Genomic DNA, 144179 nt, shown 5'->3' with positions numbered 1-144179 from the left:
AAAAAATAATAAGTATGGGAAAAACTATTATCTCCCCTAGGCTGTGTGCTAACTATTTGAAACATAGAAAGTTAATTTATTTAAGACTGTCAATGTTTGAAGTGCATCGTCAAACAAAACTAGGTATGAGGTGGATCTTTGGAGTATTTCCTGAGATAATATTTCTTATACTTTGCCATAATGTAGATTTAGATCTGCTTTTTTCAAAAATATAACAAAATACAATGGTCATTTCGCTATTTTTTAAGCTACAAATCATGCAAAACTGCCCAAATGTTCGAGATTTGATCATAAAAACACTCTTTTATGAAAAAGAAAATCTATTAGATAAAATTTTGAAATAAGATATGAGAAGATATGTTTAAAATGTTTATAAGGTAGAAAAAACAGGTTATAATGATGTGAACGACCTGTATTATTCCTTCATACAAATGTTACTATTTGAATTTTATTCATGGCCAACTTTACAAATAACCAACAAATAAAGATATTTAGAATTTGTTAGATAACTCCGAATAATTCGATAACTCAATAATTTTAAACATTCAAAGAAATAGTTCTCCATAATTGTTGCTAATCCGTTTCAAAATTTAAACAGAGTTAAGCAAGGATCTAAACCGATTGTGTTCTGAACCCTGACAATCAAAGATGTCAGTATACAGTTAATCTCCGTCAAAATTTAATCAAATACTAGGTAAATAACTAAAGACAATAAAATACAATTAGAAAATCACGTCAGTGTTTCAACACTGTATGCCTATGTCTTTTAGAATATTTAGTCCACCAGAAGTACACATAGAAGCTCTTTAAATGAAGGGGTAAAACGATATAAAGAACATGTTTTAGATAAGAAAAGATGCATATAAATCAAGATGTCCAATCTAATTGTCAATTAGAAAGAATTTTTAGCATTGATAAATCTCTGCCTAAGACAACTATACAACTTTATATTATTTTTTATAACTTAATAAGTTGCATCAGCTGTTTATTTCCCTGGATAATCAGTGGAGTGTAACAGGGTAAATCAAGAGAAGCTTGGACTCTTGGTGAAACTTGTAATAAGCAAGATTAGATGAATAAATATTATTATGTTGTTAAAAAAAAGAACATGTTTTATTTATTTCATACTCGAGTGTAATATCCAAGTCAAATCATTGTGGGTAGCAGCTCATAATTCTTATATGATTTGCATACAAATACTTGAATTGTATTGGTCCGTTAGCATTCTTTCCTTTCCCTTAGTTTACATCGATAGACCAAAGTTAACTGGTTATGAAAGAAAGAAGGGGAAATTTTAATGGCAATCAAAAGATTTAAGTTGAAAAAACGGCAAACATCCTGACTGAAAAAAAAAATAAAAATATTTCTTTACCTACGTTTACTAGTACACAGGAACAATAATTTTATTGACATAAAATCCGACAAAATGAATTTAAATTAATTTACAAGCTTATTCAAAAGTATCAAGTGTCAATAAAAAGACACACGCCCGTCATCTATATTCATTCAGACTGAAATATATTTGTGACTTATCAATAATAAAACACTTAACCTGACAAAAAGGTGACACTAGGTAAACATCGATGCAACTGACACCACAAACAAAACAGAAAATTACAATAGACATCATCAATCAGTCTTAATTCAAGTGTTTCCCTGTGTTAACATGCTTGTGCAGACGTGGCTTAGTATTAGTAAACCATCACAGCCTAATTCAAGTGTTTCCCTGTGTTAACATGCTTGTGCAGACGTGGCTTAGTATTAGTAAACCATCACAGCCTAATTCAAGTGTTTCCCTGTGTTAACATGCTTGTACAGACGTGGCTTAGTATACGTAAACCATCACAGCCTAATTCAAGTGTTTCCCTGTGTTAACATGCTTGTGCAGACGTGGCTTAGTATTAGTAAACCATCACAGCCTAATTCAAGTGTTTCCCTGTGTTAACATGCTTGTGCAGTCGTGGCTTAGTATTAGTAAACCATCACAGCCTAATTCAAGTGTTTCCCTGTGTTAACATGCTTGTACAGACGTGGCTTAGTATACGTAAACCATCACAGCCTAATTCAAGTGTTTCCCTGTGTTAACATGCTTGTACAGACGTGGCTTAGTATTAGTAAACCATCACAGCCTAATTCAAGTGTTTCCCTGTGTTAACATGCTTGTACAGACGTGGCTTAGTATTAGTAAACCATCACAGCCTAATTCAAGTGTTTCCCTGTGTTAACATGCTTGTACAGACGTGGCTTAGTATTAGTAAACCATCACAGCCTAATTCAAGTGTTTCCCTGTGTTAACATGCTTGTACAGACGTGGCTTAGTATTAGTAAACCATGACAGCCTAATTCAAGTGCTTCCCTGTGTTAACATGCTTGTACAGACGTTCTTAATTCAAGTGCTTCCCTATGTTAACATGCTTGTACAGACGTTCTTAATTCAAGTGCTTCCCTGTGTTAACATGCTTGTACAGACGTTCTTAATTCAAGTGCTTCCCTGTGTTAACATGCTTGAACAGACGTTCTTAATTCAAGTGCTTCCCTGTGTTAACATGCTTGTACAGACGTTCTTAATTCAAGTGCTTCCCTGTTTTAACATGCTTGTACAGACGTTCTTAATTCAAGTGCTTCCCTGTTTTAACATGCTTGTACAGACGTTCTTAATTCAAGTGCTTCCCTGTGTTAACATGCTTGTACAGACGTTCTTAATGCAAGTGCTTCCCTGTGTTAACATGCTTGTACAGACGTTCTTAATTCAAGTGCTTCCCTGTTTTAACATGCTTGTACAGACGTTCTTAATTCAAGTGCTTCCCTGTTTTAACATGCTTGTACAGACGTTCTTAATTCAAGTGCTTCCCTGTTTTAACATGCTGGTACAGACGTTCTTAATTCAAGTGCTTCCCTGTTTTAACATACTGGTACAGACGTTCTTAATTCAAGTGCTTCCCTGTTTTAACATGCTTGTACAGACGTTCTTAATTCAAGTGCTTCCCTGTTTTAACATGCTTGTACAGACGTTCTTAATTCAAGTGCTTCCCTGTTTTAACATGCTTGTACAGACGTTCTTAATTCAAGTGCTTCCCTGTGTTAACATGCTTGTACAGACGTTCTTAATTCAAGCGCTTCCCTGTGTTAACATGCTTGTACAGACGTTCTTAATTCAAGTGCTTCCCTGTGTTAACATGCTTGTACAGACGTTCTTAATTCACGTGCATCCCTGTTTTAACATGCTGGTACAGACGTTCTTAATTCAAGTGCTTCCCTGTTTTAACATGCTGGTACAGACGTTCTTAATTCAAGTGCTTCCCTGTTTTAACATGCTGGTACAGACGTTCTTAATTCAAGTGCTTCCCTGTTTTAACATGCTTGTACATACGTTCTTAATTCAAGTGCTTAAACATGCTGGTACAGACGTTCTTAATTCAAGTGCTTCCCTGTTTTAACATGCTGGTACAGCATCTTAATTCAAGTGCTTCCCTGTTGTAACAATCTTGTACAGACGTTCTTAATTCAAGTGCTTCCCTGTGTTAACATGCTTGTACAGACGTTCTTAATTCAAGTGCTTCCCTGTGTTAACATGCTTGTACAGACGTTCTTAATTCAAGTGCTTCCCTGTGTTAACATGCTTGTACAGACGTTCCTAATTCAAGTGCTTTCCTGTGTTAATATGCTTGTACAGACGTTCTTAATTCAAGTGCTTCCCTGTGTTAACATGCTTGTACAGACGTTCTTAATTCAAGTGCTTCCCTGTGTTAATATGCTTGTACAGACGTTCTTAATTCAAGTGCTTCCCTGTGTTAACATGCTTGTACAGACGTTCTTAATTCAAGTGCTTCCCTGTGTTAACATGCTTGTACAGACGTTCCTAATTCAAGTGCTTCCCTGTGTTAATATGCTTGTACAGACGTTCTTAATTCAAGTGCTTCCCTGTGTTAACATGCTTGTACAGACGTTCTTAATTCAAGTGCTTCCCTGTGTTAACATGCTTGTACAGACGTTCTTAATTCAAGTGCTTCCCTGTGTTAACATGCTTGTACAGACGTTCTTAATTCAAGTGCTTCCCTGTGTTAACATGCTTGTACAGACGTTCTTAATGCAAGTGCTTCCCTTTGTTTGTACAGACGTTCTTAATTCAAGTGCTTCCCTGTTTTAACATGCTTGTACAGACGTTCTTAATTCAAGTGCTTTTCTGTTTTAACATGCTAGTACAGACGTTCTTAATTCAAGTGCTTCCCTGTTTTAACATGCTGGTACAGACGTTCTTAATTCAAGTGCTTCCCTGTTTTAACATGCTGGTACAGACGTTCTTAATACAAGTGCTTCCCTGTTTTAACATGCTTGTACAGACGTTCTTAATTCAAGTGCTTCCCTGTTTTAACATGCTTGTACAGACGTTCTCAATTCAAGTGCTTCCCTGTTTTAACATGCTTGTACAGACGTTCTTAATTCAAGTGCTTCCCTGTGTTAACATGCTTGTACAGACGTTCTTAATTCAAGTGCTTCCCTGTGTTAACATGCTTGTACAGACGTTCTTAATTCAAGTGCTTCCCTGTGTTAACATGCTTGTACAGACGTTCTTAATTCACGTGCATCCCTGTTTTAACATGCTGGTACAGACGTTCTTAATTCAAGTGCTTCCCTGTTTTAACATGCTGGTACAGACGTTCTTAATTCAAGTGCTTCCCTGTTTTAACATGCTGGTACAGACGTTCTTAATTCAAGTGCTTCTCTGTTTTAACATGCTTGTACAGACGTTCTTAATTCAAGTGCTTAAACATGCTGGTACAGACGTTCTTAATTCAAGTGCTTCCCTGTTTTAACATGCTGGTACAGACGTTCTTAATTCAAGTGCTTCCCTGTTTTAACATGCTGGTACGGACGTTCTTAATTCAAGTGCTTCCCTGTTTTAACATGCTGGTACAGACGTTCTTAATTCAAGTGCTTCCCTGTTTTAACATGCTTGTACAGACGTTCTTAATTCAAGTGCTTCCCTGTTTTAACATGCTGGTACAGACGTTCTTAATTCAAGTGCTTCCCTGTTTTAACATGCTGGTACAGACGTTCTTAATTCAAGTGCTTCCCTGTTTTAACATGCTGGTACAGCATCTTAATTCAAGTGCTTCCCTGTTGTAACAATCTTGTACAGACGTTCTTAATTCAAGTGCTTCCCTGTTTTAATATGCTGGTACAGCATCTTAATTCAAGTGCTTCCATGTAGTAACATGCTTGTACAGACGTTCTTAATTCAAGTGCTTCCTTGTTTTAACATGCTGGTACAGACGTTCTTAATTCAAGTGCTTCCCTGTGTTAACATGCTTGTACAGACGTTCTTAATTCAAGTGCTTCCCTGTGTTGACATGCTTGTACAGACGTTCTTAATTCAAGTGCTTCCCTGTGTTGACATGCTTGTTCAGACGTTCTTAATTCAAGTGCTTCCCTGTGTTGACATGCTTGTACAGACGTTCTTAATTCAAGTGCTTCCCTGTGTTGATATGCTTGTACAGACGTTCTTAATTCAAGTGCTTCCCTGTGTTAACATGCTTGTACAGACGTTCTTAATTCAAGTGCTTCCCTGTGTTAACATGCTTGTACAGACGTTCTTAATTCAAGTGCTTCCCTGTGTTAACATGCTTGTACAGACGTTCACAATTCAAGTGCTTCCCTGTGTTAACATGCTTGTACAGACGTTCTTAATTCAAGTGCTTCCCTGTGTTAACATGCTTGTACAGACGTTTTTAATTCAAGTGCTTCCCTGTTTTAACATGCTGGTACAGACGTTCTTAATTCAAGTGCTTCCCTGTTTTAACATGCTTGTACAGACGTTCTTAATTCAAGTGCTTCCCTGTTTTAACATGCTTGTACAGACGTTCTTAATTCATGTGCTTCCCTGTTTTAACATGCTTGTACAGACGTTCTTAATTCAAGTGCTTCCCTGTTTTAACATGCTTGTACAGACGTGGCTTAGTATTTGTTAACCATTCCAGCCTAAATTGTCACTTGTTTATAACCTTGATCAAAAGACGTCCATGACATTATTGTTTTTACTACACAGTCACCAGCAACATTTCTTTGATTGCAATCATGATTTTCATTATAGGTGAAAATATCTCGTTTTATGAACTCACAATTGACATTTTTAATACAAGAATATAAGAATAGTATGAGTGACAATGAGACAACTCTCCATCCATGTCCCAATTTAAAAAAGCTCTGAGCCTTGGCTTACATCAAGCAGCAAGCTATAACGAATCACTAGTGTAATACCATTCAAATGGAAAAAAACAACGGTACAATCTATATACAAAACGATAAACACTTATGCACCATATCAAGTACTGACCATGAGACTCCGGACTTATATGCAAACAATTTCAGCGGGTTTAAACAATTTAATGGTATCAAACCTTCGCCCATATCAGAAACAATAGTGTAACATCACAACATAAAAGGCACACTACAAAATATCAATTGAAATGACTTTATTCAATCAAAATACATATCACCACAAGTGAACATACACTGAATAAATAAATTGGATCTATGATACAATGTAATACAAAAATTAGTATTACAAACCTTATTTTGAACTTCATCCTATTTTTTGGGGAAAAAATTAGAAATCTAAATGTGACGTCACTTTTGTGCCCTAATCTCTTCGACTAACAGATAATACGTTGTTCGACTGTGCTGATTTACGTTGTTTTCATATTTTTTTTATTCTATTGTTAGTCACCACTTTGGTGTGAACATGCATATCTATTTTACAGTCATTTTTATAAATTTACAGTTGGTAAAAGTATGAATTATTCTAAATACTAAGAATGTTCTTATCCCAGGAGGATAAACTTAGCCGTGTTTAGCACAACTTTTTGGAACTTTTGGACCTCAATGCTCTTTAATTTTGTACTTATTGTGGCTTTTAAATTTTGTATCTGAGCGTCACTGATGAGTCTCATTTATACGAAACGCGCGTCTGCCATATTAAATTATAATCCTGGCATATTTTCATAGCTATTATTTCTGTTTTTCTCAGTCGTGTATGTTCTCCTACTGTAGTCCTGGAATTGAGCATTGTCATTGTAATGCTATACCATTGTCAGAAAGCGCCATAAAACCAGGTTCAAGCCACTATTTGTTTCTAAAAAAAGTCCTGTACCTAGTCAGGAAAATGGCAATTGTTATCGTAAAGTTTGTTTCGGTGTTTGTTGCATTGCCGTTTGTTTTTTGTTCACTTCAGTGTATCTCATGTTTCATTGTCGAAATGTACTATATTGTATTTGCGTTGTTCTCTGTTCTGAATGTTCTTGCAGTTTTTTGTACTGCATTCCTGTCATGTTATTGTGTCATTTTAGTGTTATATTTAACATTTCCATAAACGTGCAAGGTTTGGCTAGCCGCAAAACTAGGTCTAATCCATCAATTTTTTCTTAGAATGTCCTTTTCTAAGTCAGGAAAATAGTCATTGTCATGTTATAGTTCGTTTCTGTGTGTGCGGATTTATTTTTCCTCAATCGATTTATGATTTTTGAACAGCAGTTACCTACTGTTGCCTTTATATATTGATCAGATACAAACAGAATAAGTAAAAATTAGATAACAAAATAAAACCATTACAAATAGAATCAACAGGTCAAATTAACAAAACCGTACGATTTGAGAGTGCTCACAGTTAACGACAGCTAGTTTTAAAAAGCTAAAAACAATATACATGTATCATTAATCTCATCAAAGGCAATTCGACTCTGCCGATTCGATACAATTGTTATGGATTTTTCGAATATTTAGTGGGTGCTTGCATAAAGTATCTACAGAAATATTACGGCCTTTTTTTATAAGAATCTCGAAAAAAAAGATTAGCCGTAGGAGTGTATAATAACTATTGACCCAATCTTCACTCTTAACTCGTGTGAATTAATGTGGGAACTGAATCTCTGATTGCTTATTATCTCTTTGTCAATACAGAATAATACCACATCTTTTATCTTATGATGTATGCTTCTTATATAGTTGATAAACGCAGTGTCTTTCCTAAATAACGATTATTGGATTCATGGATGTGCGACAAAAAGAAACTTTATCAGTCATGTTTATGGTTTCTGCACATTGGAGTGCCGCTAAAAAAGTTTAAAGATAATTTAACATCCTTTGGAGTAAATAATTCAATATCGGAATTTCCGTGCACATTGCAAATAATTAACTTTTTGACAAGCGAATGTTGTGCAGTATCGTAAAAAAAATAGAAATAGGAATATTAAGTCACATTGAACAACGTCTGATACTATTATAAAGGAAACTAAAATAACATTTGGTTTGAATCATATTTTATTACTTCAACAACACAAATTGAACATAATTCTGACAGTATTCAAATGAACACATAAAGTATACTAGTTCTGACAACGCTGTTTATCTGAACGTATCCTTATTATTTGAATCTGGTGAGAAATATCTAAAACAAAATGAATATTTTCAATTGTAGACGTCAGAATTTACCATAAAAAAACATTAGTTATTTTTTTCCTCTCAAGTATAATACGGATATTAGTGTGCAAATTGTACTCGACTGCTTAAATAAATCTATAATATTAAAACTAAATAAAACTGAGAATGATTGCATAAGCCATGATAATTGACACATTCACTCATTTTTAATGATCGAGTTTCCTGCCATGTATAATTTCTGTCAAACAAACCTATTCTAAAATAAAAGTCATCGTCATATTATAGAAGCTGTAAAACTAGTTCTCGGTAGAAACAATTGCCATTTAAAATTACGTTCATCTTGGGATGACCTTTTCAGTTTTTCAACTGTGAAAGCAAGCGCCAGTGTCTGAAAAGTAATGCATAATCGACAATTATCAATAGGCTAAACAGGAACTACTAGAAAATATTGCCAGTCTTAAAATATTTTATTTAGTGACAATTATCCAAGGACTTATAAATTTCTCTTTAGTGAGATGAAAACTGATTGTATAACCAGCTTATTTCTGTAAGACAGACAACCATACTATGATACTAATTCTAATTTCACAAACATAATATGAAGAAATAACGAAATCTCCATATTAAACCTTTCAGAATAGATCCGTTCTACAAGTTTTCAAGTTAAGTGCAAAACATTTAAAGCAGAGAACGCATTAAGGTCATATGCTATTTTTATTACTTCTATGCTCCCCTTATTTTGGAGATATAACATAGTAGCTAAAATTTGATGAATTCTGTATTGATAATATTTCTCATTCGAATTGATTTTGAAATAATAGTTTACTCATTCAAGTGATAATCACATTCATATTAATCGTTTCGATATGAAATACTTAAAAACAAGAGACGATGGTTTTTATTTCCTTGTTTATGGTAAAACCATTCGACCAATAATTGGACAGGAACCCGTTTGGTTCAAATGCTCTTGTCACAAAAAATAACCAAATCAATGCCATATTGTTATTAAAGAAGCGTGAGGAGGCTCGATTGTACAAAACGTTTTTTGTCATTTCCGACATCTGAGTTATCCAAAGTTTTACTTTAACCCACACTATTGCATTGTTCCAAAATATGCCAAATATTGCAGAAAACAATCCTGAGTATCCGACACCCTGCTATCTTATCCCCCATTTCTCCATGTTGGATAACACAGATAACACTGTACACAAAAAGTACGGCCTGTTACATTTTCATTTACAGAGTCTGAAATTTCTTTTAAGAGTTGCCATAGGAGTGTACAGATCTCATAACCAAATCTTCCACAAATCGAAGGAAACCTCACGTTTGCTGTCAACTCGCGTGAATTGATGTGAGAACTGAATCTCTTATGGCGAATAATCTCATTGCCAATCTTTTATTTTTTTAGTTTATCTTTAAATAAAAGCATGATGTATGTTTCTTATATAGTTATACGTTGGTGTCTATCCCTAAAACGATGATTGGTTTCATAAATGTGCGACAAAAAGAACATTTATCAGTCATGTTTATGTTTTCTGCGTATTGGTTTGCTGGTAAAAAAAAGTTTAAAGAAAATTTATCACACTTTGGAGTAAATATTTCAATATCGGAATTTCCTGGCACAATACAAATATCTCACAACTTTGACAAGCAATGTTTCGCAAAATCATAAAATAAAAGATTAAGAATAGGAACATCTAGTCACATTCATACAACGTCTGACATTTTTAAAAAGGAAATTAAAATAACATAATGTTGGAATCATATTTAATAGTCCAGTCAAACTATGATTTAACCTCAAACTAATTGCAACAGAAAATATTATAGTTCTAATCTAAAGCATTATGCCCTTTATATACTCATAAAAAAGTCCCATAAAATCTAACTGGAGGAAAACTCAAAATCAGTATATTTAAATTCCTATGGATAACTCTTGCAAAAATGAGTCTTTTTTGGTCAGTTTTTGGTTGTTTTTCTTGAAATTTATATAAGGTATGATACTTTGATGGGGTTATAAGTTTGTATTTGACTAAATTATATTATCTTCAGCTCATGAAATGCACAAAACCGAATTGTTATGGGTAGTTTTATTTTTTTGTGCATTTTTCATTTTAAGAAATTGCAAATTTGAAGCTTTGTGACCACTTTGAAAAAATAATTTGAAAATTTGGTATTGTCTATATCTGTATATTATATTTTTTCAGCAACTTACTTATCTAAAGAACATTTAAACCATAAAAAGAAGAATACATGCTTAATTATTTTTGTAAAATTTGAGATTCTTTACATTGATATGTTGAAAAATTCAATAAATGGTCAACTGATGAATTACGAAATATAGATTAAAGCTTGATAAAAGATATGAAAACACCTTTAGAGTTGTTTGTTATACTACAAAGACCGCTTATATATCAAGAATCAATACATTCTGATGAATAGAAGCGGTAAAGTTATACTTTTGTATCAATTTTTCTTTATATTTCTGCCTTTTTTGTAAGAGTTATCTCCCTTTTCAATGCAAATCTCCATAGGAATTTTAAATGGTGATTTTTTTAGTCTTTCTCAAGTTAGATTTTATGGGACTTTTTTCTGAGTGTATTTGGGGTGTAATGCTAAAGATTAAAACTATAAAATCTTCTGTTGCAATTACTTTCGGGTTAGGGTTAAATTTGTGCTAGATTGACTGGACTATAATTACTTCAACAAAACAAATTGAACATACGTATGACAGAATTTAAGGGAACAAATAAAGCATACTGGTTATGCCGCCTCTGTTGATCTGAACGTATCTTCATTATTTGAATCTGTCTAGAAATATCTAGGGAAAAATTATGATTTTCAATTACAGAAGTCAGAATTTAACTTAAAAAATCATTAGTCATTTCTTTCCTCCTAAGTATAATACGGATATAATTTAGCAAATTATACTGGATTGTTTAAATAAACGAATTAAATTAAAACTTAATGGAACTCGAAATGATTGCATGAGCCATGATTCTTGACACATTCACGCATTTTTAATGATCAAATTTCCTGTCATGTATAATTTCGTCAAACAAACCTAATCTAAAATAAAATCATCATCTGATTATAGAAGCTGTAAAATTAGTTCTCGGTACAAACAGTTGCCATTTAAAATTGCGTTTATCTTGGGATGACCTTTTAAGTTTTACTTGAATGCAAGTAAAAGTAATGCATAATCGTCAATTTTCAATAGGTTAAACAGGAACTACTAGAAAACATTGCCAGTCTTGAAATATTTTATTCAGTGACAATTATCCAAGGACTTATAAATTTATCTTTTGTGGGATGAATACTGATTGTAAATAAAGGCAACAGTAGTATATCGCTGTTTAAAACTCATAAATACATGGACCAAAACAAAATCGGGGTACCAAACTAAAACTGAGAGAAGCGCATTAAATATAAGAGGAGAACAACTAAAACAACATTAAAAAGTAGCGCACACAGAAATGGACTAAGCATCAAACAAAATCCTATGAGAATAACAAATATAACATCAAAACCAATACATGAATTTGGGGTAGATATTACCGTAACCGATAATTTTGTAATAATGTGCCCAGTAAGAGCTCTTTTTACGTAATTGTTTACTTCCGAAAAATATAAAACAAATAGGCAAGTATTGTTAAAGACTTGTGAACTTCTGACTTTTATTTTACTATTATAACTATATTAAATATACAACTGGATAAAGGTTGCATTTTTAGCAACATTCCAGCAGCGGTACATACAGGGTACATATCTCACAGTTAATACGATATCCATGGGATTGTATTTCTTCTCCTGATTTTGTTCCTCAGAAGCTAATAAACTAAGAGTTTTAAGTGGTGATGTTGAAATTGCATATGCCGTCACGAGTTGGTTGATTGTCATCACAGATGGAAGTAGATATATTATTAATATCGTATCTACATACCCGCTTCCTTTTCCCGAATGTGACCTTTCAAATTAGACTGATTGTCGGGTTTGTACTAACATGAGCAACACTACGGGTGCAATACGTTGAGCAGAATTTACTTACCCTTCTGGATCACATGATATCACCCCATGTGTTTGGTGGGGTTCTTATTGCTGAAGATATTTGTTTTTGTAAACATGAGTTAACTGAAGTATGCAAATCAAATAAAATAAATTATGTATAGTTAAGTTCTTTAAAATTCTTTAGAAATCATTTCAATTTAATAAAAATAGCTTTCTTAGAAAAGAAATCAATTTATATTGTAAACACATTTTTACAATTGTTTTATTTTTCTTATATGATAATACAGTGACAAAATATAAAAGATGAGTTATATAAAAACCATAAACTAAATTATGAAATGTCAGGTTGACAAATAGTCATGGCTTTGTTTCGAATTGCTATGTTTCAAGTTTTGTCCCTAGATAACATTTTGCCTTCAACAGTTCTGGTTTACATTTAATGAAAAGTATATTATTCATTATTATTGCTTCGATTTGTCTGTTGATTTCATATTAATATTGATTGTTTAATTCTAACAAACGGCCTATTTGTCGAAATTAAAAAATGAAAGGCGTATCTTTCTTTTTTTTGACAAGCCAACTTGTCAGAATGACATAATATAAGATAGTAATTTTCAAGCTACGTAAGATGATCGGTCTTAATTATAAACAAAACATACCTGTTCAAGCTTCTATTAAAGCATTTATTGAAGAAAGTGTGATGATTCCTTGATTAAAACATGCATCATAAACCTAAAGACATTTTGCTATATTTCGAATAGGTCAATATACCGGAGGTAAGCAGCTACAAACTGAAGACAACACAAATTCCATAACTCCGAAGAGCTTTTCTGGATCTACCTTAATCAGGAAAGTTTAAAGCGAAATATTTAAAACCCAATGAGGCAAAATAAACGAAAAGGATAAAGAGCTTTAAGACCGAAAAAGATATAAAAAAGTCACATTCATCTACATGTCAACTTTGCCTGAACATATTAGAATACACACTATATCGTGAATTCCTTGTTCTAACCGAGCTATGAAGCTTAATTCGACAGACTTGTGTGTGCCGATATGGGCTGCACTAACAGCTGTATTGTTGGATATAAGTAGGCTCTCCATAGATACAATGTATCAGGTTAAATTTTGTATACACGCTAGACGCACGCTTCGTCTACAAAAGACTCATCAGTGACACTCGAAACCAAATAAGTAAAAAGGCCAAATACAGTACAAAGTTGAAGAGCATAGAAGACCGCAATTCTTAAAAGTTTTGTTTGCCAAACACAGCAAAGGTACTTGTAATTTATTTTTGAATAAACAGTATATTGTTAGCATTATACATACAATTGTTTTAAATCCACCAACCATTGAAACCTTTCCAATACCAATCCAAGACAACAACAAAAATTCAAATCATAAACCTTTCTAAATTCACTTGAATTTAAGTATTATTATTAAAAAGTAATCAAACCCTAAAATGAATAAAACATAGATATATATCAAATTTAAATCTTATTTTAAATTTTTATGTCATCCACTTCGCATCTTTATAATTGCTAAATAATTACTTTCTTAAACCTTACAAAATATTAAGATATTTAAATGAATACTAAAAAACGGAGCAAACACCTTTTGCAATTGCATTGCACACATTTTATATAAAAAAAGTATATACGTGTAAGTGAATTTTATGACTTTTGTGAATACAAAGGGGGGTAATGCCGTTTGCAATTTTAAACATGTTTGAATACATAGAGTTATTATTCTTACCCTCAATTTTCTTTTTAAAGATTTTACTTTTTTCTATATAATTTAGAACATAACTAAACTTTCTCGATATTGGTTCAAATGGAACGGGGACCCAATTAATTGCCCCATTGGAACGCATTGAAAATCATTGTAAATACATAGGGTCCTGTTCAATAAATAATTTTGATAGCCACCTTGGGACTTCTGGATCATGTTAGGCATTCATTTAGAAGTGTCTAAGTGCAATCTCAGTGCCTCATGACCGGCATTCCGTTGCAAAATTTTGTTTTTATTGACAACAGGGTCAGTCATTCTACTTCCGGGAAAGAATAAAGGCTAGAATTTAGACAATTTACTCTATGTACTGACGCCAGATTACATTTAAATCAATCAAAATTTTTACATAAATTCAAACTAGAAAGCCTACCCTTTCAAATAAATCTACATTCAGTTACAGAACTAGTGAAATAATAACACTACACAATTTATAACAAAAGTTATATATTTTTTTAAGAACTACATTCGTGGGTACCGGACTGGTTGCCCTAACTGGGATCCAATTCCAAATTGCAGTCGGAATTCCTTGAATGAAAAGTAGTAATCCGAAGGAAAGTAAACTTTAATCGTTTAATCCACCATGTTCTATATAATGAAACGTATGTACTACGACAGCAATATGACAGTTGGTTTTTTTTCATCCGTACCATGTGTTTCAGTTTTGATTTGTCGATTTGATAAGTGGGTTTACTATTCTAAATTTCCTTTGAGTTCAGTATTTTTGTTATTTGACCTTTTTAGATTGAAATGTTCGAGAAAAGGTAATATTGACAATAAACACACTTTTGAAGGCAATGTAGAAATGCAGATCTTTGCTCTATGATTAAATACAAAGTGTTGTCGTATTTTGATATTAAGAAGTGGGAAATTTCTGGTAGTGTAATTTGAAAAACATTATGATGTTTAAGATGGCAAATCATTTGAGTGTGAAAAAAATCACATGAAAATAAACAAGCGTTTCTTCAAACATCATTGCGGTAATGTTATATAAATGAAATCAATAACAATGACATTTAAAGGACGACAAACAAGATAGTTTGATGTACAATCTGAAAAACTTTTAAAAATGAATACCTAATATTCCTTCAGCAAAACAAAATTATTGAATAGCATCCATAATCTATTTGCTATTCCTTTGATATAATAATTAAACGATGGACGTATACATGTATGAAATAATTTTATCATTATCACAACAGAATGGTTTCGATGTTGAAATAAACGTGAAGGTGTACGATTTAAGGAGATTCGGGTAGGGATAAATCAATGAATATAATTTTCATAGTTTCTATAACGTTTCTGTGCTTCTTTGTTTGATTAATTGGTTATTGTTTGCTGAACGTCTAGTTGTGTCTCGTTTGAAGTCTCGTATCTACGCAGCATGGTAGATACAATCATCTTATCAATTCTGACCAACAGATATATCAGTTGTAATCATTACATTCCATATTCGTGATCCGCTGGTTAGTAATAACTATGGAGATAGTATGCGATGTCATTGGAAGCAAATATAAAAATTAACAGACAAATATTGGAAAGAAAACTGATATCGTATGAAATCAAAATAAGTAAGACCAATCATAATGCATCTCTCTTTTTACATTTAAGAAACCATACCATGAAATAATGAAGGTCAGAGCTAGTGACATGACGAAACCAATAGCAATACTAGATTATAAGTCATGGACATTTGGAATTTGTGACATACTAGTATGCCTGTATACTGTTTAGAAGCCTAAATTTATAAATTCTTTAAACTTTGGTGACATTTTGCATTCAGTGATATACACTAAAAAGGAAAAGTAGAGGAAAATTTGGCAGTCTGTTCTTCCTGCGTTTTTCTGTGCTGGTTATTGTTACGTAAGCTTGTACTGTATTTCTCCCAGGTAGTGATGTCATTTTAGAGATATTGTTTAACATTGCCTCTTCAGTGGATAGTTTGGCTAGCCATGAAACCAGGTTCAACCCTCAATTTGTTCTTGAAATGTTCTGTTCCAAGTCCGGAATATAGCAGTTCAAATAGTTTGTTTTGATGTATGTTGCATTGTGTCTGTCTTTGTTCCACCTCAGTGTTTCTGTAGTTCTGTTGTTTTTCTTTTTTAGTTGATGTTTTCGTCGGTTTTCAAACGTAACCAAGATTATTTTTTTTTCAAATCATTTGTCTTTTCAACAGCGGTATACTACTGTTATCTTTATTTGTTTTTCTATCAACCGATTGTTTCATTCCTTAAAAAGTTAAAGCAGCTTGTCTTCTCCTTTTGCCAGCTCTAATGATCTATTGGCTTTCAATAAGATAAATGTAAGAGAATCTTTCAGCAATGGCACACCATCAAATAAATTATTGAACAAGATATAATAAAAAAGTAAAAATACTCAACTCCGAGGAAAATTCAAAACGGAAAAACCGTAATTAAAATTGCAAAATCAAAAGCTCAAATACATCAAACGAATTGATAACAACTGACATATTCCTGATTTGGTACAGACATTTTTAAATCTAGAAATTTCAAAGCTAGCTTAACATCTCTCTTGTATGACAGTCACATAAAATTATGTTATTGTTATAAGGAGATGTGAACCAAACAAACAGACATAATTGGTAAAAATGTCAAAATAGGGGTACAGCACACACAATTTTAATATTATGATAAAGTGAGCCATCTTTTCTTTTCATGTTTTGTTTTAAATACTTTGATCAGAAATAAGAAGATTTGGTTGGAATGCCAATGAGACAACTCTTCGACTAAGCAACAATGTGTAAAAAGTACTCATTACAGGTAAAACAACGGAAAATAGTATTAAAGAGCAGAATCTAAAACATGGAAGATTGAAATGAAGAGCAATATTCTAAATTTTCTCATTTTCTATCAATGCAGTATAGATCCCTTCACGACTAAATCTTCATGAAAGAATTTAAACATATTGAATCGTTATTTTCTACGAATTTCTTTGGCACCGTGACAAGATTGTACTATTTAAACCTGGTATCATGGCTGTTATGTACTTTTACCTTTTGCAATATTGTTTGGATATTAACAATATGAAGATAACCTTATTTGCTATGTTCACCAGTTAGCTTCCAAATAAAGATAAAGCTCTAGAAGGTTTCTATATCTGTCCTGTAAATTATATTAAAAGCTCTTCATGTTACAAGATAATTATTACTTTTATTAAGAAATGTTATATAATTCTTACACTAATGGTGAATAAGATAGCGAGGTATGAATGATGAAATGTCACGAACTAACACTCCGGCATATTCCATTAATCTTGTGTTAACAATATGATAACACAACATTACTTTTGTATTATTATTTCTTTTAATTATACGTGATATGTATTGTTTCCTTTAATTGACAATATTATTTAAATATATATGCTGATATATCATTGTCGCTCGTTTTAAGCGATTATCGCCATAACTACTCTTTTCCTGTCGTAAAAATAGAATTGCAGAAAGATGTACCCTTTCCGCATATAGATTCGTTTTAAGTTTGAACATATTACGACAATCATATGAAGAATTATTTTTTAGGTCTAGTTGGTCCTTTGAAATGGGTGTTTTCCCCAATCTAAAAAAAATAAGATTTAATTATAGTGAAATCAGAGATCTATATTCTAATTAGATTGTTTTATGTCTTATTAGTTCTAGTAATAAATGAATAGTATGATACAAATGAACGATAACATATTCATAAATTTTTCTATCATTTCAAGAACCAAAAGATGTTCAGATTAAAATCAAAAGAATCACAGTTCCCCATGGCAAACCCGTTAAATTTTTTCGTGATTTTCCTTGTTTTTTAAACTGTAAAAGAATGAGTGATCACACCAAATAAACAACTTGTAATTCTGTTTTCAACAAATGTTTTTGCAAACTGTGAGACTCTAGAGCATCAATAGTTTGAAAAAAGTTGAGAAAGAATCTCAAAGATTTAACATTAGAAATACATAATGTATTTAACACTAATATAACACTTCCTCTATTAATTCCAGTGGAATAGCAAAATATACATACACTACAGGGAAATAAATAAATAACATATAACTGATATAATGGATAACAAAATAAAAGTACAAGCAAACAATACTGAACAATACTGTTTCTAAGAATGATCAATGTTCCTGAAAGCCATCTTTTAAAAAGAACAAGAACTCATACTACTATAATGGCGTACTAAATCATAATCCTGGTACCAGCCCAGTAGTCAACACTTCGGTGGTGACATGAATATCAATAATGTGGTCATTTATATCAATTTCCTGTTTACAAAACTTTGAATTTTTCGAAAAATTAAGGATTTTCTTATCCCAAACATAGATTATCTTAGCCGTATTTTTTTGGCACAATATTTTTGGATTTTTTATCCTCAATTCTCTTTAACTTTCTACTTGTTTGGCTTTACAAATATTTTGATATAAGCGTCACTGATGAGTCTTATGTAGACAAGTATTATTAATATAGAACAGTACTTCAGAGTTAATGGCATACAATGATACAAAATTGCCGTGAAGTCCAGCATATACATTTATAAAAAGTGAGGTTGTAAATTCTAACAAAACATATATCAAAAACAGACAAACGGACGTGGATGTAAGAAAATATAGGTTACAGTAGTTTTAGCTTTCAACAGTATTTATATGAAAATAGAAAGAGATGTTGTATTAGATCGAATGACTATCCCTGTACAAGAGTGTAAACGACGTAAATGTAACCAACCTTTAAGTCTCGTTTCGAATCTTTAGGGAAAGAACTGATGGTCATGTAAAAAAAGCCAGAACCAATTTTTGAACAAAAACAGTATTGTTTAAAAGCTGTAACCCAGAAGCCTACATTGTATCAAACCAAAAAAGGAAGAGAAAAACATTGTAAGACATAAAATAGAGTTACCCTAAATGGATGGAAAAGAAAAGAGAGGCAAAATATAGCAGAGGGACATTCAAACCAAATCGATAACAATAATGCACACAACTGCAGTCATGGTTGATGGAAGTCTTGAAGGAATGACAGGTTCTTAGATTGTTAAAAGATATGGTACAAGATTAATGTTTATGTGTGTACAGTGGGTTATTATATTACGAACATGCAATGCATAAAAAAATTGTAATTTTGAGTAAACTGTTTGGCTCAGCATTTTAAAATGAGATCGACCTCTCAATGAGTTCATTACGCCATGAAATTTAGATTTTATTATTTTTTCAGAACTAAGTACAATATATCAGTTATTGAATTATTTAATAGAAGAAATGCGTCTGTCATAAAGGTCGGTAGATTTAATTACTTTTATACTGTATCATCTGTCTAGATGTTGTTCTCCAGGGACTCATCATTGAATGTGGAAAATTGTCTGCGGCTAGCGTTCAAATTGTAAATGAGAAAATATCTACAGTCAGTAAATATTTGTAGTATATTGAAAGCAAATAAACTATATATCTATTGTCATCTGTTACCTTGTAATTAGTTTGGGAATTACAGATTTGGCCATAGTTGTGTAAAGAATGTAGGCGGATGATATAATAAGTTTGGAATTGTTGTTGCAATCATTGGTGTTTCATGGAAACTGCAAAAAATGGTATGTTGTTGTCTGACAGTGATTGAACCGTTGAACAAAATAAATTAACTTCCTTCTTTTTTAAATAACCAAGCTTTTCATGTTTTGATTAAGTGATCTAGAAAATAAGTTCTTGACAATAAGTTTCTTTTAAGACCATTATATGGTAATGCAATGATATAGTTTGGTTTTGGGTATTAATTATAAGAAAGGTGAACAGACTGTTGCTCGTCTTAAACCGCAAAATAAAGAATTTCAAAATTTAGTAATATACTTGGTACAGATGTCATTCAAAATAAACATACACTTCATACGGTTCTGATCTCGTTTTGCTTACTTTAAACAAAGTTTACAATATTTGGCAGACTTGGGTTTTGTTTTATTCTTAAAGTTTGTAAAGTGAACATGTATGATTTTACTACTACTTGTATGCTTCTCTTTGACTGCCGACGCAGGTTTGGTATTGACGATAAATATGTAATAAGAATTTTTAGCACAAAAATACGTTTGAAATGTTTCATCGTGTTCATAGATTATTAAAACAGTTGAGACAAGAACCAAAAATAGATTCATCCAAAGGCATCAAGTTGTGTTTGCTTTCCATAAAAGTTGAAATCTACAAAAGTAAAATTACAAAAAAACTGAACTCCGAGGAAAATTCAAAACGGAAAGTCCCTTATCAAATGTCAAAATCAAAAGCTCAATCACATCAAACGAATGAATAACAACTGTTATATTTTTGACTTGATACAGGCATTTTCTTATGTAAAAAATTGTGGATCGACTATGGTTTTAAAGCTAACTAAAACTCTCACTTGTATGACAGTCGCATCAAATCCCATTACATTGACAACGAAGCGTGACCAAAACAATCCGACATAATAGGTAAAAATGTCAAAAATAGGGGTGCAGCAGTCAACATTGTGTTATAATCTTAATCACAAAAAACAAACAATTATGTAACAAAGCACAACAAAGGCTTATAGGCTAAGCATATTAGCAAAAAAGGACAAGAATACACACCAATATAGTACAGTAACACAATGACGATATGTATCAAAGAGACATGAAAAGGAATATAGACAAAGCACATAGCAAAAATGAAAGACAAGCCTACACACATGTATCAAAATATCATAATACGTTAACTGGATGTATAAGAAAGATCCACGCTTAATGTATCGAAGTAACACCAAAGGGAATATAGACAAATTGCACAATAGAAAAAATGAAAGACACGAAAACGCGAATATCATTAACAATAACATAACGAAAGGACGTACAACTACCACAAGAACCTTAATCTCAATATATAAATCAAACAAATATTTAACAAAGAAGCACCCAAAGGCATATATCAAATTTAACATTCTCAATCATTGCTTTCTTATTTTTGAATTTTATTTATGTATGTTAAATCACCGTATAAACGATTGAAAATATTTTAAGTACTGCGACCGGGGACCGCATGGTTCGATTAACTTTCTCTATTGACTCTGTCTTAGAATCGCGCGTTTGACGCCAGAAAGAAACGTCACACAGGTAAATGTATATAAAATAATTTTGTCGTTTTAAGTATGAAAATAATATAGTATATATAGTTATTTAAGGTATATTCTCTGCAGAATGAAAATTAGAAGTTTACCTTTTCCTCTTGTTGCTTGTCTATATGTTTATTATGTATCTCTTCATAAAAAAACAACGTCATCAAGTATAAAAGAAACACAAAAAGGAAAATTTTGTTTATCTAGTTTACTAAACACACCATCGCATCAAGTATAACGATGTTTGGATTCTTTTTCTCCTATGAAACCCATAATCGTAGTAACTTTACTTCTCTGCGCATTGGGGTGACTACAGTGCCGGTGTTCACGCAATGTTTCGTTTTATTTAACAAATTATGAAACACATTAAAGTAACGAATGTATAATACAGAAGACTAGCATTATTGCCGACCAATGGTGTACTATGTTCTTACTAAGAATACATTTTGTCACCGATTCCATATAATATGATATATGATTAAAGCAGAAAAACAAAACAATTACTTTTATCTGTGTTTACGGTAAGCGAGATAAATTGTGTTTTTGACCGCCCATTATTTCGTGAATTGTTTCCTAAGTGAGACAATAACCTTAAAAACATGATGTTAATTTGAGAGATCTGCGATGAAACCTCTCGATGTTCGGAATCAATTGTTTATAGAATTTACGACTGTAATGAGTCCAGTATTGTTGTCATTAAAATCAATAGTGTTCTGGAATGACAGCTGCTAACTTAAAACACATTAGTCAAATGTGCTAAGCCGTACACTTTTGATGGGATTTAGCTTCCTGTCAATAGCTAGCTGGAATAAACATATTTATAACGGAAACACTTGAAACAGGGACACAGTTTACATGCTGTTGCATAATGGTACATACATAAATAGTGTGAGTATTTTTGTAATTTTATAATTTAACGGATACTTCTCTAAATTTGTCTAACCTCACATGTGAAGCCAATAATTTATATTTGCAATATGCGTTACAATGGGTTCAAATGGAAGATTTATTGTACAGTAAACCCTAAACATCTTAATTAATCTTGATCTATGTTTTACATGATAAATAGTTCACATGGTAAGGACATTGTCTATTTTTCATATTTATATAAATGATAAAGTTTAAGTCCATGTTAAATATGAATTAAATCTTAATACAAGCAAACTTATTAATAACTCAAATATACTACTTTGAAAACTTCCATGATGGAAATGCATTCATGTTTGTGTCGGTTATCTGCAATGGACATACAGCAAACAGGCAGTACGGTAAGGACGTCAGGAATTAACTTATAGCATACGGTCATAAAAACAAAAATCTAATAAGTCATGCCATATACCAAACACAGTATATTATAGATACTTGTAAAGTAATTACAGACGACCAGCATTATTACCGACCAATGGTGTATTATGTCTATATGATACTGATATCAGTGCTAACGACATGCTTTTACTAGGTACCCTCTAAACAGGAAGTAAAGCTTGAAAATAAAGGCTAGTATTCAGTAGCTTATTGAAGATGTAACAAAAATACTTTCTATTATCTTACATTTTTACTCGAAATGATTTAAAAAAAAAGCATTTTTCATAATGTTAACGTATCACTACCGGTATACCTGATATATTAAGGATTTTCTTATCCCAGGCAGATAACCTTAGCCGTATTTTGCACAACATTTTGGAACTTTTGGTCCTCAATGCTCTGCAACTTTGTACTTGTTTTAGCTTTCGAACTTTTTTTGTTCTGAGCGTCACTGATGAGTCTTATGTAGACGAAATGCGCGTCTGGCGTATTAACTTATAAGCCTGGTACCTTTTGATCGCTATTATTTGCGTGTTTCCCTGTCCTGTGTGTTCTTCATCGTATTTGTATTGTAGTCCTGTCATGTGATGTTGTCATTTTAATGTTATATTTAACATATTTAACATTGCCATAAAGTGGGAGGTTTCGATAGCCACATAACCATGTTCAACCCATCATTTTTTCTTAAAATGTTCTGTACTAAGTCAGGAAAAAGAACATTGCTATTTTATAGTTCGTTTCTGTGTGTGTTGCATTTTAACTTTGTGTTTCTGTTGTGTCGTTGTTCTCTTATATTTGATGTGTTTCTATCCGTTTTAGTTTGTAACCCGAATTTGTTTTTTCTCAATCGATTTATAAATTTCGAACAGAGATATGCACTGTTGCCTTTATTTACATGGTTATCCATTACTTTCCCTGTTTTCACGTGCATTATTTTTAGATCAATCAAAGATGATAACATTATTTTGTTTCTAAAACAATGAGTTTACCAATACAATATTTACACACAATAAACTATCATATATCGCTTTAATTATATGAAAATGGTCCCCCCCCCGCGTTTAGTTTTATTTTCATAGCTGTACTATATTAAAATATTGCTCCCTTTTTTTGTAACATGGCATCGTGTTACTCTACATAGCTGCAATTAAAGATATAATTAGAATGTATAATGACCGATGGACCATGTTTTCGTTATCAGCAGATCGGGCTATTATTTCAAAATTCTTACAGCCTACCTCCTTTGTTCTAACAGGGGTGATCTGAGTAGGATCACCCCTAACAGATCACCCCAGCTTGGGTTCCTTTGTTTTAAATGCTTTCCTCTGTAACATTTTGGCGGGAATGTCAAATTCATAATTAATTATTATACGGAAAAGACTATCTATCAAAATTTAAGTAGTTAACTCCAGAGTATATGCTGGGATTAACTCAAGACCTTTATCATATCAACCCACTACACCAGGACGTCTAGATACCAAATATCAGTAATTTAACATACTAGTCTTAAAGGAAGGAAGATATTTTTATAAGTGGGACTAGTTGACAGACTTTTATTCAGTGGGGTTTAAACCCTTTTCGTTAATAAGTGGGTTATCAGACTGGTTGTTCAATTTGATTTAACCCTTTTTCGAAAGTTGGGCGAGTCGGTAAACAAGAGTTTGGCGTTTTTGTTATTTAGTTGCGCGATCTAGTGTGGGCCGATTGGCCAGTGGGGCGAGTTGGCATTGTTTCATATCTACTCATCGTGTTCGGGGGTCATTAAGAGTTAGGTTGGTCCCCTCCGTAAAAAAATCAGTATGCCTTCGGAATATACAAATAAAATTATTGTCAAGAATTTCAATAACGACCGGGAAACAGACTAATCAAGAGTATACATTATTTAGTAATATATAAAGTATTTTAAAATGGTTAGGTGGCGCTCTAAACTAGATTTTATGAATTGTAAATGTTCTTTCGTCTAATCTATAACAGCAGGGATGAAAAATAGTTATCCCATTCGGACTTGGTGTGTCAGTGTTTGCTCGCCTTCTGGTCTCTTTATCTTTTGTCATTCTAGTGATCCATACAGCAACAGATCGTCATAAATTAAAACACTGCATCATTTCAATGGTCGTGTACTGAGTATGAACCTTGCCAATCGATTTGTATTGTTTATGATTATTGTGTGGCACATCTATGGAGGTGTGAAATGTTAAATGTAAACATTGCATGGCTAGGTTCAGAAAAGATTAAGTAATTGTAATACATGTTGATATATTCACATATAGGATATGCTGACCTTCCTTTTTCTTTAATTTGTAATCCGTTTATTCAACATATCCTTTACTCGTATATAAAATAAATCTTGTAAAGATACAAGTGCTTACTTGGCTTCTGAAAGTCAACAATAATTAAAAGTTGACCAAGTTCTTTTCCGAACAATAGCAACACATACCAAATAACCGTACATTAATCTATTAAGGAAAAGATTTGACGCGAGTTGTCTGATAAAGGCATTGAACTAAACGCAATAGATACTAATTACTAGTATTTCTTTTCTTCGAGCTGATAGACAATGTATTTAAGATTTCTCGTGCTGGTATGGATCGTCAAATCATACAAATAGTGGGCAGCAGATATGCCGTACAGTCCTAATGATTATGACGGAAGAAAACTTAGCTTTTGTCTATTCAGGTTGTACTTGTTCTATGTAAAACATTTATTTAAAAAAAAAATCAAATTTTGTTCTCGCGGGTGAATGCTTTGCTGCAATTTGCCAATTCATTACTAATCTGTTAAAAATGTTACTAGTATATAAATGTTATCTATGAAGAAACTGATACAAGCGAATGAAAGTGAAATGAACAAATAAGAGGTTACATTTTTTTTGAGGTTGGTAAGGGAAGGCACATTATCATGTCATGAGAGTGACTAGGGTAGGCACATTATCAGTTGATGAGGTTTACTAGGATAGGCACATTATCAGGTGATAAAGTTTCGAGGGTTTGCACTTTATTAGTTGATTAGGGTTATTTGGATAGGTACATTACCAGGTAATGAGAGTGTCTGGAGTAGGCACATTTTTAGATGATGAGGTTGACTAGGGTAAGCACATTACCAGGTAATGAGAGTTACTAGGGTAGGCATATTATCATATGCTGAGAGTGACAAGGGTAGGAACATTATCAGGTGATGAGAGTGACTAGGGTAGGCACATTACCAGGTGATGAGAGTTTATATGGTAGGCAAATTATCAGGTGATGAGACTGACAAGGGTAGACACATTACCATGTGATGAGAGTGACCAGGATAGACACATTACCAGGTGATGAGAGTGACAAGGGTAGACTCATTACCAGGTGATGAGAGTGACTAGGGTAGGCACATTATCAGGTGATGAGACTGACTACGGTAGCCACATTTCCTGGTGATGAGATTGACTAGGGTAGGCACATAACCAGGTATGAGAGTGACTAGGGTAGGCACATCATCATGTGCTGAGAGAGTGACTAGGGTATGCACATTACCAAGTAATGAGAGTGACTAGGGTAGGCAAATTATCAGGTGATGAGAGTGACTAGGGTTGGCGCATTATCAGGTGCTGAGGTTGACTAAGGTAGTCGCATTACCAGGTGATGAGAGTGACTAGGGTAGGCAAATTATCAGGTGATGAAAGTGACTAGGGTAGACACATTACCAGGTGATGAGACTGACTAGGGTAGGCACATTATCAAGTGATGAGGTTGACTAGGGTAGGCACATTACCAGGTGATGAGATTGGCTATGGTAGGCACATAAGCAGGCGAAGAGGTTGACTTTGGTAGACACATTACCAGGTGGTGAGAGTGACAAGGGTATGCATATTACCAGGTGATGACAGTGACTAGGGTAAACACATTACCAGGTGATGAGAGTGACTAGAGCAGACACATTACCAGATAATGAGACTGACTAGGCTAAGCACATTATCAGGTGGTGATGTTGATATGGTAGGCATATTACCAGGTGATGAGAGTGACTAGGGTAGGCAAATTATCAGGTGATGAGAGTGACTGGGATAGGCACATTACCAGTTGATGAGAGTGACTAGGGAAGACACATTACCAGGTGATGAGACTGACTAGGGTAGGCACATTATCAGATGATGAGGTTGACTAGGATAGGCACATTACTAGGTGATGAGATTGGCTATGGTAGGCACATAAGCAGGCGAAGAGGTTGACTTTGGTAGGCACATTACCAGGTGATGAGGTTGGCTAGGGTAGGCACATTACCAGTTGATGAGAGTGACAAGGGTAGGCACATTACCAGGTGATGACAGTGACTAGGGTATACACATTACCAGGTGATGAGAGTGACTATGGTAGGCACATTACCTGGTGATGAGAGTGACTAGAGTAGACACATTACCAGGTAATAAGACTGACTAGGGTAGGCACATTATCAGGTGATCATGTTGACTATGGTAGGCATATTACCAGGTGATGAGAGTGAATAGGGTAGGGACATTTCCAGGTGATGAGGTTGATGTTGAGAGGTAACTTATCTCCTCGTTTTTAGATATTTATATTAAAAAGTAAACTAAACTGATAACACTTACCATCACGATTTGGTTGATCGTTATGGAATTACTATTCATAGATGACATCTGATATGTTCCTTATGTCGTACCCTCTCTCTTTTCACGAATGTGACCTACCGAGTTATACTATTTCCCGGATCTGTAATAGCATACGCAACAAGAGGGGTACTACATGTGGAGCAGGATCCGTTTACCCTTCCGGAGCACCTGAAATCACCCAAGTTTTTTGGTGGGGTTCGTGTTGCTTAGTCTTTAGTTTTCTATGTTGTGTCTTTTGTACTATTATTTGTCTGTTTGTCTTTTTATTTTTAGCCATGGCGTTGTCAGTTTATTTTCTGTCTATGAATTTGATTCTCCCTCTGGTATCGTTCGTCCCTCTTTTATCAATAAGGTAATCGAACAAAAGGAAACAAGACTAGTTTGAAGGTCATTTATGTTGTAATCAACTGTTTAATTACGCCGTGTCTGAAGCTGAACTTTTAACTAATGACGATAAAATTGTATAGCTGAAGAACGGTGGCCTGCTAAGATAGACAATATCATTATATATTTTTATTTCAGAATCTGCTTAGCAGACAACAATAATAGACAAGCGGGGATAGAAGTCAGTGATATCATTATTATTTATTTCTGAACCCATCACGTTTTACAATCATATGAGAATGGGTAATAAAGTGATTATTATAATATAAAATCAATTTAATGCGTTTCAAATTTTTCTGTTTACATTTTCAGGAAAATGATGGACATTGGAAGTAATTTAGAAATTCATATCAAGTCGACGAGCAATGAAAACGAGACATTTATAGCAGTAGTTGATACTGTACGTAAAGACAATGACGATATAGGTGCTCTGTATTATGTTGTAGCAGTGGTGCTAATCTATGGATTATCAATCGTAATGATGATAGCTTCACACATCCGCAAAAACAAGCAAGATAACCAGCTACGTACGTACATCAAGGAAATGGCCATGTTACGGAAAACGGATCGACGTGAAAAATTGGTAGATAAAATTCAGAATTTGCCAAATATAGCGAGAAGCTTAATGCACATGGAACTAATAGAGAAAGCGGATGCTAATATAAACGAAGAAGATGAAGATTCACGGGAAATGTTATTGTGTAAAAATAGTACATTTAACAGTAGTGATTCGGTTTTTCAAGGTCAGTATGAGGATAATCCAGATCCTAATGTCAATGTCACTCCAAAGTCAGATCACAGCAAATCAAATATGTACATACAAGTCATCAATGAAAATGCTCCTTTGTGAGCTCTCTGATCTGTGTCGCTTTGGTGCTGACTAAGCAACTATTGTGTCTGTTAAATATTGTCGTCGTATTTGAATTGTATAATTCTGGGATAAAAAAAAAAGATATATTGGTACACGAGAGAAGGTTAATTGTTTATCAATATGTCATTCTATTGCAATTCAGATATGTAATTTGTGATCTTAACTCGCTTTTACAGTTTTAATTCTAGATACAATTTGTGTGACGATATATATATAATATTAACTTAAAATATTATAGATTGGTAACTATGGACATGTTTGCGCTTATCGTCGAGAGATAAATTACATGACATTCAGACAATTAAAACATTCTTGATTGGTGCTTCGTTTTCAAGAAGACATTATTTGTAATACATGTTAGCCATGTTACTGTTAAGGTTGTGATTTGTTGTATGTTTCAATCCCTGAGTGCCTATAAGGATATCAATTCATTTTTCATTAAAAAAAATTGTACATGTATTTATTTTTGGGATAATAAATAATACTCACTGTTATGACAACTTGTTTTAGTGAAAATAATTTCCACTGCATATCTAAGTATGTCAAATATTATTAGTTACATAGTGTACATTATATTAACATATAGGCAGACTCATTATTTTTTTCTATCCGAGAGAAAAAAAAGTGTATGATTACCATTGTGTAAAAGTTAATTATGAGAAAAAGTTTGTTCAGTAATATTGTTGAGCTTTAAATAAAATTTATTTCCATACAATTTATAACATTAAATGCGGAATTTACACAATGCTGTTTAACTTTATGGCTGCTGTTTGAGATCAGAGTTACATAAAGCGATACATGTACGGCACAAGCATGAAAAGACTGATAACTTTCCTAAATGATCTCAAATATCCTATCATTGTCTGAACGCAGTCGTACATACGTCTTATCCGATTTTGTTTATCCGTATTATAGTCGTAACTACGTCTTACAGATGCTGCTGTGTCGCAATATGGTAACAATATCTCGGGGTTTTTTTCAAGACAAGAATCATATACTATTGATAGGGTGTCCCGAGTATTCCGTTCTTATTCCAATTTGTATATTTCGCATTACAAAAAATCGCCCGAATCTGCCCCGACAGCGTATCGATTCGTCTGAATGCGATCCAACAGAAATCAGACAGTGAACCGACGTAGCAGGAATCTGTCACGATTGTTATCTAACTATAGACAAAATTGGCTCAGTTTCCCGAAACTTATTAATTTTTACCGTGTCAACATGGTATGATCTGATTCAAATACAAATATGAAGATCATGTATTACCATAAATCAACATATTCGCTCCTGCATTCATCTTTGTCGACACCGTTTCTGATCAAGTTTCATTCTAACACCTTGTTTTCTTATAGTTGGTACATTCTTCCTTATATGGTATTGTTTCTTCATTTAATCGTAGGCATAAGCTAATAGTATGTTTAAAACAAATAAAAGATCTGGTATGATTTGCTTTGAGACGGTTATCCATCATAATAAAAAAGAACACAAGAATGGGAACAGCAATAAAGTGAAAGTCCAACAGTATAGATAGTTATTATAAAAAATAAACGGGATGGCAAGATGGAACATAATTCTAAAGACAAATCTCAGACTTTGTATGTTGATTGGTTTTAATTAAAATACTAGTGAGGATTTGTTCGAAATATTGTGCACCCCTATATAGTTTACAGAGGTAAACCAATAGTCTCTATTTGACTTTTTTTATATCCGTCAGATAATAACATGTTAATAAGTAGAGTCTGTGGCTTAGCGGGATGTAAAAAATAAAAAGCCACGTCCCATCGGAATTGGATGTTAAATCCGATGCCTCGTGTATGAGATTGCCACACTGACTGAAAATGGACGTACCACTAAACTATGAAAAATATAAATGAACAAAAGTTATAAAAAAAATATATAAAAAAGCCAAACACGACTAACAAAGACCAGAGGCTCCTGACTTGAAACGGGCGAGGCGCAAAAATGCAACGGGTTTACACATGTTTTGGTAGATCTAGACTCACCCCTACACCTCTACCCAATGTAGAATAAACAAAAACAGCTGTACGCACAGTAAAGCTCTGTTTAAATGAAGTGTGAGTCTGATTTCAGAATAGGTAATCAAAGAACTATGCATAATGGCAATGATAAAATTGAGAAAGGAAATGGGAAATACAAAAATGTATATCAAAGCAACAACAACCCGACCATAGAGCAGACAACAGCCGAAGGCCACCACGAAGATAAATAGATTACCAAGAGACTACTAGGAGTTACTGACATTCCAGCTCCAGACCACGATTAAACTGATTGAAAGGTTAACTTTTCATCATATATATGCCGATCAAACACAATCCTTCCCGTTAGGGTTTAGTATCATATCATCATAAAATATATGAGAAGAACCTAACCCGTATAATTCCATCAACTGGTTTAGAACAAATGTGTGTATTTCCGATGCAAAGACCATATGAGTGAATCAAATTTACTACCAAATTATGCCATCTTTAATGATACACGAGTGAAAAGAACAAGTTGATATATGTAAACACCATAAGATGGTGACAAGGGAACGTCATCATCTAAATATGGATACATTGTTCCACTTAACAATGCAGACTGTATTTGGAGATCGAAATCTTCAAAGCACAGTTGGGTATTCGAGACAGTTCTCTGGATGTCATTTGACTACCAGGATAAGAGAAAACAATGAATGTACAACATTAATATTCTATCCCTCATTGGGTATAGAACTTAAAATGAAGACCAAAATATCATTCAAAACTATTTCGAATCTCAATCGAAAATATGCTGCGTTGATAGAAACATCTGAAGTCGCAGACCAATTAGGAGCTAGACAACCAAGACTGAAAATTGTATATACCTCTTGTTATTAAAAACTGGTATAGACAGATAAGAGTGACAAGTTTTATATACCAGGAACCTGTTATTATTATACTGCTGATATTGACAAGATGGATAATCAGGCTGTTCATTCCAAATAAATGTCTAGGGTGAGAATCGAATTTCTTAGAATGTAGATTCTGATCGCGCTTTCTAGTTAGACTGTATGGGGAATAATGAGAACGTATGCCAATTATAACACTGATAAACACAGCAATTATTTTATCAGGTTGTTATAGAATGTAAACTAAAATTTCAAGCAATTACAATGTTTTAAGTATTTTAAGTTACTGAAATAAGTTATACCTTTTATATTATGAATGTTTGTGTTTATAAATCACATGAAGGCAAAAAAAAACACATCATTCTCTTTAATTTCTTATTCCTACATGAAATTTGACACTTTATTTCATCATTGCTTAGTATTGCTTATGAAATAAAACGGACTTTATGAGACCCTTATAGACAGGTAATCAAAGTTGTTGAGGGAATTTGTGCATATTGTTTCCTGCATTTTGTGTTACAGAATATTCAGTTGTAATCTGTTGAATGCTTTTATGTTTTTTTAGATTTTTTTTACCAGGCCAGTTTTTTTTTTATTTTCGATACCTACATGCAATGCCCCGGAATGGTCCTTGCAAATAATTATCAAAATGTTAAAACAAATGAATTTTCCTAAACATTCATTTTAAATCTCTCTGTACTATATTCGAAATCATCAGTAAAGGAATCAATTAATGGCAATTATTGAGATAATATCATATTTCTGCCGCTAGATTTGCCAAGGCTATTCTCCAAACTGTTGCATAGAAACATAGAAAGAAAGATCAGTTATCTGATCTCCTTGTTGACATGTTTTGTCAGATTCTACGTGAACAATGAGATTCATTCATCAGGTTTCGGAATTACCACAAGAAGATAAAATAACAACATACGATGCATAGAGACATGTATACAGGTTTCTACGTAAGGATATGTTTAATATCATAGTACACTAGATTCGTGATTTAAGTATTAAGATTATATTGCAGTGACCTTGGATTATAGAAAAGAGTACAAAGGAAACAAAATATGTAGAGAAAAACATCGTCCGTAATATATAAGAGTAAACGTGAAAAATAAAAAATAAAAAAATTAATGGCATGATGAAAATATTTATACGAAAATTAAGGTCGGCAAGTCCCCAACACGACTGTCCGATAGGAACCACACTGATGGCTGAGGACGGAGTAGATGACTCGATAGTGTAACTAGGTCCCTCTCAAATAGTGGCTATCGTCAATTAGTACATTACAAGTAGATGTCCCTTGAAAATTCTAAATCAGTTATAATCAAGTGATCATAAATTGATTCAGTTATAATCCAGCGTAAAGTTTTACTATCAGTTTTAATCTAGTGATAACTTCATTCAGGTAACCACGTGTTATTGACGATCACCACAAACATCATTATAGATGAAACCTTGAATTAACACTTTGCTGTCCTAGAATTTTCACTATCATATTCATAGATTGAACATTTTAAACATGTTGAATATTTTTAGTTTTCTCGTTTGAATTGTTTTACATTTTGTCATTTCGAGACCTTTATAGCTGACTATGTGGTATTGGATTTGCTCATTGTTGAAGGCTACAAGTTATCCAATAGTTGTTAATTTCTGTATCATTTGGTTTCTTGTGGATAGATGTTTTTGTAGCATTGGCAATCATACCACATATTCTTTTTTTCTGTATATTATATATATATCAAAAGGCAATGGACTGGATCCTTTGGTTTTATTGAGTTGTTGGGATGTTGTCTCATTGACGTTCACTCTTTATTTTCTTGTATTCACATCAAAGAATAGAACTATTCTTACAGTTACGTAGTTTTAATAACAAGTATACAAATATCACAGACTTTGGCTTCTAACAATTGTATATTAAGAGCACTTGTTTGGTAGTTAAAATACAACAATAAATATATTGGACCATATAGTGACGTTTCCGAAATATACGAAACGTTTATATTATTTCAACCTATATTGTCCTGTTTTTACAAATAAGTATTTCATCTTACTTATATATAAGAAAAAGAGTTTTAAATTGCCAGACCATCTTGCTTTACCTGCTAATTAAGATATGTTTTTAGAATATTACAGACTATATTTTCATTGCTATTACTATTTTATTAAAGTGATAAGGAAGATTGGCGCAAATCGTCAAAAAGACAAATAAGATGCGCAAATTCGGCTGTGCATCTTGAATAAAAAACATAGCAATTAATTTTCATGAAATCAGATCTTAAATATACTGTATATTATGTGTGCATTGTCTCAACATCTTCTGTTAGGCAAATGCACATGACTGCAGTGATATATCTCGATAAAAAGCCAATGATATATAAAAAGGCTGCTTTAAAAAAACCTATAAATCAATTATAAAATTGGAACAGACCAAACAGTTATTAAGCAAGTTGAGCAATGCAAGTCACTATGTAAAGTAGTATAAATTAATATGTGGCATGCATACCGTATACATAAAAAACCCAAAGAAAACCGAAGTTTCTGAACATAAACTAAGACTAGACTATAATGAATTACATAACAGAACATGTTTTTGAGTTTGCATTAAGGTACAAAAGTGTATCAGAGCTCGGTCTTACTACTGGCATGTGTTCGACTTTGTTCAAGAGTATTCTTTCTTTGGGACCATTGCTCATTGCAGATGGTGGTCGAGAAAGGTTTGCTTCACTTGACACTTTATCCCACGATCGGGACATACGCCCATCCATTTCACCACTGTTTTCAACTTGCCTACTGCCTAGATGTTGAACGATTGATTCAGGATCATCTGCTTCCGGGTCGATAATGACGTATGAGGCTATGGTTCCGTCTTCACATCCGGCAATTAGTGTTCTCTCATTTGGACACAATTTTAACTTGCACAATCGGGAATGAACGTCGCAAGCGGCGATAGTATTTCCATCACGCACACGCACTACAAGCAGTTTTGTGTTGTCACAATAAACAATGACGTCACCATTTAATGCCGTTAAGCATGGCATAACGCCAATATCTGTTAATCGGCCAATATAGTCTTGTTGCCCTATGTCGAATATATTTGACAGATCGTCGAGGCAAAATGAAAAGTCGTCGGCAAAAAGAATGCCCCTATCAACTCTTGGTTCATTCGGCATGAATGGGTAGCATATGCTAATCAAAGACCCACTGCAGATGTCAAGAATAAGAAATCCGCGACCCATTCCGGATTCATTTGCGTAATAGTTTTTGTTGATATCATCACTTGATTCATAAAGTACTGCAATCGTATATGGATTGTTCTTACAAGGCATCAACTTTAGTATTGACCCAATATTGACAGAACCTTCGAAACTTTCCGGTGTGAAATACGCAACTTTCATATCTTCTTCCATTGAAAATGTACAGATGGTTGGAGTGTCATAAGCTGCCTTTGTCTGTATGTGATCCTGTGCTGTAAGAACTACTAAATATTTGTCATCATAGGTCAGAAACGGTTTGTCAAGTACGAATTTCAAAGCCAACGGATGAACATATTCATGGAAAGCATCTCCAATAAATCTAAACATAGTGACAGAATAGGGAGCTTGATATTTCATGTTTTCTTGTGACACGAATAAAATGTAAGATTCTTGATGCGGTGATATACAAAACCCGACGGCATTTCCAAATTCCTTTATAATTTGTCTTTCTGACATATCCCATAGTTTGTTTGAAATGTCTTTCTTTTTTGTTGATGTAGATACCAGGGCATAACTTCCACTTGGGGTGATAGCAAAATCCTTTACGTTGCTATCATGTGTAAGTAAATCCAACATGACACCACTGCACATGTCAATTACACCTATTTCGTCGCTATTTTTGCATACAACATATGCAATTGAGTTGTCGGACGTGACTTGGACGTCAACTATTGGTCCTGATAATTTGTCAAGCATATCGACCTGATTCACAGCATCACCTATATTCCAAACTTGTATCTCGTTTGAGTGGTCCAGCTGCGTTACGACGTGGCTACTCTTTTGACAAACCATTAGCCTTGCAATAATACCAACTGGTGCTTGTATTGTGGTGATAAGATTGCCTGTTGATATTTGCCAAAGATAAATGTTACGAAATATTGTGCCAATAACAAATTTACCATCTCTTGAAAATTCTGCTTGTTTATAACTCAGTTCTACAATATTCCTCTTTGGCAGTTTAAACTCTTTTGGGACATCCTTTGGTCTAGGAAACCTTGCAATAACCTTTTCATTTGATCGTCCATATACCACAATGTTCTCTAGACCTCGTACAAGCACCATCTCATCATTTGGTGAAATGCACAGATTTTGAAGTCTGTCGTTCGGCATGTCTTCATCTAGTACTGTTTTATACACCATTTCAACTGACCCACGATGCAAATGAATGATTGTCAGTTTCGTTTCGGATTCATTGCACAGATAAGCTCTGCATCCATCTTTGGTAAAGGCCATTGAGACTGGTCGATAAGCTATTGCTAGGGTATAAATATGTTCGAGTGAGTACATGTCGTAGGATAGAAGAAACTCATTAGAATTACAGAACACGAACTGACCATCATTCGAGATTCTACACATGTCCGAACGTCCATCTAGACATATGATCTGTAAGAACTGGCAAGATTCTATGTCCGCTATACACAGGTAACTTACATCAGTAGTAACTAACACACACAGTCTGTCATTGGTCAGACAAATGTCGGCTATCTTGTATTTCTCTTTTGGTTTCACATCGATGTTATTTAGTACGATCAACTGACCAATGAATTCTCCCGTCTCAGATTTGTGAACTTTAATGGCCTTTTCGGTCACATGGTCTACAATAAGAAATTTTGCACCGTCAGGCGTAACGTAAAGCGCGCCATTTGATGTAAAAATATTCTTCTTGGTTTCACCTGTGATCATGTCAAATACATTTATGTATGGAGAATCACGGTGCTTTGACAGAAGAAATCGTTCATCTTTCATAAACCGGAAGTAATCAGACGGAACTTCAGTGCTAAATGTAAACTGAAGAGAGCTTCCAGGAACTTGCAAGTAAGAAAAGTTTGGCACCATTGCACAGTGTTTCAAACCGGCCGTATCACACTGATATACTAAAGCTTTGATATTAGGAAGAGTTTTGTAGTATGGTAGGAGATGCCCGGAAATCTCAGGTGCCATATTGTTGATATCGGTTTCGATTGTAGCTTCTGCAACACGCAAAGCTTCTTCAACTAAATGAGCCTCCACACCGGGGTTTAAAGCAAAGTCTGCAAAAATATGCTGAAGTGACAAAGCTTTCGTTTTGCTGTATATCCATTCATAATTAAACAAAATCAGTTTATTAAGTTCATCAAATCTTTCTGCTTTATACAAATTTCTAGGTACCTGGTCGTACATCCTGCGATTAAATCTTACTGGACTGTTATCAAGTTGAAAGGTCAAAGGTTGTTCCGGTACAAAGCGTTCGCCGCTGGTTCCAGACGCTTTTATTACAGCGCTACATTCATTTGATATTGGTGAAATGGGTTTTGGTTTATTTGCCCATGTGCCAAGGAAATAATCGGCTAGCAAAGAGTGGACAGTCTTCCCTATGCTTTCATCTTTCATATATCGTTCTCGAATGACGTCCGCAAACTGGTCATGCCGCCAATAATAAAATGTTACACCATTGGTAACTCTCTCTAGAAGGAACCTATTGATTACTTCCTTTAAACGCAGCCACTTTATATACGGTATACGTCTTGTTGGTGGATGGTGCGTGACGTAAATAGAATTTAGAACATCGTCGTCCATTGAGAGAACATCTTCCATTTCCAGATCTCCTAATCCCGTCATTGATGCCACAAGATAGCACATTGCGCGGGAAACCAACGTGGTTCCATGCTCCGTTTCTAATTCATCGAATAATCTATTTATTGCATCAACAGTATTTTCTGGAAAAATAACGTTTTCCATCGTTTCAGTGGATTTCAAGTAACGAGCTTTCTCAGCACAAAGACTAATGTAAAGAAGACATGGATGTTTTGAAAATGCACTTTGAAATGCCATTTTCTGTTGATCGGTAAGTTTCCGTCCATATCGAAACAGAAAAAAGTCCAGTGTAAGTACGCATGATTCAACATCTAAATCTCGGAGTTCAATGAATGACGATTCATTTGTAACGACGTCTTTCTTCAGTTTTTCCAGAATTTTGTTAGAAACAGGATCAGTTGTTAAAATGATTTTAACATTTGTTGGCAATTGACCAGGTAGCCATGACAACAAGTGAGCATTGTAGTCCTTTGAAATCTGCTCTATTCCATCCAATAATATTATCAACAGTTTGTCGTCTGGAATGTGCTTTAGTAAATTGTGGAACAGATTTTGTTGGTCTTTGAAATCTTTTGGAATTTCGTTATTCTCTTTCCCCAACGCAACTAAGATCTGGGTACATAGACTGCTTAGCAACTGTTTGATATCGGAACTTCTAGACGTATACCCAACATATCGTACAATAGTTATTGCATTCTTGTTGAACACTTCTGGTATCTGAAAACAGAAAACAAGAATGGAATTTGAACACACCATTATGTAAAATTGTTGACTGTTTTTAATTCATTTAAATTCTAAGGAGCATTATACATACATTGCTTATAAAAAAAAAAAAAATTCAATGATTTTCGTCCATTGGCAAATGTCTCATGTATATTCAGGGTGATATGTTTGTTTGTGTATAACGTACTAACTACCGTATCTACTGAAGAGTCATTACTAGTCCTAATCAGACGATTTTGATAATCTAGTGGTACTATACAAAATTGTGATTTATCGTGAAACATCCATGCATATATTAATTTACAGTACATGTAGAATAGTTACCTTTTCCATATATAGAATCGAAGTATAAAATGATATATTTGGTTTTGAAATTGTTTTTTTTTCTCTTCGCCTAATGCATTTTAACTGTTGTTGTAATGTAACATGTTCGGAATCACAAAATACTTAGTAAAAATGAGTCTATATATTAAAATGGGATAAAAACGTAATTTAAAGATAGAACTACTTATCCTTTTTAAACACGATTCAATACATGATTACTTGTAATACCTGCAAACAATTGCCATGGATGCACATTACTTTACTTGTTGCTATATTTATCAGGTTTTTACTAACCTCAACACACAACTTTGAAATCAGTGTACTCTTCCCAGATCCTGAGGCACCATGGATGACAATGGGATGGTTGTAATTATTTTGGAGGTAGCTTTGTAAGGCAACTAATTCTTCAGCTCTGACACAGAAATCATCGGCCAAATCACGGCATCGCATTAAATGACTCAACGCCTCTTCACATATTTCTGGCTCTACGTCAACTGGTACTTTTGAAGCCTCGTTGTCAATAAGTGTTATTAATTTGTTTTTAAAATTATCGCAGAATGATTTCAGATAATCTTTGTGTAGTTCTGGGCTGATGACATCATCATATCTCCACAAAACGTCGAATGATGTTGTGTTGTTTTCTGAAACTAAATTTCTGAGTCTGTTTGCCATTTTACTGAGTAGGTGACTCGATACTGTATCTGTTTCATACTCTTCGGTCTTGTCGTTGTATAATATCTCGGTAAATATAGGAGCTTTAGGGTCATCTATATAGTTTGTCAAATCTACAATTCTTCGTAGAAGTACAACACCAAGAGAAGATGGACAGCTGCTTTCTTCAATTCCGATCTGTGTTTGATTTTCAAATTCTAAAATATTAAAACAGTACATTGAGACTTTAATAAAATCCTATACAATCAACATTTCTAATTAAGATGAAACTGCTTTTTATTTCAATTTCACATATATAATATACACGTTTCTTAACTAAGAATCTTTTGATGTTGAATACAAATTAATCGTCTATAACAATAAAATTTCCATATACTTTTACACCATTATAAAATGTTCAACATAATGTACTGTTAATACCCATTTAAAACCAAGGAAACTAAAAGTGTACCCTAAATCTCACTTTATTCAGATGCTTTACTAAATTAGTGTGAAAAATGAAGATGGTGGGTATGAACTATTTAAACAGTAACTTTTCTACTTCTTACCACCAATCATTTTCGTAAGTATAACAATGGTCTTTCGTATCCATTAAAGATGGAGATGTTACAAAGGAAGCAATAAAAACCAATAGTCGGAAGAAACCCAAGAGAACTCCATGGCTAAAAATACATGTAGTACAGACACGGAGGAAAACAAAACGGTAAACAAAACACTTCTCAGACAGATAAATACACGAACAAAATATAGAGGTAAACACAAGTGCACCAGAAGGGATAGACAGTTCCTGTTCCACAAGTAAAACCCACGTGTGGTTCATTGTAAGTGCACCAGAAGGGATAGACAGTTCCTGATCCACAAGTAAAATCCACGTGTGGTTCATTGTAAGTGCACCAGAAGGGATAGACAGTTCCTGTTCCACAAGTAAAACCCACGTGTGGTTCATTGTAAGTGCACCAGAAGGGATAGACAGTTCCTGTTCCACAAGTAAAACCCACGTGTGGTTCAATGAAAGTACACCAGAAGGGATAGACAGTTCCTGTTCCACAAGTAAAACCCACGTGTGGTTCATTGAAAGTGCACCAGAAGGGATAGACAGTTCCTGTTCCACAAGTAAAACCCACGTGTGGTTCATTGTAAGTGCACCAGAAGGGATAGACAGTTCCTGTTCCACAAGTAAAACCCACGTGTGGTTCATTGTAAGTGCACCAGAAGGGATAGACAGTTCCTGATCCACAAGTAAAACTCACGTGTGGTTCATTGTAAGTGCACCAGAAGGGATAGACAGTTCCTGTTCCACAAGTAAAACCCACGTGTGGTTCATTGTAAGTGCACCAGAAGGGATAGACAGTTCCTGATCCACAAGTAAAACTCACGTGTGGTTCATTGAAAGTGCACCAGAAGGTATAGATAGTTCCTGTTCAACAAGTAAAACCCACGTGTGGTTCATTGAAAGTTCACCAGAAGGGATAGACATTTTCGGTTCCACAAGTAAAACCCCCGTTGTTCATTGTAAGTACACGCATTCGGTGATAAGTCGCGTTTGGTGATGGAATAATCAATTATGATAGGGGCTTATTTAACAACAACAACATCTTTGTAAAATAAATTGTAAAATATGCTCAAATGACTTACAGATGTTTTCTTACGTAAGGAAATTAACAGATGGTCAACCAAATCATAATTTCATTGTTATGTTAGTGTACAGTTAGCCATCAGAGACGAGGAGAAAACAAAAACAAACACACGAACTAGATACTTATATTATCCAACACCCAACTTACTCTCAACTAAACTAATCACTTGATAACTATATAAAACAATAACTTTCCTAGATAGCATTAATCCCTTTAGCATTACAAATGTCTTTTACAACTACTAAGGAGATTACCCTAATCTAATACATACCTGACATAGTGTACTTTTGTTTTGTATCTGAGTCAATTAGACCTTCGAGGTAACAAAATTCTGCTCCTTTATTCAACAATCTTTTCATCTCAGTTTCAGCTTCTTTCCATTCTTGGTCAGCTTTATTTTGCTTCTCCTTGTCGTTCTTTAAATAAAATATAAAAGCATAAACATAAAGATCGCATAAATATAGTTGGAATTACATCCAAGATAAATTTAAGAAACGTAGTGAGCGCGCTCACATACTCAACGTTCCCACATTGTCACTGGAGAAATAAACTAGAGGCTCCAAAGAGCCTGTGTCGCTCACCTTGGTCTATGTGAATATTAAACAAAGGAAGCAGATGGATTCATGACAAAATTGTGTTTTGGTGATGGTGATGTGTTTGTAAATCTTACTTTACTAGTCTTGCTGCTTACATTTATCTCTATCTATAATGAACTTGGCCCAGTAGTTTCAGTGGAAAATGTTAATAAAAATTTACAAATTTTATGAAAATTGTTAAAAATTGACTATAAAGGACAATTACTCCTTAGGGGGTCAATTGACCATTTCGGTCATGTTGACTTATTTGTAAATCTTACTTTGCTGAACATAATTGCTGTTTACAGTTTATCTCTATCTATAATAAAATTTAAGATAATAACCAAAAACAGCAAAATTTCCTTAAAATTAGAGATTCAGGGGCAGCAACCCAACAATTGGTTGTCAGATTCATCTGAAAATTATAGAGCAGATAGATCTTGATCTGATTAATAATTTTACCCCTTGTTGGATTTGCTCTAAATGCTTTGGTTTTTGAGTTATAAGCCAAAAACTGCATTTTACCCCTATGTTCTATTTTTAGCTGTGGCGGCCATCTTGATTTGATAGTCGGGTCACCGGACACATTTTTAAAACTAGATACCCCAAAGATGATTATTGCCAAGTCTGGATTAATTTGGCCCAGTAGTTTCAGAGGAGAAGATTTTTGTAAAAGATAACTAAGATTTACGAAAAATGGTTAAAAATTTACTATAAAGAGCAATAACTCCTAAACGGGTCAACTGACCATTTCGGTCATGTTGACTTTTTTGTAAATCCTACTTTGCTTAACATTATTGCTGTTTACAGTTTATCTTTATCTATAATAATATTCAAGATAATAACCAAAAACTGCAAAATTTCCACAAAATTACCAATTCAGGGGCAGCAACCCAACAACAGTTTGACCGATTCACCTGAAAATTTCAGGGCAGATAGATCTTAACCTGATAAACAATTTCACCCCTTGTCAGATTTCCTCTAAATGCTTTGGTGTTTGAGTTATAAGCCAAAAACTGCATTTTACCCCTATGTTCTATTTTTAGCCGTGGCGGCCATCTTGGTTGGTTGACCGGATCACGCCACACATTTTTTAAACTAGATACCCCAATGATGATTGTGGCCAAGTTTGGTTCAATTTGGACCAGTAGTTTCAGAGGAGAAGATTTTTGTAAAAGTTAACAACGACGACGGACGCCGGACGACGGACGACGACGGACGCCGGACGCAAAGTGATGGGAAAAGCTCACTTGGCCCTTCGGGCCAGGTGAGCTAAAAAAAACTGTAAGAAAAATTGTATAAGAAAAACAAAAAAATCTTTTGATATGCACACCTGCATAGTATGTCTTTTTTTATCTACAAAGTTTCATGACATTTTGTTGTGTGGTTTCAGAGGAGTTGCGATGACAATAAACAGGACTGACGGGCTGACGTACTGACGGACAGACCGACAGATGGGTCAAACACATTATACCATCCCCAACTTCGTTGCGTGGGGTATTACATGTATTAGGTTGATTTAAAAAATAAATTTTAAAATCATTAAATTCAATAGCATTATACAACTTTAGCATAAAGAGACATTTTTTCCTGACATTTTGAAAAAAACAGAACTAACATATGTAATGCTTACTGATATTATGTCCGGAATGACTGAAGCGACATCTTGTAGCACAAAGACAGGAGCAATAGAGTTATTGTCCTTGATGTACCACTTATCCAGTATTGGGGCTGCCCTTGTCTCTCTACCTTTGTGTTTATGGAGTACCATTCTAATAAGGTCATATTCCTCAGCCGGGATTGACGTCTGCAAAACTTTGTTGCCATATCTCTGACCAATTATAGCCTAAAATATAAGTTTAAATAGATTCATAAAATATGCATGTCTTTTGTTGAAGTACACAAATGTAAGAGCTAGTCTAACCTGAAGAGTTTAATATAAAGTGTGTTTCAAAATTTAAACTCAACTCTTTCACTAACTACCACTTACTAAGCGTGAAAATTTAGGAATTGACCTTCAAATCTTTCTGTTAGGGATATCATACTCATTGTTAAATGTGATAACTATATCGCGTTTAATCTATATTTTTTATGCTGTTGTTTGTATGATATTAACCACGAAGTTAAGCTACCGACATTAGAGTGTAAGACAAAATGATTTCTTTACCATCACAAATTGTTAAAAGCCTCTTTTAAAGTTGTTCGTATCTCAACTAGCCTCAATGCCATTTAAATGAATGAAAACAAAACCTATAAATATACACGTTCACTTACGACAAACGTAGGTCCAGCAGTATATCTTTGACATCGTCTTATTTCACGAAGTTTGAAGTCTGTAAGGCTTTGGTCTGCATGCAAACTATCTGTCGGTAGACCCCAGTCCAGATCCACAATCTAAAAACAAAAAAGAAGAAACTATGTTAATAAAATGATCAGCTGGGTTAAACCGTTGAATGATTTTGATTTAAGTGCTACTACTAATATGAAAGACCAGAAATTCTAAAGATATTGTGACTATCGATAGGATTATGATATAAAGGAAAGAAAAAAATTAAAACGGCTGCAACAGATAATTCCCTTACAGCAAACGTATCGATGAATGAAAACTGAAAAATGGAACTTGACCTGCATTTTTTTTCTTTTAATCTAAAGCAAAAAATATAGCACTAAAAATTAGATTGAAGTGAGAATAAAAAATGATATCACATAAAATTGAGAATGGAAATGGGGAATGTGTCAAAGAGACAACAACCCGACCAAATAAAAAAAACAACAGCAGCAGGTCACCAACATGTATCTTGAACCATTAGTTATACTGCTATACCATTGACAACATAGTGTATATGGAATTGTTACATCGCTGTAGGTCCATATTCATATGTGTACTTTCATATTTGGGTTATCTTAAGAAAACTGTTCTGCCCCTTTTGAGACATCAAAAGTGTATGAATGTATTCCAAATCAAACACGACTTGTATTTCTTGACATGAATTGTTTTTGAAAATTATATACTATATACCTTTCCCCTTAAAATATGGGGCGAATACATGTATATAGGAAAACGAGAAAAGTACAACAAAAAACGCATTGAATCTAGCATACACTGTGGTTCTTAAGCGACTTCCAATCAATCGACAAATTACACCTATGTAATTAAATCTAGTCCATTTAAAGTTATAGCAGTTACATCCTTTTTTATATTAATACTTGTATTTCAAATAAATATAACACCTTTAACATATGAGTTTAACTTTATTTATAGATTCAACTGATTTTCGTAGATTTTAAACTATAGATAGCGTTGGTGCAGTATTTAGATTAAACTCTGTAATGAATCAAATTTAAAATGAAAAAAAAGAGGCGACAGGTCATAAAGATATCCATTTATTGAATTTTAATTGTTTTACGTGTGTGAATTACAAATTCAAAAATCCACTGCATGAAAAGATTTATACAAGACAACAATGTCGTTAGTGTAAAGAGAAAACATGCTGCGACGTTTCTTACTATATCCATATATAAAGACAGGTTCTAAATCAGTACGTTTTGTGCTCAATTAATTTGATAATGGGGTTTCCAAATGAAATCCATCAAACTTTAGCTTAATAAATGCTTCAACTTGTTTCTTTGGTAAATGGAAAGACGGATGGTTCTCGGAGTGCAATTAAGAGACAATCAAAGTTGTTATTCTCTAGCTAATTTCATCTTTGTGAGACTTAATAAGACAGCAAGCCGATGCACACATAAAAAACGTTTTCATTAAACCTTCGTGCGTCATGATGCTGTTGATTCTTTTTAACAAATTTTCATGGTGTTAAAATGTCAGACACGGGATGCTGTGGTTTACTGCTTATAAATCTCATCATGTTGGTTGAGAGCAGACCACTAATACAGACTACACAGGACAAAGACCAGCATCTTGTTTGTAAATGGATATTAAATTATAAGGAAGAGACAAACATTATATAATCATGTACATTACATTTAGTTTTTTTTTACAAATACACATTTTTGGTCTTAAAACCCCCTTGAAACTGTATTTTGTAACTTTCTTTTATACTGTGGGAAACAAACCCTAAGACCCTTTTTTAACTATACAACTGTAAAATGCATTATGTATGTTTAAAAGAGAGCAAATAATGGTAAATCAGTACGTAGAAAAGAGGTAAACCTTTAAGAAGTCAGTTAAATGTAGGTTTATAAATGTGGGGTATGGCTACTTTGAAGAGGACAACACGTATTGATGGAGGAATTGATAATACCAACCATATATTTTTTTTTGTAAATTATTTAACATTCAAAAGCAAATATGCTATGTGTTTTCAGACTGTTTTATATATACAAATCAAACAAATAATTTAGATTGCAATGGTTCACCTTGGGGTCCACAGGGGTGAAATGTGCGTAAAATGTAGGGACACAAATTATATTAACTCCCAGATCCTATTTATAAACTAGAGGCTCTCAAGAGCCTGTATTGCTCACCTGATACTACCTGGATTTTTGAAATCATATAAAAAAAAGATAAAATTTGGCTACAAAGTAACAACACTTGGCCAGCACCTCATTAAGAAAGGAACATTTATGTTATGTTTGGTTTCATTCCATTCAGTGGTTCTCTAAAAGAAGTCATTTGTATGCATTTCCCATAGGGTCCTATGTTAAACTAATTCCCCCGCTGGCGGCCATCTTGAATGATGGATCGGCTACAAAGTAACAACACTTGGTCAGCACCTCATAAGGAACATTCATGCCATGTTTGGTTTTATTCCATTCAGTGGTTCTCTAGAATAAGTTCAAAATGTAAAAAGTTAAAGACGACGGACGACGACGGACGACGGACGCCAAGTGGTGAGAAAAGCTCACTTGGCCCTTCGGGCCAGGTGAGCTAAAAAGGGGTTCTTGTAAGTGTCCATAAATAAAATGTAACATTGTAAGCTCCATTCGAGTTAGACCAAACTTGACGCTGTACTCTAGTTATTCTTGAAGGTTTCCGCCTTCATCGAAGCAGAAATACTATGTGTGCCATGAAGAAAATGTACCCATGATATGACTTTTATTTCAAAATCAATTTTGGTGAGCTTTAAAATGGTTGAAAATGTTGTACATAGAAACATTTATTCATCGTATGATACTGACTGACGTTTATTCATCATATCTGTCTGTCCATTTGAATTCATATTTTTTCTTTCTGCTGGCATATAGCGATCATAAAGGGTATCACCAAAATTGATACTGAAACAAAAGTCATATCATCGAAACATTTGATTTCTTCTGTTGGTCATACTCTTTGGAGATATAAATTATAATACTTGTAAAGAAAATTGTCTGGTTATTCTCCATTTACTAATTTTATGATCTTAGATAGAAACTCCTCTATTAGCTGTCTTAAAATGCCTCGAATGCTTAATAGTATTATAGTTCAGTGTTTTGACCTAATATTTTTAAGCTGTAATCCCATATATTACCTGGAATTCCAATCCGTATTTCTGTCTACAATACTGTCGTAACTGAGGATAGACTTCTCTAACTAGTGTATTCCTTTCTGTCACTGTGTCTGTCAAAGAGAGAGAGATACCGAAAAAATCAAAACTATACATGTAACTTACTGAATAACCAGTTACTTTCTTAAAGAAAGATACCAGAGGGACATTCAAATTCATAGATAGAAAATAAACTGACAACGCCATGACTAACTAAGAAAAAAAAACCAGACAAATAATAGTATACAAGACACAACAGACAAACACTAGAGACTTTCTATTGTTAGTCTCGTTGTCTTCTTTCATTTTTAGCCAGGCGTTGTCAGTTTATTTTCGATTTAAGAGTACTAGTTTGACAGTCCCTCTGATATCTTTCGTTCCTCTTTTGGAATACCATTGTTGTAAAGATAAAGAGTGAAAGGGTACGGGTGTGAGTTATTGTGTTTTTGTGTGTGCAGTTTACCAGTTATGTCTACGGTTCATATAGACAATAATCTGTGAAGATTGGCATCGGAAATAAATTCAAGTGTTTAGCCAAAGTGAAGGGGTTCAAGCGGTTTGACTTGTTTTAATACCTATTTTGTAATGAAAGTCACAAACACAACTAAATTAAAATGTCCATGCATTAGTATTGACACTATATCAATATGGAATCTCAAATTTTCAAAGCAATTCAACTATAAAATTGAACTCGGTCGGTCAAAAGTATCAAGCAAACTTCAGGTAAACTCGATTAAAGTTTTCATGAGAAAGTTTTAAATTTGAAATTCAAATATACCTTTTAATATTAATGTTTATTCAAGTTTATTGCTTTTTGAAATTTGGTACTTTATGTGCTGTATTGACGGAGTGCCAAATTGTTTAGTTTAAAACATTAATTTGAATTTTCTTTACTTGAATTTAAAGGGCCATAGTAAGACACTGTTGACAACACACATCGTCCTACCATGCTTCTGTTTCATTTATTTTCTTTAAAACTTATATACACACTACAATTCAAGTGGTAAATTTCGATAGTTGATTTACTATTAAATCATTATTAAGCCTGTAATGGTCTTGATTCAAGTGAAATTCAAATGTGGACCTAAGTCCCAAATGTCGATATATACATAATTTCCACATCTCGAATACGAATACAAATATAAAAATTTTGTTTTGATTCTGTTCACTTATAGCAATACAAACATAAGCTCTTAACAAATATCAATAAGATATACATAATATTACAGCTCCCCTTTTATTCCTTCCTTTATGTATAATATTTTGCTTACTTTAAAACAAAATGAAACCACCTTACTAATGTCAAGGATTTCTATAGAATTACTTGTTAGTGTTTTAACTATTGTAAAATGCCTGAAACATTGTTTTGTTATACTTATAATAAAACATTGTTGATTCAAAAGATAAAAAGGGGGGATAATTGAAGATTAGCTCTGAAAAATCATTCCTATATAGTGCTGAACATTTCATTTTATACGCTGCGCAATGGATGTTAAAATGTGTTCTCAGTGCAATCAATTTATATTTACTGCAAATATTAATATCTAGTTTCCCTAGCAGCATGTCATAGATTTTAGGTAACATTATCTTTCAATAAAAATCGTTAAATATTGACAGAAAAACGCGTTGAAAAAACAAGATTGCATTAAACATCAGGGTCAGCTTACCTTGTCCTGTGGAGGCCAGGAAAACTCGGACTACTTTTGGTGGGATGTTGGGGATCTCATATCCTCGTAAGTGTCCTGACAAGATCGCCGTCACCGGAAGATGTCCTCCATTTGTTGTTGCCATTTTGAATGAGCGCCCCTTATTTTAGGGGGTTCCTTAACTCACAACTCGCACTCCCTTTCAGTCATCAAGAAAACTTGATAAAACAAAATAAAAAATAAAGCTTTCAAAACACCATGTTTGTGTGAAATTATATCAACACGAGTATGTCAACGACTCGTTAGGGCATGGATCAACGGTTGCCAAGGACGCTTTGAATCGAATTTAAATGTCTCAGGTAGAAGGCTGGCTATTTTACCTGTCCCAATCAACCGAGAGATTCTATCAAATATACTTTCGGTGTGATTTGAATTTTAACCATAAAAATATCATGTAAATGACTTTATGCTTCCTTATTTAATGGAAAAATATAGATTTAAATATTAAATCACTTTTTTATATTTAAATATATTTTGTATACTGCATATTGATTAATGTAATCTTTATCATTTCTGTCATACGATTTAATTCTTTAAATTTGTTAGATATTGATCGATATTTCTATTTCCAGATTTTAAAAGGATTAGTATTACTTATACGGTTATAGATGTTATTCATATTATAATATTAAATCTATGTATAAAACGTCATGCATATCTCAGCTAGTACAAGAAGTCAATACAATTGTAGCATTACATAAGTTTAATTTCCGTTTCACCTTCGTTAGTCTAAATAAAAGTAATTAAAATGGCACAACTAAATTGGCGTGATCTATTACCGGCTAATTATAATAACTATTATCAATCGCTAATTAAATCACGTTAATGACTGAGACTTTTCAGTAAAAACAATCAATTTATATTAGGGGAACTAATCTTTCTATTTAGTTACAGTTGTTAAGTCTGTGCATGTACCTCACTTGGATACCATTTCCCTGTAGAAAGGCAAAAAAACCACATACATAGATTTGGGTACGGAAATAGTTCCATTTGACGTCTCCCGAAGTAAAAGAGGGAAGTAAACTGTAATGTGTTTATTTGGTATGTAATGTGTGTCATACGGAACTCTTACAGTTAAGCCCTTGTCACAACGAACCCACGGCATGAAATTTGGTCAAATCGCGGGTCATCTGTGATCGTCGTACGACAGTCGCACGACAGACGCACGATATTTTGAGCATCATGGCGCTGTCGTGTGACGTGAGACGAAAATTGGACATGCAACTTTTTTTGCTCTACGATTTTTTATTGTGTTACTGTCTTGTGGCTGTCGTGCGATAAACAAATTGTCGTGGGTACACAAAAAAACTATTTTAAGTAAAACAATCGTACGTCTGTTGCACGACTGTCGCAGGGCACTCGTGATACAGTCGCACGATTGTCTAACGAATACGACATTTTGTACCATATGCTCGCACAACATTGATTGTCTGTTGTACGACAATGGTACGTTTGTCGTGCAACACAGTTTCGTTTTATTCAAAAGATTACATTTTGGCGGAATGAATGTTTGGAAAAACATACTACTGACGTTTAAAGAGGATGGCTATTCCACCAGAACGCTTTTGGCCCTGCTGGATAGGCGCCTTGCCGGACTCCAACAAGAGAAAAATATGGTCCTGTTAGCGTCGATTCAAACCCGTGAACAGCACAGGAACCAGCGAAGCGCCCGACGTTGGTGGGTTAGGTCATGGACCATGGATCATGTTTTGGCAGTATAGTACATTAACGCAATATTAAAGCAAATGGTAGTAACTCGTGCATCCATTGACAGGGAAACCTGAAAAATAGGCACAAACAACTCACGATTGTCGTACGGCTTTCGATTGATAGTTGCACGTCCGACTTGCGACAAACCCACGACCGTACATTTACAATGATTTTTTTTCTGTCTTGGAACCATCGTGGAACCGTCGTAAACATGTTGTAGCTGATGTGACCACTTGAAATATTTTTTTACGACATTTTTTAAAACTATTTTATAGATCTTCCAAGACAAAAAATCGTACCATCTGTTGTGACCGGGGCTTTTAAGATGTCGAATCAAAGTTCACATGGCGCCTGACAACACCAATAGCCATCTAACATATGCAAGTCATATAAAAAGGGGGTCAACCATATGTCCCATACAAAACCATTAGTTGCCAATCAAAAAAGGGAGTTCCTAACCCGTGGAACCACCACTGAACACCGATGATATAAACAAATGATGAGATAGGATTACAAATGCAACAACTTTTAGCAGGAGACCAAATGCCACAGATAGTAAGAACTATATAGATATAGGAAGATGTGGTGTGAGTGCCAATGAGACAACTCTCCGTCCAAATAACAATATATAAAAGTAAACCATTATAGGTCAATGTACGGCCTTTCACAATACGTGCTTCATCAATAAGCAAAGCTCACACGGCATAGTTATATGTAAAAGGCCCTGAAATTAAAAATGTAAAACAATTCAAAAGAGAAAACTAACGACCTAACTTATGTACAATATCATGAACGAAGAACAAATATGTTACACATCAACAAACGGCAACCACTGGATTACAGACACTTGAATTGGGACTGGTACATGTATATATAATGTGGCGGGGTTAAACATGGTAGTAGGAGCATAACTCTTTCTTAATCCTGGAACTGTGGTGCAACTGAACTATACAAAAAATGTAAAACCATAAGCAAACAACAGTGCGCATATAACCAATGTACATGATCTTGTGTAACATGACCTTGTGACAAGGTCAAGTTGTGTAATGCCTAGTCCGAGATTACTCTGGCGTCAAACGGCTGTTTTGCCAGACAAGCTGGGGCCGTGGGACATCAGAGCTCGTCCCATATCAAAAAGTGGATATTTGCCTACCCAAAATAGATGCACTGCTTCGTCGCTTCTGGTGCCGACTCACGGCCTTGGAATTATATAAATCGGGCATCAATCTGTTCATTTTTTATTTATCTCTTCATTTATGTAAGTTTCGCCTACCTGCCGACCTTTATATTTCCATATTTTAACAGTTTTCACAGAGACCCATCGATTTTAACTCGAATAATTCAGCGCCCTCTATCGGTCAGTGTCCTCTCGAGGTTAATGTAGCAATCGATAGTGAGTCGGAATATAACGACTGGATTATTCGGGTTACATCGATTTCGGCATTTTGACTTTCACTTTCAAATGGACGTCAAGTTACAAGAGAGTTCGTGGTCTCGAGACTCAAAATATGCAAATATTTATATTTTTTCATCTCGGACTATGTAATGCCAAGATACAAGTATCGAAGATCATGGACACATGCATGTACATATATGTTTGTTTGACTATCAATGCTTTCGAATGTGGACATATGGTTGAAACCCCCTTTTTATAAATGACTGGATTCGCCACATATTTGGTTTGTAGCTGTGATGTTGTTTGTTGTTCAGTGATATTAAACGTAGAATTATTGACTGACTTGTGTTTTTTCTCTCTCTTGAAATAACGCCACATGTTAATGTTCCTGTCGAAGTCAGACATCTCGTGACGCCAATGATAGTTTTACGTTTGTATTACTTACAGTTTAAAATAATTTGATGTAGATGCCATAGAAAACTCATCGTTTCGTATAAAAAAATAATTAAATAAGAGTTTTGACCCTGTGAGTGGAAAATTGGCCCGTTTCCTTCCAAAATATTTCATTGTTTAAATTTCTGAAAAGGGAGGCAAGAGATACGCTACATTCAATATAAGTCGAAAATAAACCCGATGACGTCATGGCAAAAATACAGAAAAGGACCACAAGAGAATCAACAGTATTCAAAACACATCAAAGCGTGAAAACTAATGACCGAGCAATACAAACCCAACCAAATGTGCCCCGGGAGGTTAAGCAGATCCTGATTTAAAGGTGGCATCTGTCGTGTTCCCCTTGTAAGAAAAAATCAGGTGATGAGTCATTCAAATGTCATTGGTTCAGCTTAAATATTCATCATATTAAGTTCTACGTTTATTGCCTACGAAAAGCTGTTTGAACATTTTGCGGAAAAACTACTATTTAGACGCGTAGAATTTGAAGCTATCATTTTCTGTCAAATTTCTTAGTGAATCTGAAACTGTTGCCGTGACAGAATAACTTTTGGTGACCGTTTTTTTCTGTGTGCTTCATGGCTTGTTACCAACGCCAAAAACAAAGGACAACAAAAATATGTCATATCTTGCCAATAAAAAAACTTTGTTGATGACAAATACAAAAATGTGGTATGATTGCAATTAACAACAGAGTCGGAATGAAGCGGATTTAAATCAAAATCATTTGACATGTCGAAGATTGTTTCCTGCGGCGTGCAATGCATTATATGTATGTGTGTTCACTACTGTACTGCAAAGGAGTAGGTCCAGTAAGACCCCTTTTTGGCCCCAAAATATAGCAGTTTTACAAAATTGTTAAAATGTATACTTTTAGTTATTTATTGGACAGTAGAATGCTTCTGCTACATAAAAATGGACTGTTTTTGACAATACGATGCACTTATATCGAGTACTAGCACTATTAAGTCATGCTAAATTACTGAAATCTTCATAATTCTAGCATTTTGGTTAAATTTTAGACGGTTTCCGTGTAAAACGAAAGTGGCCGCATTCGTGTTCATCCAAAATATTTAATTGTAAGTTGTATTTCATGATAATACATAACATATATAAGGTAGCACTCCACAGTTAGGCGTGTAGTTTCGCATTTTGGCCCCTGTGAATTTTTCAAATATGAGAGCTAGTGTGCAATAAAATTCATTTTTGGATAGCTGAGTATTAAAATAGCCTTTGTATCGGGTTAATATGAACATTAAGGTTATGTAATGTATGTGATATAGGCTGTTTTCTGTATGACAGTCCGTATTTGCATGTCCTTACCATACATTGGACCGGCAATTATTGTCGTGTTTTTTTCCAACTTTTTATCGCACGAACTTTGTGATTGGATTTTACGGAAAAAAATGAGGCGAAAGACACCCAATTTTTATTTGATCATTAGGAAGATTTATGAAAACAGTTTCTTAAAAGGTATCACTCAAAGTTATTGAAATTCTACTTTGATCCAAATTTGGGGGGATGTGTGACATGTTCACCCCCCTTTTTCAATATTGTTTGGTAAATAAATGCATAATGTTGCCATGGATACACATAAAAGGAATTAATTTTCACCCTTTTAACTTTTGAAAATCAAATCTATGGAAGATACTGATAACATACATATGCACATGTACAACACAAACAGTTAGGTTAATGTATTAGAAATCCAGGAATAGGAGATGATAAAACATTTTGGGGCTCATTTTTAATTTTATTTTGTAACTGTTGAGTGCTACCTAAAGATTAAGGATGAACACGGATGCGGCCACTTTCATTTTTGACAAAAACCATCTTAAAAGTGACATTTTTCAGCATATTTGGTAGATTTTTCATATATATATGAGCTTGAATCGGAGCGTTTAAATGACTATATTAGTTAACATCTTTCACACAAATTAATTGATTTAAATAAAATAGACACTTTTAAAAGTGTTGTTACGAATTTGCAGTTTAAGAAGGTTATAATAGTTCTACAGTTATATATTTTCCGATATCTCTATTAGTTTCCCATATCACCCGTTTATCGTTGAAAACTGTATCAAAAATCATCCCTTTATCCTTGGTTGCTATCAGACGCTTTACCTGTACAGTTGTTACTAGGGTGCTCTCTTCGAGGTCCACGTTAGAAGTATAAATAATGGGTAGCTATTCAGTTCAAATCGTCATTTGTACCGAAGACAGCAGATAGTTAACATCGAATAGGTTGGAAAGAAAGAAGTGAATAGCAGGCAGACGGTTTAGTTTAAGTAAAGTGAAGTGCTTGGAACCTGTGAAAAGAATATAGAAAGGGCTGAGACTGTTGGTTCGGTACAGATTGTCCAAACAGGGGTGGTGCTAAGGTTTTGCGTCTCACATCTCTCACTATTGCAGTGAGTGTTTGCTGACATACCATGCCTTACTGCTGCCCTGTTGTTCAGACAGTTATAGACATGTTTATTTAATAAAGTTTCATACGAAAGCTTACACCAGTTTGAATAGTTTCCATACATTCGTTTTATTCAGGTTTAGCCCCGTTTTAAACATTAAGGTTTTAGACAATAGTTCCAAACCGTCTGACCAGTTTCAAACATTTAGGTTCCAGACAGGTTCCAAACAGTTAGGTTCCAGACAAGTTTTATACATTTAGGTTTCAAACCAGTTCTATACATTTAGGTTCCAGACTAGAGTTTCAAACAGTTGGTTTTAAACAGAATCGGACAGAAAGGGTTTTAAAAAGTTTCAATTCAATAAGTTCGGGTTAGGTTGATAGGTGTTGCAAATCGTTTTATGTAGTTAAGTCTTTGTTTCATATTTGTTAGTGATAGTGTAAACTTTTTATTGACTTTAGAACTTTTGAATTGCTTTTCAAATCCCAGGAATCTGGTACGAACCCGAGGATAAAAACATCTAAACGTCCCGGCCCGGTTACACGTTACAGTGTTTAAAAAGTGGTCTACATCTTTTGTCAGATGAACCTGAAATTTGAGGCCAAAATCGGTCCTTACCGGACTTTCTCCTTTGTTGATCTAACTGAAAATACCCGATATATTAAAAACTAGTAGAATATACGAAGTGAGGTAAGGCTCCGTGTTGAAGACCGTACCTGTGACCTATAATAGTTTACTTTTACAAATTGTGACTTGGATGGTGAGTTGTGTCATTGGCGCTCAAATCGCATCTTCCTATCTATATCTAGTTAGATTTTTAAGACATTTAAATATGATTTTGTTGAATGAACCCAATTGAAAAAATATTTTACCACTTGATGCGATCAATATAACAAAAATTTAAGAGAAAGTGGTCTACATAGATATAGGAAGATGTGGTGTGAGTGCCAATGAGACAACTCTCCATCCAAATAACAATTTAAAAAGTAAACCATTATAGGTTAAAATACGGCCTTCAACACGGAGCCTTAGCTCACACCGAACAATAAGCTATAAAGGGCCCCAAAATTACTAGTGTAAAACCATTCAAACGGGAAAACCAACGGTCTAATCTATATAAATAGACAATTTAAAAAAATAGACATATTCTAGGAATGAATAAAAACGATGACAATTCATACAAACAAAACAAATAAACATAAATAGATTGAACATAAACATTAAAACCGCTTCCAAATTATAAAAAAAACCTACTATATCCCAATCAATGTGTGATTGCATTAAACTCATACTTTCGTCGTTTTCCCGTGCATTTAAAGAGTAACCATTCTACACAGAAAATCAATAGTCAATAAACCAAAGACATATCTAGTATTCAATAAGATAACACTTTGTTAAAATGTCAAAAACAGATCCTCTCATAAACCTACAGTTATCTTTTTAAGCTTTTATTTTGTGAAAATTCGATTTCCAATACCTGATATGACATGTGTATTTATCAAGTTGACAGATTTAAATATATATGCACTATATGACTTAAACTTTGCATTTACAAAGCAAATGCATTTTCAGTTTAACGACTCGTACATACAGTGAGTAAAACGATATACTCAACAAATAACATCCATATTGAAAAGTTACAACTACCCAAGTGAGTTCTAGGTGAAAAAGTACATGTAAACTACAATAAAGACGAGCACTGTGACTACAGCGGAAGTGGATATGTCGTCAGTCAACCACTTTTTGTCGTCGGTCGAACTTTTCTTGGCGTCACTTCTGTTCCAGGGAAATGACGTTTCTGACAAGGGAGATAAGCTCCGTTGCCATGCTGTTTTGATGCATTCCTTAGCTCCATCCCATTTACAAGGACCAACAAGTCTGTACTGGGCAGGAATACAGGGACTGCACAAACAGTGGAAAGCCAAGATGGGGTCTTTGAAAATCATTCGGAACAAGTTTGGTTTCGCGCCAATTTCCTTTGCAAGCTCATCCATATATTCAATATAAAATGACTAAAAAATATAAACAGATAATAAATAAATACTGAATTCAATAATTTAAATAAAAAAAAACACAATTTAGTATTTTTTTTACTACCATTTTATCAAGTTACAGTGCAACCGATTTACACACTATTTTGTATACTGTAACTATTCATTCTAATGCAATTAGTTTGTAGCGTCGCTAGGTAAACTCAGTTTGCGACAGTAAAATCGACGTTTTACGAAGGCCAAGCTTAAAATACAATACAGTTATCTCCTAAATTAAACTTCCGAAATAACAAGTTTCAGTGGGATACACATGTACTGAATCATATCTAAAACAAAAACACCTACTTTTTTTCAACGCGCGACGATATAAAATTTGCCATATTATATATTTGTTCAAGAAGACCAAATCATGGAAATATTATAGTGACATCACGTCACTATAATGCTTCCACGGTTGTATTTATTTAATCCAAATTGGTGTTTGTTATTTGGTTGCTTTCTAACGGTTGTGTACCTTTATCTTCATTTATTCATACATACATAATTGAAAGGTGCATATCAGATTATAAGATATATTGACGCAAAGACTCGATGAGGACTGGGGTCCACTTTTTTTTTTAGGGCAGTTTATAATTTAAATTTGAATTTAACTAGGGGAAGGCAGCATGTTCCCCTGCATGGTATTTGCATATTTTGAGTTAATATAAAAGTATGTTAATAATACTAGAAAATATCAGACAGGGAAGACCTTAAGGAATCATTCTGAAAACAAATTGTTGATACAACCACTAAAAACTAGATTTGTGTAATACGATCCTGTAACAACGAAGTTGCCAGTTAAAAATCTATTTGCGACTTGTACGTTAAATGTCAACATTAAACTTTTTAACTTTCACATTACCCTTGGATATTCAACCATGGCATGCTCATTTCCCTTGAATATTAAACCATGGCATGTTTATTCCTTAAAGTAATCGCATTACAACCTATAGCTGTATTTTATTAATAACACATAATAATTTAAAACAGATTAACCATGTGTTATTTATTCTTGTACTTTTAAATTTTAATTCCCGTTTGATTAAATCCCATAATCCCATTTTTCATGTTCATTAATGCACATTTTTACACTAACTATCCATCCAACTAAAAAAAACACAAAGCCTTATATTTGATGAAATAGTTGCGTGCTTTTGAAAATGTTGTCTCCGAATAGGGTAATAATGTCTTTTGCATTGTTGATGATCGAAAGGCAACGTTTAAGATCCATTGGTTGATCTCTAGTTAGTACTAAGCAAATATCTTATTTCTACCCTTACACTGTACGTATCATTCATTTTTTAATGCAGATTTATCTTACATTTGCTCTTATACAAAATCTTCTGAAATTATGTAGAAACTTATTATTTCAAAAGAAATAAAATATTGTCCCAAGTCATCGAAAGGAACTGTTTTGAAATGTTCTTTGTTAACATTTCTGCATGTTGAAATTATATCTTATTATTTGTCATTATGTCGTCTAATCTTTTAATTACCAAACGTGACTTATTCCCGATTGTGACTGTTTTGCTGAATGTGAATTCACATTACTATAAGACGTGTTTCTGTACTGGTTTATCCCAAATTCATGTATTTAGTTTACATGTTTAATGTTATATTTGTAATTCTCATCAGATTTTGTCAAATGTGTTGACGTCTTCTTATTATATATTTAGGTGTGACGGATAGATAAATTAATCACCTCCTCTTTATTGATTATATTAAATTTTCTACGATTATTTACGTTTGAAGTTGGATTCATAACAAACTGGACATATATATATATTACAGTTAATTGCTATTAATAAGTACATTGTATTGCAATATGCATTTTGTTTAAATGAATTATCAGTATTTAGTTCTAAATCAATCCTAATTCTATCTCATTTTTGAATGAAAGTTTTTCATATGTGACGTCATGCTGTTTCTAAATTTCATAGATTCAAATGTGGCATAACGTTTCTGCCTTTTCGCCATCGTATGTGACGTCACATTTTTTTAAAATTACGTTGACGCCTGGACTGATTCGGATGTGTGTCTATTTTGTGATAAACTCGGTTTTAGCTTTCTGTAATTAGTTTCATTATGTATATCTCTTTCATATTCATTTGTTAAAATTTACTGTTTACAATAGCATTAAGTGTTCTATATAATAATGATGTTTTTATCCCGTGCATAAAAACAATGCCGTATTTGTCAAAACCTTTTCAACTTTTGATCTTCAGTGCTGTACAACTTTGTACCTTTTTCACGTTCGATCTTTTATATCTAGGCGTTATGTATTCAGGTTTAGTTTTCTGTAATTAGTTAATACTTCAGTTTCTTTGTGTATATCTCTTTCATATTCATTTGATAAAATTTACTGTTTGCAATAGCACGAATTGTTCTATATAATAAGAATGTTCTTATCCCGGGCATAAACACAATGCCGTATTTGGCGAAACATTTTCAACTTTTGATCTTCAGTGCTGTACAACTTTGTACTTTTTCACTTTCGATCTTTTATATCTGGGCGTCACTGGTGAGTCTTGTGTGGACAAGGCGCGTTTTTGGCGTATTGAATTTTAAACCTGATGCTTTTTGTTTTCTATTAATCATGTTTTTCTTTGTCTAATATGTTCTCTATTTATTGTAGTGCTGTAATATTATGTTGTCATTTCAATGTTATATTTAACTTTGCCATTAAAGTGCGAGGTTTGGCATGCCATAAAACCAGGTTCAACCCACCACTTTTATTCCCATTTAAAAGTGTCCTGTACCAAGTCAGGAAGATGGTCATCGTTATATTATTGTTCGTTTCTCTGTGTGTTGCATTTTAACGCTTGATTCGTTTGTGTTTTCTCTTATTTTTGAGATATTGAGATAAGACGTGGCACGGTACTTGTCTATCCCAAATTCATGTATTTGGTTTTCATGTTATATTTGTTATTCTCGTGGTGTTTTGTCTGATGCTTGGACCGTTTCTGTGTGTGTTGCGTGTCGGTATTGTGTCGTTGTTCTCCTCTTATATTTAATGCGTTTCGCTCGGTTTTGGTTTGTTACCCCGATTTTGTTTTTTGTCCATGGATTTATGAGTTTTGAACAGCGGTATACTACTGTTGCCTTTATTTATGCGGAAATGGCTAAAGCATTATTTTTTTCATGTCTGGCTTTATGCTTTTATGTGATTTGACACAGAATACATTCATTTTTTGTTATGTTATGTGTAGAATAAAGCTAAAATTCCAAAGTAAGTGAGAAATTATGACCACTCTAGAATGTAGAGAGATTTGCTTTTTTAATCGATTCTACAGATTCCTCTGGATTTTGTCATATTTCCATTCCTGCATGTTACTTATAATCGATTTGGGGTTCACAAATTTAAAAACAACTGACCGAAACAGACCCAGTGCCTTGGATGTCATTATTACAACTCATTGTCATTGGCATTCAAGATAAACTATATGACAAGAACACACTTAAACTATTGATCAATTGTACCATAAGACTTGCACTTCAATGGTTTCTGTAGAAAACGTTCATATGACACCAGTCTAAAGTACCTTCTATCGCGATCGATATCAATTGCTCTTCAAGACAAAGACCCATCTTTGTGATAGCTAAGACTGGCAGATAATTTGATTGACACAACTAAGGACAAATGTACTTTATCATTTGCAGATGTATTCGTATTCGTTATACTAGTAATTGTTTATTTATCTTGTTTCAGCAATAAGTCTGATCTCTATAAGAACCATGACTTTTCATCATTAAACCACGACAGATTTTTAATCCTGCAAAATAAGGCCTTATAACTCTGTCAAATATGAAATTAAACGAATGTATACTTAGTTTTAGAACTGAAGCCGATAGCAAGTACATTTTTGTATAGAAAATAGTTTTTAGAACCGCTCAACGAATCAAAACCTTACATGAAATAATGGTTATCTCGTAGAAGTATGTATCACTAAGTTAACTCTGCAATCGTACAACTTTTCATTTGTGAAATATTTTCTCTTGACCTAAAAAATACTTAAAACTCGTTACTACAGAGTATTGTAATTTTAGAGCTAACGAATCTGACCTCCAGCAGAAATCATAGTATTATATTCGGAGCCATTGAATATTCTATAGAAAATATTCCAGATGAAAATTAATCCCTGAAGCATTCAAAAACAACTACAAAAGGAAGGTTCTTTGTGTAAATGAAAGCGAGCTAGATAGATATTCCAGGTTATTTATGTGGCTGAATAAGAGCTTCAGAGATATTTGTTAAAGTTTGTACACAAATGTTTTTGGCATTGTCTTTTGATTGATTTTCTATAAATCATGTCATACTGTATGACCATGTTTGAATAGTATCAACCCCCGAGAAAGGATTTGAATGGAAGTTTAAGGATAATTTGAGTAGATTAAAAGTTTAGCTGTCCTCAAAAAGTCGCCTAAGAATTGCTACTGTTCGGTTGTGTAAACATGAACTACGGATTCTTCCAAAAGAGGGATAAAAGATACCACAGGCACGGTCAAACTCAAAGATCTAAAATAAACTGACAACGACATTGCTAAAAACGAAAAAGACAATCAGACAAATAATAGTACACACTTGTGACAAGACACAACATAGAAAACTAAAGACTAAGCACGTGTTTGTGTAGATTTACATCCTTCACAATCAAACAGTTGTATCTTTAGCAAATATCTCATTACAGATGGAAAGTGTATACTTATACAAGATCAATAATCGTTTAGTTAACATTACAGGTACCTGTATTGTATGTCGTTGTGTTTTTATATAGCGGAAACGTTTTCTCTTCTGTTCTATGTCTTCCTCCATTATTTCTCGGAACGGTAATGTATTCTCACCTGTTAATTGATACATGTTTGTAATATGATATTCAATCACCTAAATTCTTTACGAAAAAGGTAATAACTATTGACACTATTGTTAAATCACAATACACATTCGTCATTCAATTTTCTGTAAAATGAACTGATATTAGTTTCTCAGTGCAATCGAAGATAGTCATTAGATCTTTAACCAAAGCATTATCCTTTTTTTTTTATTATAGATAAAACATGTAATTCTATTTCAATCGCTTACAGAAGCTCTGTGATTAGAGGAAAAGAAAGGAAATCACAAATAAGTGTTTAGAAATAGCATACGTGAAACATTGACAAAGACAAAAACTATAAATTATTTTTTATCGTGAAATTTCCTTTATATTTCACCAGTTCCAAACTTATGTCGTTTATACTCATTAGTTGAATATCATTTATGAAAGGTAATGTTTTGATCTCCATAATAATGAGCGACATTACTGTGTAGTTAAGTTTGTTTTTTTAAATGTTACTGAATGTGTTAAACAGACTGTTGGAAATAAAAGAAAATACCACTTCATTTAGACTAGGATTTGTATAGTTGGTATTCAAAAATATTTTTGGTATTGTCGTTTGATAGAAATCTTGAGCTATAAAACATGGCATAATCAAAACGAGACCAAGCTGATGATGATGTTTAAAAAGTATTAACCCCCGAAAAATGATTTAAAATGAATTTGATTTAGACTTTATATCTTTTTATAAATATTACTGAAGTGCCGTTGTACTGTAAAACAGTGAAAAGGTAATAAGTTTCTTTTTTAAGTCAGTTGACCAAAGGAAGATAACTCAAATTGTCTCGTATAATACAACAACGATTAATCTTCATAAAAACAATTATGATATACAGGAAGATCAAGAGGAAAACTTAATGCGATTCTGTAATTTTTTATCCACAAACCAAAGGAAGAGTTACAGAAATTCTATTACTACTTACACATACCTTTTAAGAGTCTTGTAAACCAACGACATTGCATTTCTGAGACTGGCATGACAGCACCAACAACCTGGACCAGTCCAATGAATGCCAGTGTAGGGTAAGGAAGGTGGGGCGGGAACATATACTTGTACAGATAGACTTTGTTATTGTCCACTGATATCACTTGATCATCGAGAAACGGAAACTTAAAATCATACCCTAAAGATAAAGTGTAAAGTTGTATAGGTTGAACGCATACGTAAGTCTCTATTTTGTTATATAGTTTATAATATGTTATGGAATTCTGTAGCTTTTGTTCATATACATATGAGTATACCTACTGTAATTGGCGAGTTTTCTCCAGGTAAAGTATTGTTTGATACAGTTAAAACTTTCAAAAGGTAATAAAAAACAAAAATACTGAACTCCTAGGTAGAAAATTGGTAAAGGAGTAGGTCCGGTAAGAGATGATTTTAGCCTCAAAGTTCAGGTTCGTCTAACGAAAGATTTTGGACACTTTTAAACAGTTAAGTGTCTATTTTAATTTATTCCATCAGTTTATGTGAATGGTTCATATGCAAGCAGAATAATCACATCATCTTATACAGTGCATAACGTTATTATTGATATTGTAAAACACAATTTACATTTTATCTTATCACTTCTGTATATGCCTTTTGTCAGATTTACGGGTGTTCAAGTAAATGTTTTCCAGCTCTTTTTATGTAACCCGCGAAAATAAACTGGTTTAAGGGGAATAATCCAACATGAGTTTAATACATGCCGTTTTATTTTCAATAAATTTTTGATTGAGATAAACACAGTGTTGACTATTATGTCTGTTTGTTTTGTTCATGCATCGTTGTCAATATAATGGAATTAGATGCGACTGTCATACAAGTGAGAGGTTTAGTTTAAACAATATTTTATTTTTCAAAATTGCACAAAATACAATACATGTACTTGTATTTGTAAATAAGAAGAACTTAGATAAATCCGTCTCCTTTTAAAAAAAGGATAAAACTAGAAACATAGTATAAGAAACTCGTATAATATAATTTTGAATTCACATTACATGTTTATTCTGTGGTTTGCCCGTTACTCAGAAGTAAGTTTGATCGAAAAAAATGTTTTATAGTTGTGGTCACACATGTAGCTGAGAAATATGTAGATGTTTCGAAAATGAGGTTACATTAGATTAAAGTTACAACATCTGAATCGACATAAAAAAAATATATTTATGAACTAAATCCCTGTTTCTAAAATAAATCTTTGTACAACTTTGAATATATTTTCGTTTTCCTCATCACTGATGAGTTCAATACCTGATAATAATATTTGTATATTATATCTTGATAGTGTACACATGGTTTGTATCCTGATTTGTCTATATAATTATGATATTCTTGCAGATACAGTTTTAGCTAGCTATAAAAAAAAGGTTCAATCCCTCGTATTTTTCATTAGAACAGGCCTGTACCAAGTTAGGAATATGACAGTTTGTGTTTGAGTTTTTGATTTGCCATTTGATTAGGAACTTTCCATTTTAAATCATCCTCAGAGTTCAGTTTTTTTTTGTGATTTTACTTCCCATTGAAAGTAGCTGTCACCACAATATTTGAGAATCAACAGTAAATCCGTTTATTTACCTGTTGCAAAGATAACATCATCAACTTCAATACATTCATTGTTGTCTAGAATAACACCAGTTTCTGTGAAATGCTGGACGTTTGGTTTAAGGATCACCTGTCCTGATAACATTCTTACTGGAAGGTCATCGCTGATTGTAGGGTGCGTTTCAAGACCTCTAAGACAAATATCTCATTTCAGCAAATAAGTTATAAAGATTAGTTTCCTAATATAATTTAGGAATGTCCACTTCCCTATCCGATAGAGAACGTCTGTTGAAAAATTCATCACAAAGAAAATTTAAAAATAAAATGGAAATTAAGGGTAAATACGTTTAACCATTCAACAGGAGTGTGCTAAAATTTGACATATTCTACACGGTATAGGAACAGTGTAAATATATGTTTAAAAAGGAAAAGGAAAATTACACGGATAAAAATGTTTACCGAACAAATGTGTAAAAGTCAAAACCTTAAAGAAGATGTTTAATCAATGCATTGTATGTGTTCGCCAAATATTGAAAATCGAAGGAATTATAAGAACTGAATAGCCAAATCCATCTAAGGACACTTTTGAGGGGGTTGAAACCTTTATTTATAATTTCAAAATTTAGAAACGGAAAAGTTAAAGAAAGGATGGTTATAAAAACAATGATGCAACATTATAATATCCAAAGTGTTTTAGACCCAGATTGCATATTTAAAAAAAATCTATTGTATAAGATTAAAGATTGTATATACCTGTGTTGTGGTTTTAATCCATATAATCCATGGTTAAAATGTAAATTGGCAAAGAATTGGAATGCCCACTTCAGGAAAGATTTAGGCAAGGAAAATAATAATCTGGTGTTGGCAAATGCATCAGCTGGAATGCCACATAGAAATTTTCTGCTTATAACCCATGCACCTCTTCTTGAACTTAAATATACCTAGGACAATCAGAAGGTTTGCACTTATTGAATAAACAGTTTCTCGTCAAATTCAGAATATTTTATATTCTTATAAGACTTACTAGTAGTTAAACAAATGAATGCACTATAGTTTAAGTGTATTGTTGATGTTTTGAAAGATAATATGCGGGAAGCATAAATGGTACACTGTCGACAAGGTCTGCAATGTATGTCCATAAAAACCTCGAACAATACAGCGGCGATATAAAACTTTCCGATTTTCATTTTTCTGATTTTTTTAAATCATTAGAGAGCGTACATTTATTCGATTTCATGCAAAATCGCATATGGTGATACCCAAAAACACGCATGCATGTAGTTTTATGATTTCCATCAAATTGATATATTGCATTGCAAAAAAGTATGATGGCAACTTAATTAACGAGCAAAATCCATTTGGTAAAACATAAATAGATTGATCAGGTAGCACCAGCATCATACATGTGTTCTAGGTCGACAGGTTCGAGTATACAGATTTTGAAAGATGAGTAAGGAGTGCATCATTTAATCAGATGGCAACAAGAATAAATAAAATACAAACTCAAAATAAGGCGTAGGTACTTTGATCCAACGATAGTGCGGGTGTTTTCTAGTAAAGATCTAAAATTTAGACAAGTAATTTCAAATACATATTTCGCAATTCTATTGGAATGTTTATCAAAGGTACCAGAATTATAATTTGATACGTCAGACGCGCGTTTTGTCTTAATAAGAGTCATCAGTGACGCTCAGATAAAAAAAGTTAAAGGCAAACAATTTCGAAGTTGACGAGCATTAAGGATCCAAAATTCCAAAACGTTGTGCCAAATACGGCTACGGTAATCTATTCCTGGGAAAAGAAAATCATTAGTTTTCCAAGTTTTGTCAACAGGAATTTTATTAAAATGATCATATAATTGATATTCTTGTCAACACCGAAGTGCTGACGAATGGACTGGTGATACCCTCGGAAACGAAACGTCCACCAGCATTGACATCGACCGAAAATTTGCTTTATTTTTTGTAGATTATAGTGCATCTTTGAAACTTTGTCTTAAACATTAACATTTTGATTTGTGACTTTCAAAACTGAACGAGAAAGACATCAAGACAATGTATACATAATAAAAATTATTTCTTTGGGAAGATTTGAAAAAATTCTAGAACAAAATCCTCTAATTGAAGCAAATAATCAAAGAGGGGCGAGCAATACAATAGGGAATTTAAACTCATAGATCAAAACTTAACTGACAACGTCATGGCTAATAAAAAAGTTAGACAAACAGGCAAATAATAGTACACAGCACACACCATAGAAAACTAAAGACTAAGGCCGTGTTCACATTGACCTAAACTCAGTGTTGTGTTAGTGTTACTCACACATAAACTAAAAACATAATTACGTTCTCATTGATAAAACTCAATGTTTACATGTAGTGTAAATCATGTTTCGTCTACACGCAGTCGATAGTCGATGTAGGCCTTGTGTAGGTTAAGTTTACACAAAACTAAGCATTCAGAACTATGATCTGCCCATGTATATTTTAAAAAAGAAGCGTTTTTTATACAAAATTGATAATTATAACACTTATTAATAAAGTTCTTTGCAAAAATATTTGTCTAAACTTGATATATTTATTTGTTATAAAATACTTTACGTAACCTTATTAACCCCTTATCAAGACAGACAAGACTCATCTATCATCATTGCCGAACACATAATTCATTTGAAAAGATCTTCCCGAATCGACTGAACGTACACACTGACAGAAATATTTGCCACTGGTCTTTACTCAAACAACGATTCACTCATAAATGCATTACTGAAAAAGGGTGAGGCTAATTGTTTGTTTGTGCAGTATCTCAAGTTCGTTAAAATATAGTTAGAAAAAAACATAACCCCCTTCTTTTGCTAAATACTCCTTGGAGAAAAAATACCATTTGAAACAAACAGAAAAGATAGAAATGTAGTGATCCTTAACGTCGCAATTCTATTTCTTCGTCTGGCCTGTAAGCAAGCTGATGCAGCCTACGTTTTTAATGCGTAATCGAGACATCTTCAAACTACTGCAAATCATTCAAAAGGACAAAAGGAAATTTCAAGAAAACGCATTATTTGAATCACATAAAAAAAGATATAATGGCTACACGGCGGATGAATTTCTGCTAATCTGAAAACTTCTTGACAGATATTAGCGAATATAGGCTTCTTACAAAAAGACATATAAAACAACGTCATATACAGTCATATATAGTGTTAACATGACCTTTTGCAAAGCAGGAAGTAAAATTTGTAGAAAATACATTTTCATAATCGGGTCTTAAAATTTCTTAGTTATTGTTAAGACTAACTATTAATAGTTATCAAAGGTACCAGGACTATAATTTAGTACGCCAGACGCGCGTTTCGTCTACATAAGACTCATCAGTGACGCTCATATCAAAATAGTTATAACCCAAACAAATACAAAGTTGAAGACTTATTAATAACATGTGTAGTCATATCAATCTTCATTCATACAGATTTCATCTGTGTTTGTTGTTTCCAAGCTTGCACTTGTACCTATGGCTCATCTTTGTTAATAAATGCAAATTTTAAATTGGTCCGAAATTAAATCTTATCACTCGTAAAGAATTGTCCAAGAACAGGACCCTTTTCGTTTTATTTGTGTTCCTAAAATTTTGTTGAAATCAAATTAAACTGTAGCACAAACATGGACCAATATGGAGTCAGTTCATTCTTTTGTCAGGTTAAATCGTTAAAGCATGCACCGAAACTTCATTGTTTCGTTGATAAACCCTAAACAATTGCTCCTATTATAATTATTTTTGTGATAGCCAAAAAGTAAAACAATTTGTCTCCGAAGATACATTTTTGCACGATAAAGAATCAATTAGACAACATTAGTTAGCTGCTATCAAATGTTAAATGAAACACATTATACGACCAAAAATGATATAATGATAAGGATATTTCTATTGGGAAAATATAATTGAAAGAACAGATATGAATAGTTAATTTACTGCGGTTAAAGACTCGTAATCATGTGTTATCTTGTAAAGTGGTATTACTATGAAATATTCACATAATCACTCGATATAACAAGGCATAAAGTGATCTCAGTTGCATTGTCTCATTGGCAATCATATCACATATGGTCTAGACAGAAATAAACTAAACAATATTATAACTGAAATGTGGCGAAAACCAAAACGTGTTATTATTTCATGAAAATACATGAAAATAACGAGAAATTTGCAAATTCTTTTATTCTCATATTCAAAATTCAAGACAATTTAAAAAAAAGATCGTAAGTCATAAACAATTCAGTTTACCTACGATCAATCTTAGTCGTTAGCATTTTTGTGAAATTTACTAAATATAAAAAAAAATTGTAAATAATAATGTATGTATACAAATAAATAATCTAGAATAGGGAAACTACAACGTACCTGCTTTGCATGTTTACACAGATCTACAGCTATATCAACTCCCGAATTTCCCAAACCTATAAATAAAAAAAAATAGAGAAAATAAATGTGATTTCAATTGAAATAATATAAAAAAAAATGAACAGTCATCATCTGGTCCTTTGAAAATTTGTAATTACAATACCCAACTCATTATTCAAAGCATTACCCAACAGAAAACAGTTTAAAAATCACCTACATATTCCGTCAGTGCTATTGGAGAAATATATGACGAAACAATTATTTCAAAATATTGAAAAAAGGAATTTGGAAACCAATAGTAGGTATCTTCGGGATCCGAACAGTGTTTACACATTTCAAATTATTAAAGCCGATCTACTTGCCGCATATGAAGTGGTAATGAGAAAATTGTGACCTGATAAATACAGAAAAAAAAACAGAGAAGAAGTTTCAGACGTGATTTTGTAACATTCAGTTTGGTGTATATGAAATTGGGTCCGAATAAGTTTGAAATAATTTTTAATATTTAAACACAACAAATAATGAAAAGAAAATACAAGTAAAAATCTTACAATAACACTTGACTTGAAAACATAAAGTATGAGGACCAACTCACCAACTACAAGAACTTTTTTGTCTGCAAATTCTGTGCTGTCTCTGTAACTATGTGAATGCATTATTCTTCCTCTGAATTGTCTTTTCCCATAAAATATTGGCATGTGAGGGAATGTATGATGTCCGGTACATACCATTACGCCGTCAAATATTTCTGTTTTGACGTCATCAGTTGTCTCATTTCGATATATCACTGTCCATCGCCCAGTCTCTTCATAGTCGTCTGCCTGTTCAACTTTCTCAACGCTTGTGTTAAATCTAATAAACTCTGACAGTCCAAAGTTTTCTGCATACAACTTGAAGTAATCCAAGACTTGACGATGGGGAGCAAATGTAGCGTGATGTCTTGGTGGCGGGAAATCACTAAACGCCATCATTTCTTTACTAACATTGATAACAGTACTTTTGAACACGCTCCCCTTTCCAATCTTGGGCTCATCGTTGTATTTCCACAGTCCTCCAACATCATCTTCACGCTCAAAGCAGACAGGTTGTAAATGTTCCTCCAGACAAGCTTTAATTGCCGTTAGACCACTACAACCGGCACCAATAATGGCTACACGTCTTTTCATGTCTGACGTTTTCACAAATGTAACACTCTTCTTTCTCATTGCATTACACCAAATGTTAAAACAACCTTGAAAATGTCAGGAATATGATGGTGCTATCAATGCTATACCAGTATAACAGACAAGTATATCAATGTTCAGGGATAATCGAGAAAATTTATTTATCTTTTGAAATCAAGATGTTCTAATACACAGATTTACGAAATCAAATGAATACTAGAAAAGGGAAGCCCATATATCTGTATTGAAGTTATGTTAAATGTTCGACCAATTGATGATATCAAAAATTCGTTGCAATATTTTTAGCTAAGGTATTTTTTTTTATAGCTGTTTGTTTTGGCACACATCGTTGTCAATATTATGGAATTTTATGCGACTGTCCTAAAAGTGCGAGATTTAGATAGCAATAAAACCAGCTTTAATCCCTTATTTTCTACATAAGACAAAGCCTTTAATAAGTGAGGAATATCACAGTTGCTATCCATTCGTTTGCTGTGTTTGATCCTTTGAATTTGCCATTTGATTAGGGACTTACAGTTTTGAATTTTACTAGGAGTTCGGTATTTTTGTTATTTTACTTTTTGCCAATTAATAATCATTGACCTGTTTTATCATTTGTTCACTTACGCGTATGGACGGGTTGCATGTGTCTGCCATATCAAGAATTATAGACTACCTAGAAATCAGTATTATTTCAAACATTTATTTTTGTGTAGCATAAACAATCAATTTTTCAAAAGGGGAATGCTTACCCTTCCGGAGCATCTGATTTCACTCCTAGTTTTTAGTGTAGTTCGTGTTGTTTCTTATCTATTATTTATAACTGTTGATGTAAATGTCCATTGGTCTTGTGAGTCTTTGTTTACTTGGTTTTGATTGTTATTGTCTTTCTCCTGTAACGGTTTCATGTTAATTTTTGTTTTCATACTCCAATTGTAAATTTAGACGTAAACAGTAACCTTATTATTAAGCGGTACGATAAAGGTCTTTGAGAACCGTGAGATTCAGGTTTAAAGTTGAGAATGGAAATGGGGAATGTGTCAAAAGACCATAGAACAGACAACAGCAGAAGTTCCCAATAGGTCTTCAATGAAGCAATAATAAAATCAACGGTACCAATTTTGTTGCACCAGATGCGCATTTCGACAAAAGATGTCTCTTCAGTGATGCTCGTGGCCAAAATATTTGAAATCCAAAGCTTGTATAAAGGATGAAGAGCTATAATCCAAAAGGTCCAAAAAGTATGGTCAAATTCTAGAAAGGAATCAGAGCTTTGCATGAGGGAGATACATTCCTTAATTTATAATAATTTCTAATATTTTGTAACAGCAAATTTAATAACACAAAAAAATCCGTATTTTCATGCCAGTACCGAAGTACTGGCTACTGGGCTGGTGATACCCTCGGGGACTAATAGTCCACCAGCAGAGGCATCGACCCAGTGGTAGTAATAAAATCAACGGTACCAATTTTGTTGCACCAGATGCGCATTTCGACAAAACATGTCTCTTCAGTGATGCTCGTGGCCAAAATATTTGAAATCCAAAGCTTGTATAAAGGATGAAGAGCTATAATCCAAAAGGTCCAAAAAGTATGGTCAAATTCTAGAAAGGAATCAGAGCTTTGCATGAGGGAGATACATTCCTTAATTTATAATAATTTCTAATATTTTGTAACAGCAAATTTAATAACACAAAAAAATCCGTATTTTCATGCCAGTACCGAAGTACTGGCTACTGGGCTGGTGATACCCTCGGGGACTAATAGTCCACCAGCAGAGGCATCGAATAAATTTCCTCACCCGGAGGCGTCTTACTACAAGATTATAAGACAACTATATATAATATATAGATATAGGAAGATGTGTTATTAGTGCCAATGAGACAACTCTCCATCCAAGTCACAATTTTTAAAAGTAAACCATTATAGGTCAAGGTACGGTCTTCAACACGGAGCCTAGGCTTACACCGAACTGTATATCAAATACAGCAAAATTTATACATATCTTCTTTATGGTGATAGAAAATCAGAAATGACAGTTTCTACAACTAGTACATCCTTGCATGCCTCGCAAAAATTTGACCGAGTGTTCCTGGGGCAGGTTTAAATTCACACAACCGCTTCTGTGACATAGCATTTATAAATGTTGTTGTCTTTCTTACATGTAATTATTGCACTGGGGCTTTCTCTCTGCTGGTGTTATACCCAACTCGAAGATTTTAAAACATGACTGTGCATTTATTTTATATATCATATGCAGCAAAATTAATACATGTCTTCTTTCTGGTGATCGAAATTCAGGTGTGACTGTTTCTACACCTAGCACATCCTTGCCTTTCATCAATAACTTTGACTGTTCCTGGTACAGGCAAATTCATACAAGCATCTACCACATACCATTTATAAGTGTTGTTTCTTTTATTTTTTATTGCACTGGGTGAATTCCTCCTCTGATGGTGGACTTTTAGTTCCCACGGGTATCATGAGCTCAGCAGTAGTCAGTATTCTGTTATCTGACCTAGTTTGCCTTACAGGCATTTAACTACATGTGTTGTCTTTTAGTTAGAATTTTTTTTTTATCATATAGCTCTTTGTATGTTTCTGTACTTTTACATCTTTGGCTTTTCAATACTAGGTTTTGACACTTCTTGGTTGAAATAAATCCAGAAAAGAGCTTCGTTTTTTTTTTGTAAAGGGTCATTTTTATTTCTGAATGTCTTTGTGCTGAGCCTGGCAATATTAAGCTGCTATATTAAAAGGTTGTGCATCGATCTATAATAGTCATCATCTAATTATTAACTGAAGCTCGTGTTGCTCTGTTTAGAGTTCATGCAACTGTTTCCAGGTCCTTCTGAGTTCGCATTTGAATGTAAAAGTGTTAAACATCGCAATCGATGCTACGTATTTACCTTTTACCTGGATGGCATGAAAATAACATTTTATAGATTTGGTACGTTCTTTTCGTTTTTCTGGATTTACTTCATCAGAAAATTTGAATACAACCAATTAAAAATGTCATACACCCGAAAACGCTTAATCGATTTACATTTATATACCAGGCTTAAAACAGAATATTTGAAAGCCTTAGTTGTTTTAGAGCCTTAATCTATCTAAGATCAGGTCTATTTTGTTTTTTCTTTGTTGACATATTTGTTTGTTTTATAGTGATTACCATTATAAAACAGTTTTGACTGCTGTTCCCTTATATTTGACATTTATACCTAGTATGTCTGTTTGATTTGTTTACACATGATTGCCAATTTAATGGAATTCTATGCAACTGTTATATAAGTGAGAGGTTCAGCTTGCTATAAAACAAGGTGTTTGGTCCACCATTTTCTAGACAAGGAAATGTCTGTAACAATTCAGGAGTATTTCTGTTGTTTTCATCCGTTTAATGTGTTTTAGCTTATGATTTTGCCTTTTGCTAAGGGATTTTTGGAGAAGTATTCAGAATATGTGGAAAGTTGGGAGTGACGATTTGCCAAACATTGTGAGGGTATGGATAATAAATCGATCTTTTACGTCAAAGTTACCAGAGGAAGGGCTAAAGTGAGCAGAACATATAGCTAAACTGAAAGTAAGTCACTAAGAGGAGGTCTCGGGAGTAAAGCGTCTCCTGTTGTGTATATGCACCACTCACTATTCGAATCCAAACTCAGTTAACTGTGTCATCAAATAAAAAGAACCACTTAAATTTCAGACAAGACGACTATTTTAGACTCTTTTAGTTGTTAGATTGCGAAACATGTATATTTTGGGAATATATTAAGATGTTGAAATCCGCTCGGATTGCAAAGTACCTTGCGGATCGGTGAAATGATATCAGCATGTTTAGGAACACGTTAATTAACACAAATTTTATCAAATTATAGTTGGTCTGTATGAGGACTGTTGTTAAACCTACTTTTCTTCACATAACATTAAGAATGCTTTCACGGGGATTAAATCGAAAAAGAAGCAAAGATTTGTGATTATTTAGCATAAGGAGGACGTCACAATCAAAAGAGTGAGCGAATCTTAAACTATTACTGCTAATTCACTCAGAAAAAGCTGGTCATTATAATTGCGCCAATGTTTAAAGTAGAATTGAGAAAGTATGTAAGTGGACATACTTCAGCTTACACAAGAATAAGTGATGATACTTAATTTAGTTAATACCATCAGATTATAACTTTCATACTGATATAATTTTGACAGATTACATAAAACTTAAAATAGAATTAAAATCAAGATAAGTGTTATAAATACGTAAATCGTGTTCCCAAAGGCTTATAATAATATTACACAGTATTAATAATGTCCTAGGTTAGAGGACGGAGGGTGCCTTCTATTTTATTTAAGCCCCCCCCCCCCTTTTCGTTACATTTCGTCTCGATTTGAACTAATTTTTTTAGTAATGAAAAGATAATGTGTATCATATCATGTCAGTGCATCAGTTATCAATTGTGCATTAGAATATAACTGTTTGTTGTAATTCAGGTGGAACTTTAATATTAAAATATATTTTAATGACAAATATGCATTAAATCATTCATTCGTTCTTTCGTTTTGTGCCTGACGCAAAGGAGCATGTCTTCTTTTGGTATACAATATTCATCGACATCCGATGATTACACCTAAACTGTTCGCATACGTGGAAAATTTACAATTTTTGTTACTCCAATTTAAACAAATGTAATTAAAGTGCAAATTCATGATTAAAACTATGTACAATTTAAATAAATGCTTTTAATTGAAGGCCGTACTTTAACCTATAATGGTTTAATTTTTAAATTGTTATTTGGATGGAGAGTTGTCTCATTGGCATTTACACCACATCTTCCTATATCTATTTTAATTAATAGAATAGAGAACAGCTGAAGTGAGCTGTTCCTTGAAGCTATCAATGGATGATGCCTGAACTAGGGAGCTGGTTCCACTGTGGTATTGTGTACGGGAAGTTTGAATGTCTGTTGGAGTCTTTTGCATTATAAATATGCCTATAAATATGTTGTGTGAGGGTCCCAAACAGAACAAGAATATTCAAGTTTGGGTCTGACGAGTGCTTGATATGCCTGGGATTTTATGTGTGGGTTTGTTGTTTTGATATTTCGTTTTAGAAAACCCAGTGATTTGTTACCTTTGGATGTAATGTCATTTATATGTTTGACCCACTTCGGTTTGATTGTATTGTGACACCAATGTACTTAGCTGATGTTACTGATTCAAGTGTATGGCCATTTAAAATGTAGTTGTGCTGTATATATAAAAAAAAAAGATGTTGTTTCTTTTTGGTGACAGATAGCACAGTTCATTTATCTGAAATCCATCAGCCAGTCATTATACTGTAACTGATAGAGAAGCCTTCGCTGTGGAACCTTATCAATTGCCTTAGCAAAATCCGCAATAATTATATCTGTTTGAACATTTTTATTGTGTTTGTTTCTAATAGTTCTTATATGAAGGAAAGTACTTAGTAGCTGAGTTCCGCATGAGCGTGAATTTTGGAAGCCGTGTTTGAGATCATAGAGAATGTTGTTATTTTCGAGGTGGTTCATACGATGCTTTGTGAATACAATGTATGTGTTCCATTAACTTGTAACATAATATGCAAGTGAATGACATAGGTCGATAGTTTACTGCTTTGTCTTTGTCTCCCTTTTTAAAAGCTGTAGCAACGCCACTGTCCCATGTTATATGGAGGTTTGGCGCCTTCAAACTTTATTAACCATTTCACATTCTGTGTGTGCCTATCCAATTGCAAAGTCAGGAACTTATATTCAGTGGTTGTCGTTTGTTTCTGTGTTACATATTCAATTCAATTCAATTCAATATTTTATTTAAGTCTCATCTCTCAATAATATATAATACAACATTACATTAAATGTAAAAATATATAAATATAAAAAGAGAGCCATTCTGTACAGAATTATAAGAGACTATAACATTAAAAATTATATAAAGAATGCATCTATTATAAAACATATTGACATTAACATTATTTACAGTATAAAACATTTCTACGTCTATTTAAAATAAGATTACAGGCTTTGGCACAGCTACGAATCATATTATTATCTGTAAATAAAAACACTAATTTCTGTTTATCATCATAAGACATAAAATCACTATTAAAATGTGTTGCTTCATCAAATAATGTTTTTCTAAAATCATCATACAAAGGACACGATAAAATAACATGGGCTTCATCTTCTAAAACATTCGTACAATTATCACATACTCGATCTTTTAAAATTAATTTTTCAAATCTCCCCGTTTCTATTCTTAGTGGTGCTACACCACATCGAAATTTGGCAAAAGAACTCCTTTGCGAAAATGGCATTGGAATTTTACAATAAGTTTCCGTTTCAAAACTGTTCTTAAACAAATTATATGTGCGAAGTTTGTTACCCCCTTTACCAGATAAAGCTTTCTCTGATTGTAAATTGCCTTGCCACTGTTCGACATATTGACTAAACATTTTAGACATAACAGTATTGACAACTGAGGTACTATCAACATAATCTGTAATGATACACAAATGTTCTGCACTATACTCAGAAAACGTTTTCCTTACATAAAAATTCCAATTTTTTATACACTTATGTTTTTTACTCATAATGTCTGCCCATATGAAAATTTTTCTGTTTAAACGCTCAGAACTCATATTGTTCAAACGGCACCATAGTCGAATTAAGCATTGCCATTGTTTTTGAAAGATAGGTATCCACCCCATATCCCCTGCAACTGCAGCATTTGGAGTATATTTACCCACTCCAAGAAAAAATCTGCAAGCTCTATTATGGATGGCATTTATAAAAGAAAAATTTTTGCAACCCCAAATACCAGCACCATATTCAACAATTGGAAGCACCAAACTCTCATATAATTTTGAAAAGACATTATGAGTAACACCACCTAAAATTTTGCACTTGGCTATAACAAGGCCAAGTGCTCTATTTGCAGAAGCTGCAACAGCTTTAGCAGTTACATTATAATCTAAAAATTCACTTAAAACTAAACCCAAATATGTATAAGTAGAAGAATATTCAATGATATCATTCCCACATTTAAATTCAACATGTGACTTATCAACAGAAGGTGTTCTAAAATGCACAATATTACACTTTTTGGAATTGATGGTCATACAATTATCTCCACACCACACATCTAGTGCATTTAACAAAATTTGTAATTCTTTTTCATCGTTTGCAAGTAAAACCACATCATCAGCATATAGCAAAATACAAACTTTATTTAACATATTTGTTTTTCGTTTCGTTGATTATTGTATACACAAATTAGACTGTTAGTTTTCTTGTTTGATTTGTATTACCGTTGTCATTTCGGGGCCTTTTATAGTTGACTATGTGGTATTGGCTTTTCTCATTGTTGAAGGTCGTACGTTGACCTATAGTTGTTAACTTCTGTGTCATGTTGGTCTATAATAGTAGAAAGTTGTATAATTGGCAATCAAACCACATTATCTTTTTATATGTAAATGTTGTATCGTAAAGTCGCATTTATATGTATACACATTAACATAGAGCCATGGATATTGCTGGGTTTCTGTATCGTTGACGAATACCCCAGTGCTACTTTTATCCATTTTGGTTTTCCATATCTTCAACTAATACATAAATATATTGTTTTAATATCTACCAAAAAGTATCGATTATTTGGTTTACTAGTCCGAGTACGTGTCTTTAAGTTTGATAAAAGGTTGAAGCATTAACATCTATGGAAGTTAAAGCACATATATTTGATGAAAAAACAATTGTATTCAATTTTTCACTAAAGTGTATCCATGTAGCTTATCATACCTTCTCCTTCAATCATATGGAATATCAAGTTAAACGTGTACGTATAAAACAGAAGAAATTTACATTATCACTTTATATTTGACGTTGTTTGGTCACATGTTCTACCACTCATTACTTAGTTGTATCTTTAAACAAACAAGTACAATTCCGGCTCTATAGAGAAATTAATTATTCCAGACAGGACTTTTACAATCGGAATGACTGAAATAGAGTTCTGTCTTTTACATGTTTTAACCATTTCTAGCATACACTTTGTATGTACAAAAGTTTATGTACATTTCTTGTAACGGTCAACAGGTGTCCGAATTTATGACCAGTCAATAAGCGTGTACACCCATAAGATAAATATTGACTCTCAATATGGGTAGTTTATTTGCCATACAGTACACTTTTGTATAGTTTTTTCAATAGAATCTTGCTAGACTGGATAACATATTTGAACATGTTGATATTATTTCAGAAAATATATAAATAATAAAACTATTCTCTTCGTTTTAAAATGTTTATTTAAACAGTTTGAGTAGCTTTCATCCGTGAAGACATCCTATCTGCTGCATGTTCATAGCATGGTTAGGTCATGTTAGTATACGCCTGCTCAAATGTGACTATATCGAAATCCTCCCACGTCATCAGGATGGCAGTAAAACTGACTAAACAACTGCTTAATTGGTTTGCATTTGCCATAATTAATTCATTGATTATATCGCTATGTTTCTCATTCAGCCAAATCAATGTACACTTTCAGTCTAGTTTGTATATCAAATAACAAAAAGGAGAAACTAATTTGCTTATATTCATAACTATCTATTCTGACTTCATCGACTTATTCGCCCCCTTCATAACCATACTTTTGAATTTGATTGTCTATATGCTCTTTAGTCAATACAAATACACGTTCAATTAATTGCCCGCTGTTTATTGTATTATATTTATTTATTCATTTGTCTTTGTTTTCTATTCAAGAGAAGGTTTAGATTCTTAGAACACCAAGTAAAATTCTGTGCGCATGTACTTGTCATTAAATATTGATCCTTTGTGTCCTTCAATGGTCGTCAAATGTAAAAGCAAACCCTTTAACCGTTAAGATTGCTATTGTTATAGTTATCAATGTTAATATTTCTTATCACTATTAATAGAGCATTCGCAATTAACATCATCTATGCTGTATTTAATTTTCAAGTTAGTGATATGAATTTGTTTTGTTAAATGCTAGAGCCTTTTATAAGAGTAATTCGTCATGCAGAAAACTTGTTGAATCCCCCCCCCCCTCAAATAAAAATACGAGTTAGAATGTAAAACAAGTTATCTGTAAAAGAGCAGAACAGAATGGTAGACTGTAAACATAGCATCTTCACTATTTGCATATTGTTCATCGAGACAAGTCTGTAATTATTGCTATTTTGCCAGTGCCAATGTACGCTTTTTGTTTGTGTAATCGTTGCTACATGTAGATTTTTGAACTACACATCGACTAGTATTTTATTAATATGTGCAGTACTTGTCCAGATAGTTATCGTATTCATATAGAATATTGAAATACTAATTTCTATACGTGAATAAAAGTCTCTAATTTTCTTCCATGACCATACAAGTCTTCTCTTTAGCCGATACATTTAATCACCCGTTGTGTATTATATTATTTATAATAATCTGCCTAGGTATGTTATTCAAGTATTGTTTGTGTAATCAAACAATTTCTAGTGGTCAGTTTATCGATAGAGGATGGTCAGTTAACGCATGCGTTAAAATCCCTTTGATTGATTTCATGTTTTGAACATCTACATGTATACATTTTAAATTTTTCAAGATAAAAGGGACATAATTGTAAATAAGAGTTTTATGTTTTAGTGAAATATTTTGGATTACACGGCAATGGTGATAATGTGGAGTGACAGCTAATATATCAGGTTAGTGGTCAACAGGTGATTCCTTATATACAGGTGAAATGGCTCCAAACCAAAAATGAAAATAGAAACCTAGACATGTTGATATAATAAGTCAATTCTGAAAATTCATATGGTGCATATATGTCAAAACAAGAAAGCGAAATAGACATGTCTTATACTAGATAGATCAGAGACATATATACATGTGTTTCTGGTAGAATAAAACATTTTAAATAAATGATTTATAGTTTTGAAAATATTTGGGTTTTTGTAACGTAGGATTTGGATACGCTACTATACTTATTATGCGTGTTCAACATATTGGCACATGTCAAAAAAAAAGAGGCGAAATAGATATTTTTTAGACTGGGAAGAATAAAACATTTCAAATGAATGGTCTAAAGTTTTTAAAATATTTGGAGTTTTTATTGTGCTACTGTACGTAACTACGAGTGTTCGACATATTGATGTTATAAGTACAGCTAATCTAAATGTCCTAATATTTTCATTTGCAAGAGCAACACTTCCCTCGAATGACTTCTCACATGTATGTCAAAGCTAGGTGCTAATCGACACCAATACTAATACACGAACCAACATATATATGGTTTAATAAATATAATTATTTATATTATTTATTATCATTTATTTTCATTTATAGTGAAAATTTAAATAAACTAAATGACGTATATATATTAGAGAGATTAGTATTGTGTTTGTTTATACGTAGTTTATGCTGCTAACAAATTAATATAAATTTAAGCAACATTCTGTTCAATTATTAGAAACAACTGACTTTCATTTTAAAAGTAATAAGATCAAGTCGCAATCGTAATTTTAAACAAGAAATAAATTCAACACAAGGTTAATGCTGAGATTCGAAGGCCACTCACGGTTCGAAGGCCACTCAGTGTTAAATATTCAAAGAAAGGTTACGTAAACAATTGGTGTAAAAAACCTGTTTCATTACCCGTGAAGAATTATTATTTCAAAACCTAATCCCGACAATTTTTTGGATTATTGCATTATTGTCGTCAAGGTTTAACTCTAGTTTAACGGCACTTTATATACTTCTGTTAGAATAAGTTAAAGGTCACGATCAGTTTAAACGGATTTAAGATTTATGTATACATGTACATGTAAACAAATGACGTTAAAGTCATTGACATGAAAATAGAAAACGATAAGAAATAACTAGCAATTATTAAACCTTTACACTTATTATGTCAATATTTTATTTTGTCAATTCTCAAAGCATTTTATTACCCTTATCCTAAATCAATAGAATATTGTGTAGCTTTTTTATCATCTTTATCCTAAATAAATGTAATATTGTGTAGCTGTAAGAAGGTCAAATAATAACTTTTAAAAGCCATTAAAACGATGCAAGTATGTGCCAAAGTAAGAAATGTCACTTATTCTATTGTAAAAATTTCATCCTTTTAAAGTTTTGCTAATAATGTTCTTTGACTTATAAAGATGGAACCAAACTTATGCATGGCATAATAATATGACATTATATATTGGTCCTGTTTTCATACATGAATTGCAAAATGCAATATTTGACAGTTCTTTACAATGTTCTTTACGTGAATCCTATCAAAACGTCTTGCTTCTGGGTTTTTGGTCACTATTTATTTTATATGCATATACATGTATATATGGATAAAAAACCGCAATTTTTATACGTGTGCATGAATACAAAATTCGTTGTAGAAGGGTCTAAACAGCACAAACAACATTTTCCAAAAGACCAAAAAAGTGAAAAAGTATATTTAAACAAAACGCATTTGACTAACAGGTCGAACAACTAATGTTCTTAAACCCTGCTGACTGCCATTGGCGATTGTAAAATAATATATATATATATGTAAGCACTTTCACTGTTTTTACAGATCTTTAGTATATATACAGTAAGTGTTATATATAAAACAGTGACGACTACGTGATAGCCTTGAAGTGACATTATTAGACATCACTGTCTTAACAAGTTTACAATGCAGGCTCTCAGTCCATTTATTTACAATCTAGATTTTTAATAACAAAATTCGATCGCATACTGTATTTAGAGATAGGTTTTGAAATTGACGAAACGAGGCATGTAATATATGTCACTAGGATGAAAAATTTTGTCCTGCATTCTTTTTTAGTTGAAATCTCTGTCCTGCCTTTTTATTTTTCACTCTATCCGGTCCTGCTTTTTTTTTTTTTTAGTTTATCCTGACTTTTTTTACACAAATTGTCATCCTGCCTTTTTTTTTTTGCTAGTGCCTCATCCTGCCTTTTTTTTTACTCAAAACTCCTGTCCTGCTTTTTTTTTCAAATTTCATCCTAGCCTCCCCATAAAAATCAAATGGTAGCTCCCTAACTAAAAGCAGTTAATATTTATTCACCAAGACTTATATGTCATAATGAATCACTGGAATTTTAATTAAACACCACCCTACATTGGATTTTAAAGGAAGCACCGGTGATAGCATACATCTGTTTCACACCAAGTTGTGAAAATGCCACTATCCATTATAGAAAATACGGATGATGTGTACACCTCTATGTCATGTGAAGTTGTGAACATATCACTCGTTGTGAACTTATTTTAAGATGCAAGAATTGTTTACATTAACCTATTAACACAATGAAGTTTCAAAAATATTTGATATTCAATATGTCTATATTTATCTCGATTTGCACATTTAGGTGCTTTATATAAGAACTTTACCATAAAAATTCCTAAATTTTTCTATAAATGATTCATGATCATTTCTGATAGACGTGATAAAGGGTAACACAAATACCTCCGTACACAGACAGGGGCTTAAATAAATAAAAGGTAAGGTCGTAACTTGGTATTGTTGTGGAATTGTTGCTGGCTTTTTCTCGTCAAAAGATTTTTTTTTTAAAAAGAGATAAAACCTGCAAAATTTGAATATTGATCATAATTTTTGTTAAGCAATGTTTCTTTTCAAGTAAATTTTCGTAAAATCAATTTGACGTAATAAAGGAACTGTGCTATGGTGTTGCCCTGAATCGTACTTTTAAAGACTAATGCCCCATTCACGGAGTTTTTCTTACGATTGTCACGGGCAGAAGTAATGTAACCAAAAATAATGTTTCAGATCATGGTCATGTAATATATCTCAATGTTTCTATCCGCATTGATGTCAGTTTAAACTGGAATAGATATAAAACTGACATTTATCCTAGCTTTCATACGATTATTTATAGTTTAAAAGCATTGCTGGATACCTAGTATACTTTATGAATTATTGAATTTGAAATTAAATCAGTTATTCTCCATAAGCATCTTGAAGGTCAAAAGTGAGATACAAATTAGATATTTTAACACGGAAGGCAGTTGTCTATGTGTCCGTTATTATTTCAAATGTCAGCATTTAGCTGGACACCATTAACATAATTACAGTTCTATTAAAGCCTAGTCATGGTAGTAAATTTTTCACAGAAAATCGTTTCTGTATTATAAGCTTGAAATTACTTGATAATAATTCTTTTACCATTTACTGTCCATGAATATGATTATGAATATTAATGATGGGATTGATAGTTTTGAAATTAGTCAGCTGATTGTTCGAACTTGGATATATTTCGTCATTATTTATAAGTCTTTAAATTTGAAGCTTACATTATCGAAGACAATAACGGTATTTGTTAATTAAAATAATTAAAATGTGATCATTTAATGACAAAATGAAAAGTCAGAAAAGGTCATAGAAAGGAAAGTGTTAATAGAGAAAACTGTTGACAAGACAGAAGTTTAACTTGCCCTATTCTTATGTAAAACATCTCAAACGTCTGTTGAAATCACTGTCTAGGTATGTAAAATGTCTAGGTATGTAAAATGTCTAGGTATGTAAAATGCCATACTAAGCATATGTTTATAGAGGCAAGTCTAGGTATGTAAAATGCCATACTAAGCATATGTTTATAGAGGCAAGTCTAGGTATGTAAAATGCCATACTAAGCATATGTTTATAGAGGCAAGTCTAGGTATGTAAAATGCCATACTAAGCATATGTTTATAGAGGCAAGTCTAGGTATGTAAAATGCCATACTAAGCATATGTTTATAGAGGCAAGTCTAGGTATGTAAAATGCCAAACTAAGCATATGTTTATAGAGGCAAGTCTAGGTATGTAAAATGCCATACTACAGCTTATGTTTATAGAGGCAAGTCTAGGTATGTAAAATGCCATACTACAGCATATGTTTATAGAGGCAAGTCTAGGTATGTAAAATGTCATACTACAGCATATGTTTATAGAGGCAAGTCTAGGTATGTAAAATGCCATACTTAGCATATGTTTATAGAGGCAAGTCTAGGTATGTAAAATGTCATACTAAGCATATGTTTATAGAGGCAAGTCTAGGTATGTAAAATGTCATACTAAGCATATGTTTATAGAGGCAAGTCTAGGTATGTAAAATGCCATACTAAGCATATGTTTATAGAGGCAAGTCTAGGTATGTAAAATGCCATACTAAGCATATGTTTATAGAGGCAAGTCTAGGTATGTAAAATGCCATACTAAGCATATGTTCATAGAGGCAAGTCTAGGTATGTAAAATGCCATACTAAGCATATGTTCATAGAGGCAAGTCTAGGTATGTAAAATGCCATACTAAGCATATGTTTATAGAGGCAAGTCTAGGTATGTAAAATGCCATACTAAGCATATGTTTATAGAGGCAAGTCTAGGTATGTAAAATGCCATACTAAGCATATGTTTATAGAGGCAAGTCTAGGTATGTAAAATGCCATACTAAGCATATGTTTATAGAGGCAAGTCTAGGTATGTAAAATGCCATACTAAGCATATGTTTATAAAGGCAAGTCTAGGTATGTAAAATGCCATACTAAGCATATGTTTATAGAGGCAAGTCTAGGTTTGTAAAATGCCATACTAAGCATATGTTTATAGAGGCAAGTCTAGGTATGTAAAATGCCATACTAAGCATATGTTTATAGAAGCAAGTCTAGGTATGTAAAATGCCATACTAAGCATATGTTTATAGAGGCAAGTCTAGGTATGTAAAATGCCATACTAAGCATATGTTTATAGAGGCAAGTCTAGGTATGTAAAATGCCATACTAAGCATATGTTTATAGAGGCAAGTCTAGGTATGTAAAATGCCATATACTAAGCATATGTTTATAGAGGCAAGTCTAGGTATGTAAAATGCCATATACTAAGCATATGTTTATAGAGGCAAGTCTAGGTATGTAAAATGCCATACTAAGCATATGTTTATAGAGGCAAGTCTAGGTATGTAAAATGCCATACTAAGCATATGTTTATAGAGGCAAGTCTAGGTATGTAAAATGCCATACTAAGCATATGTTTATAGAGGCAAGTCTAGGTATGTAAAATGCCATACTAAGCATATGTTTATAGAGGCAAGTCTAGGTATGTAAAATGCCATACTAAGCATATGTTTATAGAGGCAAGTCTAGGTATGTAAAATGCCATACTAAGCATATGTTTATAGAGGCAAGTCTAGGTATGTAAAATGCCATACTTAGCATATGTTTATAGAGGCAAGTCTAGGTATGTAAAATGCCATACTTAGCATATGTTTATAGAGGCAAGATACAAGCTTTCTAAAATATATCTTACATCGACATTTACTGCGAATCATCAAAATACAACCTCATCTAATTTTCTCTTCATGGACCTCGGGAAAATAGCCTATTCCCTATTTTTTAAATAATTTAGGATATTATGTATTTTTTACGGCCATGTACATGTAAATAGTCATTCGTTCTTGTAATATGTAACGTCGCTGAGTTTTATCTGAACATCAATACAATTATTAATTGAAAAATCCTGGTTTATGATGATGTTGATATAACAAAATCACGATTTGAAAAGTTTTGGAAATATAAATTCATTTCACCTGTGGCACCTGTGGTTTTTATTACTTAGATTAGCTCCTGCTTATCGTCTTATGTTTACAACACAGAGTTGAAGGTCAGTTTAAGTTTGACGTGGACAATGTTATCAATAATTACATTAATGAAACAGGAGTTCTCTGGCGAACACTTATATCACTAGAACTATTGCATAATTGATCGTGAAATGGTCTATTATTATTTTTGTTGACCGTTTGTTGATCTCACATTCCATATAAACGTGTGGTCAATAGGAATCTATGTACAAAAGCGTTATTGATACCTCCATTGACACTGTAAACAGTCAAAAGTCAAACAACATGGAGTGGAAAATAAACACATCTCGACAGGAAAATAAACTACAATCACAGCCAATATCGTTTAACTCGCTAGTAGACATTTACTGGGCCACTTTTCGAAGCCCTCTTCAACTCTTTTGTTTTTAAACGAACGTAAGACAAATGAGTATTGTAAGTTGAAATTCTTAATTCTTGTTCTATGTCCCCGTTGTAAGTTGAAATTCTTAATTCTGGTTCTATGTCCCCGTTGTTAGTTGGTATTCTTAATTATGTTTCTATGTCCGCGTTGTAACTTGGAATTCTTAATTCTGGTTCTATGTCCGCGTTGTAACTTGAAATTCTTAATTCTGGTTCTGTGTCCGCGTTAAAAGTTGAAATTCTTAATTCTGTTTCTATGTCCGCGTTGTAAGTCGAAATTATGAATTCCGGTTCTATGTTCGCGTTGTTCGTGACAGCATTTTAACGAAAATAACCTTTACGGTATTCAAAAGTTTGCTATCGTATTTTAACTACTTCCATAAATCTCGAAGTAGTTTTACTTCAATCTCAGACTCAAAAAACTCGAAACCGTTTTGATTATACCACGTATAGAGAGCCGTGGTGTAGTGGTTAATGCATCGGACTACTAACACAAAGGTTCCTGGTTCGATTCCCGTTTGGGATGAAAATTTCAGGAACTCAATTTTCGGCTCTCCATTGACACCATTTGCGAGTATGGTCTTGAGGAAACGATGATAGTCCGTCGGACGGAGACGATAAATGGCTGACCCGTGTTAAGAGAGAGCCATATATCTTGCACGTTAAAGACACCCTTGTAGATTTCGAAAAAGAGTAGGCTAATGCCGCTACAAGGCAGCACTCGCACCCGCAAAGTGGAAAGGGATTAATATAAGTTGCAAAACTTGTTTCCCAATCCACTATAGATAAATATGTTTAAACTAAACTATACCACGTAACAGTTCAAGGAACAAAGTAGAATTTAATTTCCCTAGCGTTATCTTGCCCTTTTGCGTACACACTCGTGTGAAGAAGTTCAACTTTGGTACGCTGGGATTAAATGCAGAAGTATGATTTTTATCTCTTCAAATATGCTTCTTAAATAAAGGTTGCTATGGAAACAACTGAATAGGAATATGGTCGTTCTTTCAATTTTTGAACAGAATGACAAAGAGCACGACTACCACACATAAATTTCTTGTTTTTCACGCTTGGATTTTTTGTTTTATGAAGAAGTAAATTCATAAAATGATAATAGTATTGTCTCTTATGGTGAAGTGATTACTATCGTTTTCCCATCACTAAATATAACTTGAATTTTGCGGAACACTTACGGAACGATTATAAAACATGCGCGGAAGATTAGCTCATTTTGTGGTGTAAGGGATTGATTGAATGCTGTTTTCTTAACGTCCGGTGGCAAATATTTCATGCATGTTACGGACGAATGTGGTGTTAGGGAAGATGAAGGCCGAAAGGGTTCCAAATAGATTGGTAATCATTCTGACAGGGTTTTTGTCGTGCATGATAACACATGTCAACTGCTACGCAATTAAATCTACCACATGCGTTTCAGTGTAACTGATTATACGCATCTAAATAAAAAAAAATTATATTCGAGAATCGATTATATGTTATTATGTTTGGTCATATTTGCTCTGAGTGTTATATATCGAAATTTGATACGCAGCAAATTAGCCAGTTAGCCAGTAATTTAATGCGCAAAATAAGTTCATATTATGTTAACAATCTATTAAGCATAACTAAGTACTACAGGTACTTGTGGACTTAAAATCCTATGTTTTACTGGAAATCATCTGATTAAACACCAACCTGTCAGTGCAGCTACATGTATATTTGTACTTTTCAAACTAGATGCTGAATCTTAAAATCTTACTATAAAACTACTGATTGATCTAATGTTTAGTGAGTATACCATTTGAATTTTGTTTAACAATTGACATCTTACACTTTGTAATTCTAGTTATGTATGTGAAGGAATTAAATTGTCCTGCTGTCTGCTGATTCGACAGACTTACCCTACCAAATAATTTATTGATAGCATTTATCATTTTACATCGTCTTGAAAATAACTGTACTATTTAACAATATTTAACTTATGCGTTTGAATGCCTCTCTGGTATCTTTCGCTTTTCCTTTTTAACACTGTAATTAAATTAAACATCACTGAATCTTGCTGCTTATCGTATTTGACGAGATTTCAGTCCATATCATTAACTCGCCTGCCAGCATATCGTTGAACAATCCGAGTTAACAGCAAGCCAGTTCTTTGATTTCCGGTAAAACGGATAAAATGCTTTTGTCTCGAACATGTTCTTAAAAACTTGAACAAGAAACCTACTGACTTAGAGAAAGAAAGATGTGCAGGTTGTTTGACTTAAAGTGTTTTTGTCCTTTGTGACCATTAATTTGCAACATACAATTCTCCTTCTTCGTTATTTTAGAGTAATATTTAGTGTTCCTTTTCGGGTTATGACAAGACAATAAACATGTTTACTAACGATCTTTGCAGACTGCTCATTCGCGTTATTTCTAAAATTAGATGAACATATAAAGATATGTTGCAATTGATCAGAACGATTGAATTTTATGATTGAATTTTACAATTGACATCTTACACATTCACTTATATAATTTATTATACATATACAATTTCCTTTGTTTTGAAAGAGACTGAGAAAAAGATATTTTATAAATTCATGTATATTATATCGGTTGATGAAGATCTATTAAGGTCTTCATAAATTATTCAGTTATATTCGAATGTAAACCGATATTTGTCATTAAATAACACAGGAATGCTTTCTTTATAAAATCACAAGGGTTTTGTCTTTAAATTTGATATTTGCACTCATAAGAGATATAAAATTTTAACTCGATCAAGACACATGGTGATTCAGACGTGTGTCGTTCGAAAATAAGACCCGTACCAAAGAGGTGTTCGTGGCTAAGTTATCAAATTGAATGCAGATTTCGGTAAAGGTCTTTACTATAAGCATATATGTGCCTTGTCCTTTTATTCAATTTAGTTTTTGCTAAGCAGATGAAGGTTGTTGCACGAATAGTTGTAGATATTACTTATAAACTCTTGTGATAAATTATTCTACTCGGGTCATCATTTATCAATATCAAGGTACTAACCTATGCATACGTGAGTTCACTGAAGTTAATTCTATTGTATTGATGAAGCCAATGAATTATTACCAAGGATTGACCCTTATCAACTGAAAAAGAAGAGATAAATTAAACATAGGTACTTCAGACGCAACCCAGCAACCTATGTCACACTGGGGTCATCTCGCGTAAATTGTACAGAATGCTGGAGTCATGATATGATTGGTTAACTAACAATAAATTGTCCGTACATTTGGACGAGACGGAGAGTATGTAATTTTTAGTTTGGTCGAAAACTTCGGTCTTTAATGCTGGGTTAAATTCCGTACTTGGTTTATATTTGATATTTTGAAATTTAACTCACAAAAACATTTAAATTCTATTGCAAATTTAAATATATACAATGATAAAATCAAAATTAGATAGATGTTGCCTATATGTTAAGATAGTTTTACAAACTTTGTGTTTATGCGTTTAGCCCATTTTTACTATCCGGTATAAAAACTATTTGGTTTTTAGTGAAACCTCTTTTAGGTTGTGTACTGGCTGTCTTTGAGGTAACCACCAACATTAGATTTGTAACCACTTATAGAAAACAATTACATTAGCTTAACTTGTGTGATACAAACATGTATGTCTTTAATTCACCTATATCTGAATTGGTGAATACGTCCGAAGGTTATTAACCTTTGAAACAATTCGTTTGATAAGGGGATACTTTACCAAAAATGTAGGCTATACGTTTCAGTATTAACCTACGTCAGTGAAAACACTTACCATTTATACCGTATCTGTATACGATATATAATACAGATGTACGATGTACTAAATATATATTCCTGTTATTAATTACCTATACTGTAAATTGATAAGTACACGACCGAAATTGACATCTTAAAATTGAAATTGAGATGTGCTATTGTAATAAAATATTGAATCTGAATCTGTGAACTTCAAATATATAAGTGGGACACAGACAAACTTTTTTCATCTATCCTCAAAAAGTAAAGTGTAAATTTGTGTAATTTTTTTACTATGAGGATAAAATTTCATGACTGTAATACACAAAGAACAATTTGACTAAGCACATATTGCATTTGGTGACACAAGAGATATAAATCACACCTATAGTATCTATAATTGTTTCTAGGTCGACACAGAATCCCCTTACATCAAAGATATCCGATATTCTTTGGAAATTAAAGACAACTCGTTTTGATTTTTGGCTTTAACAGATGGGTTTCTTCGGAATCCATATTGATTTCAAATAAAACTCATTGATATTAAACAGTCGTTTAATTCATTTCATTAAACCCTCATTGCCAAAAAGGTAAGAAAGCTTTTAAATAGATTTAAGTAGTTCATTTATTAAGTTCTTCCAATAGTGCATAGTTTATCCATGAAAAAAAAAAGAAATCGATTGCCCTTATAATTAAAATGTATATAATTAAATGGTTTTAATTCAAGTTACTTTTTTATTTTTAATTTGTTAATAAAACTAAAGCTTAACATCTTTTATCTAAGAAAAAAAATCCTTCTTAGGAAAAAAAAATCAATCCTTTAAAATTTATTGTAAAAAGCCATCTGAACAACATGCATTCCAACGTTTTTATTTTGTCTTACGTCTTCGAGTGTGTAACGTTAGGTGACACCAGTATCATGCGACGTTTCTAAATATGTATTATTCTAATGATTCTATCGATTTTGCCAGTGATTGCTTTTCTACTAAAAAATTCAAAAATATCAATGCAATTTAAGGCAATACATGTACATCATGTTCCTTTTATGTTTTATTTTACACAGTCATGACAGTATTTACAGTAACAGTCTAAACCAAAGTATTATTTGATGTAGTGGTGAGTTATTTCTTTGACACTCATTCCACATCTCCTTACATATATATAACTTGATATCGGGGAACACATACGGTGGTGTCATATAGGACTCAAGAGTCGATTATAAATCATTGATTTCGAAGACCACTTTGCTGTTAATTCCAATAATCTAATATGACGATGTTGCATTGTAGCGTCATTAAATCGATTAAGGAAACATATAAACATTTTACAATCTTTAAAATAATGTTTATTCATTAAATGTCTACTAGTATAAAACAGGTGTACCAGTATATAGAACAAGATTTTTGGAGAGTTTTTTTGTCGGGAATTAATAAATTCGTTTAGTATAAAAACATGACAAATATAAAATTCAGTCTTTATTTTGACGAACTTGTACGGCTGTTCTCCATCTTATTGGCATGTGTATTCAGACCTTTATAATTATTAACATTTGAGGTTGATGGTTGAGGGCGGGGTTTTAAATTCGGGTACTTTGAGGGTCATCGCACGGTTTCTGCAACCTTCATTTTTCATGTTGGCCGAATTTCAAAATTGCTCATACCGACATTTTATATTTCAAATACTGTAACAACCTAAAATAAACTATAAATTGCTTAGATATTAAATTATTACAATTAAAAAATGAATGGACCTATATGCGCACTTTTATATAAATAGTAATTTATGTTCAATATGAAAGTGAATTGTACTGCAACTTCGATTTTCAATTTCGCTCCTATTAAATAGGACTCTCATATAAACATCTATATGTTATTTAAGTCAGAATATTCTTTTTTTTTTGTGGAAAAAGTTAATAGGAATCATTATTTGAATTAGAAGTTCATATATATTTACATTTGCATGCTAATTGATGTCATGTATGTGATGTGTTTCGTGAACTATGCTTTAAATCTTAAGGCCTTTGTGCAGAATTAAATAATTTACTACATTAAACCATGCATATATTTATATAATATTACTATCTAACAGGTGATTTACACAGTAAACTAACTAGTTAACCATATTTTGATTTATCAATGCATTCTAATTCTTACACAGGTATATAGTATTACTAATTATACGCTTGTACTCGTCGTGAGTGCAAAAAGTTGATAGTGCTTCATTAAATATAAAACGACGTAAAACTGTAGATAAGCTCTTATAGCCGATCTGACGTGTTAGGGGAAACATATTGAAATATACAATGTCGGTCTAAGTGGTCGAAATGTCTAATACTACTAAGATATTTGGTCTAAGTAGCCGAAATATTTGTCTCTAGCAAGACAGATTTAAATTATATAACATTTGAAGGGATTTCACATAGCAATGTATTCTCGCCTGTTTCACCATGATCCAGTTTGTCTAAATGGATTCGTTTAAATGAATATCTGAACAATTTGCCAATAACAGAACGGTTCTCGATATCTTTTATGAGCTGTGTAATTTACTCGAAAATATTATAGTCTCGAGATATTAAGAGGTTCAAGTTGACATCTTGTACAATAATCTGTCTTTTACCATATCATAAACACATATGTCTATTGACATAGTAAATAGACAAATGTCTGTTGACATAATAGATAGACACATGTCTGTTGACATAGTAGATAGACACATGTCTGTTGACATAGGTGATAAACACATATGTCTATTGACACAGTTCATAGACAAATGTCTGTTGACATAGTAGATAGACACATGTTTGTTGACATAGTAGATAGACACATGTCTGTTGGCATAGTAGATAGACACATGTTTGTTGACATAGTAGATAGACACATGTCTGTTGACATAGTAGATAGACACATGTCTGTTGACATAGTTCATAGACAAATGTCTGTTGACATAGTAGATAGACACATGTCTCTTGACATAGTAGATAGACACATGTCTGTTGACATAGTTCATAGACAAATGTCTGTTGACATAGTAGATAGACACATGTCTGTTGACATAGGTGATAGACACATGTATGTTGGCATAGTATATAGACACATGTCTGTTGACATAGTACATAGACACATGTCTGTTGACATAGTACATAGACACATGTCTGTTGACATAGGTGATAGACACATGTCTGTTGGCATAGTAGATAGACACATGTCTGTTGACATAGTAGATAGACACATGTCTGTTGACATAGTATATAGACACATGTCTGTTGACATAGTAGATAGACACATGTCTGTTGACATAGTAGATAGACACATGTCTGTTGACATAGTAGATAGACACATGTCTGTTGACATAGTAGATAGACACATGTCTGTTGACATAGTAGATAGACACATGTCTGTTGACATAGTAGATAGACACATGTCTGTTGACATAGTAGATAGACACATGTCTGTTGACATAGTAGATAGACACATGTCTGTTGACATAGTAGATAGACACATGTCTGTTGACATAGTATATAGACACATGTCTGTTGACATATTGCATAGACACATTTATGTTGACATATTATATACACACATGTATGTTGACATATTGCGTAGACATGTTTGTTGAAATTATATATAGATTTATGTCTGGTGACACAGATATATCACATGACTAGAAATATATTATAGAAACATGTGAATGTTGACATAGTAGATAGACACATGTCTGTTGACATATTGCATAGACACATTTATTTTGACATATTATATACACAAATGTATGTTGACATATTGCGTAGACATATGTTTGTTGAAATTATATATAGACTTATGTCTGGTGACACAGATATATAACATGACTGTAGACATATATTATAGACACATGTGAATGTTGACATAGTAGATAGACACATGTATGTTGACATAGTACATAGATACATGTCTGTTGACAAAGTAGATAGACACATGTCTGTTGACATAGTAGATAGACACATGTCTGTTGACATAGTAGATAGACACATGTCTGTTGACATAGTAGATAGACACATGTCTGTTGACATAGTAGATAGACACATGTCTGTTGACATAGTAGATAGACACATGTCTGTTGACATAGTATATAGACACATGTCTGTTGACATAGTAGATAGACACATGCCTGTCGACATAGTAGATAGACACATGTCTGTTGACATAGTATATAGACACATGTCTGTGGACATAGTATATAGACACATGTCTGTTGACATAGAAGATAGACACATGTCTGTTGACATAGTAGATAGACACATGTCTGTTGACATAGTAGATATACACATGTCTGTTGACATAGTAGATAGACACATGTCTGATGACATAGTATATAGACACATGTCTGTTGACATATTGCATAGACACATTTATGTTGACATATTATATACACACATGTATGTTGACATATTGCGTAGACATGTTTGTTGAAATTATATATAGATTTATGTCTGGTGACACAGATATATCACATGACTGTAGAAATATATTATAGAAACATGTGAATGTTGACATAGTAGATAGACACATGTCTGTTGACATAGTACATAGACACATGTCTGTTGACAAAGTAGATAGACACATGTCTGTTGTCATAGTAGATAGACACATGCCTGTTGACATAGTAGATAGACACATGTCTGTTGGCATAGTAGATAGACACATGTCTGTTGACATAGTAGATAGACACATGTCTGTTGACATAGTATATAGACACATGTCTGTTGACATAGTAGATAGACACATGTCTGTTGACATAGTAGATAGACACATATATGTTGACATAGTAGATAGACACATGTCTGTTGACAAAGTAGATAGACACATGTCTGTTGACATAGTAGATAGACACATGTATGTTGACAAAGTAGATAGACACATGTGAATGTTGACATAGTAAATAGACACATGTCTGTTGACATAGTACATAGACACATGTCTGTTGACATAGTAGATAGACACATGTCTGTTGAAATAGTAGACAGACACATGTCTGTTGAAATATTAGATAGACACATGTCTGTTGACATAGTACATAGACACATGTCTGATGACATAGTAGATAGACACATGTCTGTTGACATAGTAGATAGACACATGTCTGTTGACAAAGTAGATAGACACATGTCTGTTGACATAGTAGACAGACACATGTCTGTTGAAATATTAGATAGACACATGTCTGTTGACATAGTACATAGACACATGTCTGATGACATAATAGATAGACACATGTCTGTTGACATAGTATATAGACACATGTCTGTTGACATAGTAGATAGACACATGTCTGATGACATAGTAGATAGACACATGTCTGTTGACATAGTATATAGACACATGTCTGTTGACATAGTAGATAGACACATGTCTGTTGACATAGTATATAGACACATGTCTGTTGACATATTGCATAGACACATTTATGTTGACATATTATATACACACATGTATGTTGACATATTGCGTAGACATGTTTGTTGAAATTATATATAGATTTATGTCTGGTGACACAGATATATCACATGACTAGAAATATATTATAGAAACATGTGAATGTTGACATAGTAGATAGACACATGTCTGTTGACATATTGCATAGACACATTTATTTTGACATATTATATACACAAATGTATGTTGACATATTGCGTAGACATATGTTTGTTGAAATTATATATAGACTTATGTCTGGTGACACAGATATATAACATGACTGTAGACATATATTATAGACACATGTGAATGTTGACATAGTAGATAGACACATGTATGTTGACATAGTACATAGATACATGTCTGTTGACAAAGTAGATAGAAACATGTCTGTTGACATAGTAGATAGACACATGTCTGTTGACATAGTAGATAGACACATGTCTGTTGACATAGTAGATAGACACATGTCTGTTGACATAGTAGATAGACACATGTCTGTTGACATAGTAGATAGACACATGTCTGTTGACATAGTATATAGACACATGTCTGTTGACATAGTAGATAGACACATGCCTGTCGACATAGTAGATAGACACATGTCTGTTGACATAGTATATAGACACATGTCTGTGGACATAGTATATAGACACATGTCTGTTGACATAGAAGATAGACACATGTCTGTTGACATAGTAGATAGACACATGTCTGTTGACATAGTAGATATACACATGTCTGTTGACATAGTAGATAGACACATGTCTGATGACATAGTATATAGACACATGTCTGTTGACATATTGCATAGACACATTTATGTTGACATATTATATACACACATGTATGTTGACATATTGCGTAGACATGTTTGTTGAAATTATATATAGATTTATGTCTGGTGACACAGATATATCACATGACTGTAGAAATATATTATAGAAACATGTGAATGTTGACATAGTAGATAGACACATGTCTGTTGACATAGTACATAGACACATGTCTGTTGACAAAGTAGATAGACACATGTCTGTTGTCATAGTAGATAGACACATGTCTGTTGACATAGTAGATAGACACATGTCTGTTGGCATAGTAGATAGACACATGTCTGTTGACATAGTAGATAGACACATGTCTGTTGACATAGTATATAGACACATGTCTGTTGACATAGTAGATAGACACATGTCTGTTGACATAGTAGATAGACACATATATGTTGACATAGTAGATAGACACATGTCTGTTGACAAAGTAGATAGACACATGTCTGTTGACATAGTAGATAGACACATGTATGTTGACAAAGTAGATAGACACATGTGAATGTTGACATAGTAGATAGACACATGTCTGTTGACATAGTACATAGACACATGTCTGTTGACATAGTAGATAGACACATGTCTGTTGAAATAGTAGACAGACACATGTCTGTTGAAATATTAGATAGACACATGTCTGTTGACATAGTACATAGACACATGTCTGATGACATAGTAGATAGACACATGTCTGTTGACATAGTAGATAGACACATGTCTGTTGACATAGTACATAGACACATGTCTGATGACATAGTAGATAGACACATGTCTGTTGACATAGTAGATAGACACATGTCTGTTGACAAAGTAGATAGACACATGTCTGTTGACATAGTAGACAGACACATGTCTGTTGAAATATTAGATAGACACATGTCTGTTGACATAGTACATAGACACATGTCTGATGACATAATAGATAGACACATGTCTGTTGACATAGTATATAGACACATGTCTGTTGACATAGTAGATAGACACATGTCTGATGACATAGTAGATAGACACATGTCTGTTGACATAGTATATAGACACATGTCTGTTGACATAGTAGATAGACACATGTCTGTTGACATAGTAGATATACACATGTCTGTTGACATAGTACATAGACACATGTTTGTTGACATAGTAGATAGACACATGTCTGTTGACATAGTACATAGACACATGTCTGTTGACATAGTATATAGACACATATATGTTGACATAGTAGATAGACACATGTCTGTTGACAAAGTAGATAGACACATGTCTTACGACATAGTAGATAGACACATGTCTGTTGACATAGTACATAGACACATGTCTGTTGACATAGTAGATAGACACATGTCTGTTGACATAGTAGACAGACACATGTCTGTTGACATATTAGATAGACACATGTCTGTTGACATAGTAGATAGACACATGTCTGTTGACAAAGTAGATAGACACATGTGAATGTTGGCATAGTAGATAGACACATGTCTGTTGACATAGTACATATACACATGTCTGTTGACATAGTAGATAGACACATGTATGTTGACATAGTAGATAGACACATGTCTGTTGACATAGTAGACAGACACATGTCTGTTGAAATATTAGATAGACACATGTCTGTTGACTTAGTACATAGACACATGTCTGATGACATAGTAGATAGACACATGTCTGTTGACATAGTAGATAGACACATGTCTGTTGACATAGTAGATAGACACATGTATTTTGACATAGTATATAGACACATGTTTGTTGACATATTGCATAAACACATTTATGTGGACATATTATATACACACATGTATGTTGACATATTGCGTAGACATGTTTGTTGAAATTATATATAGACTTATGTCTGGTGACACAGATATATCACATGACTGTAGAAATATATTATAGAAACATGTGAATGTTGACATAGTAGATAAACACATGTCTGTTGACATAGTAGATAGACACATGCCTGTTGACATAGTAGATAGACACATGTCTGTTGACATAGCAGATAGACACATGTCTGTTGACATAGTACATAGACACATGTCTGTTGACATAGTACATAGACACATGTCTGTTGACATAGTAGATAGACACATGTCTGTTGACATAGTAGATAGACACATGTCTGTTGGCATAGTAGATAGACACATGTCTGTTGACATAGAATATAGACACATGTCTGTTGACATAGTACATAGACACATGTCTGTTGACATAGTACATAGACACATGTCTGTTGACATAGTAGATAGACACATGTCTGTTGACATAGTAGATAGACACATGTCTGTTGACATAGTACATAGACACATGTCTGTTGACATAGTAGATAGACACATGTCTGTTGACATAGTATATAGACACATGTCTGTTGACATAGTACATAGACACATGTCTGTTGACATAGTACATAGACACATGTCTGTTGACATAGTAGATAGACACGTCTGTTGACATAGGTGATAGACACTTGTATGTTGACAAATTTTATAGGAACTCGTATGCTGATATATTGTATGAACACGTGTATGTTGACATATTGTATAATTGACACATGCTTGTTGTCATACATGTATTGTAGATGCACTTGCATATTGACATATATTATATGCACTTGTATGTTGACATATTGTATAGAAACTTGTTGGTTGACATATTGTATATACACTTGTCGGTTGACATATTGTATAAAAACTTGTCGGCTGACATATTGTATAGGAACTTGTCTGTTGACATATTGTTTAAAAACTTGTTAATTGACATATTGTATAGAAACTTGTCGGTCGACATATTGTATAGGAACTTGTTTGTTGACATATTGTATAGAAATTTGTCTGTTGAAATATTGTTTAGGAACTTGTCTGTTGACATATTGTATAGGAACTTGTCGGCTGACATATTGTATAGGAACTTGTCTGTTGACATATTGTATAGGAACATGTCGGTTGACATATTGTATGGGAACTTTTATGATGACACATTGTAGAATAGATATGTGTCTGTGTACATATTATATAGTCACCTGTCTGTTTATTTATATAAAGAAAACTTGTTCATTTATTGTATTATTCAAAATATTTTAACAAATATCAATATTTTCAAATCATTTTTTTTTCAAATGAGCAATTTAAGGGGAGCTAACTCTTTAGTACAAAATTTATACTGGGCTAATAGAGCTTTTTTTTAATTTTACTTGTGGCAAGAAAACAAGTTCAGTGACACCATGTTTTCTTTTTATTTTCTTAAAACATATTATGAAACCTGTCTTTTCACAATTTATTTCAAAATTCATACAATTTTTTTTTATTCTGACTTATGTGTTTTTTCATGAACAAACTAACCAAATTTAGGCAATTTTCAGCTTGAAAAATAGCACGGTGACCCATACTTTGTATTATTTTTTTGAAAAAAAGCATAGTAAAATCTTCATTTTGGCAAATTATAAGAAAATTCTGTATAAAAAAACATGTTCTTATGATCTATCTACCTAAACTCTTTTTCACTACTTTTATATCGTTATCCTCATATAATTTTGGTTCGATGTCTGCTGTAAACATCCTATGTTGAAAACTGTTTTTCGAAAGTGAACTACCGTAACACCTAAAATCAAATCAATGAAATAAACAGAAAATATTTTTTGGTGACATGTACAGTTAACTTTAAATTTTGTATTTTACAGCTGCTAAACTTCATTATAGTCAAATCAAATTCGATAGAAATTGTCATTATTAAGTAATTGAAATACATTTATAAAAATTAAAAGTTCACAGCTGACGTTGTCGTATCAAAGATAGTCGTATAGAGAGACAATTCATTCTTCTATGATTAGTCTTTTTCTACTCTGTTTTAAATGTTAGAATACATGAAATAGATTTTTTAATTAGTCGTTAGAATTGGAATCACAATGCCAGAATTCAGATGAATGTGGTTATATCCTTTTTTATAGTAGATTTACGATCTCTGCGTTTTATACATATGTATCTTATAACTTATAGGAAATTAATAATATTGTTATGAACAGTGAATGTTAACACACTTAACTAATTGTCAAAACAATTTATTATTAATAGTTTTGCACCTCACAGACGGCAATATGAAGTTGATTATATGTTTGATTACGTTAGATATCATGAATCTTATTGTTTCATCTGTTACAGAATATTTAGAGAGACACCAAGAACTAATGACAGCTGATCACTTCCCATCCAACCATGAACATTCAGAATGACACTATATAGAAATGTCTGAGCGACCAGGACGACATGACATCGTGTACCATGACCATCGTTAAGCTAGTGACGTTAGTATTGATGATATATGTTTTGATATCGGTTTGTAGTGGTCAATATAATCGTTGTGGAGGTCGGTTGACACAGAAGCAAGGAGTTATACAGTCACCTAATTATCCTGGACCTTTCGAGACACCCGTGTTCTGTGAATGGGTTATACAAGCTCCACCAAAACTCAAAATTGTTTTATATTTGACACAATATTATCTTAAAGGATTTTTTCATGTTTATGAATTCGACCACTATACTAACAAAGATGAGTGGATAGGAGAACGCAAGCTAGCCACAGTCAACTGTGAAGATGAAATCTGGTCAATCGTCGCCCACAAACCGTTCATGGTGTTACGATTCGCCGTTCAAGAGATGGGCAATATTCACCTTCGTGTGTTGGACCATTTAATTGATGTGTATGGATTTAATATTACCTATGAAATGGTCAGTAAACATGAAGTGGACAGTAAGTGGACATGTTCGGCCTTTGATTGTTCATACCTTGGTAACTGTTATGCTAGTGCGGACTACTCCGAATACAAATGCCATTGTTTTCCCAACTTCTCTGGGGAGGAGTGTCAGTATGGTCCACATTGTAACCCTATGATTGAGAAGAATATGTGTCAAAACAATGGCAGCTGTAGGTAAGTCATGTAACAAGTCATGTACAGATCATATAAATGTTCACTTCGAATTACATATCAGACAAGTTTTAAAACATAAATCTTAATCAGGTATTTATAAGTTATTGTAATTCATAACTGAAAAGATAATATAATCTTAAATGCAATTGTATTCTAGGGGACATAAACACCCTTTTCAAAATCCTGTCTTTATTTATTCATCTTACTGTACATGTAGTGTTATTTCTAATGTTTGGCGCTTAATCCTTTCAACCAATATTTCGTTTTGTAGACCACCATTGTAATAGTCATTTTGTAATTGCATATGATAATATATGTGAAGTACTTAAATCAAGCCGTTATTTTACGCTTTGAATTGTTTTACATTCGTCGTTTCGGCACCTTTTAAAGCTTGCCATGCGGTATGAAATTTGCTCATTGTTGAAAGAGTCACGGTTACCTATATTTAATAACCTTCTACATTTTTGGAACTATAGGGGAGAGTTTTATCATTGGCAATCACACCACAACTTCTCATTTTTTACAAGAATGGTTATTATTTTTGACATACTCGAGAAAGAGGCAAATAACTGCATTTTGTTATATTCCAAATCTAATCGCTTTCTCTTCCTAATAAACGATGTTATTAGTAAAGTTTTACGTTCCAATTTATACCAAGTATCTCTTATTGATCACAAAATTCGCATTTTGAAAAAGATATTAGTCAACAAATTTTCAAGAAAATTGAATTTAACAATAGCCTATGTGGTTTCTCTGCCATTTGAAGATAACAAGAAAAAATCTTAGGAAATCGATCGACGTTAAATAGTATTGTACTTCGCAATACATGATTTACACATGCAAGTGATTAGAAAAAGGAAACCTTTCAATTGCTATTTAACTTTGTATTTATAGCCTTTACCATACAAATCAACCTTTTTTTCTCCTAGATACCTGTATGGTGACTACGTTAATATATGCCAGTGTGTTCCTGGCTACCTTGGTTCAATGTGCGAACAGAAGATAAACGGAATTCATCCAAGTGGTAAATTCTATTTTTAGATTTAACTGTCATTCATTATTGCACATGGAACTCTAATTGGAAACATGTACAGTAGAAACGTCATATTTAATGATTGTATTTACAGCTATAGCGTCAAGATCAGGAGAATGTAACGTTATATTTCCACCATTCTTCCACTTTATGATTGAAAACATTTCAGTGTCTCAATTGCAGTAAAGTAAAGTTGGCAAACACTATTTGAAATATTGTCTTTAAAGCTCCGCAAAAAAATCCAGTTAAATGGGTTTTTCATTTCTATCCTTTACATATGTTTTGTATTTAATAGAATTAGATTACTACGGTAAGTAAAAGTTAATAATGCAATTAAAAGTCGACTGCCACTATTTTAACAATATAATTATAGCTAATCAACTGCCTCACTTCTAACATCTCAGAACTAAGTATGCATTTGGTGGTGATAATAAAGATTCATGTCACTTTCAGTGTAAAAACTTCTGTCATCACTGTTTTATAATGATCATAAACGTCAAAGTTTCACAATCAACGTTTAATATTTTATATGCAAAATAAGTCATCCTTACTGATTGGTATAACATTGTAAAATTAAAGTTTAATTATTCATTAATTGCATCTTGTATAAAAGGCAATTTATCCTTTTCGCTATCAGCCACATCGAGCGATTGTATTTATCAGTATTATGCTGCATTGTTTTACTTTTTGGTCTGTGTGTGGTTCATTTTTTTGTCGTTTAATTATTCTGATAGTCACTTTAATTGGTTTAATTGTATTGTATTTATGAGGGTTGGCGGTTAGCTAACTACTATTTTGTTCTATTCATGAATATGTATCCAGGCATAACCTGCTGATGTATTGGTACAAATTTTGTTTAAATTATGTAACTGTAGCTAAAATTGAACGAAAACAACACTATAGTATGTAGGTGCTTCTGGATAATGACTTTCAAAGGTGCGAAACAAAAAACGCCAATATATGATTTTTTTTAATAATTTCATTGTAAATAAAAATCAGAAGATAACAAGGTGACATTACACGAATACTAAGGCTTTTATTTGATAAACTACACTTTTGCAACCGTTTGTCTTATATTTTCATTTTTGTTTTGTTTGTGATAGGAAATATTTGGTTGTTGGGCTGTTGTTGAATGTAGTTTAGTCCTTCTCACTCTCAAATTCATATTTTAAAGTCATTATTTGACGAACAACTTTATTGCAGACAACTGTCTATCTAAATACCTAAATTTTGAGAAGTGTCATAAGCAGTCTAGTGGCTGTGCACTTTTATTCTAAACTAAATACACTAAATATAAAATACTAAGTGAGTAAATGCTATTAACTTTTCATCATACATGCAGTATCAATTAACTCAATTTAACCATCTCTTTGAAATCATATTGGTACGTTTGTGACTTACAGTAGTTGGCATAAGAAATACATACACATTCCTGTAGGTCAAGTTTACTGACAATTTCCTAACATGCATCCAACGCATAATAAAATGATAACTTAACAACTGTCTCGTCACATCTCTATGATAGACATCCAGTTACGAAATGGAGAGTTTTCAAGTAAGAATGACAGTGTCCATGAGTAAAACAAATGATGTTTTTTTGAGTTCTGTATTTATTATGTAATTCACCTCAAAGTGTTTATCAGTTTGGACAATTTTTTACAAAAAAAGCTTGTAGATATGTTTTGGCTTCCGAACAAAACACATTATTAACCTCTACTTAGAGTCGCAGTAACCACAGAATGCAAAGATATGATTGCGGTTTCTTAGAAATTATTAGGAATAAAAAATTGATTAACAGTTATGTTATAATAAAAATGCTGTAATTTTCATCCAAATGGTTTTGAATTACTATATTTAGCTGAACTTAGAAACAAGAACACATACTTGAGAGTTCTTGGACAATTTACAGATACTACTATTGTGTAAAAGTACCAGAGTGTTTTTACCTGACATCAAAATACTGCTCTCAATATGTATTGGCTAAAGAACTATGAATTGTTTATGAACTTCATGATAAAAACATTTTAGATACAACAATGTTTACAATTTTAAAAGACTGCTTGCATAGTTTAGGATATTTTTCGAAAAAAAAAAATAACAACCTGATAAAGCTGTAATACTCAAAATATTATTTGTGTAATATCTAATCATAATGATCTTATTTATAGCATGTGCAGTGTTAGACTGTGAGCAGACCTGTATAACAAGCAAGAATTCTACTGCTTCTTGTGGCTGTAACCATGGATTTAGACTAAACAGGGATAAAAGAACGTGTGTTCATATTGGTAAGTAGCTGTTATCATAAATTCAGACCTAACAGAGATAATAGAACGTGTAATCACAAGGGTAACCATTGATTCAGACTTAAAATAGATATTAGAACTTGCGCTCAAATTGGTAAGTTGCTGTAACCATGGATTCAGACTTAACACAGATAATAGGACGTATGTTCATAGTGGCAATCATGGATTCAGACTTAACAGAACGTTCAAAGCAGAATATTTGAAAGGAAAAGATTTAGAAGAACTGTAAGAAGCTATGGGTTTTCTACTTGAACTAGATCACATAATATGTGTCGATCTTAACATCAATAAAATGGCTCAATGTTTAAAGAAAATCACATCAGTATTTTTAAAATAAGGCGTATTTTTTAATGTACGTTCCTAGATCAAGCTTCAATATCACACTTGATTTACCAAAATAAACGCCAAAAAATAGAACATGCAAAAAAAAAAACACTATTAACCGTGTCATTGCCTGAGTGATTTGAAATGATACCTACAATTTGTCATATTTATATTTGATATGTTTTCAGATCGTCACAAATATGACATCAGATGTGATTTGCAAAACAGTTCAAGGTTGTTGACTTCTGAAGAACGTAATAATATTCAACAGAAAGTAAGTCTATTCTTTCATTAACCCTGAAATTTGTTTACATTTGTCAATTGATATTGCTCTAAGAGACTTTGCATAATGAAAAAAAGTTCACTACATATAATCAGAAAAGGAACACATAAGTGGATTATCAAATTCAATATGACACAGTCATCCAACAGGACAAATTAATCAAAGAGAACCTTTTCTTCTACATAAGAAAATGTCTGTACCGCAATAGGGATGAAACAGTTATTATCAATTCGTTTGATGTGTTTGAGCTTTTGATTTTGCCATTTGATTAGGTACTTTGCGTTTTGAATTTTCCTTGGAAGTTTAATATTTTGTGAATTTCCGTTTTTTTTCTTTTTTTTTAAGATCAACTGACATTTTTATTCAGTAATGTCCTTTTACAATAACTTGTGATTTTGTTGTTGTAGATAAATATCATGTTACAACAGAGAGGAGTATTTTCAGTAGAAAACGTAACCATAAAGTAAGTTATGAAATCATTGCCACATACAATTTACAATTTATAATTGACAGATAGAATGGTATAACTATATTTATATAAACTGGGTATATTATCTCTTCTTTTGACGTGCAGTTTTATTCAGGCATGAACTCACATACTCTAGAATGGTCAGGATTCCTGTTATAATTCCAGGTTATACCTCTTAAAATATGCCAATGTCTTGTTTCGGGTTTATTGTTTATATGTTAAAGGGAAAAGGGAATTTGTGGATACTACTTTAATCTTTTTAAGCTCACTGTCATGTGCACTATTGCTTTTTCATGCGTCGACATCAGTGGCTGCTGTTCAATGTAGTTTAGTCCTTCTCATTCTCAAATTAATAGTTAAAAAGTTATTATTTGACGAACAACTGTATTGCATACAACTGTCTATCTAAATACTAACTAACTAACTCTTCTGCTAGAATGTGATAATCATAGACTCATTAGGACACAAACCATTTCTACACTACCAATATATAATGTACAAACATTAGTATCTGGAAGTAAACTCATCAGTGATGAGGAAAACGAAAACATTTTAAAGTTGTTCAAAGATTTATTTTAGAAACAGGGAGATTGGGTCCATAACAATTATCTTTATGTCGATGTCGATTTAGATGTTGAAACTTTGATTTAATGTTACCTTTTTTTCGGAAAATTTACATATTTTTCAGATACATGAACCATAATTATAAAAACATGGGTTGATCTCAATCAAACTGACTTCTGAGTAACGGGCAAACCACAGAATAAACGTGTTAAATGTGAATTGAAGATTATATTATACGAGTTTCTTATATATTTTGTCATTTGTTTTAAAGGGAGACGGATTTATATATTTTTCTTAATTTCCGAATTCCTGTATTTATATTGTATAATTACATTTCATGCAATTTTGAACAAAGTATTGTTTAAACTTACTCTTCAGTTAGCTGCAAAAACGTTGAGCAAACTGAATATTTGCAAAAAAGACAAGAGGTCTACCTCTGAAAACACTAACAATTCTTTCTTCCCCTTCATGATTGAGCATACATGTATCACCTTGTTAACATTTGTATGACAATTAAATTTAGTTTCTCCTCTGTGAGAATGTTTCGAAAATGATTCTCTAGAGTACATAAAGTCGAAAACTTAAAAAGATTTCAATACAAGAATAAAAATCGACGTTACCGATTGCAGATTCTTTTTTATCCCGCTCTACGTTTTAAAAAGCGTACATTCAAATTTCCAAACTTATTTGTATGTTACTATTTGATATAAAAATTGCAATCAACAGACAGGATTCAGAAGACTACATTGCCATAAGACTATACATAGAATCAATTGAAAGATCAATATTAGACAGCAACTTACCGGAAGTGTTACGGAGATTAGAGGGAGTTAATTTGGATATGGAAACATTACAAATAACATCAGTACCAGGTAGGTATTCAATAAAGATAAATAATGTGCTGAATGGAATTAACAAATATTATCGTTTAATTTGAATGGACAATGCATTTTGAATGAAATAATTTATCTGGGTGCAACACATAAGATTAATGAGTGATGCATGATAAGACAGTAACATTCTGAATTATTTTCTCTAATTCTTTGGATTGGTTTTAGCTTAATAATATTTTCAAACTCAGTTTATATTAAAGATGTTTTTTAAATAAATTCTGAGATGGGCAAAAATGAGACAAACTATGACACTCTTATCTAAAGCTCCAAAAGGCCATGGCAAGTTTTTGCGTGCCTTATATTTTCCCTCTCAAATAATTGAAATATAACGATTGACATTCGTAAAGCAGTTATTTCCGAAAGATGTCTTACGGATTAAAAATCTTTCTCCTCAAAGTAGGAAGTAATCTGCTTTATGTCTGCCGATTCACAAATTTTCCGAAATGCAACTTATAATGGTGACCAATTTCCAAATTTTCGAAACCATTCGAATTTTGGAATAAAGGAGTATAAATTACAAACATGTATATAAGTAATTCAAAATGGAGATCCTTAAAACGGTACGTTCAGATTCCAAATGCTGTTGTTATTTCTACGGAGGATTTCATACACATGTATACATTACTTTCCAGTCGGGAAGCTGTAAGATCATTCTCGAAATATGAGTTGATGAAGTTAAGCATCAGTGTCTAATAATTATACTTTGGTCAATATGTTTTTACAATTCGACTTCCTTTAACGAATGTGATAACTTTTAAATGAATTTCTATAAGGCATATTGAGGTAAATATTCAGCGACTGTGTTTGTCCCACGATTGGGATGTTGTCTATTTTTAAGCAGATATAAACTATGTGTAATTAAAACCAAACTATTGTAGACCGACTAGAGAGTAAGTATACTTGCTTGCATGTGACTAACAAGAATTGTGTTGTTTTAAAGATGTATGAGTTGCGTATCTCACTCCAGGAGCTAAAGTGAAGTACTGTATTGCACTGATTGAAATATATCCACAGTACTTATATAATACTCAACGAAGACATAGTATATATTTGTTTAGGGGCCAGCTGAAGGACGCCTTCGGGTGCCGGAATTTCTCGCTACATTGAAGACCTGTTGGTGACCTTCTGGTGTTGTTTTTTTTGATTTGGTCGGGTTGTTGTCTCTTTGACACATTCCCCATTTCCATTCTCAATTTTATTACAATCAATTTTGAATTTAGATAAGTTAAACACATTTTTTTAAATGCTTGATAAATTTTGATTAGGAGCATGGACATACTATTCATGTAAAACTAGATTGTTTGGTAATTTGTTGTTTTTATAGACGCATGCAAGTGTATGATGCATAGTACATACGAATTTCGATGCCAACAATATTTTATCAATTCCTCGAACCTCACACGAGAACATTTGTCCTCGAAGATACTTATTTCAGTTTGTTTTCGTAAAAGTGAAAAAAATACATGTTACTTTACCTTCATAACCGGTACCGTGTCCTAAAAGGGTATTAATTGTTCATTCGTAACCAAATTTTAACTTTGAAAACAGATTCTCATTGAACTAAATGGAGAAGACTTAATATAAATAGGATTATGTATTAAAGACAACAGTAGTATACTGGCATTCAAAAGTCATAAATCGATCCAGAGAGAACAAATCCGGGTTATAAACAAAAACCGAGAGAAAATTAATCTATATCCCCAGTGAGGCTCAAATAGTTTCAGACTCATAGAAGTACTGAGAATATGCTGTTCTTTTAGATCAACATTCAAGTAAAGACTTTGTTGTGGTCATACAGTGCAAAAACAACAATGCTCTATGAAAATAAATTTATACTAATAAAAAAATCATTGGTGTCTTGTACTGCTTTATTTCAAACTCTATTATAATAATGGACTTGCTTTATTTGAAACTCTATTGGAAGAAAGGTCTATCATTAACATCCATTAACATTCGGATTTTTTTCTTTTTTCATATGAAAAATAATTACAAGTAAATTGATAATTCTCAGTTAAAACAATTAATTACTTGCCCTTGTTTGTCATTGTTTTTCTTACCAATGTGCTGAAGCTACATAATATGATTACTTACACCTAATAGAAAAAGTCAAACAATCAAAATCAGTCAGATTATGCTACACAGCAATCTAATTTGTGTAGCTTGTGATATATCGTCGCTTTCAGAATCGATAAAGTCTGCTATAACTATTTATAGTAATATTTTGTTTGTATGGAAATCATTCATTAAATCCGTGAAAAATACATAAATTTTGACAGTAAAGTATACTTGTTTAAATCTTTTCATGTGTATAATCAACCAATGAAATTTTACATAATATGTTTGTATATTTATGAGTAACGTGTTTTAATATCTGTACGTTTTGTTGAATGTTTTTGTGGTGGAGTAAATCACAAATTTGTATCTCTGTACCCTGTTTACGATTACACCAATAAATTACAATATGAGAACATCAGAATATTTCAATATCATTAGCACATTTAGACTGCATTTAACTCACTGTGCATTGCAAATATGTTGTAGCGAAACTTGCTGTTGTATGTTAGAATTACAAAGGGAAGAAAGAATTTATGTCGATGTCAATGTTAATATACAAGACCTTAACAATTTTCGAAGTCTTTCTACCATGTATTATTGATTTACCTATTAAACGATGATATGCCATACATAACTTGACAGGCGATACCTCTAAAACGAAACAGCAACCAAACGTGATATCGAACGTCAAATTTAGTGGGCTTTTCATTTAGAAAAACGGACGCTAGTTTCGTCAGTGACACACGAATCCTTTAGAGGCTTCAGTAGTTGACCGATGTTCAAATCTTATAAATTCATTATTAGATACACATCAAGATAACATATACAGCTGTAAAGATATAAGAATGCGAAAACCTGTCTATATCGAGTTAAGACACAAAACGTCGTATCAGTCAACCAGTTCGTGTATGACAGCTATTTATTATATGTAGCGTCTTATAAATGATCGTTTTCAGTAGTTCAATAAAAATGAAAAAAGGTCAAATTAGTTATAAAGATACAAATGAGCATTGCGAATTGAAAAATACAATAAAAAAGAACACCTAAGCCTGAAAGAAGAAAAACATTCGAATGCTCAAACATTTTAAGAGCAGTAAAAGTACAAAATTGACCATACCAGTGGTATATCATGTAGGCAAATAAGTGCTAACAAATGGAACATAGGGTTTAAAATCCATATGAGGAGGCAACGTGGTGTCGACAGCTCTATGGTAATACAAGTGCATCATGTAAAACTATGTATGTCAGTTCTATCCCTAAAAGATTCATTAGTATAAATTGAAACAAAACAAGTGGAAGTTTAAATCAATAATTCCGTTTTGAATTTTCCTCGAAGTTTAGTAATTTTGTGATTTAACTTTTCGTTTGGTCCTATCAATTTATTTTTAAACTTCAGAATTGTATTTACTGAGTGTTACAATGAGAGTAGACACAGGGTCAGGATTAGCAGCATTAGAAGACAAAAGTATGACACTTTCATGTGTGGCTAGAGGTCGGCCAAGTATAACATTCAAATGGTTCAAGGATGGATATTTACTTGACTTACGCTTTGATGTGAGCTTATTCCGCAAACGTGCACAAGAAACGTTAATTCCAGCAAGCAGAGATGGTATTCTGAGATCTGTTATAACATTTGATCATGTTAGTCCATTAGATAGAGGCAAGTTATAAGACATAATCTTAGGGGCGACGATATGTAATGTTTTGTAATGATAAAATATAAACCATATCAGTATTCTAAAATATTTGTATCGTATCTTAAACCTACTGTAAATTTAATTTAATGCTATCAATTTTAGTAAACCTAATTTAGTTTCTTGTGTACAATTTGGAAATTAGTATGGCGTTCATTGTCACTGAATAAGTATATATATTTGTTTCGGGGCCAGCTGAAGGACGCCTCAGGGTGAGGGAATTTCTCGCTACATTGAAGACCTGTTGGTGACCTTCTGCTGTTGTTTTTTCTATGGTCGGATTGTTGTCTCTTTGACGCATTCCCCATTTCTATTCTCAATTTTATTTAAAGGCACATTCAAAGAACAATAAACAATAATACAAGAGTATAGATATTGTTTTGAATTTTTTGATCTCTTTTAAACTGCACATCGTCATTTTCTTCCACCTGATAAACTAATCAAAAATAATTTAAATATAAAGACTCTATCAAAATTTAATTTCACGACTTTTGTTATTAAAGCTTTAGTTTTATATATTTTTTGTATTTTCTGACAGGAACATTTACCTGTGAAGCACGAGATGGCGAAAAAGCAGAAAACAAATCCATATCGATAAATGTGCTGACAGTTCCTCTGGTTGACCTTTACCCTTTGTCTATTTCCGTCGTGGAGGGAGAGAGCATGAGTATTATATGTATGTCACCTGAGGATACTGCCAAAAACTTTACCTATACTTGGCACAGTGGGAGAACGTTCATTCCACCGGGACAACCAGATCAAATTGTTGAAGATTTATTTCCAACTGGAACAAGACTTTTTGTTCGGAAGATTAATAAATCTGCAAACTTCTCCTGTACGGTTGAGAATAAAGCAGGCGCATTTACATTAACGTCACATGTTTTCGTACAAAAAGGTAAGATTGTGTATCCTTAGTTTTGTAACAAGTTCACATTATTGAAATTAAGAACATTATTACTGTTGAACGAATAAATTAAACTCATCTACAGAGCAGAAAGCCAAAGTCTAAAAATGGGTCTATAGTTAATATTTTTTGTGTCATTTTGGTCTCTTGTGGAGAGTTCTCTCATTGGCAATCATACCATATCTTCTTATTTAATTATTCATCGAGAGAATACCCTGCATCCGGAGGCAGGATGTACATGTTCTTTGTTTTAAAATGGTCTACTGTCTATATGAACTATTAAGGCTAGGCATAACCAAAAAAAGAACAGGAAAATATAGGTGTAAGATAACAAAAGTTAAAATCTAAGACGTTGTAAGACTGAGATAGACGACCATATATTAATCATTGCAACTAACGATGAATCGACAAAAGCCAAACAATATCATTCTTTGACAAGTTGACAATATTAATTCGACTTTTTTAAAAAGGGGAGGCACAACATGTAATGTCTATGCAATTAACTTTAAGCTTCAGCTGCTAATATGACATGTGGAAAAAGTTATCATAAACAAGTTATGTGGACAAAAACAGCAGGAAATCATTTTGACAAAGAACGCTGTCCATCAGAAACTGGAGGTAAGGTTATATACACTGCATCCGTTGTTTGCATTTAGTGGCATTTCTAATACCGTTTTAATTTATTAGTTGCACGAGTCAACTTCTTCACTTCCTTCCTAAAATACCAGAAAACATATATTTATATATACTTGTAGAATGTCTTTTTTCTAATGATACATGTATGCCATTACCTAAGCCCTCCATGTAACAGGCCATGCTGACGAAAAATACGGTTTCACAATTAACCGAATTCCACTGTCACTTTCTGTTTATACCTTCAATTTACAATTAAATAGACATAACCATAAACTGAAACATTTCATAATCATACCCTAGAATGTATTTTTTTTTGATTGGATTTCTAATTTTACTCTTCGTAACTGTGTTCATGCTTGTAAGTTTCCTAGTTCTATTTTCGATACCACAATCCTTCATCAAAATTGCATTTTGTTTTCGGCTTTACGACATTCAAACTTCAGTTGAGATGAAGCAAATTATAAATAGCCTAAAGCCGAAAATCAGAAACATGTGAATGGAAAACAGATACCATATTGATGCATGTCAACCCAATATTTAGAGTGTAATACCATAAGCATTCACATAGTTATGAGGGCAAATCAAATTCCATACTACATGCACAGATAAAACAAAACTATTCCTCATCTATAATACAACAAAACTAATTATATATTTCAAATGATTAATAACACGTTCCTCTGATAAAGTTATAGTTGATTCCAAAAGCAAATGCAACTTATTAAATTAAGAAATCTTGCATTCATTTTCTCCATGCGGCTGTTTGATCTTTAATTAAAAGCAAGTAAGGTATAATTTTATAGTGACTGTGGAATGTGCTGCTTTAAGTGATTGGGGGCAGTAGAACATGTCCCCGTGCTTGTGGTATATGCCCATATATTTTTTCCAGTTTTTAGTTAAGTGCGTGTTTGCTATATGAGCATTATGTGTTACTCATGTCTTAACGTGCGAATTTTTTTATTTACTGTTTTTAAATTAGTATTTCGGCTGTGTATTGTTTACTTTTTTTTATTGAATAGGCTGTTCGCTTTGCATTTGGTATTTCTTTTAAACGTTGAAATACGAAAATAAGATGAAAATTGATGACGCGGAAACTTTTATCGTGTGGCTTCTTAAGTTATATCGTTTTATAGATGAGGTCACTAAAATTACAGTTCAATCACAGTTTTATATTATTTAACACAGTAATTCCATACATAAGAAGCACACAATTCCAAATTGTTCGGAAAAAATGAATGAATATATATCATTGATTACTAGTATACCTTGTACACTAATAGTGTGATATAAATTCACATTATGTTGTTCTCGTTTTTTCTTTTTCTTTTTTATATCTTATCAAATGCATGATAATTCTTTTGACCATAACATTTTCGGTGTTAAACCTGAGACTGGTACAGACCGTATAAAATGTTCGACGGCATACAGTAGATTAAGGAGGCTCCTGGGTACACAAATTTTAGCAAAAAATTAAACCTTTATTTTTTCATTACAAATTTTATTTATTACACTATGAGTTGTTACTTTATGATATGGCACAAAAAACAACCCACAAAAATGATTTGGTTTGGCCCCAGATGACTTTAAAACTTGAAAAAGCTCAAAATTATCTCCCTTTGGTGCGAAAATGCCATTTTTTGGCCTGAAATTTGAAATATCTTTTTTAACTCATCGGTGACCTATATCTTTTATTATTGTTTTCAAATAAGCTGTACATAAACTAAATTATTGTAAAATTTAAGCGATTTCTTATATTAGGTTATTTTTTTATTTCGATATTTCCTTTTTTTCTCCTATTAGTTCAACAGAAAAAAAGGACATTAACAAAAATGTATGCTTTTTCCAGAGGCGGATTTTAGCTTAAATAAACGGTGACCCTATTTTTTTATTTCATTTTTCTTTTAAGTATATGATAAAGTTCATTTATGAAAAAATATAGCTAAATCCTATATTAGGAAAAAAAAATCATTTATACCCAGGAGCCCCCTTAAGTTAACTTTAATTTGTTTGTTATAATAGAAGTGGCATTGCTTAATTTAGATTTCAGTGTTTATGGTCCAATTAATGTTGGTAAGTGGTAGACAATAATCCACTATGTTAACACTCTTCATGTTCACAAAAGCTGTAATATGGTGAGTGAAGATAAATTAAAATGGTTGTTCTTTTCTTGGTCTGGCTTACTCAAAACGTTTAAATAACGCTAACTGTTAACCACTTCTATATTGATTTAACCTTGATTCGATAAAAACGAACAAATCATACTGAAATTTAATTTTGATATTTGATCCTCTGTATTTTTTTACTTAAAAAGTAAAATCACAAAAACACTGAACTCCAGAAAAATTCAAAACGAAAAGTCCTTTGTCATGACAAAATCAAATGATTAAACGCATCAAACAAATGGACAACAACTGTCATATTCTCGACTTGGTACAGGCATTTTCAAATGAAGAAAACGACGATGAAAACTTTTGATGTTATTTGTAAGGGTCTACATTGATAAGTCTGGTGAAATTTGAAATATTTTTTATTTATTTTTTATAATTCATGTTTACAGCAATCCAACTTTAGAATATGTAATCTACACTAACTGTTTCACAAATGGCTTTGTACTAGCTTCGTTTTTTAGTTGCGAATTTGTAAGCCTAGTCAAACTAAGTCCTATTTTCATAGTCTTCACTCATTTGTATTGTAGTCGCAGTTAACAACGAGTTAATACGTTTTAACCAACTAATGTTATATTGTTGCATGTACTTGTAAACTGACGCATGGTTAAGTTTGAAACTAATTGTATATTCAAAGAGAAAGCTGACAATAACCCAAAATATGTTTGACTGTTTTAGTTGCTGTAATTCATTGAAATGTTCTGTGGATAAATAGCGAGTATATTGAACAGAACTGGAAATTCCATATAATATATGTGGTCTCTAATTATAATTTAGCTGTCAGTTTTTCTCTTAGGTATAAACGGGTATATCAGTGTTCCTAAAATGAAGGTCAAGATAAATGTATAAGAAAATGAACTGTTCCTGTATTGTCTAAAATCATAATTGTTTTGCATTTGTAATGTAGAGTCTTGTGACGTGGAATCCAAATTAACATGACTATGTATATGTAACGGTGCGACTCTCACAATTAATACACTATAACCTAAGTTGTTCAAAAACAATCGACTTGTAAAATTAGATACTTTTCCTTACAATATAGGTACAATTCGACTTATCATAGGCTTATATGAAATAGTGATACTATTGTGATCAATTGAAATCTTTATTATCTGTTATTTAATGCAGAACAATAAAACATTCGTCCAGCCATTTCGATAATTTTGGTTAGATTCGACTAGACGTTTCTTTCTCATAAATTGTATGTTGTATATCAGCTTAACCAAGGCATTCAACATTGCAAGATACATCGTGGAGCAAAGTATGCCGACATCTTCTTTGAAAAATCTTGCTTGTAGTTATTTCATTAGATCTTGACGATGTTTTATTCGATAATGGACCCTTTCAAATGACAGCTGTAACTCAAACGAATGTTTAACAAGTAAACGCTCATATTTAATATATGATATTTGTAAAGTTTTTAATTTGATCCAATATAACTAAATTGCTTTTGTGAACAAAAGATTAATAAGAAAAAATAAATTTAGCTTGCTTGGGGTACAATGGGATGAATGGTATAAAAGTTGGAAGACACCAACGATGTTTAATGTCACGATAGTGAATATACGAGTATACACAATTCAAGTGAAAAACCTTTTCAAAACACATATTTGTTTGTTTTATAGTATTGTATCGTTCGGTTTTAATGTCTCTTGGTGGGGAATAGTTTTCGTATGTCTGTTTATAGTGACATAGATCATTTTCTTTCGATGATTATTAGAAGCAAAAGAGAGAAGAATGATAGCAAAGAGACATTCATACTCGAAGGTTGAAAATAAATTGACAAACACATGAAAAAAAGAAAAAAGACAAACAGCAGTACCAAATCAAAACATCGGGCACTAAAGACCAAACCCTATAATTGTAACTCTGGTGATCAGGAAAACTAAACAGATCCTGCTCCACTTGAAATATATTCGTTTATTTCATAACAATTCGTTGTTCAACTCTTTTGAGATCTGACTGAGTAAACCGTTACATGCCGATGTATTAAAAGTTTAAATATAGTCCTACAAATGTCATAGTAATGCACACATGTCTTTTGTTCTAACAATGAAAAAAATAGTGGTACGAAAAACCTCATGTTGTGTTGTTGACACTAGAAAGACTGTTAGTATGTTGTTACGTGAAGTTCCTTAGTAGATTGGCTGCTGTATGATATTTTCGTATAACTTAATTATGCTTTAGCATATATATGGAGAAATTAATAAATTAAGCTTTATGTTAAATTAGTAATTAGACTACAAAGTATATAGAGTGTAAGAATGCTAACTTATGTGCTTGCTTGTTAAATCATGTACAAGAAATTTTAGCTTCTGTAATCAAGTAGAATATAAGAGTGGAAGAGGCAGTCTGTAGATTTTAACAAACTTCATTTAAAAAAATGAAGACATTCCATACAAGTAGTATACATAATGAGAACATAGCAGTGTATCTTAGGTGAATGATACAAGGATAGGCAAACATGTGTAGTAATTCTAACTCAAATATATATGAATATATTATTTTACTACTTCGTAAAACTTAAGATAATTATTTCATCAGCAATGTTAACATAGGCTCATTTATTCAGGCAATGTTTATCGATATTAAACGATAATAACTAAAACTAGCTATCAAACGTTAATTCAGTTTAAACTTATCGGTGTCAAACGTTAATATACTATTGAGTTTTCTTAAAATTTGTTCACACGTGTGGATGTCATTCCCCAAAAAAAATTACCGTTTTCCGTACCAAATAATATGTCATTTTTTTTACATGACATACAATAAAAAACCTGCATACCGAGTTATTCAGAAGTTTTAATTTCAATACTACAGTTATTTTAACAAAAACTAAGAAATATTCTTAATGTGACAATTCTTGACTTACGTTTGCTTCAACATTGTTAATAATTTTATTTCAAAGAAAGGAACTGAACTGTTACGTTTACAGATGACATTTTTTAAATACATTAACATTTGTTAGCGTTATTCATCAATCAGGTGTAATACATTTTTTTAATTTGGTTTGTTTTAAGTGTTCTCTTCGAGGTCAGTTTTATTGTCGTTCCCAATGCCCTTTGTGAAATCCTTACAAAGCGATGAATCACCAACAACTAATTTCTCCTTTTTCTTTAACAATGGTCCATAATCAGTTTATTTGTTTGATGTGTATACATGTAAAGTGCCCTAATTGAACAAAATTATTTGAATTAATACACAAAACATAGTGAACAGTAAACATATTTTCTTCTTGTGATATATTAACTCATCATAGATGCCAGAAATGAAATTTTGTATATGAGCTTGTTCCAATAATATTTCCGCTCTCTTATATTTTCATCATGACATTATATTTGATTTGTAGGATATGCTACAAGACAATGTGTATGCACTGGTGAGACTTGTACCTGGGCTGAACCAAACTATGCAAAATGTCAGTCTGTTTACTTAGTCTATGAGGTTTATGACAAGGTAAGTCATAATGTGTTTCTCCGTAGTAAGTTCTACTTTCCATTTGGACCATTTCCATTGGCTTAATTTAACATTAATTTCCCAATTATTGAAACGTAAACCAAGAATGTCTTGTTATGGTTGCACAAACAATTTTATCAAAATGCCGGAATAATGAACAACAGTCATACAAGATGAAGGATTAGCTAGGTATAACACCAGGTTGAACCACCATACTATTTTTTGAAAGATGCATGTACCAATTCAGGAATATGACAGTTGATTTCTATTTGTTAGTTTTGTTATTATAGGCAAGTATTTTGTTTTGTCAAGTTTGATGGACTCCACTTTTCTTTAATATACCTTGGAGATTGGTATATTTGTTTATTTATTTTCTCTTAACTGAAAGCTTGTTTTTTAAAATATTTAACTGTATACTATTTTACATAAAACAGAACAGCAACTTACTAAATATTTGCCTTAACAAGACAGCATGTTATACATGCAATAAGTTGCGTTTTGAATTGATTGTAAATCCGTTATGATCATGCCAAGACCATCTGAAAGATCGAACATATTGGAGTGTGCACTAAAGTGCATTTGTTATAATCATTCTATTGATATAATTATATACTAATGTCTATACTATTGTTTTATCTTCCAGCTGGAGATGCTTCGGCTTGGCTATCAACAAACAACCATTAAGTACGTTTATGATCGTCTATGTGAGTTTATCATTAAAAGAAATAATAACCACTTGTATTCTGGAGACGTTGAGTTAGCTGTAAGCATTCTGCATGAGTTACTGAGACATTTGGAACAATATCCACAATTGTCAGCTAGAGATGACAAGATTACATTGAAGGTTGGTAGTTACTTAGTCTTTTATATTATAATCTAGTATTTAATCAAATAAATATTCACCATAGAAGCGTGACAATTTTACATGTACATGTAGTACTTGTAAGAACTATCGAACTTCTTTAAAAAAATTATCACCTAGTCAAACCTAAAGTTTTAGCAGTTTTGCTTAAACACTAGAACAGGAACTATGCAAGATATATGCATCTTTATTTCATCGTTACATTAAAAGAGCGTTTATATTTTTTTTATAAACTTTTCGAACAAACTTTTAGAAAGCTACTCGGAGACTCTTAATTGACAAAAGATTAAAAGGCAAAATGAAGTGCATCGTCAATTCTAATTGTTTACTTATTAGTTTGTTTCTTTAATAATTGGTCAGTCACGGAATATTAATTGCCTCGGCTATTGTATGACTGTTCATTTGTGCACTCAGACGGACTTTTAACTTTAGGGTTTCCCATACTAGTATTTGACACTTCTGGCGAAATCAAATCATCATTAACCCTATTTTTTTGTCAAGATGAAACATGCTTTAAAGCTAGATTACTACATATGTTTTTTAGTGTCCCTAATTGTTGTCGTACGTTTTTCCTCTTTTAAATACATTATATCAATTATATTGTCATTACTTCAATATGTTCATTGTGATGTTATTTACTGCGTCTTACAAAACAAAACACTTACTTATTATATAATAATTTATTTCAGTCACTCATAGATCTAATGAACGTGATGTTGTTCGCAGCAAACCAATCAACATGGGAAGAAAAACAGGTGAAATTAAATATTTCAAAACGTTCCACGAATTCATAATTAGTGAAATAAATAAATGCACCACCCTGCCGAAAAGAACCTAATTATGTGCATATCATATGAATCTGTATGCTCTCGGAAACTCACTTAATGAAATGAAATATTACTACATTGACTAATACATAAGAACGAATATTATTCATATAATAATATTCCTTATTTATTATTCTGTTCACCATGGCATGCCAAATCATGTAATATACTTATGTAAATTTATTAACTGTAAATTTGTTAATTTTATTTTATTTTATTTGCATTATGCAGGACTTTTTATATTAAAATTGTGATAGTTCTAAAGCGAAAAGTAACTATAACCTACATCAATATAAACTTAAAAATGAATACATAGATGTATCATTAATAGAATCTATGCTCAATTATAGTTTTATAATCATTATACATTATATGTTATGATTAGGATATGAAGGCAGCACCATACTTCTTGAAGATAAATCAGATTATATCCAGAAGCATTTCAAGTGTTCTGTACATGGAACCTGATTCCAAGTATACTTCAGAGTCGATAGGTAAGATATATATAACGTTTATCACTATATCGAGTGTGATACGATATTTCTCCACTTGAAATAGATACATACTCATATTAATAACGCGGGGCTTGTTGTTCTTTTTTTAGTATTATCATATTCAACTGTCATGTGTAGATAAATAACATTTTGCACGAGTTTCTGTTACTGAATCTGTTTTTCTAATCAAATTTGGACTAAAATTCCCAAGATTTACCCAAAACAAACGTTTAAGTATAACGTCATAACGTATTGTCTTTAAGTATGACGTCATCACGTATTGTCTTTAAGTATGACGTCATCACGTATTGTCTTTAAGTATGACGTCATCACGTATTGTCTTGACTAATAAAGACCTGAGACCACACAAACCACAAGTTTACTAGAGAAAAACCATCCGGAAAAAATCAACCGGGTAACAATTAGACAAGTGTGTATCTTCAACATTTTGTACATATATGCAGTATGTAAACGAGTGCAAATGCCTCTCTCATATCTACCTACAATGTTGAGAACAAAGCAAATGTTGCTGTGCATTCATAAAGCAATATAAAATTGGTAATAAAAAAAGTTCAAGAAGATATTTAAGTTTTATATTTAAAATGAGAAGAATCAAAAGAACAGATGGATAAACAATAATTATCACTACATTATTCGATTTAAAATATATTACTACATACATTATTTCCCTGTTGAAACTTTAAAAAAAAAGTTGAGTGTTCCAAAGCCTGTCCAATACTACCTATAATTGAGTATACAATTGCTCATAGTTCGAAACTAGTGAACTATTAGACTTCCAAAAACTATTTGAAGGATTTTTTTTTTCATGAATTTTTTTACGAATTCGCCATCGAATTTTAAAAAGATCTAAGGTTAATGAAACTCGATGAAATTTAAGAACAAGGAATGTTTTCTTCTAAGTTTGTGGTTTAGTTCGAAATGTGTTCTATTTACAGATGTAAAAACAGATTTATTACATGTACAATTCGACACTGGAAATAATTCAAACACTAGTATTGCTGATTCTACAGAATCAGGAGAACCAGAATACTTCACTGGTAAGTTGTAGTTTTGTATGTTAATATAACTCATTTTTAACTTTTTGACTTGAAGACATTGATAGACGAAACACTCGTCAGGGGTATAAAAATTAAAAAAAGTAAAATCACAAAAATACTAAACTCAGAGGAAAAATTAAAAAAGGAATGTCCCTAATCAAATGCCAAAATCAAATGCTCAAAAGAATCGAACGAGGGTATAACAATAGTCGTATTCTGAACTTGGTACAGACATCTTCTAATGTAGAAAGGGGTTGATTAAACCTGGTTTTAAAAGGATATAGAGCGCAAAAATGCAATAAAAACACACCAATAGTATTGCTTCGAATGCAATAAAGATGCCAGGAGGATAATGCTTTTTTGTAAGACGCTGTCTAAATTTGAAAGAATTTTCCAACTCATTGAAATCCCGATTGAGTTCCGTTATCAAATATGAAATGGAGACCATTACATATTGATTCTTTTCGACAGAAAATCCCTACTTTTTATAAGACCGAGCCTCCCTTATATAATAATCGAAAAGAAATGAAACATGAAAGTTAAAAGAGGAAACTTCACTAGCAGGACACTTTGACCTCTTTTTAATCTATGTAAGTTAGAGTCTCAATATTGGTTCTACATGTTGTCTCGGTGATCAAAATGGTAGATTTGTCAATTTTATTTAAGTGGCATTTGTTACCAAATGATCATAGTCAGTGGGTTTTTTTTATCTGAGCTATGACCACCCAGACCCTTGTAGTACATACCTATTTGTCTAAAATATTCGTATTTCAGTAAATAATTTGATCTTTTATAAACTAGTTCTTGTAAGTGATAAACACAATAAGCAACTGAGAGGTTTTAGAAAGTGGAGATAAATAATCAGTTTATTAAAATTTGTTTTCAGACATGGAGAAACTGCAGGTTCTCTCATTTAAAAACAAAGCTATTGTGTCTATGCTATCAGCAAAAGAACAAAATCCAAGGTTTGTTAATATTTTTTTAACTTTTATATATGAATACCAAAATTCTTGTGAATAAGAACATTCGGATGTTCAATTATTGTCAATATAAATCTTAGCACAATATATGGATATATCATTATACACGCAAATGTTAAACCAATCAAATGAGATTAATGTGCCAGATATAGTATACATGTTCATCATGAACCTGAATCTATAAAATAAGCTTTGGAATACTCTAAGCCTTCAAAAATAAACCCTGTTACAGTTTTTAGCTTTAAAAGGTACATACATATTATACTTGAATAAAATATTTGTTTGTGTTTTCACTTTTTGTAAAACATTTGCTCCAGTTCAACTGTTAAAGGTGATATCAATATAAACAGATACTTGCTTTTATTATAGTAATAAACACTCTTACATCTTAGTGGTTCTTTTTGGTATTTAATGTGAAAAGGATCTAGATTTATATTCAGTTGATGTAAAAAGCTCGGATTTAAAATTAACAAAAAAGATATTATTTTAAACAGTGGGAATTGCACGATATTTATATATTTCGCCTAACATACTAGTATTTTATTTTGCCACGACTAAGACACAGTATATTTAGCATTAGTAGTAAAGCATTGAAATTGTGATCACTTTAAATTATTTCAGCATTAAATTCCTGTCTTCTATCTCCGATGTCCATTCGATATTCCTTATGCAAGGCAGCAGTCCTCATCCAGAGAATCTCATCGCTTACATTCCAATCAAACATACTACTCATGTAAGTTATTTTGAATAAAAAGATAGGTAAATTAAGTTGTTCGCGTGTGTAACTATTGTGTTCAGCAAGATACTAGATGAAAAAGAGTGTGTTGTAATGCTTTATACTTTTCAAACATTTTTTCGACCTCAATGCTCTTCTTCTTCATGCCTTATTTTGCCATTTCAACATTTTGGTATTCGAGAATCACTGATGGGTCTTTTGTAGACGAAACGCGCGTCTAGCATAAATATGAAATCCTGATTATCCTGTTATCTATGATGAGTTTATTTACTATTATATACCGTTAGTCAACTTTTAATGACATTAATGTTTTTCTTGATGTTTTACTAAATTATATTCATGGTACCTTTGATAACTATTTCCTTACTTGCTTCATTATATTTTCATAATATCCTTTTGTTTTGCAGTCATCCACAAATAAATATAATCAAACAGTCTGTGTTTCATGGGAGTTTGATAAACGGTAAGCTTTAATATCTTTGCAATACAGTTAATTTTTTTCGGTATCAGAACGTTTTACCAACATTGAGACTGGTAGAACTGACAGCACAGAACTATAATAGTAGAAAAAACAAGTATATGTGCAAGGGTAAGACACATTCCTTAGGTTGCAGTCTTGTAATTGACTGCTCCATAGACTTACATGCAAAACAGCTGATCTTTAAAAATAAAAGATAAAAAATACTACATAGAAACAATTGTATGTTCATATTATGTATGTATTAATGTGAAATTGTGATCTAATCCAAAAAAAAGTGGGAATGCCACGAAGAACAAAAAGTTACGTAACCCTGAAGTCAAAGCATTTTTTTTTACCTTCGGTTTGCTGTTTTTACTAGGCAGCACCACTTCCAGTAAACATGATATCCTTCACTTTCCTGGATGGATATCCAAAAGATGGGAGATTTTTTTAAATCTATATATATGTTTAAATGCAACATAAATCTATAATCAAACAGAAAAAAATGACTCCAGAAAAAAATCAGAAAAAATTGACTATTTTGTTTCCCTCCATCTTTTGACATGCACCGGAAACTGGAGTTGTAATACACGTTCCTGTTATCTCCAAAATTGTAACGGTTTTAGTAACACAATACCCGTATGTTCATGCCAGAATCAATGAACTGGCTATATAACTTGGGATAACCTCTGGAATTAACAGTCTACAAACAAACGTATCGACCCAGTAGTAGTAATGATATTAACGGTATCAAGTTTTCTAAACCAGATGCGCTTTACGTCGATACATAATAAGAATGAATAATAAAAAGGTTAGAAAATGATTTTTCATTTTCTACTACTAATAGTATAAATAGTGATGTTTACAAGCGTCTAATAGTTCATTTTTTCAAATGACGTACACTTGTCATCCAATACGAAATTACGACCCTACGGTTTTTACACCATGCGCTTTGATTTGTTTGCTTTTGCATTAGTAATCTTCTCTTCTATGAATTATTGCTCATGATTGATACATTTGAAATCATTGAAACATAATCAATTCAGATTGTAAAATAAAAATAAGCAATATCATTGTTGCAGAAATGTATATATCTATATATTGTTTTTAATTATAGAGAACCCCAGTTCGGCCGTTGGACTAATGACCAATGTTCCATTTCCAGAACAGATGAAAGTCAGACTGTTTGTAAATGTTCACTACCAGGGCATTTCATGGTTGTTTCTATATCCACTAATATCAGTGTGAGTGTATTATTTTCATTTCATACTTTACAACAATAAGGTTTGTGATAAGGCGAGTATAGCCTTCATTATGTAGATTAAAGATGGGCAATAAGTATTTTGTAAATGTCAATAATTTCAAAAAAAAAGCTTTTTATAAATTGCGTGAGTCAGTAACCCTTTCCTTGGTTTACCATCACAATGAATGCTTAATCCAACCCATTAAAAAGTCAAGAATGGATAAAGAAACGAAAAGTTGAGTAGCTTTATCAAAACTGAATTTAAAAAACGTATAATATCAACTTTGCCTGATGCAGTTGAAACCACAGTTGTTGTTTTTTATAATTATTTTACCAATTTTTGACAAGTAATCTAGCTAGCAACATGACAAATTAAAATATTTATTCTTTATTCCATATATATGTTCACCGTAAATTACACTTTTTGTTTTAGTTTATACAATGATTTTATTCGTCAATTAGTCTGTCTATTAAGATATTTGTTTCACTTTTTGCACTAATTTTTCTTTCTGATTTTCAGATACCAAAAGTTGTCACTGAACCTAATCCTGCTCTACCTATTATCATAGCCTGTATCATCAACATCGTCGTTCTTGGAATCGGTGTTTTGATTTACATTCTGAAGAGAAAGTAAGTGTATCAAGGTTTAGATTGTATAATGTTAAAATAAGTTGCTTTTTGATAATATATTTGTTTCCTTTTATATTTACATAAAATATACATGATATGTACAACATTTTACTTTTTATTTGATTTTAACAAATGTATAAAATGAAATTAATTTTACATAAACAATGGAATATTCACATCTCTTTGTTTGTATTTGCAGATGGTTAATTGGTGATGAATATCCAATACATTTCAGCTTTATGGTTTCAATTTTGTTACAAAGTATAACATTCCTGGTTTGCCTTAAAAATGTTAACAACACAGTAAGTTACACGTAGCCTTTTTCAACTGATTTTTATAGTTCGTTCTTATGTTGTACTGTTATATCAATGTCCCAGGTTAGGGGGAGGGTTGGGATCCTTCTACCATGTTTAACCCCGCCGTGTTATTTATGTATATGCCTGTCCCAAGTCAGGAGCCTGTAATTCAGTGGTTGTCGTTTGTTTATGTGTTACATTTTGTTTTTAGTTCATTTTGTTTAGTTTTTTCGTTTGAGTTGTTTTATATTGTCTTATCGGGGCCTCTTATAGCTGACTATGCGGTATTGGCTTTGCTCATTGTAGAAGGTCGTACGGTGAACTATAGATGAAAATGTTTGTGTCATTTTGGTCTTCTGTGGAAAGTTGTCTCATTGGCAATCATACCACATCTTATTTTTTTGTAAAAATACAGGGAATAGAAATGTAGAGACTTTTATTCGTAGCCTTTTTACACTATGTTGCCCCATTCGCCATATGTAGTCTTTACCGTAAAATAATAAAACGCCAGTATTTCTTTGAATGTTCCAAGTAAATACAAGCACATAGAACTAACAATTGTATGCCCCACCTACGATAGTAGAGTGGCATTATGTTTTTTGGTCTGTGCGTACGTTCGTTCGTTCGTCCGTTCTTCCGTCCGACTGTCCCTCCATTCAACTGCCCTTTCGTCCGTTCGTCCTGCGTCAGGTTAAAGTTTTTGGTCCAGGTAGTTTTTGATGAAGTTGAAGTCCAACTAAGTATACATGTTCCCTGTGATATGATATTTAATTTGAATGCCAAATAAGAGTTTTTACCCCAATTTCATGGTCCACCAAACACAGAAAATGATAGTGCCAGTGGGGCATTCGTGTACTATGGACACATTCTTGTTTTCTTATTGTTTTTTTCACATATAAAAAAGTTTTAACTGATTTCCCACAATTCGTGAAGAGTTTAATCACAAAAAAAAACTCCGAGGAAAATTCAAAACGGGAAATCCCTAATCAAACGGCAAAATCAAAACCACAAAAACACCAAATGAATGGACAACAACTGCCTTATTTCTGACTGAGTACAGGAAATGAATGATGAAGTAGCTGAAACAGCATGACGTTAACTGAATCGAAATTAACATTAATTGCATTAATGTTTAGTTACATTAGCTATTTCGTGAAATAATAAGAATATTTAAGAAATCAAATTAATGTATACATTCTACCAATGATAAATAGCTGCTTTCATAAACAAAATTATACAAGACGATTTTAACAAAATTCTTGTTGACTTCGCGATGAAATTCATTAGTTTGAAGTTAATTACAGGTTAATCAATATTAAATTAAAAGATGCTATTTGATTGCAAATTAGAAAAAGCAACCAATTCTCAAAACTATTGGATGTTAGTAAAGCATATTAATGTATTTTCGTATTGAATATTTATAAAATTACAAATAAGAAAACAATTATGAATTTATTTCATCACAAAATTGCTTTTTCGTGTTTACACAAAGAGGTTTACACAATACCATATCAGTTTATTGAGAAAAAAACTTGGTTCATAAAAAGGAGTTTTTATTTGTGTTTTAGGCATTGTGTTCTGTAGGCAGAATAGTTGTTTACTTCTGTTTCCTGGCAGCATTTTCATGTTTGTTTGCTGAATCTATGCAAATCTATATTTCCACTGCAAGGAAGCAGCAGATAGGCAGGCAGTGGTATAAATATTTATTAATTGGTTGGGGTGAGTTAATTTTTTATATGTAGTTTTTCATATACATTCTGGTTATAGACAACAATGGAAAATAATATAATATCAACGTATCAGCTACACTTTATGTTTCGTTTTGTGTTCAGTTGGTAGTTTGTTTTTCTTTTTTAGCCATGGCGTAGTCATTTTATTTTCAAATCATGTTTTTAATGTCCCTTTGGATTCTCTCACATCTTCTTTTTAGATAAATTATTTATATGAAAAATATTAAAAAAAATATATATTAAGCTTTCATGAGTAAAAGACAAAGCAAAAATGCAAAAGTTGACAAGAATAAAAAGAACAAACAAAACTAAATCGAATTACACAGATACACTAATAAAAAGGAGAAAATATTGTCGGCTAAATTTTTCTAAAACAAAATAAAAAAGGGAAAATGTATGGTAATGCACAGGCGTCAACTATCATCATTTTCAAAATCAGATAGAGACTTACCAAAATTGGGTAAAGTCCGTTAAACAAATGGGGTACATTTATGATCATTGGGTTAACCAAAGATCGAACACTAAGGAACACTAAGGAATTGTATAACAAAGGATATAGGGTATCCGTTTATAACATAAAACAGTACAGGTACAGCGAAAAACCTTACAAAGTGCCAAGGAAACACGCTTTAATAGATTTTTCCATCTTTGGAAAAATTTCCATTAAATTTTTACAAGCATCTGAAATTTTCAAAGACAGAGATCAATCCTACATTTAGGATTTGTAATCATGGTTCATATTAAACTAATGTACATTTTTTGTATTTTCTTTAGTGATACCAGTGGTTCTAGCAGTTTTCTTTGGTGTTGCATCAAAATTATTTCCAGCAAATGATAGCAGCTTACTTGTGTAAGATTACATATAATTATGTAAAATGCATTTCCTAAGGCAAGATTTATCTGTAATAATACTTTTAAAGGTAGTTAGATTGGGAAAAAAAAAGAGTTTTAAAAATTTATATTTTTTACGTTTTAAATCGTACATTTTTTTATACTATCTTAAAGAATAAGTGTCAAAAAGAGATATATATTGATAGAAATTCATAGACAGAAAATTCAAGGTGTATCGTAAACTGATGTTGCTTTTATTCTATACATGTACTGTAATTAATATTTTCAATAGATGCTGGATTGAAGGTGACCAGTGGCATTTTTATGGATTCATCATTCCTATTGTAGCCTTAGATATTGTAAGTAAATTATTCTTGGCGTAGGTGTAAGGCCTGTCATATGATATACATAATGTATAACCAAACTAATCGTCAAAAAGCAAATAATGCATTTACCTTTTATTTCAATATCACAGAACTATATATGAACAATTGTCATACAAGTGAGAGATTATGCTTGCTATAAAATTAGGCTCAACCCACCATTCTCTTCGGAAATTTCATGTTCTAAATGAAGAATATGTCAGTTGTTTTTCATTCGTTCTGTATGTTTATAAATTTTGATTACGTCAGTATTTGTAGTGTTCACTGTAAGTGTGTTTTACCAACACTTACAATATTTGAAAACTTGATACTCGTTGAGCTGTTTTATCATAAGTAATGTGATTTGTTTTAATACCGAATTGTGATGTTTTATCGTTAAAAGTACATTCTTTTTCAATCGGGTATATTAAAAAAGAATGATTAAGAAATAAGGTGGTTACAAAAAATCACAATCTATGATATTCTTGGCGCTAACGATTATTTTCAATTCGTTCAGTTTATAATAATTGCAATCTGATGTAACAGTGGTGCTTATCTTCATTTTAGGCCATTTTATTCATGCTTATATTTGCCTTGCACTCATGCATACGACACCAAGATGAAGCCAGATATACATCAAAGCGAACATTCTGGTAAGAACATTTTAGATCATACTTTCAAAACAATTTGAAATACGTAAAGAAAGATTTATGATGAAAACTTGATTAAATGAATAATTCAACAAAAAGTGTTTTTGAAATATCTTTCTTCATGTTTTATTCATAATTTCATATTAATTAAGAGACCGCAGCAGTTTACCAATGTGAAAAAGAAATGAGAGACTCAGTAATGAAGAAAAAACGCTTCATAAAGACAACGCGTCTGAAGCGCTTTTCAAGATTCATCTTCACTAGTAACGATCAATGTCAAAGTATCGAACGCGTAATAAGCGATATAACCGAAAGTAACACAAAATATTAACGTCATCAATCGAAGAGCAACTCTGTCTGAGAGAGTCAGGACATTAGTTTCCAAATATATTAATAATTTACAAAACCTACATGGACATTGGAAAAGCGTTTCTTTCTTGTGGCGACTGAAATCGACATGTTATACATACATGTAGATTCTAATCAGCTGCATCATTTTAAAGGAGCAAAAATGATGACGTAATGTTATTTCGCTTTGACCTTAGCAGATCTTTTGTCAATTCTGCTTAAAATGAACAGAAACACACTGTGGGGAATACATTCAGTACCAATTGAAATACTGACTGTTCGTAGAAATGTCAATTTACAGAAGTTGACAAATATGTATTTGAACGATAGTCTATTCACCTTGATGTATTTGCTATTTGAATCGCTTTATATATTCCTTTTCGCAACCTAAATCAAACAATTTGTAGTTTCAAATACTTTTATGTCGAACAATATGGTTGAGCCAATCTCAAAATAATGGTGACTAATGGTAGCATCGTGTGTCGGAACACGTCTCTTATAGTCTACATTGTTACAAAATATCAATGATTGTAAATGAATGTTTCATTTTTTACGAATCCGTTTTGATCGTTTTTCGGGGTTGTTTGTTTTTGTTTTTGTTTTTATCTTTCTGTGATCATGAGTACATTAAATCTTTATCAAATAGTTACTAAGTGAGAGAGCGGAGAACTAGTGCTTTTTGTTAAAGAAACATTAAAAAAAGCACTGATACATTGATTTGTAGTGAATTTATGGTTCCTTCATTTCTGTAATCAGAGATAAACTTCTCTCTTTTTTCGATTGTTGATACATTACATGTAGCGCATACATGTATATACCACTTTTTCAATTTGATCTTTTCTGAATTTCAGTGTTACTTGCCTGAAATCCATTTCCATTTTACTTTTACTAAATGTTGTGAGTTACCTGAGTACTGGTATAGGTAGAGGTAACCATGAGGGATACGTAATCTCATATTCAGTTCTCGTCATCTTATTGGTAAGTATTTCTTAGGATCTCATTACTTAGTTTAGGTTGTGGTTTGGTATGTATTATTTTGAATGGTTACTATTTTGTGCACATAAATTATGCTCACTCTAGAATTTAAGTTTAGGAGGAAAATTAATCTGCTTCTAAAAAACAAAATTGAACAATACATCATATTTCGTCTCAACTCTGATTCAAAAATTGAAATTACTTCTGAAATCAATATTCCAATGTCACAAAGATTATACTCGTCCATTTTGTTTTAGCAAATTCATTATTGAACGATCTCGAAATAATTAAACAATATGTGGAGCTGTAACATGTTAATTCTCGGTAAATGCTTGTTCAATCCAGCATGTTATCAGTTAAATTGTGTCAATGGCGCATTGTCTACGTTTATATATTGAAAATAATGTTTTTGAGATCACTTTATTTACATCACTAATTCAATATAAGACCGAATTGGAAGTATACGTAAAATGTTAATAGAAAATATTTATATTACATTAAACAATTAAGTGAGTTGTTTCTTAAAACATTTTTTTCTCAATTTCTTTGTAGGTGGTGGTTGTTTTCATATCACGATGCGTTATTGATAAGGAGGTACTGTACTGCTATCCATAATAAGTTATTATATATTAATCATACAATCGTTTCGATATTTAACTAGGGTAAATATCTACTCGAACTATGAAACGGTGTTAACAGCTCATTGTCAGTTTATTCGTTCCTGATGTATAACTATTTGTGAATTTTATTATAAATCATAAGGAACCAGTAACTTGATTTATATAGTCCTTTAATTCATAACGTATTATTTTATAAATAATCGCACTGATAAGACAGCAAATACTTATTAGTTGCAAAAGAGGAACAGTCGAACTGGTAGATCAAATATAAACTGACAACGCCATGGCCAAAAATAAAACAAACAGACAAATAATAGTACACAAGACACAACATAGAAAACTAAAGACTTAGTTTCACGAACCCACCAAAAACTGATGTGATATCAGGTGCTACAGAAGTATTATATCATTGAAGGCGTGTGTCCTTGTTTCTGTGGTCATAATTCTTTGCATAGGTTTTTCCAGTTTTCTTGCTATTTCTTGTCAAAAGTATTTTTTTTATTAAAGTAATCTATTGCAAAAATGTAGAAGGAAGGTATCACAATATATAGTTGAATAACGAATATATTAATCTATCTTCAGATAATGACAATTCTTTGGAGAAGACTGTCACCGTTTAAAGATAAACCACCAATGCAACAAATGGTAGGTATCGTGTGTGACTGATATTTGATATTGATCTATAAAACAAAAGGCGGGAGACACTGTCTGGTTAAATGGGAGGAAATTACAGTTTCGCAACAATTTTTATTCATATGTTAGATTATCATGATAGTAGGGTTAAAAATCAATTGAGTGTGAGATATTGAATATGACTTGGAAAATTTCTTTTCTGATACTTATTTTTATAAAAGAAAAAGTGTACAAAATGTAAAAGAGGGACGAAAGATACCTAAGGGACAGTCAAACTCGTAAATCTAAAACAAACTGACAACGCCATGGCTAAAAATGAAAAAGACAAACAGAAAAACAATAGGACACATGACACAACATAGAAAACTAAAGAATAAACAACACGAACCCCACCAAAAACTAGGGGTGATCTCAGGTGCTCCGGAAGGGTAAGCAGATCCTGCTCCACATGCGGCACCCGTCGTGTTGCTTATGTGATTACAAATCCGGTAAATAGTCTAATTCGGTAGGTCAAATTCATGAAAGGGAAGGGGATTGTAGTTACGACGTAAGGAACATATCCGATATCATTTGTGAAACGGTTATTCCATAACGGTCAACCAACTCGTGATGGCGTGTTCACGAAATGACGGGAAAATATATGTGTTAGAAATAACGATGCAATTAAAGAATCGGATTTAAGAAGTAACTTTTTAATAGAAAGCATACATTATTTCATGAAATGGAATCACTTCACACTTTTGAACCAACCTAAATCTTAGAGATAACACTTTATTACTGTTTTTCATCTCAAAAGTAACAGCAATGAAAAGGAACCGAACTCTCAATATGAGTGCAGTTCAATATGTCAGCCATGTGCATAAACAGAGGAAGGGAAAACAAATAGTTTATATAACAGACTCAAGAAACATACTCGAGCATTGAAGATATATAAGTGTATTCAGATTAAATTCAGAAGTGTTTTTATTTTGATTTTCAGAATCGAAACCAAAGCAGCAGCTCATTTAAAGGTAATTTATAATTCGAGAGTACAATATAACGTAAAGATATAGAAAATATGTTAGATTTACTATTTTTCGAAAAGATGTACATGTTGTACTTTTTATTTGTATTAAACCATGCAATATTAAAGATAGACTTTTGGTATCTTCGCCTGTGCCATTGTACGTTTTCGTTCTTCCGTGTAGCCTGTAATTTGAGCAATTTCTTATACAGTTTAGTTTATAATATTATGAACTTCAATATGCTTGATAGTTTTACTATGGTCCAAATAAATAAATGGAGTTTTCTTTACAACGACAGCAGTATGTTATCTCCTGCCAATTATAATTATTAAATTAATGAGATGATATAATTCTTCAGTTACATCACTTAGATTTGTATGATTTCAAAAATAGAGAGACAAAAAAGATTTAAAAACAAATCAAAACCATAATTTTGAAATCAATCTAATTAATTTATATAAATAGAAAGAGACGAAAAAAGATTTAAAAACAAATCAAAACCATAATTCTGAATACAAATTAATTTATAGAAATTCATACAATTTATCGAACATCAATAAATGTTCTAAATTTTATTTTCAACTTTGTGTAGTTGTAGCTACAAACATATGTTACGCAACATCAATAAATATGTTACAATTTTCCCCAAGCCTTGTGTAGATTAAGCTACGAAAATAGTTTTTTGTCAAGCATCCGATTTCACCTTGGGAGATGCACACACCTGATGAAGCTAATATATTTAGCAAAATATTGCGTATTTCTATTTAAAATCTAATAGAACTTTTAAATGTATTAATTAGCGTGTTTGCGTTATATTCTTAGACATTTATATAATTTTAATTCCGTAACTGTATCAGTTTATTTTCACAAACTGGTCCACGCTTAAACAGATTGAATGTTTCTGAGTGTTGCTATTTTTAGACGTTTTTTTTTTATCTTAATTGTAGGTTATATGAAACCCGAGCTCCCAGAACAATTCATACCTGAGAGACATGGTGCGAATAAGCATTATGATCAAGTTAATCGTATGAAGTTTACCCATGAACGCAAAAGACAGCTTTCAGACCTTTTAGGTAGTTCTCAGACTGGGGTAAATTTAGTAGCTTATAATCAAGACAGACGTTCCAACAGAAGTTTGCCACAAGACAATGGTGCTGCTGATAGTGGGATCTTTGGGTCTGAAACAGAAAGGTTTTTAAATAGCGACATTGAACAATTTAGTCAAAGGTCATCGTTTAGTAAAATAGCCATTACAGTAGCAGATGTCCATTCGCCTATTTTACAAAATGGATCCATTATGACAGAAAGTTTGGAACCTTTTCCAGAACTTATGCAACGTCGCGCTTGTAAAGATATATTTATTCAATCATCGACACCATCTAATGGAATTGTTCGTCCAAAATATAGTTATTACATAGACCCTAAAGCGAATAAAGTTATTTCGGAATCTGGTGAGTCTACAACTTTGTTAATTCAAGAAAATAAACCAGATGATAAAAGCGAAGAAAATGAATCTGATAGTATGTGATGTATATTGATATTTTATGATTAATGACGTAATCTAATATTATGTGATGTTATATGATGACACATGGTTGAATGTAATATAAGCTGATAGTATGTAATATAATGTATTTTGAGGTAATGTGATGCTATATGTTAGTATGGGATGCAATAAGATGATATCTAAAAGTGTGCGAGGAAATGTATTTTAGAATAGAATGGTATGTAATATGATGGTATCTTTTAGCATCTGAGTGTACATGTATGTGATGATATAGGATTGCATGAACGGGTATCTGATAGTATGTGAAGATATATGATAGTATATGATGATATTTGAAAGTATGTGATGATATCTGATTGCCTGAACGGATATCTGAAGGAAATAATAATATCTGATAGAATGTGATGATATTAGATAGTATGTGATAATATCTGATAGTATGTTATGATGTCTGGTAATATGTGATGACATCGGGTAGTATGTTTTTATATCTGATAGTATGTGATGATATATTTAGTATGTGATGATATCTGGTTGTATGTGATGATATCTTCTAGTATGTGATACAATTTGATAGTATTTGATGATATCTGATAAAATGCGAGGATATCTGATAGTATGTGATAGTATCTGGTTGTATGTGATGATATTTATAGTATGTGATGATATCTGGTTGTATGTGATGATAACTTCTAGTATGTAATGAAATTTGATAGTATTTGATAATATCTGATAGAATGCGATGATATCTGATAGTATGTGATAGTATCTGGTTGTGTGATGATATTTGATAGTAAGTGATAATATCTGATTGTATATGATGATATCTGATAGTATGTGATAGTATCTTATTATATGTGACGATATTTGACAGTAAGTGATAATATCAGATTATTTCATGGCATTTCTCATATCGCATGTATTATCAGCCCTAGGTTCAATATCAGCCCAATATCCGCATGGCTCGAGGGCTGATATTGACCAAGGGCTGATAACACATGCCATATGAAAAATGACATGTTATGATCTTTTTATCATATACTTCAACAGTAGCGACAATAACAGATTCATATATTGATCCTTTTACTTGGTTCCCGAAAAGAAGTTGAAAGAGTAAAAAGATCACTGACGTCGGACCAAAAATGATTTGATACATTCAATATGAAATCTTTCTATCATATGCCTCAACAGAGAAAAAAAACCACATTTTTATATGGACGAATCGACAAAGAAAATAATTCAACAATATCCATAATGAACATTGTTTTGAAAAGTCATCTTTTTTAAAGTAACTTTTTAAATTATGTTTCAGAAAAACTTTTAAAAAATGCATTTATTAAATATTTCTTAATTTTTTTTTTTAATTTAATTATTTTACACAATATACTTTCCAGTATTCAAATAATTGTTTTGTACACTACTTTGTAATGTTTTTTTTACTGAAAACGTAGCATTGGGGTTTATTTTCCGGAATTTGCCGAGTATCACCGGAATGCCATGTGATAACGTTACGGAAAGGCATGTAATAACAATCGAAGCATGTGATAAACTTTTCATATCAGCCCGCTAAGCACCAATTCGAAAAATATGGAAAATACTTTAATTTAATGCTATTATCATACGGTAAAAATCACATGTTATTTAATCTAAGTATATGATAATATCTGATAGTATGTGATAGTATCTGGTTGTATGTGATGATATTGGATAGTAAGTGATAATATCTGATAGTATGTGATGATGTATGATAGTATGTGATTGTATCTTATTGTATGTGACGATATTTGACAGTAAGTGATAATAACTGATAGTATGTGATTGTATCTGGTTGTATGTGATGATATCTGATAGTATGTGATGATATCTGATAGTATGTGATGATATCTGATAATATGTGATGATATCTGATAGTATGTGATGGTATCTGATAGTATGTGATTGTATCTGATAGTATTTGATGATATCTGGTAGTATGTGAGGTAATTTGATGGTAGGATAATTATTTCAAACTAATAGTGCAAAATTCAGAATAATATTTTAACCGTTAGATATAGACGTAGTATAATTGGATCGGTTGTGTGCCTTCATTACAATATACATGTTAGACTAACTGATAAAGTGAAGTGTAATGTATATTAAACAAGATCTTATTGGTCGTGTAGTATACCCGAAAGGTATGCTGAACATACTAAGAAGCATTGAGTCGAAACCTGTTTTAGCTTTTTTATTTATAAATTCGTTGAAGACTAAGGCATGATTTTTAAGCATTCCAACTGTTGTTTTTTTTCATACGAGCATGTTTCATTAAAAAGTGACATATTTATTTTGTATTACATTTAGTATCGTATATGTATTATTTGTTGCTAGTTTTTGTTGTAAAAATTGTAATCAAATTTAATAAGACAATCATTACTGCATTCCATTTTCAAAAATTGTTCGATGCAATAATTTTAACTAGTCAAATGTTTACTATTTTCACGAAATCCATCTATAGAAAATTACGAGTATATTATCCATAATTGTGACAAAACGAGATTTACAGAATAGAGTTCAAAAGTTATTCTAAGAATCTTTATTTCTGATTGATTTATTTCTTTCGTTACAGACACTTTGAATGATAAAATGTCCAACCGATTTTCTGCTTATGGTCAGTCGTATATTTTGAAGTATAAAATCTGTTTGCTCAATACAATGGCCTTTATAATCTACGTTTGTGGTAATTTTATGATCTGATGAAATAGAAATCCGGTGTATGTGTTGCACTTTTTGTACAAAAAAAATGTAGTTTATTTAAAATATTTACGTGCCTTTTCCATGATAAAACAAGGTAAGAATTCCGTTCAAACCGGTGATATGAACGTTCTTAAACTTTCAGTGAAGTGTGAACCGGTTTTTTCTGTGTTTAAGACCACACAGTGCACGTGAGACATTGAGAAAGGGATGCAAATGCAAACACTGTTCCTTTGTCTTTGATTTTGTCATGATTTTGTTGAGCCTTTTTATCATATTGTAATCACAACTTATTCATTCTGTCCTCGAAGGTTTCGCCTGTTATATAGTATGATGAGAAAAAAACTTACTTGATACGATCGACTTAAAAAAAAAACATACTGTTGAAACATTTTTACTTTTTGAATTATCAGACTCATATCTCTGATGGGATTTTCAATGAGCTACAAACATGTAATAGTGTTGTAAATTGTATACTGTTTTTTTCATGAACGAGATAATTTTACTATGCACTGAATAAAATTCAGCAAATTAAGTGCTCTTTAGATAATCATAATGATGATTATTTTGAATACCTTTGGTTTCTATAAGATGTCGAATCGTATATTGTTATATTAACAATTCTTTTTTTATCTAAGTAAATATCTATTAATTGTATCGTTACTATTGCTATATGTATGTTGATATGCATTGTAGTAGACACATGTATCTTTAATGTAACATAACGACAAGTGAGTTTATATTTTAGCTGGAAAAACCGGTTTTGATCAGATATGAATTTTTGTATCAGATGTTGTCGAATAATGATGATAATGATTTTGCACATAAAAGGGAGCTTAAACTTTATTGGTCGGATTTTTGTAGAAAACATATTTTTAAAAAAGGGAGTTTTTTTTTTAAATATTTGCACCATAATTTATTGAATCTATTCTCTTACATACATTTTTTATACGGTAATTTTAATTTTTTCTCTTATTTAGATAAAATGTAACTGTTGCGTTTAAATTATCTTACTTTTTTTTGGTTATCTACAAAAAAGTAGAAGTCTTAAATATTTGGCAAAATTTTATTCACGAAACGAATTGGTTCATATAAACAATACCTTGATAGTATTTCTTCATACCGTTTGAGTCATTTCACGGGAATGTGGAACAAAATAGTAAGATGATGTTGAATAGTTTACAGTAGTTCCTTATTCACCTCAGGATGTGCCCGAGGCATCAAGTTTCAAATAGGATTCATTTGTAAAACACAATGATTAATAAAAACTCAATGTATGAGACGAAATGGAGCGTTCTAATAGTTTTACACGTAATAGATAAAATACCTTTAAAGCTCTGACTTCAAAATGTATCAATAATCATGTGTTTTTATTACCATTCCTCCTTTATAATAGTTACCATTAGAAAAACCATCATTCCGACACTGTACAGTATGTACAATGAAGAAATGTCATCATATTAAATTATATTTTACTATTGTTACTTTTTGTTTCTTGTCACCATTACAAATTTTATTACCATTAAACTACTTTCATTATTTATTTTGGTGTTTATTTTTGTTCATATATATATTCCTGTTCAGCAACAAACCTAATTTGTTTTAGGCGTTATTTCATGCTCTAACGGAAGCTATACTTGTGTATAACCTTGTTGGACGAGTGGTATATGGTGTTGAACACAGTTTAGTAATGTGTGACACAATGTACGAACCCCTAGCTGATCAAGTCACGGAGTTGAAAATTAGCATTTGCGGTTTCTCCGCTTAAAACATGAAAGCCATCTTATATTTGCAGAAAGAGAATGATCTAGTCGCCTCGCGGTCATAATGACGAGACTAGGTATGGTGACATGTATTACTGTGGACTATCACGTTGTGATTAAGCATAGTCATTAACATCCGGTTTAGCATGTCGATTTAGTTCAAATCAGGGATTTCAATCATTTTCCTAACAGCGTTGACAAGACCACTTCTTGGCGCACTCATGTTATCAATTGACTGGATCAGAACGTTCGTCTGTTCCACCCACTTCTCATATCTTACGTGTAATAGACATTTTAACTGTTGGGTCACCAAAGTTTCTAAACGACTGAATAAACAAAACACGAATAACTAGAAGTGGACTAAGTGATTTAAATGTTGAATAGTTAAACTTTCTTGTTTCCCGTGCACCTGAAAATACATTACTTTTTTTACACTGAATTTCCCACTGAAAGGCCTCCGACAGACTGAGCTAGCGTAAAATCACTGTAACCGATGGCAGATGGCAAAATAGTTAAAGGCAAATGATTCATTATTATTACCAACATAAGTATTGCAGTTGTCCACGCTGTTATGAAAATGATTTTATATCTTATTATCATGTTTGCATGTAGTTAAACATTACCTCATTCATTGATCGAATAAAGATTAACCTTACACTTATTTTCGTCAAATGGTAATGAGAACATGCTATCGACAAAACAAATACATAGAGATATGCACACATACTTGTTAATAGTTACGTTAACTATAGGAAGTTTATCTTGAGTGGTTTGGTTGAATGAATTATGCCTTACTTTTAGTCGCAAGTATTAGAAATAATTCAAATTCAATACGAGTGTTATAGTAAAATCTTTATTAAAATATGTTTAAAATGAAGAAACCTTTGTGTCTAAAAATTGTGAATAAACATATAATCTCTAATGAGTGGATCCTTTTTAAATCAAAGAGTTTTTATGCAATATTTATATAAAAGCTATATATATATATATGTAGGACTCCAAAGTGCTATGGTACTCTAAAGTGCGATGGTCACGCTAAAGTGCGATGGTCTACGCTAAAGTACGATGGTGTCTCACGCTAAAGTGCGATGGTTGTTTGTTCGCTAAAGTACGATGGTGTCTCACGCTAAAGTTCGATGGTTGTTTGTTCGCTAAAGTACGATGGTGTATATCGGGTTTATTAATAACCAAATAAATATATATAATATTTCATCTCAGGAACTATGTTATTCTGAATGTCTTTTTGTTTTTGTCCATGGGGTTGACATTTGGTTTTCGATCAATGAGTTTGACTGTCCCTTTGGTATCTTGTGTCCCTCTTTTATTGGTTACACGAAACAAAACGTAATATATATCATATTTATTGTATTATCTAGATTGTACATAAATAAAGATACATATTTTGTACATATATACAAGGACAACAGAGTAATCATTAATTATGCATTGGAGTCAAAACTGGGACAAACTCGTATCATTCATTTACATCAACCTGCAAAAAAAAAGTGAAAAATAATTTGTCAATAGGTAAAGAGGTCAGTCTTTTTATTGTACGCTCTTTGATGTGATGGTGAAAACAATTTGGACGTTAGATATCTTAAATGAATTCCTAGTTTTACATTTCACATGTCCATGTGTCAGTAACAACAATTTCCATTTTTCTTCACGTTTTAAAAGTTAGTTCTCCTACATCCGTTAATTGTTTTTTGTTTTAAGTTGTGTTTTTGTGTTGTTAAAAATTTACTGCACGGTATGGTATTTGCTCATAGTTGAAGGCTTAATAGTAACATAGCATTGATTAAATCCATGTGATCTAAACCCTATTTGATACACGAAACTAATTAATATCAATCATTTCACATCTCTCTAATTCAATCGTCAAGAAAAGTGACGTATCAATGTGTTTGAAAAGTACCTTCATTTTCTGATGAGCATTTTGTTGGGCATTTTTCTGGAATATTTGGCGATGAACATTTTACTTTTGGTGACTGACACATCCAAGATTCAGTAGTTGCTGCACTTCTTCGAAATCTCCTCGCTATATCTGTAATAACAAAGGCTGAATTTGTAAAAAAAAATCATTATACTACTACCAATTTAGGGACAGTTATACTTGAAAAGTTCTGTTGGTCAATCGACTGTCTTTAAGTCGATATGAAAATAAAGAGATGCGGCGTGGTTGACAATGAGATGAATATCCACTGGAGATCAAAGGACAAAGCAACATAACAAAGAATAAGAGTTAATAAACCACATAAAGCTGTGGAAATGTAAGTACACTGCCACGTCTATTTGTTATGTGCATTTCTGCTTGTATCAATGTAATGAGTTAAAATTCCTTTCTCAGCTAGTTTTCATTGTTTGTTCTTTTATTGTACACTTATACCACTGTCCCAAGTTAGGTAGTGTTACCACAGGGTTAAACTAGTTCATACTGATCATACCACATCTTCCTATCTTTACATTTAACCCAACTTTAGATTTCAGACATATATTTGAAGGATGAAAACAGAATGATAAACTTTAGGAGAGACATTTTCATTATATTAGGGCATATAAATCATACTCTTAATCTCTGGGAAGCACTTTCACAGAATGTATTCATAAACAAATTCAAAAATAGTTAAATGAGTATTCTTAAATCTCGAAATATAGCAGTCAATTTCAAAGAGTAACGCAATGTATTGAGTATTTTTTCTTTCGTTCAAACCCTGATTTACACACTATTTCTTATTTTTAAATTTACCTGGACCTGCACATAAACCATTTCTGCAAGGTTCCCTGCCTCCCGGACACCGGGTGCATGGGGGACCTGGAGTGAAAACAGGCTGTCCCACTATATTTCCTCTGAAAATACAAATAACATTCAACATGTCTTAAAAGTATATAGAAAAATCGACTGTAGTTGAGTCAAATGTCATTACAGCAAAGAAAAGTGCAATAATGATTTTTTTAGAAAGAGAGAGAAAAAAAGAAGAAAAATCGACATTTTAGCGGAAAATAGTAAGTAGTTACAATATACTGTAACATAGCCACAAGTTCATATCCTTGTGCCTCGTCAGTAGTTATAATAATTAGTTCCACGTTAATTGTAATACAAAGATCTTTGAATTAAAAAAAAAATCAGAAATGTCATATAAAAACACATTGGGGTTACTTAATATTACGGAATTTTATGCGACTGTCATACAAGTGAGAGGTTTAGCACCCTAAAACCATGTTCAATCCACCATTTTCTACATTGGAGAATGCCTGTACCAAGTCAGGAATATGACAGTTGTTGTTCATTCGTTTGATGTGTTTTTTCTTTTGATTTTGACATTTGATTAGGGATTTTCCGTTTTAAATTTTCTTCGGTGTTCAGTATTTTTGTTATTTTACTTTATACATTGGACAAGGACATGGCCATATGTTTAATTTCAATTTTAACTGTATTTTTAGTACAATCTCAAACCTCCACTAATGGCACAATGTAATATGTTACGAAGAGCGAAGAGTGAAATAAACCGCATAGTGATCGTCACTTATTAGTGAAGACTATTTGTTTACATATAATTATGTATTATTTTTATATTTGTTGTGATAGGTTGCTGTCTCATTGACGTATACCATATATATTATTTTTGTCATTACCGTTAGAATCAAATAGAAAAGGCATATACTCACTGAGGGTCATAAAAGCAGACAAAATACATGGCATTGCGATAGGTCGATCCTCTATCGTCCACTAACACTGGACAATAACTAAGAGTACATCCTAATCGACTCGTTCGTGACCATACTAACTAAAAATAAGATTTGCATTAAATGAAATGATTGCAACAATATGAAACAACATGTGAGTGCAGTTTCGATACACAGATTAAACCAATTGCTACTTCTACTCATTTGCTCGCCTAAATGTATGTGTCAGTGAGTAGTTTTTGCAGCTAAGTTTTGTCCGTCTGGTACTGATTTATTTAATATAAATTTCAATCATTTTCTTTTATTATATTGCAAGTTTGATGTTAGTATCTCTTATGTAGACGGCTTATGTACTTAAAAATAAGCCTAGTATCTGTGGTGAGATTTTTAGATATCAAGAATGCAAATTATGCCATTCATGCATTTCCCGTTTGAATGGTTTTACACTAGTAATTTTGGGGTCCTTTATAGCGTGTTGTTCGGTGTGAGACCATGCTCCGTGTTGAAGGTCGTACACTGATCTATAATGGTTTACTTTTTTAAATTGTTATTTGGATGGAGAGTTGTGTCATTGGCACTCACACCACATCTTCCTATAACTATATAGGTGAATATAAGTCTTTTCGGACAAACATCTTTTATACGTGTACAATTTCAGACTACAAGTACTATACGTTTTTTCATCAACAAACACATTAATTGATTTTATGTCTACAATTGTATTTAAACCTATCAATTACCTGTGTATAATGGCAAGCTGCACCACAAAATTGTAGCCTCTGTTGTGGACTTCTGCGTTGCCACAAACTGATCTCATTATACCAATTTCTTATACCGTCCATAATTGTTTCACGAGGCCTAGGTGCAGGACCAGTGCTAGACATGAAAGCCAAATTTTCTCCATAACCACGCATTTGATGTTCAAACCTACATCCTTCTGACCATTGTCCGGCACGAGCTTCCAAATCGCTATCCCAGTACTTAAATAAAATAATGAGGTTATGTGAAATTAAGAAATAAATTAACTACCCGGATTTCTCTTCATTTGGGTAAAGTTCTAAAATGAGATTTTTGTTATTTTAGTGTATGCTTGCTTTATTGCTTCGATAAGAACATTAAAAAGTATCAAGAGATGCACGCATGACCAGGGGTCTAGTATTGTAAGGCAACATGTTTACACTTTTTGCGAAATTAAAGATTTAATTTATGTAGTTTTTTTGTCGTTGTCGTGATACGTACGAGTTTCTCTCATATGACTAGTTCCTATAGATTAACATATTACATTTTCTAGTCGAATATATGTACCTTCACTGTATTCATATTTTCAGTACCTTTAAAATCTTATATATGATAAAATTTATTCTTATGCATGAGTACATTGTATTTGAATGAAGAACTTACCATATATTTCATATCTGCAGCATTTTGCCATGATCTGAGCATATTATGAGTCCTTTGGATTTCCCCTTTATATCGGTCTATATTCACCAATACAGCCGCGACTTGAATGAAGAGTAAACACAAGCCGACGAATAGGTGTGATAACATTGTGGTAAGAAAAGACGAATACATCATTCGTTGATTGGTGCCTGAAATATAAAATTTAAAATTCATTAAAGGGATTTTTTTAAGTTAAGTTTTAAATTTAATTACATTTGGTATTTATGCTTTTTACATATTTATTATAAACTTGTTTTAATGTTCTAATAATCCATATGATTTTCTAAATAATTCCAAGTATTACTTACTAAGAATTACTTCTTTCCTTTTCTTCACTTCTTCAACTTTATGAATGAAAGGATCAAACCTTGTCGGTATTTATACAACAAGAGCTAATCATGTAAACAGGGAAAAAAACTAACCAAGGTCTTGTCCCAATTAACATTGCCAACCGCAAATTTGTGTTTCCTTGTTTGTTGTGGGCACGTAAGGTTCCGACACTTTCTGCATTATACATAACAATAGCTTTGAATGTTTTGTTTATGTTGCCAATGAACCGTGCAAATCTCGTGTCGAAGACTTTTCGTGGCAAATGCATGTTTAATATATATTATATTCATACACTTCGTCTCAAGTTTTTCTTCACATTTTGTTCTACCGACAGCGGTATAAATTGATGTTGTTTGACGAAGAAAACAAAGTTGATGCAACTTTAAAAATATTTAAAATGATATTATTCTATGAAAGTTAAATATTTTACCTGCAGAGGCGCGACTTTGATATTTTAAAAACAATATAGTTTATTGGCATTAGTAAATTGATAGGCATATTTTTTAATACTAGGCATGTGCCAATGAGACAATACTCAACAAGAGAACAAATGACACAAAATTAACAACTGTAGGTCACCGTACGACCTTCAACAATGAGCAAAGCCCATACCGCATACAAGTTGTCGGATAGACACATGTAAAACGATTCAAAAGAGAAAAATAACGGCCTAACTTATGTACGAAAAAAAACGTAAAACACATATGTCACACATCAACAAACGACAACCATTGAATAACAGTCTCCTGACTTGGGACGACAGGCACATGCTGAAGAGTGTGGCGGGGTTAAACATGTTAGCGCAATCACAACCCTCCCCTATCCCGGACAGTGGTATAGCATTACAACATAAGAACGAACTATAAAAATCAGTTGTCAAAAGCTCAACTCATCAGATTGCTACAAATAGAAACACTACACAGAGTGTACGTGGATGTTTTATTCGTCTCGTGCAATTG

The 144179-nt window shown here is 32.5% G+C and overlaps 7 protein-coding genes across 7 annotated transcripts; 4 read left to right on the top strand and 3 right to left on the bottom strand.

Moving 5' to 3' along the window:
- The first annotated feature begins 21927 nt into the window (after window positions 1-21927).
- Window positions 21928-28998, top strand: LOC134711487 (uncharacterized). Its single transcript, XM_063572104.1, has 2 exons — window positions 21928-22213; window positions 27930-28998. Exon 2 carries the CDS (start codon window positions 27934-27936, stop codon window positions 28465-28467), a length of 534 nt encoding a protein of 177 aa, XP_063428174.1. The 5' UTR covers window positions 21928-22213; window positions 27930-27933; the 3' UTR covers window positions 28468-28998.
- A 4230-nt stretch (window positions 28999-33228) lies between these two features.
- On the bottom strand, window positions 33229-48728 carry LOC134694199 (NACHT and WD repeat domain-containing protein 2-like). Its single transcript, XM_063555199.1, has 7 exons — window positions 48288-48728; window positions 46606-46694; window positions 43412-43531; window positions 42771-42983; window positions 40834-40978; window positions 38548-39122; window positions 33229-37923 (listed from the first exon to the last, which is right to left on the bottom strand). The coding sequence occupies exons 1-7, from the start codon at window positions 48409-48411 to the stop codon at window positions 33949-33951; spliced, it is 5241 nt and encodes a 1746-aa protein (XP_063411269.1). The 5' UTR covers window positions 48412-48728; the 3' UTR covers window positions 33229-33948.
- A 6782-nt stretch (window positions 48729-55510) lies between these two features.
- Window positions 55511-69310, bottom strand: LOC134711480 (flavin-containing monooxygenase 5-like). Its single transcript, XM_063572090.1, has 7 exons — window positions 68705-69310; window positions 68110-68165; window positions 64469-64656; window positions 63749-63906; window positions 62124-62318; window positions 61068-61165; window positions 55511-56305 (listed from the first exon to the last, which is right to left on the bottom strand). The coding sequence occupies exons 1-7, from the start codon at window positions 69273-69275 to the stop codon at window positions 55952-55954; spliced, it is 1620 nt and encodes a 539-aa protein (XP_063428160.1). The 5' UTR covers window positions 69276-69310; the 3' UTR covers window positions 55511-55951.
- Window positions 69311-78807: 9497 nt separating this feature from the next.
- On the top strand, window positions 78808-137546 carry LOC134705443 (uncharacterized). Its single transcript, XM_063564172.1, has 31 exons — window positions 78808-78984; window positions 99482-100248; window positions 101178-101272; window positions 101577-101591; window positions 103450-103566; window positions 104097-104182; window positions 104599-104654; window positions 105951-106096; window positions 109569-109832; window positions 110405-110761; window positions 111281-111388; window positions 116921-117027; window positions 117671-117871; window positions 118579-118644; window positions 119102-119210; window positions 120167-120268; window positions 121155-121233; window positions 121870-121981; window positions 122392-122447; window positions 123562-123688; window positions 124208-124317; window positions 124517-124619; window positions 126182-126332; window positions 127118-127193; window positions 127467-127533; window positions 128104-128189; window positions 129386-129512; window positions 130062-130103; window positions 130712-130774; window positions 131742-131772; window positions 132714-137546. The coding sequence occupies exons 2-31, from the start codon at window positions 99587-99589 to the stop codon at window positions 133292-133294; spliced, it is 4302 nt and encodes a 1433-aa protein (XP_063420242.1). The 5' UTR covers window positions 78808-78984; window positions 99482-99586; the 3' UTR covers window positions 133295-137546.
- Window positions 91784-93943, top strand: LOC134705464 (uncharacterized). The gene is made up of 3 exons (XM_063564194.1): window positions 91784-92554; window positions 92908-93387; window positions 93554-93943. Exons 1-3 carry the CDS (start codon window positions 91784-91786, stop codon window positions 93941-93943), a joined length of 1641 nt encoding a protein of 546 aa, XP_063420264.1.
- On the top strand, window positions 93994-95829 carry LOC134705452 (uncharacterized). The gene is made up of 3 exons (XM_063564181.1): window positions 93994-94440; window positions 94794-95273; window positions 95440-95829. Exons 1-3 carry the CDS (start codon window positions 93994-93996, stop codon window positions 95827-95829), a joined length of 1317 nt encoding a protein of 438 aa, XP_063420251.1.
- Window positions 137547-140489: 2943 nt separating the features above from the next.
- LOC134705433 (cysteine-rich secretory protein LCCL domain-containing 2-like) lies at window positions 140490-143221 on the bottom strand. The gene is made up of 5 exons (XM_063564164.1): window positions 143199-143221; window positions 142852-143039; window positions 142191-142430; window positions 141433-141551; window positions 140490-140613 (listed from the first exon to the last, which is right to left on the bottom strand). The coding sequence occupies exons 2-5, from the start codon at window positions 143023-143025 to the stop codon at window positions 140490-140492; spliced, it is 657 nt and encodes a 218-aa protein (XP_063420234.1). The 5' UTR covers window positions 143026-143039; window positions 143199-143221.
- Window positions 143222-144179: the final 958 nt, after the last annotated feature.

This window comes from Mytilus trossulus, chromosome 1 (assembly GCF_036588685.1).
Source record: "Mytilus trossulus isolate FHL-02 chromosome 1, PNRI_Mtr1.1.1.hap1, whole genome shotgun sequence".
Lineage (NCBI taxonomy): Eukaryota > Metazoa > Mollusca > Bivalvia > Mytilida > Mytilidae > Mytilus > Mytilus trossulus.
Note: the sequence above shows the minus strand (reverse complement) of the source record. Positions and strands in the feature narration are given on the sequence as shown.

Excerpts from the sequence above, each read along its gene's own strand:
- LOC134694199 (XM_063555199.1), bottom strand. The coding sequence starts at position 48,411 with ATGGCAACAACAAATGGAGGACATCTTCCGGTGACGGCGATCTTGTCA. Across the intron at positions 42,984-43,411 it reads CTGCTGGACCTACGTTTGTC|GCTATAATTGGTCAGAGATA; the intron begins GTAAGTGAACGT and ends CTTATATTTTAG. Across the intron at positions 39,123-40,833 it reads ACAAAAGTACACTATGTCAG|AATTTGAAAATCAAACACAG; the intron begins GTATGTATTAGA and ends TTAATATTTTAG.
- LOC134705443 (XM_063564172.1), top strand. The coding sequence starts at position 99,587 with ATGACATCGTGTACCATGACCATCGTTAAGCTAGTGACGTTAGTATTG. Across the intron at positions 122,448-123,561 it reads TCATGGGAGTTTGATAAACG|AGAACCCCAGTTCGGCCGTT; the intron begins GTAAGCTTTAAT and ends TTTTAATTATAG. Across the intron at positions 124,318-124,516 it reads ATTTACATTCTGAAGAGAAA|ATGGTTAATTGGTGATGAAT; the intron begins GTAAGTGTATCA and ends TTGTATTTGCAG.
- LOC134711480 (XM_063572090.1), bottom strand. The coding sequence starts at position 69,275 with ATGAAAAGACGTGTAGCCATTATTGGTGCCGGTTGTAGTGGTCTAACG. Across the intron at positions 68,166-68,704 it reads CAAAAAAGTTCTTGTAGTTG|GTTTGGGAAATTCGGGAGTT; the intron begins GTGAGTTGGTCC and ends TTTTATTTATAG. Across the intron at positions 64,657-68,109 it reads TGTGTAAACATGCAAAGCAG|GTATATTTAAGTTCAAGAAG; the intron begins GTACGTTGTAGT and ends TGATTGTCCTAG.
- LOC134711487 (XM_063572104.1), top strand. The coding sequence starts at position 27,934 with ATGATGGACATTGGAAGTAATTTAGAAATTCATATCAAGTCGACGAGC.
- LOC134705464 (XM_063564194.1), top strand. The coding sequence starts at position 91,784 with ATGTCTATTGACACAGTTCATAGACAAATGTCTGTTGACATAGTAGAT. Across the intron at positions 92,555-92,907 it reads GACACATGTCTGTTGACATA|ACACATGTGAATGTTGACAT; the intron begins GTATATAGACAC and ends CATATATTATAG. Across the intron at positions 93,388-93,553 it reads GACACATGTCTGATGACATA|AAACATGTGAATGTTGACAT; the intron begins GTATATAGACAC and ends AATATATTATAG.
- LOC134705452 (XM_063564181.1), top strand. The coding sequence starts at position 93,994 with ATGTCTGTTGACATAGTAGATAGACACATGTCTGTTGAAATAGTAGAC. Across the intron at positions 94,441-94,793 it reads GACACATGTCTGTTGACATA|ACACATGTGAATGTTGACAT; the intron begins GTATATAGACAC and ends CATATATTATAG. Across the intron at positions 95,274-95,439 it reads GACACATGTCTGATGACATA|AAACATGTGAATGTTGACAT; the intron begins GTATATAGACAC and ends AATATATTATAG.
- LOC134705433 (XM_063564164.1), bottom strand. The coding sequence starts at position 143,025 with ATGATGTATTCGTCTTTTCTTACCACAATGTTATCACACCTATTCGTC. Across the intron at positions 142,431-142,851 it reads CTGCAGATATGAAATATATG|TACTGGGATAGCGATTTGGA; the intron begins GTAAGTTCTTCA and ends ATTTTATTTAAG. Across the intron at positions 140,614-141,432 it reads GTCTGCTTTTATGACCCTCA|AGGAAATATAGTGGGACAGC; the intron begins GTGAGTATATGC and ends TTGTATTTTCAG.